The sequence below is a fragment of the Jatropha curcas genome, chromosome 9 (genome assembly GCF_041381405.1).
Source record: "Jatropha curcas cultivar XTBG-Jc1 chromosome 9, XTBG_Jcur_1.0, whole genome shotgun sequence".
NCBI classification, from domain to species: Eukaryota; Viridiplantae; Streptophyta; class Magnoliopsida; order Malpighiales; family Euphorbiaceae; genus Jatropha; species Jatropha curcas.
Window position 1 is genome coordinate 5,704,391 of NC_143159.1, and position 140,637 is coordinate 5,845,027.

The 140,637-nt window shown below is 30.9% G+C and overlaps 15 protein-coding genes and 1 long non-coding RNA gene across 30 annotated transcripts; 9 read left to right on the top strand and 7 right to left on the bottom strand.

Annotated features, from left to right (window-relative positions):
• The first annotated feature begins 283 nt into the window (after positions 1–283).
• LOC105638840 (acetyl-CoA carboxylase 1-like) lies at positions 284–14,800 on the top strand. Of its 2 annotated transcripts, NM_001308785.1 has the most exon segments (33): positions 764–1,380; positions 1,382–1,710; positions 2,315–2,521; positions 2,598–2,759; positions 2,861–2,953; positions 3,056–3,151; positions 3,327–3,500; positions 4,161–4,254; positions 4,355–4,542; positions 4,624–4,674; positions 4,776–4,815; positions 5,557–5,681; positions 5,787–5,903; positions 6,007–6,081; positions 6,171–6,227; positions 6,361–6,465; positions 6,653–6,931; positions 7,008–7,196; positions 7,379–7,489; positions 7,588–7,674; positions 7,763–7,939; positions 8,508–8,585; positions 8,697–8,819; positions 9,069–9,338; positions 9,426–9,766; positions 10,074–10,311; positions 10,425–10,777; positions 10,863–11,076; positions 11,829–12,005; positions 12,095–13,746; positions 13,749–13,757; positions 13,759–14,248; positions 14,337–14,713. In NM_001308785.1, coding segments are annotated over 33 exon segments (6,813 nt in total). In that variant the 5' UTR covers positions 764–1,325; the 3' UTR covers positions 14,394–14,713.
• A 1,221-nt stretch (positions 14,801–16,021) lies between these two features.
• LOC105638841 (tRNA modification GTPase) lies at positions 16,022–21,067 on the bottom strand. The gene is made up of 9 exons (XM_012222712.4): positions 20,487–21,067; positions 19,990–20,128; positions 19,377–19,498; positions 18,963–19,166; positions 18,458–18,517; positions 17,353–17,491; positions 16,940–17,058; positions 16,533–16,757; positions 16,022–16,340 (listed from the first exon to the last, which is right to left on the bottom strand). The coding sequence occupies exons 1-9, from the start codon at positions 20,997–20,999 to the stop codon at positions 16,146–16,148; spliced, it is 1,716 nt and encodes a 571-aa protein (XP_012078102.2). The 5' UTR covers positions 21,000–21,067; the 3' UTR covers positions 16,022–16,145.
• Positions 21,068–22,927: 1,860 nt separating this feature from the next.
• LOC149493516 (sulfate transporter 1.3-like) lies at positions 22,928–27,216 on the bottom strand. Its single transcript, XM_089725977.1, has 13 exons — positions 26,902–27,216; positions 26,742–26,790; positions 26,436–26,643; positions 26,167–26,341; positions 25,982–26,047; positions 25,787–25,900; positions 25,532–25,648; positions 25,286–25,412; positions 24,723–25,009; positions 24,439–24,629; positions 23,628–23,713; positions 23,469–23,545; positions 22,928–23,317 (listed from the first exon to the last, which is right to left on the bottom strand). Exons 1-13 carry the CDS (start codon positions 27,214–27,216, stop codon positions 23,171–23,173), a joined length of 1,959 nt encoding a protein of 652 aa, XP_089582103.1. The 3' UTR covers positions 22,928–23,170.
• On the top strand, positions 23,205–28,260 carry LOC149493517 (uncharacterized). Of its 4 annotated transcripts, XR_016322569.1 has the most exons (4): positions 23,205–23,343; positions 26,130–27,149; positions 27,240–27,338; positions 28,124–28,258. It is a non-coding gene; the product is annotated as an uncharacterized LOC149493517 (long non-coding RNA). The 4 variants fall into 4 exon arrangements; XR_016322568.1 differs by having other exon boundaries at positions 26,130–27,338; positions 28,124–28,260; XR_016322567.1 differs by lacking the exon at positions 28,124–28,258 and having other exon boundaries at positions 27,240–27,430.
• Positions 28,261–42,536: 14,276 nt separating this feature from the next.
• Positions 42,537–46,133, top strand: LOC105638844 (low affinity sulfate transporter 3). The gene is made up of 12 exons (XM_012222718.4): positions 42,537–43,011; positions 43,102–43,150; positions 43,248–43,455; positions 43,526–43,700; positions 43,792–43,857; positions 43,943–44,173; positions 44,263–44,389; positions 44,580–44,866; positions 45,185–45,378; positions 45,457–45,530; positions 45,614–45,690; positions 45,797–46,133. The coding sequence occupies exons 1-12, from the start codon at positions 42,679–42,681 to the stop codon at positions 45,938–45,940; spliced, it is 1,965 nt and encodes a 654-aa protein (XP_012078108.1). The 5' UTR covers positions 42,537–42,678; the 3' UTR covers positions 45,941–46,133.
• A 1,797-nt stretch (positions 46,134–47,930) lies between these two features.
• On the top strand, positions 47,931–50,153 carry LOC105638845 (zinc finger CCCH domain protein). Its single transcript, XM_012222719.4, has 3 exons — positions 47,931–48,145; positions 48,723–48,858; positions 49,601–50,153. The coding sequence occupies exons 1-2, from the start codon at positions 48,047–48,049 to the stop codon at positions 48,855–48,857; spliced, it is 234 nt and encodes a 77-aa protein (XP_012078109.1). The 5' UTR covers positions 47,931–48,046; the 3' UTR covers position 48,858; positions 49,601–50,153.
• Positions 50,154–51,241: 1,088 nt separating this feature from the next.
• Positions 51,242–55,517, bottom strand: LOC110010032 (hypothetical protein). The gene is made up of 11 exons (XM_020681271.3): positions 55,404–55,517; positions 55,261–55,294; positions 53,414–53,534; positions 53,127–53,344; positions 52,821–52,934; positions 52,628–52,717; positions 52,481–52,534; positions 52,033–52,132; positions 51,858–51,941; positions 51,689–51,768; positions 51,242–51,580 (listed from the first exon to the last, which is right to left on the bottom strand). The coding sequence occupies exons 3-11, from the start codon at positions 53,528–53,530 to the stop codon at positions 51,490–51,492; spliced, it is 948 nt and encodes a 315-aa protein (XP_020536930.1). The 5' UTR covers positions 53,531–53,534; positions 55,261–55,294; positions 55,404–55,517; the 3' UTR covers positions 51,242–51,489.
• Positions 55,518–56,089: 572 nt separating this feature from the next.
• On the bottom strand, positions 56,090–59,262 carry LOC105639021 (agamous-like MADS-box protein AGL104). 4 transcript variants are annotated; one of them, XM_037638338.2, is made up of 12 exons: positions 58,804–59,262; positions 58,387–58,443; positions 58,245–58,274; positions 58,124–58,142; positions 57,959–58,035; positions 57,815–57,842; positions 57,633–57,694; positions 57,401–57,500; positions 57,268–57,312; positions 57,008–57,138; positions 56,719–56,914; positions 56,090–56,417 (listed from the first exon to the last, which is right to left on the bottom strand). In XM_037638338.2, the coding sequence occupies exons 1-12, from the start codon at positions 58,986–58,988 to the stop codon at positions 56,280–56,282; spliced, it is 1,068 nt and encodes a 355-aa protein (XP_037494266.1). In that variant the 5' UTR covers positions 58,989–59,262; the 3' UTR covers positions 56,090–56,279. The 4 variants fall into 4 exon arrangements, with proteins under 4 accessions (XP_037494266.1, XP_020536926.1, XP_037494267.1 ...); XM_020681267.3 differs by having other exon boundaries at positions 58,387–58,440; positions 58,804–59,261; XM_037638339.2 differs by having other exon boundaries at positions 57,959–58,020; positions 58,804–59,261.
• Positions 59,263–62,237: 2,975 nt separating this feature from the next.
• LOC105638846 (Heavy metal transport/detoxification superfamily protein) lies at positions 62,238–63,048 on the bottom strand. The gene is made up of 2 exons (XM_012222721.4): positions 62,734–63,048; positions 62,238–62,640 (listed from the first exon to the last, which is right to left on the bottom strand). The coding sequence occupies exons 1-2, from the start codon at positions 62,888–62,890 to the stop codon at positions 62,345–62,347; spliced, it is 453 nt and encodes a 150-aa protein (XP_012078111.1). The 5' UTR covers positions 62,891–63,048; the 3' UTR covers positions 62,238–62,344.
• Positions 63,049–67,142: 4,094 nt separating this feature from the next.
• On the bottom strand, positions 67,143–71,319 carry LOC105638847 (aspartic proteinase-like protein 1). 2 transcript variants are annotated; one of them, XM_012222722.4, is made up of 10 exons: positions 70,844–71,319; positions 70,618–70,756; positions 70,142–70,386; positions 69,794–70,021; positions 69,519–69,657; positions 69,322–69,392; positions 69,137–69,236; positions 68,449–68,509; positions 68,287–68,358; positions 67,143–67,538 (listed from the first exon to the last, which is right to left on the bottom strand). In XM_012222722.4, the coding sequence occupies exons 1-10, from the start codon at positions 71,152–71,154 to the stop codon at positions 67,267–67,269; spliced, it is 1,638 nt and encodes a 545-aa protein (XP_012078112.3). In that variant the 5' UTR covers positions 71,155–71,319; the 3' UTR covers positions 67,143–67,266. The 2 variants fall into 2 exon arrangements, with proteins under 2 accessions (XP_012078112.3, XP_089582555.1); XM_089726429.1 differs by having other exon boundaries at positions 70,142–70,421; positions 70,844–70,981.
• A 9,325-nt stretch (positions 71,320–80,644) lies between these two features.
• Positions 80,645–83,148, top strand: LOC105638848 (uncharacterized). The gene is made up of 2 exons (XM_012222724.4): positions 80,645–80,781; positions 81,902–83,148. The coding sequence occupies exon 2, from the start codon at positions 82,234–82,236 to the stop codon at positions 82,993–82,995; it is 762 nt and encodes a 253-aa protein (XP_012078114.3). The 5' UTR covers positions 80,645–80,781; positions 81,902–82,233; the 3' UTR covers positions 82,996–83,148.
• Positions 83,149–94,186: 11,038 nt separating this feature from the next.
• On the top strand, positions 94,187–95,410 carry LOC149493518 (uncharacterized). The gene is made up of 2 exons (XM_089726231.1): positions 94,187–95,224; positions 95,332–95,410. The coding sequence occupies exons 1-2, from the start codon at positions 94,279–94,281 to the stop codon at positions 95,358–95,360; spliced, it is 975 nt and encodes a 324-aa protein (XP_089582357.1). The 5' UTR covers positions 94,187–94,278; the 3' UTR covers positions 95,361–95,410.
• A 5,593-nt stretch (positions 95,411–101,003) lies between these two features.
• Positions 101,004–101,949, top strand: LOC105639022 (uncharacterized). The gene has a single exon (XM_012222959.4). It carries the CDS (start codon positions 101,004–101,006, stop codon positions 101,919–101,921), a length of 918 nt encoding a protein of 305 aa, XP_012078349.1. The 3' UTR covers positions 101,922–101,949.
• Positions 101,950–103,608: 1,659 nt separating this feature from the next.
• LOC105638849 (Galactose oxidase/kelch repeat superfamily protein) lies at positions 103,609–106,464 on the top strand. The gene is made up of 2 exons (XM_012222725.3): positions 103,609–103,818; positions 104,497–106,464. The coding sequence occupies exon 2, from the start codon at positions 104,529–104,531 to the stop codon at positions 105,945–105,947; it is 1,419 nt and encodes a 472-aa protein (XP_012078115.1). The 5' UTR covers positions 103,609–103,818; positions 104,497–104,528; the 3' UTR covers positions 105,948–106,464.
• Positions 106,465–112,379: 5,915 nt separating this feature from the next.
• On the top strand, positions 112,380–115,315 carry MUB6 (membrane-anchored ubiquitin-fold protein 6 precursor). Its single transcript, XM_012222726.4, has 4 exons — positions 112,380–113,021; positions 113,836–114,006; positions 114,753–114,817; positions 114,894–115,315. The coding sequence occupies exons 1-3, from the start codon at positions 112,892–112,894 to the stop codon at positions 114,806–114,808; spliced, it is 357 nt and encodes a 118-aa protein (XP_012078116.1). The 5' UTR covers positions 112,380–112,891; the 3' UTR covers positions 114,809–114,817; positions 114,894–115,315.
• Positions 115,316–115,829: 514 nt separating this feature from the next.
• Positions 115,830–126,628, bottom strand: LOC105638851 (sporulation-specific protein). Of its 7 annotated transcripts, none has more exons than XM_037638336.2 (12): positions 126,462–126,628; positions 125,887–125,983; positions 125,344–125,446; positions 124,990–125,190; positions 124,750–124,872; positions 124,509–124,546; positions 124,310–124,433; positions 118,055–123,217; positions 117,171–117,323; positions 116,899–116,997; positions 116,679–116,821; positions 115,830–116,510 (listed from the first exon to the last, which is right to left on the bottom strand). In XM_037638336.2, the coding sequence occupies exons 3-12, from the start codon at positions 125,419–125,421 to the stop codon at positions 116,228–116,230; spliced, it is 6,405 nt and encodes a 2,134-aa protein (XP_037494264.1). In that variant the 5' UTR covers positions 125,422–125,446; positions 125,887–125,983; positions 126,462–126,628; the 3' UTR covers positions 115,830–116,227. The 7 variants fall into 7 exon arrangements, with proteins under 7 accessions (XP_037494264.1, XP_037494262.1, XP_089581788.1 ...); XM_037638334.2 differs by having other exon boundaries at positions 125,344–125,508; positions 126,462–126,627; XM_089725662.1 differs by lacking the exon at positions 126,462–126,628 and adding an exon at positions 126,260–126,334.
• Positions 126,629–140,637: the final 14,009 nt, after the last annotated feature.

A 140,637-nucleotide genomic window follows, 5' to 3' on the forward strand; every position in this document is an offset into this window, starting at 1 on the left:
TCACCTGTCGTACTAACCTGTAGAAAATTTTGCTTCTTTTACGTAGCCATGTAACCATTTTGCTATCTTGGTTAAATTTTCTTTAACTTCCTTTCTTTATAGCTCACCAGAAAAGAAAGATGGTAAAAATGAAAAATAAACATTTTTTTTATGCATTTAAAGTATTTATTTTAATTTTTTTTTAACAAATTGTTAAAAAATAAAATAAAATAATATTATATATTCAACATTTTCAAATTTGTTTGTTATGTGTTGAATTTGGACCGAGGGGGAGAGAGAGAGGGAGAGAGGGGGACTGAGAGATGGGGGTAGATGGGAACTACTACTGGTTCATTTGTAGAAAGAGGAGAAGAAGGAGGGTGCGGTGAGGCGTGGCGGGGGCAGGTACCACGTGCAGAGCCTCATTAAAAGCCGTTAAAACTTGAAGGCCCACCTCCCTAACTCAAACCTAACACTCTGCAATTCCTTAAAACTAGTTAATTCTTAAAACGGACATACACAATTGCATTTCAAGATTGTGAGTGAATGCACATGTTCAAACATAACTCTCCCACCACAGTATACAACATTCTTTTTTTCGGTTTCTGCTTGGTGCTTTATTTCTTGGACTCTTTTTCTCTAGATTTGAACTAAATGCTTTATTACCCATATACCCAATTGATTTCAATTTGATCCCAGCTGCTAATATTTCAGCTTTTCTCCAGGTTTGTTATGATTTTGGATTCTATTTTCAATTGGGTTTTCTTTAAATTTTGCTAATGCTTTTGGTGTTTGAAGTATCGGGATAGTATTGTTTTTAGCAGCATAGTGATGGGAAGTTTCTATGCTGTTCTTTTTATGGGTGGTTTTTAAATTTTTATTGATCAAATTTTAGTTATGGATTTGGGAATCTAATTGTGCTCTTTTGTGGGGGCGAATGACTATTTTATGTTATTGGGCACTTTTTCATCGTTATCATCAATATCCTAGGATTCTGCACCTGAGATACTTTGACTTTTAAACTGTGTTTGGTTTCTTATAACTTAAGTTGGAATATACTAATGAATTGGGGTTCGGTTTTAGTGATTTAACTCTGATTATCAAACAACTACACGATCAAGTCTAGAGTTTATAGTCCCAGGAAGTAAAGAAGTCTACATCAATTCCCTTATTTGCAAATAAAGTTGTTAAATTGTTCTGTCAACTTTTGCTCACGAACTATGAACAAATGATATTACTAAGGAAGGCCTACCCGAAAAGTAAAACTGTATTTAAGTATAAGAAAACGATTGACGTTGAGAATGATTTAATTTGAAGACTCAATTTTGGTAACAAAAGTCCTATCTATGCAGCATGTTGGAAGCACAAAGGAGACCACCGGAACCGGTGGGTGTTGCTCGTGGTAATGGTTACATAAATGGGGTAGTTTCAATGAGAAGTCCTGCTACAATATCTGAAGTGGATGAATTCTGCCATGCTCTTGGAGGGAATAGTCCAATTCATAGTATTTTAATAGCAAACAATGGAATGGCAGCTGTCAAGTTTATGCGTAGTATTAGAACATGGGCTTATGAAACATTTGGCAATGAGAAGGCAATCTTGTTGGTGGCCATGGCAACTCCGGAAGACATGAAAATCAATGCAGAGCATATTAGAATTGCTGATCAATTTGTAGAAGTTCCTGGTGGGACAAACAATAATAACTATGCCAATGTGCAGCTGATCTTAGAGGTTTGTACATTAAACACTAACATTTTTATGCATATCAGAATTCTTTTATTTTTTGAGTTTAAAGTATGTAAATCAAAGTATAAGTTGTCACTAAATTCTGTCAGGGACTTCTTTCAGGAAGAACTTTATTTATATTATTGGTTATCAATTGCTCTGGTTGAAATTGATGAATTCTGATGTGATTTACGTAAAAAAGGATGAAAGAAACTTGAAATTATCAATGAAATGTATGCTAGAAATTAGTTGTATGTAGGATATTCTGGAACCTTTTGTAGTCCTTTCTTCTGGTTGAAATTCATGAATCTTGTGATTGACACAAAAAAGGACGAAATGTACTTGAAATTGCCAACGAAGTGTATACTAGAACGAGCAGTGTGGAGTGCATTCTGGGACCTTTTGGAGTCCTTTCTTCTGGTATCTCAAAGTATCACGCTGATGAATTAGCAGCCATCTAGCAGTTTGCAAGATATTATTGTTACTTGTTTACTTTAGAGCATTCTACCTAATTCTGGTATGTTTGATAATATGAATCAGTTAAATGTGAAAGATGAACTCTTCTGTCCTTATTTGTTTTTAATAACTAAACTGTAATTCTGATTATCAGATGGCAGAAGGAACTCGTGTTGATGCCGTTTGGCCTGGTTGGGGCCATGCATCTGAGAACCCTGAGCTGCCAGATGCACTGAGTGCAAAAGGTATCGTATTTCTTGGGCCCCCAGCTACATCTATGGCTGCACTGGGTGATAAAATCGGCTCATCTTTGATTGCTCAAGCAGCAGATGTCCCTACTCTTCCATGGAGTGGCTCTCATGTAAGTATCTTGCTCAAAATGTGATTTAATGTTGTAGGGTCATTTCACATCTGAGGTGTTTATTTCTGTCTTCCAGGTGAAAATTCCTCCAGAAAGTTGTTTGATTGCCATCCCAGATGAGGTATACAGAGAAGCATGTGTATATACAACAGAGGAAGCGATTGCAAGTTGTCAAGTTGTTGGTTACCCTGCAATGATCAAGGCATCATGGGGTGGTGGTGGTAAAGGCATAAGAAAGGTTCAGCTTCTACGTGACAAAGTTTTGAATTTTTAACTAGGAAGGATTTAATATTGGAATATTGCAAACCAACTTTTTGTGTTTTCTTTTGGATTCTCTAGGTTCATAATGATGATGAAGTCAGGGCATTGTTCAAGCAAGTTCAAGGTGAAGTTCCAGGATCACCCATATTTATAATGAAGGTTGCTTCCCAGGTTAGATTATCTTCTGCCCGTTAATTTGAGCGGAGAGCTTTATCATTATGATTCCACTATTATAGGCTTGATTCTGACAATCCATTTGATTTTCTCATTTAGAGTCGACATTTGGAAGTCCAGTTACTCTGTGATCAGCATGGGAATGTAGCTGCTTTGCACAGCCGTGATTGCAGTGTTCAGAGGCGGCACCAAAAGGTAAGTTAGTTGCTGATAGCTAATTTTTGATTTGGTTTACAAAGTTATTAGTTTCTTATTTTATTTTCAAAATTGATTAAGTATGTCATTTCTTCCCCAAGATTAATGGTATAGTGTGTGATATCTGAGGAACATTTGCCTAACAAGACCTGACTTGCTCATACATGTTACATAGATAATTGAGGAGGGTCCAATTACTGTTGCGCCTCTGGAGACAGTCAAAAAGCTAGAACAAGCAGCTCGAAGGTTAGCGAAAAGTGTGAATTATGTTGGAGCAGCTACTGTTGAGTATTTGTACAGTATGGAAACTGGAGAATACTACTTTTTAGAACTCAATCCTCGGTTACAGGTAAGTGAAACTATTTTGAACCTTAGTTTTAGTTAATGTGCTACTTGTCAGGCTGCTATTCATGCATTCTCTCAATTTTTCTTGCATATTTAATGCTGTTGCTCTATGTTTTAATGTATAGTGGATAAATGGATATGGCAGTATGCTGTGCTCTATCTGGTAGCTAGGAGATTTTTTTATTTGATGATGACAATTACAATAATTTTTTTAAAAGTTTTTATCTATTTTGGTGATGATAAATCCATGATGATAATGAAAAATGTTAATATGATACTCCTTAGGCTGCTATTTCATGCATTCTCTCCATGACTCTTGCATATTTAATGCTGTTGCACTATGTTTTAATCTGTGGTGGACAAATGGATATGGTCGCATACTGTGCTATCTGGTAGCTAGGAAGTAAACATTTTTCTATTTGATGATGACAATTACAGTGACCTTTTTTTTTTTTTACAAAGTTCTTATCTATTTTGGTGATGATAAGTCCACGGTGATAATGAAAAATGTTGCAAGGAGGCAAATCACACAAAAGAGTGGTTTCTCACCTCATTTTCCTTAACTTCCAATTCTATCTTAGTCATTAATGAGTTGCCAATCCATTGTTTCATATTCTTTTTCTTTTTAGTATATTTTTCTAAGACTTAATTAATTTTGATGTAGGTGGAGCACCCAGTGACTGAGTGGATTGCTGAAGTAAATTTGCCAGCTGCCCAGGTAGCTGTTGGGATGGGAATTCCTCTCTGGCAAATTCCTGGTATGGCATAAAAAAGATTTTGAAATTTGAAATTAGCTGTCATTAGTCATGGGGCATATGTTTTTCTGATAATATGTGTCAATTTCCTTTGTTTAATTAGAGATAAGGCGATTTTATGGAGTGGAAAATGGTGGAGGATATGATGCTTGGAGGAAAACTTCAGTGGTTGCTACTCCTTTTGATTTTGACAAGGCTGAGTCTACTAGGCCAAAAGGCCATTGTGTGGCTGTGCGTGTGACAAGTGAGGATCCAGATGATGGTTTTAAGCCTACAAGTGGAAAAGTACAGGTACGGCTTTCAGGTCTAGAATTCTTATTTGAAAGTTTTCTTCTCCTTATAATGAATCTATATTGAAATTGCTTTGTACAGGAGCTAAGTTTTAAAAGCAAGCCAAATGTGTGGGCTTATTTCTCTGTTAAGGTGCTTTTTCTATTTTCCCTTGGTTTCTTTTCCCAAAAAATAATTTTCTGTCAGCAGAACCTTGGATTTCTAAGATTAATTGCTTAAGTTCTGGTGCACAGTCTGGTGGAGGCATTCATGAATTCTCAGATTCTCAATTTGGTAAGTCGCAGCCACCTTCTTTTTTAAATTTGTTGCACTAATTGAAATTGATACATTTAGTGCAACCTGATGAGAAGCATCCTTTTTTCCTATCTTTTGTAATTTGAGTTGTTTGATAATCACAATAGTAAATTTAAACTAACACTGTATGATTGCTTTTTTTGATTGCCAAAATGGTTTAGCTATCCGTCTTTCTGTGTGTTGAAAGTGAAGGAAAAATTATTGTTTTAATGCTATTTGTGTTTGGAAAATGTCTACCTTATCCGGGTCCATAGTTATTTGTTGAGAGCTGTGTGCTTTAACTATTAGCAGCAAGTTGATAGCATTGATGAAACCATGAGAATTTGACTCTTTCAGTTAAGTGAAAGGTTATGCTTCTGCTGACTCCAACATATGCAGTACACATCCCTTCTTGAACAGCATTTAACTCTGCATAGGACCTTATGGCAGGAGAAGATTTAAAAATTTTTTGATGCTGTATAGAATCACCCGCAGATTGATCAATATCCTCTTTAATCTATGAGTGAGCACTGTTATTGGATTAGTTTTCCAATCATTTACATATTGCTAACCTTCATATTTTCTATTTATAAATGTTTTTTCTGACAATGATTCATGTCAACATTCTTTAACCTATAACAGTGGATGTTTTCCATCAAGTTTTCTGTAGATGTATCTTTGAATGTAATTCTTTTGTTGTGATGATCTATGCTGCTCAAGTTTGTTATGATCTTTTCTTAGGACATGTTTTTGCTTTTGGGGAATCCAGAGCTTTGGCTATAGCAAATATGGTCCTTGGGCTGAAAGAAATTCAAATTCGAGGAGAAATTCGGACTAATGTTGACTACTCAATTGATCTTTTACACGTAATAATCCATTTCTGGTTACCTTCTTTTTTCACATATTAAGAGAGAAAATTAAAAAGATCCCTCGGGAACAAAAATTAACCTGAGATGAAATGTGTTATCCAGGCTTCTGACTATAGGGACAACAAAATCCACACAGGTTGGTTGGACAGTAGAATTGCAATGCGGGTTAGAGCAGAAAGGCCCCCTTGGTACCTCTCTGTTGTTGGAGGGGCTTTATACGTAAGTAGTCATGCATTGGTGAAAGAGGAATAGTTTCCTTTTATTCTGCTATATTCTATTCTACAGAATTCACCACTTATGGTTCCTGTTTTGTTTGCCTCAGAAAGCATCTGCTAGCAGTGCAGCTATGGTTTCAGATTATGTTGGTTACCTTGAAAAGGGGCAAATCCCTCCTAAGGTACTTAATGAAGAATTCATTTTTATGAAAATTTATTGTGTATTCAGATGGTTTTTAGTAACATTGATGTCAATTAATTCTGATTTCAGCACATATCACTTGTTAACTCTCAAGTTTCATTGAACATTGAAGGAAGCAAATACGTGGTATGAATACCTATCAGTATGATTATTCCCTTCTGAAATGTCAAATTTTCTGTGTATGTTTTTATAATCTAGAAGAGCTGGTTCATAGGCTTTGATAATACATGCCATTAACACTTTGAAAAATTAATCCTAGATAAACATGGTTAGAGGGGGGCCAGGAAGCTATAGATTGAGAATGAATGAATCAGAGATTGAAGCAGAGATACATACTTTACGTGATGGAGGTTTATTGATGCAGGCAAGCATTTATTTCTCCATAATACTTTTGTTATTAATTCTTCATGGATGTTCAGCACTTGTGTTATGTTGCTTTATGATTGGCATCTTTTTTTTTTTTTTTTTTTCACTATTATTCTTCTTCCTCTTCTTTCATGACCTTATTTCTGGACTTGATAATGGAATCTGTTACTTTTATTTTGTTACAGTTGGATGGAAACAGTCATGTGATATATGCAGAAGAAGAAGCAGCTGGAACTCGTCTTCTTATTGATGGAAGGACTTGCTTGCTGCAGAATGATCACGATCCTTCAAAGTTAGTGGCAGAAACGCCATGCAAGCTGCTGAGGTTTTTGGTTTTGGATGGTAGTCATATTGAAGCTGATACTCCATATGCGGAGGTTGAAGTTATGAAGATGTGCATGCCTCTCCTTTCACCTGCTTCTGGAGTTCTTCAGTTTAAAATGTCTGAAGGTCAAGCAATGCAGGTATATCAAATTTCACAGGATATATATATACTTACAGAGTTTTAGTATGAAGTTAAAGAATCTGTTTTCCTCTTAGGCTGGTGAGCTTATAGCACGGCTTGACCTTGATGATCCTTCGGCTGTACGAAAGGCTGAACTTTTTCATGGGAGCTTCCCAATACTGGGGCCACCAACTGCTATTTCTGGTAAAGTTCATCAGAGATGTGCTGCAAGTCTGAATGCAGCTTGCATGATTCTTGCTGGCTATGAACACAATATTGATGAAGTAAGTATTCTCCTGTGTCCTATGGATACTATAGAGTTTAAAATCCTTATCATGAATCAATAGTATGCTCTTACCTTTTGTTGCTGTGTGCATGGACTTTAAAGATGTTGCAAAAATTGTTTTTCTGTTATATTAACAACTATTTGTTGGAAACTAATGTTCTATCTGAACAATTTTGATAGGTAGTACAAAACTTGCTAAACTGTCTAGACAGTCCTGAACTACCTTTCCTTCAGTGGCAAGAGTGCTTGTCTGTTCTGGCAACTCGCCTTCCCAAAGATCTTAGAAATGAGGTGAATGTTTATCATGTCTTTGATCTCTTCTTTTGTGACCATAAAGTGGCTTTAGGCTTACAATATGATCTGATGTTGCCTTGGCCCAAACATTACAGTTGGAATCAAAATACAGGGGGTTTGAAGGGATTTCGAGCTCCCAGAATGTTGACTTCCCTGCCAAATTGTTAAGGGGTGTTCTTGAGGTGTGTTCCTTAATTTGAAACCCTTTTCTCACTTTTCTTGAAGTGTAAATTGTATGTAATATGCACTAGCTGTTTGCATTTTCTCCAGGCCCATCTATCCTCCTGTCCTGAAAAAGAAAAAGGTGCACAAGAAAGGCTTGTTGAACCTTTGATGAGTCTTGTAAAGTCTTATGAGGGAGGACGGGAGAGTCATGCCCGTGTCATTGTTCAGTCACTTTTTGACGAGTATTTATCTGTTGAAGAATTGTTCAGTGATAACATCCAGGTAAGCATGCATGCATCAAATATATCAATGGGTGTTGTAATGCCAGTATCTCATTATAATTATTTGGGATTGACAAACTTTTTTCTAATTTTTTGTCGATTGGAGATACCATAGTATTAAAGCATGACATTGAATGTTATTTTCTTGGCTTTTAGTGGTGGCCTTTCCTTTTATTTGCTTGTATGAACCTGTAATTCTTCTGTATTTAAATGCCTTTGTTGATGGCTTCTGTTGAATATGCTAATTAAATGGACAATAGAATATACATTTAAATAATGAAATATTCATTCTTTACTACAATTATATGATGAACATTTCTCATACTTTGTCTGTACTTTATTTTGTCTTCTTAAACTGCGGATAAGATTCGGGGCCATAAAATTTCAATTTCCTTTGATGAATGGTTGAACCAAGCTTTGTCTTGAGCCCTGTATATTTTAGTCACAGTTCGATAATTTTTTACTTTCAGGCTAAAATTAATAGGAATTTGGTGGATGACTCCACAATTTGTTACTACATTAGAGCGGCTCATCACTTTCTAATTTTATATTTTATATTTTTTATTTAGGCTGATGTGATTGAACGTCTTAGACTCCAATACAAGAAAGATCTGTTGAAGGTTGTTGACATTGTCCTTTCTCATCAGGTATCAAATTTATAATTGTGCCCTTTCTTTCTTTTTTTTTTTTTTTTTTTTTTCAAATTCGATTTTTGATGTTTACATTTATGCATTATATACTGTGTCGTTCTCTTATAGGGTGTGAGGAGTAAAAATAAGCTGATATTGCGGCTTATGGAACAATTGGTTTATCCTAACCCTGCTGCATATAGGGATAAACTGATCCGCTTCTCTCAACTTAACCATACAAGTTATTCTGAGGTTGGTTCTTACACTTGATGAAGTTGTACTTAACATGATCTATGTTTCTTTTTTGACTATCAAATCATTTTAATTTTGTACTGTTTGTTGCAGGGTTGCAACAAAAACAGTATTCTAATGTTTTCCCTTTAAGGATTATTTCTTCTGTCTCACTTTTTTTGTGGTCATTGGTTAATGCGATTTCTCAATTCAATATCATTATCAGTAAGTTTGTTTTTCAAAATCTTCATACCTGATTTGCATATGCAGTTGGCACTGAAGGCAAGTCAACTGCTAGAACAAACCAAACTAAGTGAACTTCGTTCCATCATTGCTAGAAGCCTCTCTGAATTGGAGATGTTTACTGAGGATGGTGAAAATATGGATACTCCTAAGAGGAAAAGTGCCATTAATGAACGAATGGAGGATCTAGTGAGCGCTCCTTTGGCTGTTGAGGATGCTCTTGTGGGGCTGTTTGATCACAGTGATCACACTCTTCAGAGGCGGGTGGTGGAAACCTATGTTCGAAGGCTATACCAGGTACCATATTTTGAACTCTTAAAGGTTTTCTCGATTAAAATTTTACACAATCATTTCTTTAAATTAACTGTTTGTATATGTTATCAGCCATATCTTGTAAAGGAGAGTGTCAGGATGCAGTGGCATAGATCTGGTCTGATTGCTTCATGGGAGTTCTTGGAAGAACATATTGGAAGAAAGAATGGCTATGAAGATCAAATGTCTGATGAACCAGTAATGGAGAAACACTGTGACAGGAAATGGGGAGCCATGGTTATTATCAAATCTCTACAGTTTTTACCTGCAATTATTAGTGCTGCACTAAGAGAAACGACCCACAATCTTCATGAAGCCATTCCAAATAGATCTACAGAACTAGCTAACTTTGGTAATATGATGCATATTGCTTTGGTGGGCATCAACAACCAGATGAGTCTACTTCAGGATAGGTACTTCCCTCCACTACTATGTAATAACTATTTCTATTAAACCTTGAACATATTGATTTGCACAGCCTGTTAGTAACAATATATTCAGGATCCTATGACTTACAGCTTTTTTTAATAATTTGGAAGCTGTTAAAATTCAGATGATTTGACTATATTTGTAAAAAATTAATGATAGATTTTCAAGAGAATTAAACAATTACACCTTAACACGGACACACACATACAGGAACTTTTTCCAGACCATCAAACTTCTAGTAAAACATCAATATGACCTTGTCCCTTTCTTACTCATGATGTCCTTTTGCAGTGGTGATGAGGATCAGGCTCAAGAGAGAATTAAAAAGTTAGCAAAAATTCTTAAAGAACAAGAAGTAGGCTCCAGTTTGCGCACCGCAGGTGTTGAAGTTATTAGCTGCATCATACAAAGGGATGAAGGAAGGGCCCCTATGAGACACTCCTTTCACTGGTCAGAAGAAAAGCTCTACTATGAGGAAGAACCTCTATTGCGACATCTAGAACCTCCACTGTCCATCTATCTAGAATTGGTTTGTTTCTATACATCTGTTCCCAACTATTTTGTTTTAGGGGGAAAAAAGTAAAGCAGAGAGAAACTTTACATACTTTGATTTGAAGCTTATAGCTATCTGTTTTTGTCCAGGATAAACTTAAAAGTTATGGGAACATACAGTACACTCCATCACGGGACAGACAGTGGCACTTGTACACTGTTGTAGACAAGCCAGTGTCAATCCAGAGGATGTTTCTTAGAACCCTTGTGAGGCAACCTACAACAAATGAAGTGTTCACCGCATGTCAAGGACTGGGCATGGAAGCACCTCAAGCACAATGGACTATGTCCTTTACTTCAAGAAGCATTTTGAGGTCCTTAGTGGCTGCGATGGAGGAGTTGGAACTTAATATGCATAATGCTACTGTCAAATCTGACCATGCTCATATGTATCTCTGTATTTTGCGGGAGCAACAAATAGATGATCTTGTGCCATACCCCAAGTAATTGTTTTAACTTCTGTTCTCTTTCATGTGATAAGCTGGTGAATTTCTGTTATAGGTTCTGATGCTCTATGGTTATCATCAGGAGAGTTGATATTGAGGCTGGCCAGGAAGAAGTTGCAATTGGCCGAATCTTGGAAGAACTGGCTAGGGAAATACATGCATCCGTTGGTGTGAAAATGCATAGGTTAAATGTTTGTGAATGGGAAGTGAAGCTCTGGATGACATCATGTGGACAGGCAAATGGTGCTTGGCGAGTTGTTATCACTAATGTAACTGGTCACACCTGTGCTGTACATGTAAGTATATGCCATCTCATACACGCTCAAGAAAACTTCTTTCATCCATCCATGCATTTAGATTTTGATTTTTGATGCATGAAGAGGAGGTATTTCATCCATTCATGCATTATTCTATCCAGATCTATAACTGATTTAAATAAATGGAGAATTAAAGGAAAAATAATTTTGACGTCAGTTTGAATGGTTTGGAAATTTATGCAAGTATAGCATGGAAAACTTTTCTTGCTGTTGTAAGCAAGCAATTTCATGTGTAATACAAGTGCATGTGAGATGTGAAATTACCATCTCGGAAATTTAGATGGAAAAAATATAATATATTGTTCTGGTTCCTGCACTAGTTTAAACTTTTTTATACGGAAAGGATCAGACTTAGAATTACTTGGAGGGAAGTGGTGAGGAAAATCTGCAGTTTTTGGAGATTGACAAAGATTTAGCAATGAACAGAACAGAATGGAGATAGAAAATTTATATAGCTGACCCATTCTAGGCTCGGCATGAGGCTTTTTTTTGGTACTTTTTGTCTTTTGCTTGTATATTACTTATCTTTAAAAAATCTCCCTTTTAAATTCTTTTTCTGCAAAAGTATCTCAAAATTGTTTTTCGGTTTACACTTACCATTGCTATTTATTTAGAGAGGTATTGGTAACAGAGGATTCATATAGTCAATCAACTAGTTTGGAACTAAAGCTTAGTTGTTGTTGTTGGAAAGTTCAGATCATTTTCTAATGTTCTGGTTAATATGCAATCAGACATACCGGGAACTAGAGGATGCCAGCAAACATGGAGTGGTGTACCATTCAGTCTCTGTACAGGGTCCTCTGCATGGTGTATTGGTAAATGCAGTTTATCAGTCCTTGGGAGTTCTTGATCGAAAACGTCTTTTGGCAAGGAGAAGCAACACCACATACTGCTACGATTTTCCACTGGTCAGTCTTTTGATATTTACTTATAACATAGTTCGTAAATTAATTTTTTCTTGATCCAAATTATGTTGCTGAATATGTAATACTTTCAGGCATTTGAGACAGCCTTGGAACAAATATGGGCATCCCAGTTTACTGGAACTGGAAAACTGAAGTGTAATGTTCTTGTCAAAGCCACAGAGCTTGTATTTTCTGATCAGAAAGGCAGCTGGGGTACTCCTCTTGTTCCTGTGGATCGCCCAGCTGGGCTCAATGACATTGGCATGATAGCATGGACCATGGAATTGTCTACCCCTGAGTTTCCTTCTGGAAGGACAATTTTGATAGTAGCAAATGATGTCACCTTCAAAGCTGGGTCTTTTGGCCCAAGAGAGGATGCATTCTTCTATGCTGTAACTGATCTTGCTTGCACAAAAAAGCTTCCATTAATTTATTTGGCAGCAAATTCTGGTGCCCGAATTGGGGTTGCCGAGGAAGTGAAATCCTGTTTTAAAGTTGGTTGGTCAGATGAAACATCCCCTGAGCGGGGTTTTCAATATGTATATTTGAGTCCTGAAGATTACACTCACATTGCATCATCTGTCATAGCACATGAGTTGAAGCTATCTAATGGAGAAACCAGATGGGTGATAGATGCCATTGTTGGAAAGGAGGATGGCTTGGGGGTAGAGAACTTATCTGGAAGTGGGGCCATTGCTAGTGCATATTCTAGGGCATACAAAGAAACTTTTACCTTAACATATGTCACAGGTAGAACAGTGGGAATTGGAGCTTACCTAGCTCGGCTTGGGATGCGATGCATACAAAGGGTTGATCAGCCCATTATTTTGACTGGTTTCTCTGCATTGAACAAACTTCTTGGTCGTGAGGTGTACAGCTCTCACATGCAACTTGGTGGACCCAAAGTTATGGCAACCAATGGAGTAGTTCATCTTACTGTCTCAGATGATCTAGAAGGTGTATCTGCTATCTTGAACTGGCTAAGTTGTATCCCTCCTTGTATTGGTGGCACACTTCCAATTTTAGGTCCTTCGGATCCTACTGAAAGGCCTGTGGAGTATTTCCCAGAAAACTCATGTGATCCACGTGCTGCTATTTCTGGTTCTTTGGATGGTAATGGGAAGTGGCTTGGGGGCATTTTTGACAAGAATAGTTTTGTTGAGACACTGGAAGGCTGGGCAAGGACAGTTGTGACAGGAAGGGCAAAGCTCGGAGGAATCCCTGTTGGAGTAATAGCTGTTGAAACTCAAACTGTGATGCAGGTGATTCCTGCTGACCCAGGACAGCTCGATTCTCATGAGAGGGTTGTTCCTCAGGCTGGCCAAGTATGGTTTCCAGATTCTGCAACCAAAACAGCTCAAGCTATATTGGATTTCAACAGAGAAGAACTTCCACTTTTCATTCTTGCTAATTGGAGGGGCTTTTCAGGTGGACAAAGGGATCTTTTTGAAGGTATCCTCCAGGCAGGTTCAACAATAGTTGAGAATCTTAGGACATACAACCAACCTGTTTTTGTATACATCCCCATGATGGGTGAACTTCGTGGTGGGGCATGGGTTGTGGTGGACAGTCAGATCAATTCTGACCATATAGAAATGTATGCTGATAGGACAGCCAAAGGTAATGTCCTTGAGCCAGAAGGCATAATTGAGATCAAATTTAGAACAAAAGAGCTGCTTGAGTCCATGGGTAGGCTTGATAAACAGTTGATCACATTGAAGGCAAAACTTCAAGAAGCTAGGAATACTGGAACTTATGGGATGGTTGAAGACTTACAACAGCAGATAAAATCTCGTGAAAAGCAACTTTTGCCCATATACACTCAAATAGCCACCAGATTTGCGGAGCTTCATGATTCTTCCCTAAGGATGGCTGCAAAGGGGGTGATCAGAGAAATTGTAGACTGGGATAAATCCCGTGCTTACTTCTATAAAAGGCTACGTAGGAGAATCGCTGAGGGTTCACTGATCAAGACTGTGAAAGATGCAGCTGGTGACCAGTTGTCCCATAAATCTGCAATGGACTTGATCAAAAACTGGTTTTTAGATTCTGATATTGCAAGAGGCAAAGAAGATGCTTGGGGGAATGATGAAGCTTTCTTTGCATGGAAGGATGATCAAGGGAAATATGAAGAAAAACTACAAGAGCTACGGGTTCAGAAAGTGTTGGTACAACTGACAAACATTGGTGACTCCATGTCAGATTTGAAAGCACTACCTCAAGGTCTTGCTGCTCTTCTAAGAAAGGTAAATCATTATGTAGTCATTGCTTTTCTCTCACTGCAAGCTTGTCTTCTTTCTTGGATCCAGAGATGATGCTTTATATGTGATGCAGGTGGAGCCATCGAGCCGAGGGCAAATAATTGAAGAGCTTCGAAAGGTCATCAGTTGATTTGGTATGTCCTTTACGAGCGAATATTCATGCTCATACTTAGGTAACAGATATTTTCAAGTGAGAAAAAGAAATGTATTTACAATGCTATTTGCCAACCCTATATGCAATTGTAATTTATCAGCCAAGAGGAAAACCTCACTGTAAATTGGAGAAGGTTCTCCACCGATCAGTTTTAATGCTTCAGTGTAAATTTAGCTTTAATCTTGGGATAAACTAGGAGTAGATTGATATTGTTAAGAGTGGAAACTGGCCAGCATTGGCAGCCTATGCCATCCATGGCTGTTCCTTGGCTTGTTTAGTTATTATTTTTGAAATAATCTGTGAGGTGTATTTATTATTGCTATTATTATTATTTCATATTTATATGAAAAAAGTTCGTTAGGTTCCAATCTGGAACTACGTAATTATCGAAGACTCATTTTTACTTATATGAGACTCAGTATAGTGGTTACCTGTGTATGTTTTGCACCTCATTCTATGAATTACAGAGGACTGTGAATGAAACTTTCAACAATTTTACATTCATAAAAATTATTGATGGATCAAGGAAGCTCTATTTCTATTTTAAGAGTTACTTAAGGATTGAATTTTTTTTTTTTTAAATTAAATCAATTTTCCTAATTAGAATTTATTATAAACTTATAAAGATTTTAAATTGAAAATCAAAGTTTCTTGGTTTATGAACTAAAACATATGGTTATTAGATTAGAAGTAAAGTGGATATGCCTGTCTGTAATTGTAAGATAAACGAGTCTTTTTCGCCACATTTCTCTTTTTATCATTACCAGGAGAAAAAAAAGGAAGCAAAGTGGTCTAGGATGATGAAGACTTTCGAATTGATAAATCTGCAATTATTGCTAGGATAATTACTATTTCATTCTTTTATTTTGCTAAAATTAACTAGCATTTTAAGGACTATATGTAGTGTATCTTTTAAAATAGAAGGACAAAGTAGTTCATTTAAACAAAATGTAGGGATGAAATAGTAAATCTCCCATTATTGCCTTCAAAACCAAATGCAACTCTTTGCACCACCTCCTAAATAGTTCAAAAAAAAAAAAAATGAGAGGTCAAAAATATAATGGCATGGCTTTCTTCTTTATATCTTGCTGTACTTTTCCTTCTTCTCTTTCTCCCTTCTTTTCATTTCTTCAAGTTTATGCTTCTCCTTTTTCCTCTTCATTTCTTCTTTTGCTTGCCTCTTCTTTTCCCTTTCCTTTTCTTCTACCTTTCTCTTCTTTTCTTTTTCCTCTCATTTTCTTCTTTTTCCCCTTTCTTCTTCTCCTTGTCCTTGACCTTGGCCTTCCCCTCCCCCTTTTCTTCTTTTGCTTTACTTTGTTTCTCTTTTCATTCTCCTCCAGCTCTTCCCTCCTCAATTCTCTTTTGAAAGTGAAATACATTTTGGTTACTCCTTCAGTAAGCAGCAGTCTCGTTTGTTCATTTTCTACATCATCTGTTGTCATGTTATTCATAGCCGGCCAAGGTAATAAAATCCCAAAGAACATGCGGCTACAAGCCTTCAATCCATGGCTGAACAATTGCTGCTTCCAAATCCAACCCATTTTGAACTTGTAATTACAAAACCCTAAAAAAAAAAAAAAAAAAAAAAAAAAAAAAAAAAAAAGGAGATAACACAGTTCGTGAACATTACAAGACAGTATTTTTACAAGAGCTACAGAAACATTATATGAAAGTTGCAGTAGACAATAATTGTGTTGAAAGCCTGTACAAGCAAAAATATTGTCTCATCTATTTGCCGATACAGAATTTGCCAAAAATGTTGGACAAGATTTCTTCAGAGATGTCTTCTCCACTTATCTGACCAAGTGCCAATGCAGCATCACGCAAATCAATTGTCCAAAAGTCCAGAGGCATTTCATCCTCTATCGATGATTTCAACCTTGCAAGTGCCTCCTTGGTCCGCACAAGCTGCTCGCATTGTCTCTGTATATCATATGTGGAAAGCAATTATGCACATGAAAAAAATGACTTGAAATAAACTGAGTAATATTGTCCTATGTATTACTGACTATTTGAAACAAAAGTCGTTTGACAATAACTGAAAAGGGTGATAAACCAACAGCTATAAGAACAAAAAAGGGAGAGATTTAATTCATAATGAATAAGTAGCCCAACCTGGTTCACAGTCCATTTCCGCCCCCCTGCAGGTATTCTGTTCAAACCCACAATCTCTGAAATTGCCATCTCCAAATCTTGTATTCCTTGACCAGTAACAGCACAAGTGAAGACATGCTTTGCGAAAGAATTGTTGTATCTATCAACCCATTCCATGCATAAGGATGAAGCGGTGTCTATTTTGTTAATTGCGAGGACCATTGGTGCTGGAGATCCAACTGATTTCTGTAATTCCAAAAGGAAAAAACAAAATCAAAGGAAAGAACAAAATTCTAACTCCACAACAAAGTTTAATTAATCAACTCTGCAACAGCGCACAGGTTAGTGACATGTCAAGAAATGTAAATAAGAAGGCTAAATGTGCTACATTTAAAATTGCAAGAAAGAAGGTAGGTGATTTTCAATACCTTGTTAGATTCAATCTTATTCAGAAGTTCAGTATCTTCTGAAGTCCATCCATCAAAAGCACTTACTGTCATAATAATGACATCAGCACCCATAGCAACTGCTTCAGATCTCTCTACACCTGTACAGAAATCCTTGCATTCATTGATTCATACAATCGAGGCCAAGGCCACAAGTACAACTTAGGTTCACAGTTTCAGTTTCTGAATCTTTTGCTAATTTACTGTGGTATTCCATCAAAATATCTCAAAATAAAAAAAAACAAAATAAAGGAGAGGGAAGTTTTGAAGTTTGTTTGACATTCCCACAAAACCAAATCAATTATTATTGCTTCATGAAGCATGGAAGCACATATTTAAGCAAAAGCACCTCAAGATTGCCATAACCAAGTGAGAAGTATGTTAGAATGTCTTACCAATCTTCTCAACTATGTCTTCAGTGACCCTGATACCTGCTGTATCAAGTAGGGTCACAGGGATACCGCAAACTGTAACACTAGCTTCAACAACGTCTCGGGTGGTTCCAGCAATTTCTGTAACTATTGCCCTCTCACTCTGCACGCTAAACAAAAGCATGACATTCAAACAGTGTTGATTTCAATGAAAGGACAATGACAATATCAAGTCAAACAAAAGTTTGATTTGAAATTTCAATTTCTTTCATTCAATGCATTTCTGGTTTCTACTATTAATACAAAATAGTTGTCTGCACGGGCATTCCACAGATAACACGTGCTGTATTTAATATAAATTGAAAAACAGTAAAAGTTTAATGCCCCAAGAAAAGTGCAGGTATTTGCTATCCATGTTACTTGCTATGAACAGAAAGGAGAATACAAGAGTTCATCTTGGAGACAATCTGAAATTTGGAGACATATGATGACAATATTAAAACTATCAGTTTGTTTCCTAATAGATAGTGTAAGACGAGTTAGTACATTTGTTTCCATGTCTGTATTATCTATTTTCACAAAATATTGTCTGCAAAAGGTACAACATCTAAGGTCTTCGAAATGCACATTTTTAAATTATTTGATATGATTTTTTCTTTTCTCGCATTAGTTAAATCCAATTATATAAGAAATAGAAAACAAGGGGTATTGCATGTAAATAATTTAGAAGAGAACCTTAAGATTAATCTGAAGAATCTTTTCAGAGAAAAAAAAAATATCCAAAAGAGTCTGAAGACTGAAGAGTCCAAATTGAAACACAAAGGCAAAGCAAATAACATCAATAAACACATCATCTTCAGCAAATGGATAAAATATGAAGATAATTAAAATAATAGTTCAGTCTGTGAAGTTCCATATCAATAGCAATAACACAAACCATGAAAGAAAACTAAACCCTCTCTATTTTGGGTTTCCCTTACTTTGGCCAAATATCACCTTACGAATGCTAACCAAAATCTAAGAAATTAAAAAGAGATGCAGCACGTAAGAAAGATGGAACAATCTAGGGTAAACATAATAACGATAAATCAAAATAAAATGAGGATGAAGAAAAGACGTTGCAACATACTTTGCTCCATGAATTGAGAAGGCTTGACTTCCCAACATTTGGACGGCCAACAATTGCTATCTACAGGATTTTAAAGAAGAACGTCACAAAATCAGAATCACGCAAAACATGCATAGATCTGAAAAGGAACTCATCTTCAATAAAACTAATCTGTTCTCTTTGTACAGGTACCAAATTTTAGTATAACAGAGAAAATCAACCACGATGGGAAATAAGTATGCAGCCAACATAGAATTATCTAAATTTGAAGGATAACAGATGATTTTTATGCTTCAGGAAAGCTATGAGATGAATAATCAGACCATGATTTGGAGCACGTCATGCCAGTTACATCTTCAATAACTTAAAGAAAAACCTATAAGATATATTTAAATTTTGTAAGCATCCCAGAATTAAAAACAACATTATGATTCCTTGAGCTAGACATAGATTAAGAAAACTGCCTTGCAGATTTACCACAGAAGCAATGAAAAGTTATAAAACTCCCTTGCAGATTGTATTGTACCTGTAATCCAGATTGCAGGAGCTCGTCATAATTGGCTGTCTCCAGCGCATTCTCCACATTTTGCAACATGACATGAATTCTGTCCATAATTAGGTTCAGATCCAGCGGTGGCATCTCATCATCGAAGTCTAAACGAGCTTCAATCTCTGTAAGCAACTCAATACACTGTGTTCTTAACAATTTGACCAAAGAAGCAAAGCCCCCCTGTTAAAGAACATGAGCCTTTTCAGAATTGCTATTCATTCTTTGAATAAGGCCTTATTATAACCAGACAGGAACTCTTTTAGTTGTTAGACATCCATATTTTCTTGCAGCTTAAAACTATAATTGCTCTAGAAGGGCATAAATGCACAAAAAAAAAAAAAAAAAAAAAAAAAAAAAAAAAAAAAAATTAGAGCTTGAAAGAAAACATGCCTGTAGTCCGGCTAATGCTGAATCTGCAGCTGCCACAGACTTTGCTGAAATTAATTTTCCAACATTTTCAGCTTGGGACAGGTCCAAACGTCCATTAAGAAATGCACGAAGAGTGAACTCGCCTGAAAGAAGAAGCTATGCTAATAATTCAATAGTTTATCTCATAGTGTTCACATGGACCAACTTTCCATCAAGAAAAGAGAGTAAACATGGATTTCATCTAAAGGCAGAAGGAGAGCCAGATTTCTGGTCCGGTGATAGGAGAGTGAAACATAACATAAGACTCTGGTGACTACAGACTAAGGGGCAAATATATATATATTGTCCTTATTTTTACTCCTCTTTTATTGTTTGCTTATTGTGGTGGGTTGAGCGGGTGATCATGTAATGGAATTATCATTGTACAATGTTGTTCCGGCTTGGCTAATGAACGAGAAGAGGAGGCATCTTAATATTGCATGCACATGATACATCCACGATAAAACTGGTTATTTCAAAAAAAATTTATTTCCTTTTGATAAAATTAGTTTATATATATTCGACATAGAATCCATACCATAAGCTTCTTAAAGGAACTCATACATGCAAGTACAAGCTTAAATAAGAAACCAACCTGGCTCTGCAAGCCTAGCCCCAGCTTGAAGACAAGCTCTCAGCACACGAGTAAGACATACTTCACTCCCATGACACTGAAGCTCAACCACATCTTCACAAGTGTAAGATCTTGGTGCCAACATGGGCAAAGCCAAAACCTGAGAGAACCAAAAAGGAAGTCATTTCACATTACGCCATCGTATGGTGAAAGTCAAACAAACAAAAAGGATCACAAAAGGGTCATAATCAGAATCATCCCATCTAATAAGGCCTTCAGTAAGCAAATCAGCGCACTTATACATACAGCGAAAAGACGACAATTTGATGTTCAAATCAGCAATACAGGAAACTTGCAATTTTTAAAAACTTGTTACTTCTACTGAATAAATCGAATAACGATTCACAGAAGCTGAAGCTTAACTAAGATAAGGCCAGAAAACAATAAAAGCCCCTTAACATTTTTAGTTTTTTGAGAACACTCACTTCTATATAACAAAAAAACTTAAATGATTATACCTCATCTATTACATTCCCTTCATTGTCGAGAACCACCCCATAATCCACAACATGGCTAGTAGGCTGCCATGCACACAATCCTCCACCCTTATTTTTATTTTTCTTCTTCTTTTTCCTCATTGGTTTAAACACACGGGAAGCAATATCCACCGCAGATGGACCCGACAATCGAACAATCCCAACAGCTGCAGGCGGGCCGCCTAAGGAGGTGACAATTGCAGCAATTGTGGTGCCCGAAATGTCATTCTGCAAAATACCATTTTGGCTAAGCAAGCGCTGGTCTTTATTGTTGAGAAGCAAAATGGGGTTTGAGACTGGGCTCTGATTGACAACAGCATAGGGTTTCAAAGGGGCTTGGAGTTTGTGGGTTTTGGGAGGTAAGAGAAAAGAAAGGTTTTTTCCGGTGGTGGTGGAGGTTGAGAGTTTAGATGGTAAAAGGGATGGGATGGTTTTTTGAGCGAAGAAGTGACTGATAATGGAGCGAATTGTTGGCAGAAACAGAGACCGAGCCATGACAGCTTGAAAGTATGGTTTTTTTTTTTTTTTTTTGGAAGAGAAGCTGAAGCCTTTTGGTAATGGCAGACACAACCAGATAGGGTTAAGGGCGTTGGTGGGCTTTGGGCCATGTGAGAAAGGTCGTTTCTCTGAAGTCCATTTTTAATTAGGGGTGAGCACTATTTGATTTTGACAGAAAAATCAAACCCGATTGCTTTAAATTTTTAAAAAATTCATTTCAATTTATTTTAAAATTTTGTTTTTTTATTAATTGTGAAACTTTTTGTAATTACAATTCAGTTTTAATTTTCGAAAAAATAAATTTGAAAAAATAAATCATATCAAAAAATTAAATCAAACCATATTGAAATTAAAATATCTTATTATTTTCAATGATTATTTCGGTTCAGTTATTGAAATTCTTCCAATTCAATTCAAATACAAATAATTTTGAGCTAAATCATAGGAAAAAAATAAATTAATTGAACAATGAATTAAATAATTTATTTTATTTTATATGAAAAGGGTTTGGTTATTACATTGCTCTGAAAATTAGATCAACCCAACAAACAAGGCTAATAGATTAGATGGTTTTGTTGGATTTAACAATATATTTTTTTAATTTCATATTTTTATACCATACCAATGTACTATATTTTAAAAAGAAATTAATGTAAAAGTAATTATTATCGAATTAAATTAATTGCATACATTACAAACCAAAATCACCAAGTTGTTTGCATTTTATTGTTGTGACAATTTGCTTATATGGATGATTAACAAAACTTGATATTTGGTTTATACTGTTTTTGAGAATTATACTGTAGGAAATTTCATAAGAAACTCAATCTTGGAAGAACACTTGAAGGAAAAAAAAAAAAAATCAGAAGACCAAAATTAAAGATAGATCATGTTATCCCATGTTAACTCTAGTGAAGTTTCTTAGGGAAAAAAGTTAACTCTAGTTAAGTTAAAAGGTGGGTTAATAGAGTTTCAATTTTCAAGTCTTTGCTTGGCCAATACACTCGTCTCCACTTGCTAGGACAGTGGTAAGGATCTTATCTCCATCACATGTAATAAAAAATAACAAATCTATATTGCGCACTTTGTGGTTCCTTAAAATATACTGGTTGAAAACCCGTCTTCCTGTCCTGATCTCTGAGCGAGGAATGAATGAATCTAGCTTTGTTCATGACCATGTTCAGGCCAACCTAAGGAACAAAGAAGATTGCCCCTTTGTTTCATGCTTACCTCACTCCAAAAAAGATGTCCTCTTCGACCTCTAAAAAAAAATAAGAACGCTTCCCAAGAAAATAATTAATTTTTGAAATTTTCTTTTTGTTTTCTTTTCCCTTCTTTTTTCCAAAATTAGTACTCCTTACCTTCTTTCACTTTAGTAGCAAAAGATACTTCTTTCTTTCTTAAAATATAAGTGGATTAAAATTTTTACACAAAGATTTAAAAAAGTAATTTATTCTCCTAAATTATAATAAAAACAAAAATAATTTAATTAAATTATCATTTAATTCAAAACAAATAGTTATTTGTGAAAATATATATTGCATCTAATATAAGCAAAGTTAATGTTAAAAAAATATCATTTATTATTCCTAAAACACTCAAAAGAGACTTATATTTTGAGACAAACTACTTCCTTTTTTCTATTCCGTTCCACTTTAATAGCAACAACAAACAAATAACGTTGTTCTACTTTAAATGCTACGCTCATTTAGAATTTTAAGAGTATATTAATTTTTTTTAATTTTATATTCATATTTATTAAGTGTTTTATATTAAAATTAATGGAAAATTTTAATTTTAAGAAAGACAATTTAAATATTCTATTATATATTTTTAAAAAATTAATATATTTTAATAATTTTTTTAATCCTTAAGGTTAAATATTATTATTAAATTAGAACAGAGGAAGTGTATCAAGACAAAAATAAAAGAAAAACTCAGTTCAATTATGGGCAATTCTATGTACATTTTCTTTCTTTTTTCTTGTTAGCTTTTCGCAAGCCTTATCCCTTCTTAATAAACTTTTCTGCAAAAGCAGGACGGTGATGACCACACCCCACCAAGGCATCAACAACTACTCTGCTTCTTCTATTATCAAAACATTAGCTCCTTCCTTCCTCACTATATAGTAGTAACATGTATGCCACACTACAAATACAGCAATTTTCTCACACTTGGGCTGCAGCCAACTTTGGAGAACATGATGCCACTGCATCTGCAACTGTAAGGAAGATCTTGTCTTCCCCGATAGTATTTGCGAAATCCGAAGCATGGAGCTTGCCAATCACCACTGGTCCAGGATTTGCTAGAATGAGCTGCACAACAACACAAGAAACTCCTGGTAAGACATGGCATTGAAATTTGACTAATTTCAAAGTATTTTTTTACTCTTCTCTAATCATTCATCGCTTGTTAAGTACATGATAATAGTAGCTCATAAAATTAGGTTAGGGAAAAAAGGAAAACCTGAACGCCTCTCTTCTGGAGGCTTTTGTATAGCTCTTCCAACGCATGAATGCCACTGGTGTCAATATCAGTAACGGCTGCAACGAGAGCAAAAACGTTATGAGGAAAAAAAAAACTTGGACAAGTGTGCTTGCACATGAATCATTAGTTAAAACATACGTGACATCTCTACTATCAAGAACTCAAAGTTCGATTGGTATGATTCTTTTAATTGTTCTTCTTCATCTGCTAACCATCTCAGAATCCTGCAAAAGAGTTCAATTTTAGCCTTCCCAAAATTATTGCAAATATGATAAATCCAAAAATTGTAATAATTGATCCACAGAAGCTTAAATTTGCAAAATATTATCCTTTTCTATTGGAAAGTTATATATATATATATATCCTCCCCATTAGATGGCATATGGGCTAACTTTTCTGCAAGACATCGAGTTCTGCAAATGATTGAAAATGGGAACTAATTGATTTGCAAGGAAACTAATCTCGTGAGTTTTCGGTAAGTAACGATGACCTCAATTTCTCATTCTATATTATATAGCCATATTGTCAAAATAAGTAGTTACATGCATCCAAATTATGTGAGCCTCAATTTGCAATTCCACTCTTTTAGACATTTACCACAAAACTTTTGAATGGCGTTTTTATATGAACTGTTAAAAAAGGGGATCGCTTTGAACATTCCTACGTATCCATACAGTCAATATGATTCTAAGACATAAAAGAAAAGCATGTGTATAGAAGTAATATGAGTAAACGGTTACCTATGTTTCATTCTCATATTGGTCAGGTGTGTGAAACAAGGTTATAAACTCAGTATAGGCAAGTGTTTCAAAATATTAGATTTAGGAACTAGAGTACATGATTTGGGGGATAAAGAAAAAAGGCAAAATATGCAATTTGAATCCTAGGATTGTTCAAACAATATAGAGAACACATCACTCATATGCCAAAGGTCAATAGATTTCTTTACCTCTCTTTAATGTAATTGGAGTTGGAAAAGTAGATTGCTGAATCAACTCTCACAACCAAAACACCAGGAACCTTGGTTGCTCCTGGATATTGTTGAATGTTTCTATACACAGTTGTCCCAGGTAGCTTCCCAAGGATTGCAGTCCGAGGCCGAGTAACTTGTAGGAGAATTTTGGCAAAAGATATTGAAACCTGTCATGATGCACAAAGATATTTTAACATTCCTTGCAATAACAATTGTTTGACATAATATGGAATTAAGATAGTGAACAACTTAATTCTTACCGCAATCAATAGGCCTATCTCCACAGATACAAAAACTACACCAAAGAAGGCTCCCATGCAAGCGATAAAATCAAATTTATCTATTTTCCATATCAAAATTGCTGCCTCAAAGTCAATTAGGCCAACCACAGCTGATATAATAATGGCAGCAAGAATAGCGTTTGGGGTATACTTGAAAAGAGGTGTAATAAATAGCAAGGTAAGAAACACAACAAAGGACATGATAATGTTGGAGACCGCAGTTTGGCAGCCAGCCATGTAATTTACAGCTGATCGAGAAAATGAACCTGTGAGTAACAAGCATACAAAATCAAGTCAATATTAGGTATTCCACATAGTTAACAGGTAACTCCAGAAACTAGTTAGTCATAAACGGTTTTCTATGGTTAAATTTTATGGTTTTCTATGGTTTTCTATGGTTAAAGAAACAATTGTAGGATCTAAAAGTTAAATTCTATTTGTTGAGATTTTCTAGGGTATTGATGCATTGATTTTGAGGCTGAATATGGTTTTACATAATCATGCATACACTATCATATATAAATTGATCCATGTACACCCACCTGTTGCCACATAACAAGAAGTCATTGAACCAACAATATTCATGGTTCCTAGTGCCACCATTTCTTTGTTCCCATCAATTTGATAGTCCTTCATGGAAGCAAATGTTCTTCCAATTGCTACGGCTTCCTACAAGAATATAAAGATGGAACCACAAAGGAAAAGAAAAAAATAGTTACAGAATTTGATAATCAAATTCTTTTTACAGATTTATAGAGAAAGATAAATGGATTGCAAATTTGTCTTACCGTTAATGCTATCATTCCAGCCACAACACCAATCCTAAGACCTTTTAGAAGATACTGACCACTGAAGTATATTTCTTTCACAGAGGAGGGATTTATTCCTTTCTCTATGTGTTTCACCTTCAGACATCAGAAAAACAGTTAGCACCAGTTCCAGCTCTTATTACTACTTCCAAAGTTCTATATTTAGAACTATTTCTTTACTATCGAAGTCATATTGCAAATGTAGAAAAAAAAAAAGAGACAAGAAGTGCTCACAATTTGAACCCCTTTCCTATCTGCATGGGTTATATAAACAAAAAAGGTCGACAGAATAACAGATATCAATGGTGCAATTGCTGGCACCCAAAAGAATCTCCTGTTCTTTTTTCCCTGCACCACAAACAATTTGAGAACTAAGAAATCATTTGGGAACATTTAATTTAGATGAACATGACCGAGCTTCGAACTTACGATGTACTTGGCAGATAAGAGAAATGCTAGAAAGCTCACACCAATAACTATAGTCTGCCAGTTCCACTGCAAAATATTTGTTGTATGGGATTCAGTTACTATGAATATGATTACTTATTTGAGTTGGGAATTATTAATTTTGTTGCAGGTTTGTGGCTCAAACTTTAAATGCGAAAGAAACTTACTCCATGATGGACTGAGCCAAAAACTGAGTGCATCACTGAAACTATATCAGTTTTCTTTGTAAAATTTTGTATTCCAAGAAGACCCTTGAGCTGCTGGAGTGCAATTGTGATGGCAGCTCCACCCATAAAACCAACAACAGCAGCATGTGATAAGAAGTCAATCAAGAAGCCCAACCTGATAAGATACTAAGATGTTTTACACTTTGAAGTGGAAACTAAATGCCTTGAAGCAAAGCCAGAACATGAAAATAAGAAATGAAACTAATTACCTGAAAAACCCAAGGGTTGCTTGCGTGATACCCGCAAAAAATGTAGCTGTGAATGCTAGCCTCCTGTATGCTTCTTTATCTTTTTTGGGATCAAGTTCATTTTGAAGCAGAGTCCCTAACAAGAGAGACACGACAGCTACTGGTCCTATTGCTATGTCTCTAGAACTACCCATGAAGGCATAAATCAATGGTGGAACAAAGCTGGAGTCTGAAAAACATTTCAAACAAGAACAAGCAATTGCATAAACATCAAATAGAAGAAAGGATAAGGCCATCGGAAGATGTACACTAGCAAGCAAAACTTACACAATCCATACTGGGGGTCCAAATTTGCAAGTTTTGAATACCCAATATCCTGGATTTACCAGCAAAAAAATATATCAGATATAGTTCAAAAGCAGTAAAAGGAATGATATCTTAGTTTCTTCCATTATGCATTCTTGTAAGCAGCTAAAGGCTAATATACCTGAGGAATGCAAAGACTAGCAATAGTCAGTCCAGCAATTACATCCCCTCGAAATTTACGTAAACTGTAACTTCTACCCCATTCAAGAATGGGGAAGATGGTTTGTATGCCTAGGATGAACTTTTTAGATCTCGGTTGATCCTTGAAGGGACGCAGAGGATCATCTGCAAAGAGTGTTTCTTTCACAGTGGCTTTCAATTCTTTGAAGAGGTTCTGCTTTGGAGGAACTCCAACTTTATGTGTATACTGTTCGTTTCTAACGTCCATCTCTTTTGTTTCAAGCTCCTGGTTAGTTGAATGTACTGTTGAGGACATTGACTAATGCACCTGTAATGCAGGAATATTTAAAAAGCAACAATCGGCAGGAGAAAGACAATGCTGACTCTGAGCATGCAGAAAATTTTGAAACAAAAACCGGTCTATTGCACTGAATCATGGTAAAGAACTAAAGATTGACTTTTTATTATTTTTTTTTCATTGTTCTCTTTCATATTTTGTTAACATAATACAAGAGCTAGAAATTCTAAAACTTCAGAACAGAACAACATGCAATGCAACTGAACAATATGCATCTTCATAGCTATATTCACTGTAAAGTATACTCAAAGAAAGCTCATTTATCCTCAAATTCAGAAAGAAAAAGACAGCTTAAATAAGTAAATGGAACTTTCTGAAGTAGCCATAGGTAAAGAAAATGAAGCTAACCACAACAAAAAAAGGAAGCGACTGGAAAGAGGAGGCTTAGATAAGAAGCGTAGGAAGTTAAAGCCTTATTGAATATGAAAAGGAGCATAATAAACCCTGTTTATATAAGTTTTGAAAGGATTACTGGTCAACCCTTCCTAATTAAAGGAGGGAATTATCATAACTAATGAGTTATGAATCTAGATCAGTTACATGCCATATACATTAGAGACACAAGTGGACTTAATAATTTTAAATTAAGGGAATTCTACTCTTAGATATTGATGTAAGAGGTGATCATTTCCTCCACAAGTAAAAAAAAAAAAAAACTGCATCTTCAGAAGGTATTTCAGTTGACTTGGAAGCACAGGTGGCAGCAGCTAAGAACCTGACAATATGTGTGCGTATATATATACATAAATACATATTTCTATTTAATTTCCTCTTCTTTTTTATCATATACCATCAAAAGTTTCATAGACTATACATGAACTGAAAATAGAGGTCTGAATTGATGGCTTTTTGCTTATAAATTCAGGACAAGAAAAGTCAAAAAGGCTAGAAATGAAAGCCCAGTCCATCACAACCAACCAACAAAAGAAGCATTTTCCTTTTTCTAGTTCAAACTGGTGTTTTGGGTATAACATAGTTAGGTGTAAAGTTTTAACTTTTGATTAAAGTTAAAGATCCTGTAAGGTTTTGTTAGACTGTTATTGCACTCACTAGAACTTATTTACTTTTCATCTAAGATTTCTATGAATTTATAGAGACCAAAAATGTTGAAGACAGAAAAGGAACAAAGCAAACAAGAAAAAAATTTTGTTCTGAGGGAAGAACAATATGATACTATCACATATGCAGAGCATCATTAATAATTTTTGCAGCAGTTAATTAAGCAACGAAATTTATTATTCCAGTCAAAAAGAAAATGTCATCAAAAGATAAGCAAGCAGCATCCAGATTCTTTAAAGCTACAAGCAAAGCACAAAAAATAAAAATTATGAACATAATAGAAATTAAAAATCCTTTCATTGTCTGTGATGAAGTTTGAGGATCAATTATGCCTTTATAAAGGTTTGAAAAGCCAGTTGACTAAATCAATCATAGCAGGCATGTAATAAATATTAAGTTGATTAATTAATGAGTTAAAATATAACCAACCCCAGGTAACACCCATTACCGAATTCATTCCTCTACATACTTTCAGTGCTTTCCTTCTATTTACAGGCAAGAGAACAAACATGATAACCAAAACCAAGAAATCAAATCTCACTTTTTTTTTTCCTTTTTTTAAATCTTAGCAGGTAGGTATCTTCCAAAATTTGATGTCTTTAATTAGAGAATAAAGGGTGTTTCAAAAGAAAAGTGTCTATATATATCTAGTATCTCACCTCCATGTTCATGTACTTCTCATGGAAGCCATTGGTAGTGGACAACAAATTACCAAAAAAAAATCTTCACTTGTCAAAAAAGAAAACAATAGCATTCAATCCCTGTAGACAAAGAAATTCTCAGAAAGAGAAAACGGTAAAGGAGAGCGAGGGGTTAAATAAAAAGGGCGTGAGTGAGTCGTAAACTAGAATTAAGAAAATAAAAAACAAATGGCACCTTGCACTACGTACGCCACACTTGATGGTCCTTATGCGTCCAAATACCATAATCGTCATTGATGAATATATTATATATGAATAAACAGATGTATCAATCCGAATAAGAGAAAGAAACCTTAATGCCGTCCAGGTTCAATGAATAATCATTCTGATACCTATTTTAAAGGGATTTCAGAAACGAAAGCCAAGTCTGCTTCTGTTTGGTTACCAAGAAAACATATGAGCAGAGAAACCTTTTTTATAGGAATAAAAAAAAAAATCTAAACTTTGATATTTACCGTAAAAGCAGAGATTAGAGCTGTAGCTTTGGTGTCGTATCTCATGTCATGTAAGTCAGTGTCCGGTTCCGTTTGGTTGTAGTTGTCATAGGAGTGATTAGGTAGAATTACGAAACGGCCATCGTGAAAAAACACGTAGCGGACTAAGAAAAGTCAAAGTTCATAAGTCGTGGAGTGGAAATTAGTCGAGCTAGTTATGGCCGATTCATAGACCGTTGGTTTGGTTCACGAAACTGATGGTGCAAAATTTTTAAAATATTAAATTTAAATCAGTTTTTGAACCATCGATTTCGGTTTAATTTTGATTTCAGCTGGTTTCAGTGCAATTTCGATGAACCGATAGTTTCGATCACGGTTTTCGGCGATATATATATATATTAAAAAAATAGGTTCCAAAATTACATTTTTCTTCGAAAACATTAATATAAGTTTAAAGAATATTGGTAAATTTTATTTTAAATAAATTTTAGAATACTCATACTCATATAAGAATAAAAGTAATTAATGTTACAGAATAATCAAATAAATTATCACTTTATTTTATTTAAATATTATTAATTAAATAAATTATAAGAAAATTTTAAAAAATGCTTGAAAAGAATGTAATTTTATACTTATTAAACAATTTAAAAGGGTAAAAAAAATTTAAAAATAATATAAGTTTAGACTAAATCTTTTTCTCTTTTTTTACTAGTTTATTTTTTAGATTTTTAACTTTTAAAGTAAAATGTATTTAATAAAAAAATTTTAAATAAAGTATATCATGTAGTAAAATATTATTGAGACTTTTAGAGATATATAAAATAAGCTAAGTGATTATCATTTTGAAAATAAAAATAGAAAATTTTCAATTTGAACCGGACCGAAATCACCGGTTAACTGAAGATTCATGATCGATTCAGATTCAAATTTTAATATTCACATAAACCTTAATCGGCTCTTGAATTGCTGGTTCTAATTTAAAATTTTGAAATGACAGTTTTAATTTAATTTCGATTTATCGTACAATTCGGTTCTGATTGAACCGGTGGCCATGTTTAATTTCGTGGGTGGATTTTGGTATTCCGTAGGCTGTCCTAATGTGAAAATTTTCCGCGGTTAAGTGGGACCCACGTGATTTTATTGCCTTTAACTTGAAGTTCGGCTGTCAAAATCGAATGTGGACGTTTTTGAGGGAAGGTTCTATTTATTATTTTATTCATTTTCTTTTTTAGCAGAAAAGTATTTCAATCTTCAATTTTGGATGGCTTAATAATTCCGGTCTGTTTATTTATTTATTTATTTTATGCAAAAGGTGGGTTGAATTTCAAGCCAATCATGAAATTGAGAAATAACTAATTAGTGAATAAGTTAGTTATAGTTTTTAAAAAATTATATTTTATATTTTTGAAAATTATTTGTTAAGTCTTTATTTTAATTCTCTTGTTTATCTATGTAAAATAAAATCACTGGAATATTAATTAATCTCATCTTCGTGAAAAATTTCTGCTTCTTTATATTTTCTTCTCCATTTATAGAAATGTGATATTTATTTATTCAAATCACTAGAACATTATTAATCTCATAACTATTGAAAACTTCTTCTTCATTATTTTTTTCTCTATTTATATAAATCTAATATAACATATTTATTCTAATTATTTAGATTAATTTTATGTATTAAATGGCGGATAATTAAAAAGAATAGATTTGATATATCAAATAATTGTTAAATAAGAAAAATGTGTATGTAAGCATATAAATAATAATAGATAATAAAACATGTGCATGTGCGATGATAATTAAAGGGAAACAAAAACGATTTTAGATAAAAATAAATAACTCTGAAAAACCAAATAATCAAAAACTTAAAATTTTTTTTTTAAAAAAATAAAAAAACTAAAAGCATCCAACCATAACAAACATCCCTTTAATATTTAAAATATTATAATGAAAAAAAATACGGTACGTGCTTTGTAAAATACAGCTAGTGACTAAAACATTGTTATAATTTACTTTAAGTCAGATTATAAACTCCTTTCGTTTAATTTTTATATTTTCTTTTCATTAAATACCTTATGAAATGACGAAAAAATCTCTTTTATTTTTAAAAATACAAGGAAGGATTAATTATATTTTTCAAATTATAAGAATCGTACTGTAATTTTTTTTTTTGTATAATATTTTAGCAATATCTCTATATTTCACAAACCACATATTTTTCTCTATTATAATTTAAATGTTTCAATAATTTAAAAATATACACAGGTCCATTCATTGACGGTGGAGTGCCTCTCTTTTTCTAAAATTTTCTAACCTTATCATTTCCTTGGAATCCTATTTTCCTCTCCTTCGTTTTTCAACCACTGTTATGTTGAACTTGTGATTTAAGCTTGACAATGACACAGTCTTTGAATGGCATAAGTTGGAGATTAGGGTTCACTTTTGGATGTGAAAAAGAGATTGAGAGAAGAAAATAAAGGATTTGTGCGATAAGTATTGGTGTGGTTGAGAGGAAGAGTAAGTGTGCATTGACTGTTCACCATTATTGTAAAATTATATTTTAGTCCTTATAACAAAATATCATTCAACTAAGTCCATGATCTTTATTTCTTTCCATTTTTTAACATTTACAATTTCTATACTAATATCAAAATTTTATCAACTACACTAGTTGATCGTTTAAAATCTTAGTATGTGCATTAGAATGAAACTTTTAGAAATCTTTTTATTATATATATGCATTGAAAAGTTTTACCAATTGTTTATATTTACTTCTCAAAATAAAAAGAAATTAGATCGGTTACATAAATCTCAAAAAAATATATATTTTTTCAAATGATTTTAAGAGTGAATAATGAAGAGTGTTCTTAAGTTAATTATTATTATAGTCATAAATTATCTTTAGCATTGAATTAAACTTTAATTAACTTGTTAACCGAATTAATCCCTATAATTAATATTTTATCTCTATATATGTCGTAAAAGGATAAAATTGTCAATATGCATGCTAGAAAATAAAAGAAAAATACTATATATATATTTCGATATTCAAACTTACTTAAAATATTTCTTTCACTGTCAACTTAGCAGTACTTGTTTACCATTTGAGCCACATACATTTAATATAAAAAAAACTAGCAAAAATCTTTTAAAAAATTAAATTTAATATCCACCTTAGGAATCCAATGTTTTTGCATCAATCATGGACTCTCTAATAGCCTACCTTTCAATGTTAATACTCCCTCTTCCCGTTTAGTTAAATTGAGCGTTTGTTTTAATTGCCGTTAATGGTCTTACGATCTGTTAACTGTTTATATAGTTGTTTAGAGTAAAAATATTTGGTAAAAAGTATCTGTTTAATTAGCTGTTGAATTTAAAATGATAAAAAATGACATTTAAATATGACTATAGAAGCGACCTCATTATAAATAAAAGAGATAATTCATATAATGTGTTACTATTTTTCTGTCAAAAGAATATCAATCTATAGTGTATAGTCCAATTATATAAATTGAAATCATTATCATTTTAAACAATGATACAATTTCCTCACATATTACTACATTAATTCATTATTAAATTATTTTGTTTAAATTTTTATTAAAATAATATAATTTTTAACTTAATTGCAGATTTGCATTAGCATAAAAATTTGTATTTAATTGATTTGGTTTATGGATATTGATATATTGGGAGTAAACTTTGTATTTGGATTAGACGAGAATTGACAAAATTAGAAAGAAATTAAGGAGGGACATTAAGAGAGAGAAGAAAAATTAAATGACTTCTATTTTGTTTTTATTTCTAAATAAGGGAAAATAATATTATTTAATTATTTTATTCCTTTTCATATTTAACCATTATCCAAAGGATTGCCTTAATTAAATTAATAATGCCTGGAAGATAACGTGTGTTTTTTTGTGAAAGTTGTTTTATTGCAATATAATGTAATGAATTGCACTTATCAATCTACTTATTATAAAATGTTTGTATTATTGTCTTAATAATACTATCAATCATTGTGATTAAACAAAAATAATTAAATTGTACTAAGTGTTTTGTAATTAGGAAGATGGTGACGTCATTGATTACAAAATTGAGTTGCTAAATTGTACTTCAATAATTGCAAATCAAATTAAATTGACACGTAAAATTAAATTAAATTCATCACACACCCATAAAGGAGACGTAAGCAAATCAAAAATTAATAATATTTGGAAATGTACATAGTAAAAATTTTAATAAATGACGTCATTTATTTATTTGGTAAAATGACGTTTATCTTGGTGGTGTTAAGAACTTTGCTCACCAAAAACAAGAAAATCAATTAGTGACGGATTTAGCAATGGAGGCACTTGCCCCCTAGCCCTCATGCCCCACCTCTAATTTTTTAATGCATTTAAGTATATAATATATTTAAATATTTATATTTGCTCCTATAAATTTTTCCTATTTTCTAATTTTTAGTACAAAATTAATTGGTGTACTTCCAATTAAACCAAATTTATATATTATTTTTAACCTAAAATAAGAATTTTATTATATTTATACATTGTTTTTTAATTTTTAGTTTGATTTGGTCTTATGAATATTCCAAGCTTCTTTAAATTTTTATTATATTATTATTATTAGTTTTCGTATAATTCTGCACTATAAATTTATTAAATTATTGCTTAGCTATATATCGGAAGTTGTATTTTTATATTAATGAATTTCAACCAATGGATTTAATAGTATTAAAATTGTTTCTAAATAATTGTAAAGTTGTAAAAAATAAATCTCGAATTCAAAATCAATTAATAAAATATTTAAATGTATGATTAATAAACAATTTTTGTGAAGATTAGAAAATATATATAGACTCTATATGCCTTTGATTGATTTTCTTTTTTTTCTAAATTTCAATTCTTATCTTTTTGGTTTTTAAACCAAAAATAAAAATTATATATCTAATAACACCCAACATAAAAATTACACGAATTATATAATAATTGCTCTGGGAATATTTCCTGGACTTCATGTTATAATTTGTGGGCCTGAGCCTATTAAAAAAAAAACGTGATGTTCAAAATGTAAGGTGTTTGAAGTTGGACAGAAACCAGCCCAAATAGTTGTTGGGTTTCCTTCTTCGCTCTTTTTAGCTTATTCTAACCTTATTAAAATATAAATAATATATTTTAAAAAAAAGGATATATATATAAAAAAAAAAAAATTTAAAAAGGAAACCTTTCCTGCTCAAAAGGAACAAGTTAAAAACCTATGTAGATATTTCTTTGTGTTGTGTGTGATTATAATTGAGTGGGAAGCATTGTAATAGGGTCCACAATCAACTTCAAAGTTGAAGCGTTGATATTCTGATGATTGGGAAAAGAATTTTCTCATAGGCAAAGTAGTCGTTGATCTTTGCAATAATGGAATCTTTACCTTCATGAGCTAGAAAGTAGCTAGATGTTAAAATTGACTCCCACCACAAAAACTATAATTAATACGTTGAAATTCAATGCCAAAACTTACACCTTTCTCTTAAATCCTATAGTAGAAAAGAAAATTCTAAAAGAACATGACATTTGTACATTGCATCTTAAAAACTCGTCAAAATTATAAAATTGAAGAAAAAGAAAAAAAAAAGCTTATATATAGTGTTGATGATATGAAGCATTATAATTAATACTTGATAATATTCATACCAAATTACTTTGATTCGATTTTACACAATATGATTTGATATCGGTACGAGTATTATGTAATCAATATTTGTATTTACATGTTCGTATAGTATGAGTGTTATATCCGCTATTTATGCAGTACAATATACTATTTCAAACTCTTAATAAAGAAGAGTTTTCAGCCTTTCAAATTGGATCGCGAATTGAGCAGTATAGGTATACAATTTATATAGTTGTATTTGTCTGGTTTAATTTAGTCATTTTCTTAATATTTTTTTAGTATCAATAGACGAGAAATTCAAAATTGAATCTATCGTCAGATCGTATATGCATTATATGTTGTGCCTGGATTGTTCCTTGGTGTGTGTTTCTGAATTTTAGCCCTCCTTATATAACCAAAAGAAAAAGACAATGACTAGGCATGCAAAGGAATTGTTGATAATGAAAATATATACAAGGGTCAAATAGAAATCACAAAAAAAAAAAAAAAAAAAAAAAGAATCTAAGTTAGTGGGTCGGCCTTGAAAAGTTATTCATTTGTGTATACATGGGGACAGAGAATGGTTGATGGTTGTAGTTCATGCTTTCGGTTTTTGATGGAGGTTGCAGCACTATCAAGAGCAGTAATGAGAACTCTCTTCTCTCTAGTTAATAGATAGATAGATGCGTAGAAAAGGGGACCAGAGAGGCACAAACTAGGCAATCTCCTCCATACATTTTATATTCTCTCTGGTCACTAGTGAATTCTTACTACGTGAGTGGGCTGAAGAGACTGAGACCTACTTGCATAAACCAAACACATGATAGTGCTGCTTGCTTTTCTTCCACACGTCCTTTCACTTATAGTGATTGATCTTTTTCTCTTGGATATGTCATATTTGCTATGGTAGAAGTGATTTCTTTATGTATATTGTTGGAGACACAATGCTAGAAATGTCATGTTTTTTTGCAACAGCAATTAATGGTGAGTTCGAGGGTGAAATTACAAGTAAAGTTTTTTTTTTTTTTTTACTCTAGTGATTTTATAACCAAACAAATAAAAAAAATGAATTTTTTTAGATAATATTTATTCTTTTTTTTCACAGTATATCATTAGAAATGCTTTTGTTTGAACCAAAATACTATTCTTAAGAGCATGAAGTAGAGTTTCTGTACCCTCACCACAGGTCTTACATATGGGATCAAGAAGTATATCTCTACTTATAAGAGAATCTAGTACTAACTATTGATTCCTGTATGCTCTATATAAAAAATGCTTAACTTTCTCGACACACACTGTCTGGAAATCCTGTTTCTTGCTTTTCCCAATTACTGCGGCAGCCCAAGATACTTGGATTGATCTTGAATTGCTTTAACACCCAAACTGGTTTTTGATCAATTCTCTACATACCGATGAAGTACTACGACTAAAACATATTTCTATTTCTCTAAATTTATTTTTTGTCCAGTTGCTCGCTCATAATTAGAAATTATTTTAACTACAATCTTAGCTTCCTTCACATTTGCCCTCCTAAAAATTATGCTGTCATCTGCAAAAAATAAATGTGAAACCAGTGCTGCTCTACCACAAATATGGATTCCATGGAGTGGGTGTACTCTTTCTACTTTTGAAATCAGCCCTTAGAAAACTTTTGCACAAATCACAAAAAGGTAAGGAGAAAGAGAGTCTTCTTGACAGATTCCTCCCTGGGGAAAAAAGACCTCTTTAGGTTCTACATTGATGAGTGAATAATAAGATAGAGAAGAGACACAATTCATGATAATTTCAACCCATTTTGAATTAAAACCTAAATGAGTGAAAAGATTATTTAAAAAGTGTCACTCTACTCTATCATAGGCTTTACTCATGTCCAATTTCAAAGCAAAAAGACATTTATCCTTAGTTTTGTTTTTCATACAATGAAAGGTCTCAAAAGCAATTAGGTCATTATCCGTAATAAGACAACCAAAAACAAAAGTTGATTGGATATTACTACTGATATCTGGGAGAATCAATTTAAGTCTATTAGCAAGGATTTTTTGTTACCAATTAAAAAACCACATTACAAAGACTAATAAGCCTATAATCCTTAGTCATTAAGGATTAGAGTTATATAGATATGATTTAAGGAGGCTGGAGAATCCCCATTATTAGGGTAGAAAGAATTTTATTTTCAACATGAGTACCTAAGCATGCCAAAAGGGTTGAAAAAAAAATTAAAGGAAACATACCATATATGCTTTGGAAGGATGCATTTATTTAAGTGCAAGTCTAACATCATCATGCAATAAGTGTTGAAGGAGTTATTCATTCGTCTCATTATGCAATAATCTTCTTTTCTACAGTTTCTAAAACACTATTGTAATCTGATGTACTTGCAATGAGGAAAGATTAATAAAATAGTCTCTCATAACCTGAGCGATATCATCTTCCTCTTCAAAAATCATCCCTGTATCATCCTTAATTAATTAAATTGGAGAGCATCCAAAATAATATAGATGTTTTTTTAGCATTTCAGTTAGTATTATATAATAAAAAATTTTGATATATTTGATTGAAAATTGCAATTGATATACTTTGAAAATTGCTTTCTAATTGTTTGACCCAGCACAAATATTTAATCTGGAAATATATTATTTGAAAAATCATAATATTGTTTTTAAGAGATTTAAAATTGAAACTCAATTTTATTCAATCAAGAGGTACTCGTGACTCCAATTGTCTATGTATTCTATCAATTTCTTTTAATAATCTTTCTTAATTACATAAACTCATTGATTGGGCCACTTTCAACCAATAATTCTGCTGTTTAATGAAAACAATATTTTAATTTAATATTAAAAAAATAAGATGATAAAAATAATTGTAACTCCTAGTTCGAGGAGTGACATTATACAACCGCCTTAGTCGTTTTATTTACTAATTAAAAATGTGAGTAGGCGCTGCTACACTTTTTTCATTATTTATTTTTTAAAATTTTTTTCCTTATAACAGTGACACATGAATTTTGCACGTAGTGCATAACTTCGTGGTAAACATATGGATAATTTAATAATAAATTTAGATTTAAATTTCTCCTTAATACTAAAAGTTATCTGAATATTGAATAAAATAATACACACGGATAGTGTGATTAATAATTGAAAATGCAGTAATGCATTAAATCACTGTGCAATATGGATGGTGTTGCAAAGGTCACACTATTTAAATTTTTATGTCAGTTTTGGCTCGATTATAACTTTTTGTTCGAATAGCACTCTAAAACTAATTTATATTAAAAATTTATTTTCTATAAGTCTACTCAGACTTCAGATTAACTTGATTCAAATATAAGACCACTCATATATAATAAATACCTTTTATTTTTTAAAGAGAAAAATAGAATTTATCCATTAAGTAATGTACAAGTACAAGTTGGACCCAACACTATCAACTTGCGTTATCAAGATCTATCTATACTCGTCCGTAATTGGCAGAGCTTAGCATCATAACAATTATAACTTCTTTTTTTTTTATATACAATTTGAATTTGTTCCGTGTTTAGCTGGTAAACTAATAGGTAATTTTTCATAAAATGCTAAAAAGATAAACAGTTATATAAGCTAACATATTTTATCAAATATTATCTTTAATTTCTAAAAATTAATTTAACATTATATTACTACTGGATATTATAAAAAATAATTTTTATTATTTTGACCAATGCGAAAAACTACTTAAAAAAAATATTATGGAACACCGACTTTGATTGGAAACCGTGAAAAAAGAGATGCGGAGAGAGGAGGCAGAGAAACTCTAGAAAAGAGGTCAAGATAAAAAGAAAAAAAAAAAAAAGAGGAATAAAGACAAAACGACTCAAAAGAGGTGAAGAGGCAAAAGAAGGTCAAGTTGATTGAAAAACTAGAAGGTAGTGTCTGATTTCAACATAGGATTTGGTACAAATGAATCAATTTGTGTAATTTATTTGGAATTCATTCATTTGGAATTCCAAACAGAATTCATTCCAACGAATTTCGCAACTCTAAATTATTTATAGCAAACACTACGGAAATCTTAGTCCTTTTTCTTTTGCATTTTTTTTTTAATTTTTTCCTTTTATATTTTGAATCAACTGTTGCATATTTCCTTAGATTTATATTATTGTTCCAAATCTAACTTTAAATCAATTAATATCTAATATCATATACTAAATGCATAAAATTTATTTTTGTGAGATTTTAAAGTTTTGGAGAGATTTATCATACTTTTAAAGTAAGAATAAGTAATAACCTTTTTTTTTAAATATATTTTATTAATGATAAAAATTACAAATACTCATATAGATCAGATATAGAACTTTACTATTAGTAGCTAATAGAGTTCGTTGATCTTTTAACGAAACAAAACAATTCATATTCTTTTGAGTAATAAAACTAAAATTAAAAAATATATATAATATTAGATGTTTGCACTTAGAGTTGATCTTGACAAAAAATATAATTATTTATAACAGCAATTAGTTCATTAATTGATTTAGATTATAAAATAATAACTTCTCTGGATTTCTTATATCTTACATCTTAGGTTGATGGGTGTAATCTTTTATAATAATTTTTAGAAACCCATCATATGAATTTATCAACAGATTTTTTTTCTTCCATTTGCTCAAAATTTTTATTTGTTCGAGTGTGAAAATGTATCGAGCAAATTCCTATAATTATGAAACCCATTGACTTGCCTAGATCGTGTACATGACAATCAATGGACTAATCCAATGCAAATATAAAATTTTGTTAAAATGATAATATTTCTATCCTATGGTTAGAAAAAAAAGCAAAAATTCATATTTTCATTTGTTTGGTTTATGAGCGGAACTATAGATCTGGTTTAAGCAAGTATAATCTATCCATCGTTTCTCTAAAAGAGCTTACCTATAATGAAACATACTTGTCCAAAAATTAAATTACATTTACTTGCAATGTGTAAAAATTAATGAAATATACTTTTCAAATCATCAAATACACAATCAGCTCGTAGTATACTCTTTTTTTATCTATATAATATTAAAGCATAAAATTTATTTAGATTAAAATAAATGCAAGTGGTTAATTTATATTACATTTTATTGTACAAACTACTTGCAATGTTACTTTTTATATATTTAATTTTATTTTTATATAATAAAGTGGTCTCAAATAAAGTTCAATCTAATCCCTAAACCTAATCATTTAGTCCTTAATTTATAAATGCAGATTTTTAAAATCCTAATAGGTGCCTAAAAAGAAAATCAACTCATTACCTAATCTTCAACCTCTGTCCTCAACCCTAAATCAATATCTACATATAACTATAATGAAAAATAATAATAAATAATTTTTTACTGCTAGGTAAAATAAAAGAAATGAGAGGATGGTCTGAATTGATAATGGAAATCACTTTAGCTACAATGACAGTATTACTTACCCAGTGTATTAGAAAAGGGAATATATACACACACAAAAATTCTTGAAAATCCAAAAAGTGACCCAAACAGAAATATATCGTTATTTTTCCAGTTTCCTAAACACTATTTTCTTTTAAGTCAAACAGATATAGGATCTAATAGAAAAAATATCAAGAGAATAAAAAATATTTAATCAGGCCATCTTTTTATTGCAAGGGAGATATACATCTCTTACTAAATTAAAATGATAGTAGTTACAAATTATTGAGGGAGAAAAATGAAAATAAAAAACCACTATTGAAAATATAACTCATTCAAAACCTAACAAAAACAAAGTTTCAATACATATAAATATATTAATATATTAATAAAATATTATATATCTTTTAATTAAAATTTTTAGCTGTTTACCGTTCCAGGTTTAATTATATAAATTCTATTTGAAAATTTACTTTTTAAAAAATATATCCAATCAAATTTTATAAACATGAAAAAAATTAATAAAAAATAATATACTTTTTTCTTTTTTTTATCTCTCCTAAATAAAATATCATATATATTCTATTTAAAAATTCATTTTTTAAAAAATATATCCAATCAAATCATACAAATATAAAAAAAAGAATATTAATCAAAAGAATATATTTTTCTTTCTTTATTTTTATCTATATCCTAAAGAATTAAATATTTAATAAATAAAATATAAAAAATTTTCAAATATATCATTATCATATATATTATTAAAAAATAAATTTAGTAAAGATAAAACTTAAAATTTTAAAATGCTTAATTATCTATATTATTTATTTAAAAATATTTCTTTTTTGCTTCATTATGAGGCTTCAGGCTGAAATAACACTGCAGGCTATACAACAAGAAATAACTCTCAAATCACTAAATTGGTTGATAAATTTATATCTATAAATAAATTTATATATACGTATCTCTCTCTAAATATTTATTAATTTCTTTTATCTTTTTCATCATCTCTTTACAAGTTGCATTTGCAATCTCTTTCTCTTCTATGCTTTGTATTTAATTATTATCAAATAATGTGTAAATACCCACGCGCAAAATGTAGAATTAGGACTAGTTTATATATACGATAGAAGTATAGATTGTTATTATAATTATTATTAATATTATTATTAATTTCACAGAGAGAAAAGAGTCTCATAAAAGATGCCACTCTACGAGAGGAAAGTCTTCCGTGGAGTCCTTCGAGTTGATCCCAGACAAAGTGAACCACTTCCTTGTTTACATTTAAATTTTTAAATTTAAAAAATAACTATTATATATTTGAGTAGATTACTATCATATTCATAATTTTTTAAATTTTAATTATAAAATTGGGGATAGTATGTGTATAAGTCATTGGTCGGTGACTCATTGGATGATTTTGAAATTTAAATATAAACACCACGCAGTGTAAATTAAATGGAATGAAAAAATTAAAACTAATTTCAAATAAAATTAAAATGGCAATCACTACAATAAATATTAAAATTGGTGGAAAAAATATTTAAATAATGTGGCCATAAGTTTATGGAGGTAAAAATAAATTATTCACCGTGTTACTAAAAAGTTGAAACTGTAAGTTTTTGCAACAAAATTAAGTCGTTGCCAAAAAAGGTAAAAGTTTTTGACTCCCAGCAATGCTTAAGGATTCATCTTATGTTATATTATTATTAATATTATTATTAATGAAGGTCAAAATATTATCTAATACAATATACCCTTTCTTTGTAAGAAAAGATTTATTCTTCGAACTTTCTCACTATCAATCACTTTCTTTATCCATAATCACTCATTATTACGATAATAAGTTACTAACACCATGTTTATGTAAGAAAGAAGTGAAAGTAAAGGAAAGAAAAGGAAAAGAACTTCACATGCATTTAACCAACATATTGACAAAATACATTACAATTTTCAACTCTTTTCTTTCCACTTTCCTCGCAAACAAACAAAGAACAAAGTACAAAGAACCCATCAAATAAGTTTTAAGGAACGAAGGTTTGCATTTTAATATTTCACATTTACCGTTTCTGGATAGGCAATAGTATATAATCAAATCACCATATAGCTAATAAGCTTAATAAGCTCACAGGGTACACCCAACCACTTTAAACAGGCAAAACCACTAAAAACCTCCATGGCTATGGCTTCGCAGCCAACAGAAACCTGCAACGAAGCAGAAGAGCTAAGACAACTTGATGTTGAAGACACTAATCGGCAGGAGAGAGCTAAATGGGTTCTTAATTCTCCTGATCCACCTGGCCTCTTACAAGAACTCATCGGTTCTGCAAAAGAACTTGTCTTTTCCAATGTAAAGAAAAAAATTTCAAAGCAAACTAAAACAACTGCTGCCGTTTCATTCTTTCAATCCCTCTTTCCAATTCTTAAATGGGGTAAAGATTATAAAGTCTCTCAATTTAAAAATGATCTAATGGCTGGTTTAACTCTTGCTAGCCTTAGCATTCCTCAGGTATACATATATAACTAGTGTACTTAATTAATTAGTTAAGAAAATATTATTATTATTTTTAATTTTAACTTTCTCTCATAATTTTTGCAGAGTATTGGCTATGCTACTTTAGCGAAACTTGATCCTCAATATGGCCTGTGTAAGTATGTAAATTTATTTTATATCACAAAAAATTTATGTTTTGTATTACCCATTATTAATTAATTTGTTTATTTTGAATTTCTTGGATAAATTAGACACCAGTGCAGTTCCTCCTTTGATTTATGCTCTAATGGGGAGTTCAAGAGAAATTGCCATTGGACCTGTGGCTGTAGTATCTATGCTGCTTTCTTCTACGCTTCAGAAAGTTCAAGATCCTGCAACTGACCCTGTTGCGTATAGAAAGTTGGTTTTTACTGTTACTTTCTTTGCTGGAATCTTTCAAGCTGTATTTGGGTTATTTAGGTAATGTATTGATTTTTCTTCTTAAGTTTTGTGCAAATCAATTAATAATTAACAATTAGTATCTTTTCAGGTTGGGGTTTCTTGTGGATTTTCTTTCACATGCAGCGATTGTTGGATTTATGGCTGGTGCAGCCATTGTTATTGGTCTTCAGCAACTCAAAGGTCTAATTGGGATTACTCATTTCACTAATAAAACGGATGTAGTCTCTGTATTAGGGTCTGTTTTCACTTCAATTGACCATCCAGTAAGTTTTTCTAAATTCTCCATTAAAATTATTCAAATTTGATATTTTGCCTGCCACTAATTTGACATTATTCCTCTTTCATGTATGGCAGTGGTGTCCTTTGAATTTTGTTCTTGGCTGTTCTTTCCTCATATTTCTCCTAATTGCCAGGTTTATTGTAAGTAATTTAAAATTTCCATCCCTATTTAACTATAGAAACTTTTGTTTGATTGCCATGACTGATTGTCTGTTTGCATATGCAGGGAAGGAGAAACAAGAAGCTATTCTGGTTTCCAGCTATTGCTCCTCTAATATCAGTAATATTATCTACTTTGATCGTCTTCTTGTCAAAAGCTGACAAACATGGAGTCAAGATTGTAAAACACATAAAAGGAGGATTGAATCCAAGTTCTGTTCATGATTTACAACTCAATAGTCCACATGTTGGACAAGCAGCCAAAATTGGCCTTATCTCCGCCATTGTTGCTCTAACTGTGAGTATGCAAAATATGTCTCAAGCTCTTTATTAACTTAGTGTGTCAGTGTCAGGCGATTTTTAGCATCATTTGAGCATTTGCCTCAGGAAGCCATTGCCGTTGGCCGGTCTTTCGCTTCCATAAAAGGTTATCACCTCGATGGCAACAAAGAAATGGTTTCTATGGGCTTCATGAACATTGTAGGATCTTTAACTTCTTGCTATGTGGCAACTGGTAAGCACTTTTCTTTTTCCCTTTTTTTTTCTTCATCAGAAATTCTAAAAAGAAGGAGATTATTAGAGTTTGAATGTATGATCTTTTCTAGTACAGGACAATCACTCGACTATTAGTCATTTTCACCAATTAAAATATTAACATTACCGTGTTACATTAATAAAATATTGGCTATGGTATGTTTCTGCAGGTTCGTTTTCAAGAACTGCTGTGAATTTCAGTGCAGGATGTGAAACTGTTGTGTCAAATATAGTAATGGCTATTACTGTGATCTTATCACTCGAATTGTTCACTAGGCTTCTGTACTACACTCCAATGGCCATTCTTGCTTCGATAATTCTCTCTGCTCTTCCTGGACTAATTGACATAAATGAAGCTTATCACATCTGGAAAGTTGACAAGTTAGACTTCCTTGCCTGTATTGGTGCTTTCTTTGGTGTTTTGTTTGAATCAGTGGAGATCGGTCTTCTAGTCGCGGTAAATCACACAACTGTAATTCTTCCTCACTTTTTTCCTTGGCCAAGAACCATACGATATTTTCAAGAAACCAATCAAGAACAACTTGTTACATCAATCTTTATCAAAAAAATAAAGTCTTGTGAGTGGTGGGTTCCTTTCAATTAATAATTGAACTTGAAATTCAACTATGGTAGACTCTGATCAGTAGGTACTCGCACATTTTGGACATATGTTGACTTCCAAAATAGTTAGTCAAGAATAACAGAATTAAATTTTTACTGCTAATAATTAGTTTGTATTATGTTTCTGATAATCTTGTTTGATGGATTAATGTAGGTAACCATTTCGTTTGGGAAGATATTGCTAAACTCAATTCGACCAAGCATAGAAGAACTTGGTAGAATTCCAAGAACAGATACATTTGGTGATATTAATCAATATCCCATGGCCATAAAAACTCCAGGCGTCTTAATAGTTCGAATAAACTCTTCATTACTCTGCTTTGCAAATGCTAATTTTATAAGAGAAAGGTATGCAATCTGTCACTAAAATAAACGAAAGAATTAGCTTGCTTTATATAACAGTTTATTGAATAATTTATGTTTTAGAATAATGAGGTGGGTGACAGAAGATGAAGAAAATACAAAGGAAAGAGTTCAAATAGTAATTCTTGACATGTCAAGTAAGTTTTATTACATCAAAAGAAATTGAATACCAAAACAAAACAGACACTGATGAGTGACAGATGATTTCTTGAAATTGCAGATGTAACAAATATTGACACCGCAGGACTTCTTGCACTCGAAGAGCTGCACAAGAAGTTGCTTTCATATGAAACAGAAGTAAGAAAATCACCTGCAATTCAGAATATGTAATATTTCCATTTTCCAATAATTTGATTATTTTTGTTTTTATTTTTATATATATATATATTTTTTGATGTTACAGTTAGATATAGCCAATCCAAGATGGCAAGTGATTCATAAGCTAAAAGTTGCTAAATTCCCAGATAGAATTGGAAGAGGAAGAGTTTTTCTTACCGTTAGTGAAGCTATAGATGCAGGCACTAATACCAAATTAACTTCTTGTTGATTGATTTTGGTGGTCTTATTGCATATATACCAGCTAATGAAGCTTAGCAGGCTTTGTTTCCTTCTCTCTCTTTTTTCTTTTTGTAAAATTTGGGTAAAATGTAATGAGATTTATAAGCCTAATTAATGCTCTGTTTTGTATAAATGAATTTAAAATATAAAATTTATCTGTAAATGAATTTTCATATTTGATATTCCTGGATGGAATAAATTTACAATTGAAGATTCATTTGATTTTGTTTTCTAAAATATCCTTGAAATAGTAATATCATAAAAATAAATAATAAACACTAATTATATTCATGTTATGATATATAATTTTTTATATTTTTATTAAAATAAATATATAAAATAAAAATAATATTAATAAAATTATTATATTTAATTTAGTGATAAATGAATATTTAACTTAAATTTCTTCCCACAATAATAAAAAAAATATAAAATAAAAGATGAAAAATATTAAAATAAAAAATGCAATAATAAAAAAAATATTTTTCTAAAAATAAAATTTTTAAATGGTTTTACTCAAGTTTGATAAAATATATAAGTTAAATAAGTAAAAAATTGAAATAATTGACTTTATAGGAGAAGAATGATAGTTTTTCATAAAGGTTGAATGACTTAGTTTTGTGGAATTCGTTTAAAAATTCCATCTATTTTTTAGAATTTTGATATAGTTATGTTCAATTCTATAGAATTAAATTCATAAAATTGAAATCTATATATATTTTTTTTCATTCTAAACACATAAATATGACTTTCTAAATGAATTCCTCAAAATTGTGTATAATTCATTTGTTCCAAACAAGAGAAAAGTAAAATAATTTCTTTTCTTGGTTTATTGTGTAGAGGTTGCAGTTTCTTTTTTACTTGGGCACGCTTCATGTAAGGTGTTAATTGTTACGGGGGAAAAAGAATTTGAATCGTAATATCGTAAGTGCACTTATCATTATATTATATTTTGATATTCAATATAAGGTGTTATTTGAATTTCAAAAGCTTTATTTTTGTTATTGTTATTATTATTTTATGTTTCCTTGCAATTAGAAATTTAATTTGCTTGAGCCTATTTGGAATAAATCAACTAGAAATGTAAAATTCATTATAATGAAGTCTAAATAAAAAATATTTGAATTTACATAACTTCTTAAAAATAAAATTTAGTTGATTTTTTATGTTTTTTTAAATGAACTTAAAATTGAATAGTTCCTATCTTTATTTCCTCAAATATTCTTAATGTAAAACTTGAAAGACAATAGTACAACTACAAAAAAAAAAAATCAAATGCACCCCATATTTATGATAAAATTCAATCTTTTTAAAACATAAAAAAAAAATTGGAGAGTAGAGACTGAAGATAGAAAATTAAAAAAGAAAAAATTAGAGGGGAGAACACCATAATTATTGATTTATATGGTCATTTTTGTCCATAAAATATGTTTTTTGTTATTTCTGTAAATCACTTAGAAATTTTCTCTAGTTTGATAGAATTTTTAACTCAATTATATTCTATTTCATAGAATTGAATTTATAAAATTAAAATCTTTTTTAATATTTTCAATTTGAATTCAAGATGAATTTCCCAAAATTTCGTGAAATACTTTTGTTGCAAAAGCAGTTAACCAATGAACAAAAATCACAAGGGTTGCCCTTATCTTTTCCTTTGGTTTTCCCCAACCAAACAAAGAATTGGGTTTGATTAACAATTTTTTGGGTAATTTTGTCTTATTTAGGAAAAAAGAGAATTAAAGGATGATAACATAAGCGACAGGAAAACTTGTCCTTTTCGACCGGACGACACGAAAGTGACGGAAAGATGGTACCTAAAGTTTTCTGTCGTTCAGTTACAGAAACTCTTATCGTTTTATTTCATTGGCTTACTTCTGAAAGATTCTTAACCTCTTCCATCGGGTTAAAAATCAATAAATGAATTGTACCGTCTATAGAGGCTGAACGATAAGACCCGAAAATAGCTGTCGTTTTAAGAGGATTAAACGAAGTCGTTTTTTTCTCTGTTTTACAACTTCTCCTGTGCATAAAAGGACCGCCACGGCCACGCGGCTTCGGGTCGAACGATCTTTTGGGAGAAAAGCAGAGGAAAATCATGGGTGCAGAAGAAGAGCAGCAAGGAAAGCAAGCAAACGAACAGCCAAGGGCCAATTCCATAACAGAATCACAGTTCCTAACCTGGAAACGCCGAAAGGTCTTTCATTCTTTTCACTTCTCCATCCTCTTCTTCTAGGGCTTTTGTTTCTTTTATACTCTTATATACCTGTTGTTCTTTAGTTCAACTCTAATTAGAAATTGAATTTGTTATAGTTATTATGTAATCTGAATAATCCCTTGAAGTAATTGTGTAGAATTAATCAATCGATTTTATTCCCCCAAGACCGCGATATATGCCTGAAACCTATTCGATAAAATGCTAGAGCTAGATTGGGATTATAATGAGATTATAAGAAAACAAGTGGTTTTTATGGATTCTTGTTAATCTATAATGGCGAGAATTTTGTTAGCATTAATGAATTTCTAGTGGGTTGGAAATCTTTATATTATTGATAGAGAGGATTATTAAAAGTTTAGGACATTAACGCCTTTCCTTTGTCTATGAAACAACATTAACTTTTGCATTTGTGGGATTTGACTTCAAGTGTATGAGCAGGCTAAGGCGTTGTTTTCTTTTAGTTGCATTGTATTATTCCTTTTTAATTAGTGGATGTAATTCGGGAACGCGTTCAATCTAGTCATTAACAATTTCAATGCCACAATATATTTTGCAGGAAGCAGATGTCTCAGCTAAAAAAGCTGAAGCAGCTAGGAAACGTGCAGAAGAGATAGCTGCTGGAACAGTTCAAATGAATGGCAGAGAGCTTTTCTTGCATGAGCCTTGGGTTTTTGATAACTCTCGCTATTGAGGTTAGTTGTGCTGCAATAATTTATAAGCTTATTTCTTGGACATTCTGGCGCAACCTTATTAATGCCCAAGTTAACACTTCTGTTGTATTTATATGATGAATTCTTAATCTTTGTAAATCATGTTTAAGATTTTCTTTCTTTTCTTTTCGTTGGTTCTTTGAGTACTGGGAGAATGGACTTGACTCTGAATTCTTTTTCACATGTTGAATATTTATGTAGAAGATTACTAATATAACACATTATATTGACCATTTCCTAGTTCATACATTGGAGAAACTAGTTTGATACTGAACCTGCAGAAACTCAGAATTGGTAGAAAACAGAAAATTTAACAGCGAAAAAGACAGTCAGATATTATGATTTGATAGCATTTGCCTTCTTTCCATTTCTCGTTATGCATCTTCCTTGGGCTTCAGTTTGCTTCACATGATTTTTATTTTCATAAGCAAAACACCAACTTGATTAGTAATCAGAATATATGCAATGAGTATATGAGAAAAGCTTGATTATTACCAATCAATAATCAAGCTAGTGATTTTTGTTTTTTCCTTTTTCTCTTTCATATCATATCTTTGAAAATTTTTTATGACATGTATTTCTTTGTCAATGGGTGTGGCTTATGATGAATGAAGAGGAAATGTTATGCATCCTAATTATTAGAAGGATCAACCTAAGTCATTCAATTATTTAAGCGTTACTTTACTTTCAAGAGCTAATTGATTCTCTTTGCATGTTATGGCAGGTTCAAACAAAAGCTGGCTCACCAATTCCGTTGCTAATTTCAAATCGTCCCTGCAAGTATATTCAAGAAATAAGAATATCAAAAAAAAAAAAAAAAAGGAAAGAAAGAAGAAAAATGTTTACTTCAAATACTCTTTTTTTTTTTTTTTTTTTTTTTTTTTTTTTTTTTTTTTTTTGTGAATTTGCTTTATTAGTACCTATTCCAGAGTTGGGGAGCAAGCAGATGGAGATATGAGTTGGATTGAGTTTGGTGGTTTTGTTGTTGAGCTGTGGCAGCTGCCATGCTCTTCTTCTCCACCTTAATCCTTGCCATTTCAAAGAAGGTAGTTAGAAACAAGAGACTGGTTCTTTCTGTAGTGAGTAGTGAAGCATTTTGCATTTTATACGGAGAGAAAGACTCATGTCCTTGACAGGTGTATTTGTACCGGAAATCGGAAACTTATCCATATGCAGTTACCCATTTAATACTCTGGGCAAATTCTGGAATCTGGACTTTGAAAAGCTGTGGCCATGTTTTTTATTTTGATAAAATGAATTGTTTATGTTTTTTCCTATACAGGGATGAATCTAGCATTGCAGCATTGGGGCTATTGGCTCTTTGCAAACCCATTTCATAATCATATAATTTTTTTAAAATTTAATTCTTTAAATTTGTGTTGTACCTTATTACTGTCTTGTTCTTACATAACTTTAATTTAGGTTCAATTCATTATTGTTTTGATGAGTTTCAAAATTAATTAGTGTAGTTTAAATTGAATAAAACTTATTATTTGACTTTTTAACTTAATGTAAATTTATCTATTATAAATATATTGTTAATTTAACTTAATTTGATTTTAATTTGTAAATTTAATATTTTACAAAACTAAGACTACATAATTTTAGGCATGATGACCATTTTCAAATCACCAATATTGGTTTCAAAATAGTTGGTTTCGATAACACAGTTTCGGTTTCATAGAAGGGTAAAATTGTTAAATTAAAGCCAAATTGCTCTTAGATAATTCCCAAGGTGATTTTAGAATTTCCGGTACTCGCTTGAAATCAAAACGAGGGCCGCTTGTCAATTTTTTTTTTATAAATTTTATAGCATGAAGAAATAATAAATAAATAAAAGACTCACCAAATTTATTTACAAGAACTGTACTAAAAAATAAATAAATAAATAAATGGGACTTCTTTTTCAAACCTTTTGTTTTCACATTCATGGTTTTTCGATTTTAAACTGAAATAACTGGTGTAATTTTGAAAAATTAAAAATTAAAATTGAATTGTAGGCATACCGTTTAGATTTCGGCTTAAAACTAAAAACCATTGACTACAATTTTAATTTTATTTTGGTTCCAATTTGAATTCAAATTATAATCATGCTTACATAATCGTTCAGGCATGTTTCAAGCTTAGCTTTAAAATCTTTTCAGGTATGTTTCAAGCTTAGCTTTAAAATCTTTGTAACTATAGTTTTATTCGTGATTGTAGCTATTGTTATTTTATTATTTTTTATAAACAAAATCGTAAACTGATTACTTAATGATATATGTTAGAAGTCTTAACATTTTTAAAATAAACTCTACTATTTTTTTTTTTTCTTTTTGTACACAGAAAAGAGCAAAACTCGAAGAAAAAACAGCAAAAAAAACTCTTGAATAAGAAACACCACTCATGTCATGAAATAACCATTGCCTCATTTCCGGAGGAGGGCTATCGAGAACACAGAGGCCCCAAAGGGAAAGAGTGAGCCATATCTGCAAGACGATCAGCTGAGAAGCATGATTAAGGAGCTATATAGTCTAATGGTATTAGAAATGTCTTGAAACTTATAAGATTACATATTCCAACCATGATTAATTAAAGAGCTAACTAATTAACACTAATCATAGTTTTAAATGCTCATCTCAAAGCAAGCATTCGCAGATGAGGATCAATAGGTAGACCAATCCCTTCAAACAATGGATCGTAGATGGAATTTGTGGTCATCGGCCTGCAGAAATTCATGGAAAGATATTATAAAAACTGGAAAAATAGCTTCATAATTCAAGAAAACATGGAAAAAAATAGCTTCTTAAGATATAACTGAAAAACTACAAACCCTAAACTATCTGGGATGCCTAGCTTGGCTTGGAAGTCAATGAGGTTCCAGTCCAGTTGTTCATGAGTTGCTGGTTCAACCTTACATTAACAAAAATAAAGCATTAGTTAATTAATTAATTAATTCAAAAAGATCTCTTATGTTATATTGTTGGTCCATATATATATACCCTGTAACGTTTATATTGTGATGATGATTCCCCAATTTCAAATCTTCTCTTTCCAGTACTACTTTCTAGTCCAAGAATTCCTCTCTGGGTTTCACAATTAGAAAAATAACAGTCAAGAAACGATAATAATTAATAACAACAAAATAAAATATAGTAAGCAAGATTGTATTCGTACTTGATTGGTTTCTGAATTCAAGAATGGACTTTGCTGGGAGATCACAAGCCTATTTATATCATTTTGAGTAGCCAATTCTTGAGGATGACAAGTCTCTGGCCTATACATATAAGCAACTTGTAAAATTATTGTTCTCATTTAGTGGTGAATTAGGCTCTGATTTCAGGTTCGAACTCATCAAAATTATCATTATATAAGAGATACAGAACAATATGTTTGAACTTGTAACCTCACAGTTTGAAAACGATTCCAATATTAAGAAATTATAATGCATTTATTTGTATTGAGAAGAATAATTAGTAACCCATTTGCTAATTAGGCTAAGTAATCTCTTTCTTACAATAAGATTAATTAATTCTTAAAGATAATAAGATGTTAAGTTCTGGGTTCTACTTGTAATAAATATTCAATAAGTAAAATGTATAGACTGTAATGCACAGAGAGATACCTTGAATAACTCAGTACATGAGGTGTTTGAGGAGGCTGAGGAAATTCTGGAAACCTACATTCATGAACCAAATCTCAAGTAATAATAAAATTAACCTTGTACATAATGAAGATTAGAGAATATATATATATATATATATGGACATACCTCAAAGGAAGAGAAGGCACAGGCATGGTTTCAAAACCATGTGGGGGTTCAAATACAGTATTAGCCATTTCAAATTGATTAAATTGGTACCTATAATCACAAAACCATTCATTTTTTTTTTATCAAAAATTTTGATTGCAACATTTTCCTATCACTTAATTGAATTCCTGGATTAATCAGAGTGAATTAATACCTAAGCTCCATGGATGGCACATCTGGTTGCATGTTGTAGTTATGAAATTGTGGCTCATTTGTCATTACAGGGACTTCATTATTCACTTGTTGCTGATTTGGTAACTCTTGACACCTGGATATAAGTAGGAAGAAAGAAAAATCCCGTTTCAGAAATTGAACTTTTGGTCAATATATTGGTGAAAAAATTCATGTTCAATACCTATATATATCCAATCCCCATTATATTTTATATGTCTATGTCTCTAACCTAATTGAAGTTGAAGAAAATTAAACAATTAACGATGATTATTGCTTGATTGTATACCTTAATGGAGTGATCAAAGGGACATAAGAAGGTTGGGGTTGGTTGATGAACGGTGGTGATACAATTCCCATCCTATTATTATCAATCAAGCTATCTTGTGGTGTCCTCGTGATATTATTCTCTGCTGCTCTGTCCAAAATATACTCCTGTGGGTGACTAGTAATTTCTTGATTCATTAGTGGCAGATTGCTTCCACATGATGATCCTTGCTCAACCTCCTGTTACCATTCTTAATTAAAGTTAACACACTCTAATAATTAATTTCCTAATTCATATTTGTAGCTTACATCTGAAGAATTGTCAGTTATTTCAAGTGTTGAGCCTTGACTGTCATCATCAAACAAGTCATCTAAATTAAACTCTGAAGAGCCTACTTGTTGATCAGCAGATGACTCAGCTTCCATAGTGCTGTGTATATGAACAACATTAATTAATTGATTAATTAATTAATTAATTACTATATTATTAGATGCTTGACATAAAAAAAAAAAAAAAAAAGCCTTTAACAAATAATTGAAACCAAATGTATTAATCAATTGAAAAAAAGTATGGTAAGTTCAACTTTTATTTCGATCTTTTAAAACATTTAACTTATAAAATTATATTTATTAAATGCTTTCACTTATAAAATTGAAAATTATTATAAAATTGAAAATTGTGAAAATTACTACTTGATAATTTGTATTAAAAAATATATATTACATAAGGTAAAAGAGCAAATTGTGTAAGGCGACAAATCAAGAAGAAAGTTTATTTCATAAAGAAGCGGTGCATTTAGTAGAGAGGATCTAAGTATAGGGTCAAAACGATGTGTTTTTGATTATAAACAGAGTTAGAATAAGTTAATCCAAGTTCGGAAATTGGTCCCACTATTTTATATTTTGTTACATTTATTTTTCGGAATGCAATTATTACGAAAGGTCATGCGTTAGATATCAGTGCCATGAAGACTAACAGAGTCAACTTGAAATAAAATTATAACTATTTCCAAAATTCAGGGTAAAACAGTAAGTTAAAACATTAAGTTTCATTTAATTTCTAAAATTTAAGTGGCAACTTATGTATTAATCCAAAAATTAAAATAGGAAAAGATTTATAAAAAAATATTTTAGGCATTCCTTGCACTTCTTTGAATTAATGTAGGACCCTCATACAATTGGCTATTTTGAAGAGCATCAAGAAAAGGTAATCATTTGACTTTTCTTTTCTTTTTTTTTTTTTTTCTCTCTCTCTCACTTAAAAGATAAATATCAAAAAAAAAAAAAAAAAAAAAAAGATAACTTTTAGTAACAGAAACATTTGACTTTGTGAGTTTGTTCACTGTAGGTTTGTTGGTCTGAACGCAAAGGCACACTTTCCTTGAAGACTCAAAAAAGAACCTAAAGTTAGACAAGAAAGACAAATCACACAATAATGATGCCTGATTCTATTTGACAAACTTAATTATTTTTTAATTAATTTTTTACTACTAATGTTCCTTAATTAAAAGAAAAAAAATATTAACCTTATTATATTACCAATGCATATAATACATATCACTACTTCTAATATATAGACTGTTTCATATATCAGAAAGATAATTAGTATTGTCTTTATTTATCATTATTTTATACTTTTTTCAACAAAAAGATGTCGGTGTCTTTATTTCTGCTAAATGCTTTTATTAGATTAAACCATATATCAAAATTAGACAAATATTATCCATAATTTATTGAGCTCTCTTTAACTCTGGACATAATATCATTCAGTTAAGAACAAATTAAATAGTGGTAAACCCAATTATTTCTTTGAATAGATACTTTATTAGATTTAAAATCATAATTATAAGCATAATATTTTTTTTTCTTCATTCATTTTTTTAGTGATGATAATAAGATAAATCTCTTTCTTTCTTTTTTTTTTTTTTTAAAAAAAAAAACAATTTAGCTTATATACTAATCCTTGCATAAAACACATTTAGAGCTCAAATTTGGGCAAAGATAACAAATATGAGGAAGATAAAGTAATTAAGATTGAGAGCTTGAAAACACTAAAATCACACAAATAGACTGAACAAAAACAAAAAAGAAAAGAAACAATTAAGAATGAGATTTATATAATTCATTTTAAAAGAAAAAGAAATCAGAAAACTCACTTGCAAAAGTTCTACTAAGCAAAATACCTGAGACCTGTATTTTGCATAACATCAAAAACAAACTCGGGCAGAAATTGAATAATGAAATTGGAAATCTTACAAATATATAAACTAAAATGAAATTGTGAGATTTTGATACATACTTTTGATTTCTGAACAATGTGCTAATTAAGAATCAGAGGAAATGGAGAAGATATAGATACATTGGAAGATTCTTCTATTTTCTCTCTCTCTCTCTCTCTCTTTTTATTTTTCACTCTCTTCTTTTCAGTGAGAAATGAGACTTGTAAGAGTTCTATTTATAGGCAGAAATGTAATGAAGCATATTAATTAATCTTTTAATAATTAAATTCATTAATTTGTATTATATATTTTTAATATAATTAATTGGATTTAGAAATTGAGTTTAGGCATTTTGTCCAATAGGTAAAGACCAGAACCAGAATGTGTTGTGTACATTAATTACATATATGGTAAGCAAATTAATAGATGCTTTAAATTTGTTAATTGGTCTAAGAGTTTTTCTGTGTACTTGTCCATACTCTGAAATTATTTGCCATATGTCTTCCTAAGGCTAAGGCAGTTTCTCTTTTGATTTTTTTTGCTTTTTTCCTTTTTTTTTTTTTATAAAAAAAAGTGTTGTAAAATAAAATAATGGTAATATAAGTTTAAAATTTTCATTTATTATTGAAATTAAAATTCGCTTTGTTAAACAAAAAATCAAACATATTTAAAAAAATTTATATAAATATAAATCTATCATCTAATAATAATAATAAATTGAAATTTTATTTTCAGAATACTTGAATTTAGAGATCCACAAAATATGTACAAGCTAAATTAAGCATTTACATTTTAGGATATAATAAAAAAATGAGTTAATTCATATAATACAAATACCTCAAAAAAAAAAAAAAAGAAATTTACCTATATATAAAAATAACAAGCAGCATTGAGCAATTTAATTTTGGTCGCCTTACGAAATTTTTACATGATTGAGGATTTATTAGTTTTTAATTTTATTGCCCATTAAGTTGAGGGACTTTGTTGTCATAATTTGCAGCTTCATTTTCCACCTTTGCATGTGGGCCACTCATTGCCATCTCCATCTGCTCACGTGGCATCATCTCTGGAATACTTTGGCCCACCATTCCATGCTGATTGGATTGCATGCAAAAATGTTCAATTATAAGTGATATCCAATTTTTATATTAATAACAATATGCCTAAATTATACCAATAATCATTATCCATCAAAATATATATTATTTTAACGAAAATTAGTGCAAAATATATATATTTTTTTTTATTTGATTAGACTAATATTCATAATCAAATCCTTATTATTTAACTACAATTAGATCAAAACCTTCAAAAAAACTAAAATCAGATCAAATAAGTCTCTGTTAAATTAAATAATATCTCACAATTGTTAAGAGTTAATCATATGGTAACAACCTGAACTTGATGTGAGTATAAGACTGTCGTAGGCATCGGTGCGGAATGGAGTGTCGTTGAGGCATACGACTGATGATGCCAGTTCGAAAAGTTTCCGTCGTTTGGGTTTGAGACATGACAGTCTCCCATGCTATGTGCCTCTCCATTTGAACTACTTCCTTGCAGCAATGGATCATATATTGTGGATGATAAATCTCTGTATAAATCAAAGTAAGTAATTATTTATAAATTTTATAAATTATTTTTTTATAATTATATATAATTAAAGCATAATTATGAAAAAACAAACCTAAGACTATTTAAGGAAGCAGAAGCATCGAACATTTGTTGATGATTTTGACATCTCATTTGGACATGGTTTTGACTACTCTCAGGCATCCAATTAATAACATCATTCTCGAAAGAGTTTGGCATCCCTTGCTATATATACATACAGACAATTATAATTAAATTTAAAATTTAGGAATTAAATGAATAAAAAAAAATCAGTTTATATACTTAAATTTCATATTAATTAAATCAAATATCAGCTTGTAATTAAGTTATTACTTGCATTGTAGGATCAAAACCAAGTTGGCTGCTCAATAAATATTCCTGCAACATATAAAAATAATTGAAAAGAAATTTTAAATCATAAAAAGCAATAAAGAAAAAAAAAGAGTGAAAGAGTAATTATATGAACCTTTCTCTGCATGACACTTGTCAAGGTGTCAACAAGATGTTTCTCACATGATTCAAGCTCTCCCATAGAAGTGATTTTCAGTGGGTCAGGCTCATATATCCTATGTTTAATGAAGAACAGAAAAAAAAATAATTAATTAGATTAAAGGATTTTTAAGTTAATTAATGAGTAATAAAAAAATTAATTAATTAAAGGATTTTTACTATATAGAGGTATTGTTTAATTAATTAACCTTATCTGCTCTTCTGTAATATGAAGCTGTTGCTGTAAACTAGCAACTTCATGTTGTAGTTCCTAAAATTAGAGAAAAACATTTAATAATTAATCAAACTCAAAAATTAACCATAAATAAGTAATTAATTAATTAATTAATATGATGCATAAATACTGACATCGGAATTAATTTTTTTGTACCTCAATATCGGAATTAAGAGCGGTTGGACTTTTAACGGCATCGAAAATGAATGAATTATGAGAAAGAAGATAAACAAAAATCAATAACAAAATAAATAATTAATTAATACTATAAATTATATTTATGAAGAAAAAGAGACAAACTTGACAAGTTGAAGTGCAATGTCGTTTTCACTCTTAAGTTGTTGTAAGGTTCTTAGCAAATACTGCAAAGGCAAACACTGTAATTTCATTGAGAAAATTATTCTAATATTTCATCAATTTAATAATAAATATTAAAAAAATTATTGAAGTGCTATGCTTATTGACCTCTTTGTTCTGAAAATCTCTGCAAAAAATAAATTAATAAATGGTTAAATAAGGCAACTGCAGAAAATTAATTAAACCAAAGAAACGAAAGTGCAGAAAAAAAAAAAAAGGAGTAACGTACGGATGTCTTTTATTTTCAGGGCATACAGCACTGCAAGACAAATAATATGAATTTACTGAGCTAATTAAGATTAACAAAAATAATTAAACAAACTAAAATTTGAATTTTTATAATAAATATTTTTAAAAGCATATATACTCACTGTTCTCTTTCTTGGTCTGGAAGATTAACATAACGAGCAAACACGTCCTCGATTCTGCTTTTTTTTTTTTAAAAAAAAAAAAAAAAAACATAAACAACACACATTAATTAATGTATTTTGATTTATCCTTAATTAATTATGATTATACTCAAAATTAAAACAATGAAGGAATAAATGATTAGAACAAAAACTCACAAAAGTGAAATTGGATAAAAATTAATAGAAATAATAAGATCCCAATCATTTAGCAGAACAAATTTGATTCAGCAGAGATTAATGTATTTAATAAACAAACTACGAGGAAGAAAAATAGAAAAAGAAAAGAAAGTTCACGATATTAGATCAAGATCATGCAATATTAATAATAGAAATTAAACAAAAATGAATGAAGAAAGATGGAAACATGAAAAGGAATACCTTTTTTTACCAGAGAAATGGCTAAGACGACCAGAAGGAGAGAACATAATAAGAGCAATATCAATATCACAAAGGATTGAAAGCTCATAAGCCTTTTTAATGAGACCATTTCGACGTTTGGAAAATGTAACTTGTCGATTTGTGATGTTCTCTATTCTCTTAATCTCCAGCTTAACACGACCCATGACAGTAAATCTTGATCCAATATCTATATCTTATCTCTGTCACTTTCGTCTACGTATGTAACCTAATATGCAGAAAGAAAGAAATAATAAGAGAGAGTTATAAAAGCATGAACATGGAGAATAATAACCTTAAAAGAAGGTTTGTCAGGTAAAGCTGAGAGAGAAGAGAAGAGATGGTTGGAAATGGAGGGTTCATAAAAGAAGGGGTCATAAGCTGTGAGGAGATTTAGCGGTTAAGGAGTTATTAGTTATGATCTTTTGCTCTTTGCCTCATCATTAGCTTAATCAATGTCTTGCTACACATTAATATAATATAATATACAATCATGTATATTGATTTTCTACCGGTGCATAATTTCTTTTTTAATTCTCACTATGGGATACATAAATACACGTATTATCTAATATTCTTTTCATTGACGAGATTAATTTTATTTTAGAATTTGTAACTGACCCTTTCTATAAAAATGTATTTCAGTGTCTAATTGAATAATTAAAATTTTGATTTTGACCTAGGAGGAAAATTTTTTAATTTATGATGCCAATTTGCTTCTTTTGGCATAAATTGGTCCATTTTCCCATGAAGATAACAACTAGAGCAATCTTTTGACAGCAAATATGCAACGTGATCGCCTAATAACAGCAAGCTCTCGCAGTGTACAGTTTTGTTTTGTGGCTGCAAATATGAAATATGTATATAGCTAAAAGCCACCAAATATATATTGTCAGGATAAGTAATTGCAGTTCTTGGTCTCACTATTTCAATATTTTAATCCACTTCCCAGTTCGACGTGGATCAATTCATACTCACACGATTTTGTTTTAAAATTTTAATTCTCCTTTTTAAAATAAATTAATTAATTCTGTAAAATTTTACGTTTTCTATCTTTTATTCGTTTTTCTCTCATTTCTCGACTAATATATATACACATTGGATATTGGTTGTTTGGGCTTGGAGAAACTGAAGTGACGAGTGGGCTTGAGCTTCCTAGTCACAATTATAACCCAAGATAATAAGCCCAAAAGGAACGTATCATCATAACGGTAAATAATAGCCCAAAATTATATTAAAATGTATAAGCTATTAACCTCAATTAACGCGTAGTAGAAAAGGCCTAGGAGTGGAACCGTGTTCTTTAAGTTATCTGCTAAGAGAAAGCCATGTGGTGAACTTAAAGACAAAGAAGATGGACAAACATAGTGTACTATTATGATACTTTACCATGCAAATTTAATATTAAAACGTCGGTAAAAAGCTATTCCTATAAATAAAAGATAAGACAATATTCAAAGAGGTAACTAAAATTGTCTCAAAGATTTGGACTTGCCTCATTCATAGTCAAATGGTCGGTCTATAATTTAATTTAATTTAATTATTTCTTGGAACCTTGCAAGGGGGCATGAATAACCAAATTCTAATCCCAATTATTGATGGGACTAATGTATTAATTTATTTTTTATTATCTGATTTCTTGTATTCGTATTTTACTTTTAATTTTATATATGATAGTTCAACCCTAATTTATAAATGCAATTCCAAGTGTACTCTAAAAGTTAAATTGAGAATAATAATAACGTTTTAATTTTTTTGTGTAATGTATCAGTATCCAGACCCTATTATTAGAGACCGACTAACTCAGCTTAAGGTTTAGTCATAGTTAAAGCTTTTTGCCCTTCTCTACAAGTATGTTTAGTGAGGATTGAATCTGAAAGCTCTTCCTAAATGCTCAGCATATATGTCAATGTGTTGCCAACTGAGCCACAACCTGTAGGTTTTTAGTAAAACTTTATTTAATCAAATGTTTGATTAAATTTAAGAATAATTTAACCCTGATCTGGATTTAGTCGGTCCCTAGTAATAGAATTCGGATACCGGTAGTTCAAATCAAAAAACCTTTAAGAATAATTTAATATGCATCATCTAATTTTTCTTTTTTTTTTTTCAAAAGCCATCATTTAATTTTTATGAATGTTAACACAAGGATATATTAGAAAGAAATGAAGCAAATTATATAAACTAAATTTTCTTACAAAGAAAGTATATTGCATCCACTTCAATAGTAAAAGCAATATGTGGGCCAAGGTTACTACAAACGATAATTCAAGACAATTTGGTCTATTGGTCAGTGTGTTTTTAAGATTGAGCAATGGAGTCAATACGTTAGGGAGGATCTTAACAATCATTAAAATTAATCTTTCACTCAGTTGTAAAATGAAAATGGAAGGATACCTTTAGTAACTAAAAACGAAAAAGAAAATGATATCACAGTAATTAAACATGTTTCTGTTGTAAAATATTCTGTTCTTTTATCTCTTTTTCTTTTTAGTAGAATCAAGAAATGTAATCTTTTTTCAAGCTGTAAAATGTAAAGATGTTTTGCATTCCTAATAAGTGCGATTATCATGTATCAAATTTACGTACCTTCTCATTTTTATAACTATGGAGGTCGTTTACCATCCAACTGACACATTGTTAATTTATTTTTTAAAACTCAAGATATTTCACTCTCTATTTTTTTTTTTTTTATAAAACGTGAGAAGACCAATCATATCATATCTGATTAACTGGATTGATTGATATTGATCATACATGTAGTTAATTATCCTGTGATCCATGTCCATCCTCTGGGAAACTAGCTAGTTAAGCAGCAAGCAAATCAAAAAACGTTTTCAAAAATTAAGAGTTTGAATCTTATCCGTATGTTTCATTTCATGAGTTTGAGTTATATTAATCCAAAAGGATCATCCATTGCTATCACTTGAACTTTTTAAGAAATTCAAAAAATTAATCCAAAAGTAACACATAATTAATAATTATTATTCCCAATAATATATTGTTTCAACTTATTTGATTGAATCCACCTGTAATCAAGTAAACAAAATAATATGGAAAACGTTAAAAGAAATTGGTACCGTCATATATGCATATCGATCAAAATATGAAAAGCACCATGTTAATTTTAGACAAACGTAGCTGTCGCAGAACGACCCACACCATTTCATCAACAACTATACCTACACGTCCACCACAAAAAAATTATCTTTCTGCCTCATCAACATTACCAAAGTTAAATATAATCAAATCCCATGAGCATAAACAAAACCCTTTATTATAATCAACCTTTAGTTGAATCAATAAAAATAAACCGTGTTTTCAAATAAGTTTTACTTATGTTAAGATCTAAAATCGTCGTTGTTAAGAGAATTTTATCTCGGTTCCTCTTAGCCACCAGCATAAAAACACATATATAAGGGAAAAAAAAAACCATGATTATATTAATTTCGTAACTAATTAAGTAATTACTATGTATGTACAGTAAATATTTTCATAGATATATAGCTCTTAATTAATTGTACTACATGATAGAACAAGAATTTGGATTCTCATCACTGAACATGTTGGTATATTGATCGTCGACGGTGGTCTCAGTGATGGTGGCGGTCGCCGGAACAGCTCTGACATGATTAGCAGGAGCTTTCTTGTCATAAGCTTGAGAAACATATGGATTTGCTACTAAAGTGTAAGGGACATAAGGCCAAAGCTCTACCTTCTTTTTAGTAGATTGAGCTGCCTTCAACACTTTCTTAGGTTCTACATAACCTGTCACTGTCGCCTTCTGCTGCTTCATGTCTATATCCACTGATTTAGCTCCTAATAATAATAAAAACACAGAAAATATTACTCTTAACTAAAGCCATGCAAGAAATCAATAACACAACACATGAAGAGAAAATTAATAGATACCTTTAACGCCGGAGAGGACGTTCTTGACTTTCCGTGCACAGCCGTCACAGTCCATTCTTATTTTGAGTGCAACAGTTTGCATTTGCTTCCTTTTCTTGCCCTTTTTGACACTGCTTAGCAAATCAGATAAGTACTCTAAAGTGCCTGCAACTCCCATTTCTTTCTCAGTGGCCAAATTCTTGAAAGGAGATATAAAGAGTAATTAATTGGCTATTTTGATTTCTTGCTCAAGTGTAAAGATAGTAGCAGAGAGATAGGTTTGCTTCTTGACGGGTAACAGAAGAAAGAGAGCACTTTAATGGTCTGGTCTTGACTATGGATGGATTTATATACAGTAAGAAAATAGAATTATATAAAAATAATAAATTAAATAAAATAAAGGGAAAAATCTAGGGTGAATCTATACAAAACAATTTTTATAATATAATATAAAAAAAGGAGATTCCATATCTACTAGAAACTTCCTTAATTATGGGTGCCTCGTTAACCTCTGTCTCAAGGCACAGATAATATATTAGCAAACATAAAAAGAAAAGGAAAAGCCTGTCATTTATTTTCTTGCTTTAACCCTTTTCTTTCAGTAACTCAGAATGTATATACATTGAAGTTTGTTATATGGGCATTTCATATATAAATATTGAAGACTGTCTTGTCGGGTCTTTAAAAAGAAAACTCTAAATAATTGAAAATAAAATCTTGAATTTTAATATTATTATAATTTAATTAACTATTTTATTTTATCGATCAATACCTTAAATTCAGTTTATCATTCTAATTGTCACAATTAAATTTCATCTTAAAATTAATCATCAATTTTTCTATTAACATCAAAAGTCGCATCATATTAAAACTCACATTTATTCTTTTTTTTTTTTTTAAAAAAAAACCTCACTAAATTATAAAAAATAAAGTAAAAAATATAGAGTAAAGTGTAAGTTTTTTCTTTTGAAATATTAATTTGGTACACCTAACCTCAAAAAATAGTTGTTTTATAATTTAAAATTAATCGTTTACTTGATTGATAGAATAATATAAAATTATATTTTAACTCTCGAACCACAAAATCTAAGGGGCTGTTTGATGGTTTTCTAAAATTTTTTTTTTTTTTATTAAAATAGTGTTTCTGTTCAAATCTATCAATCTTCCGTTTGGAGAACTGAAAACAGTTTTTGAATCTTTGAAATTTAACTGCGATTTGAAAAATAATTTTAAGTCTTTAAAAAATTTTAAAAATAAATATTTGTTTATTTGTGTATAATATTTTATTTAAATAAGTTGAATTAAGTTTTATATGATTAGATCAATAATAATCTTTTAAAATTTTGAAATTCAAAAAAAGTTTGTAAATTTGTTTATAATATTTTATTTCTTTTATTTATAAAAGTTATGAATAATATTTTTAAATTTTTAATTGAAATATGATTTTTTATTAGTTATAAGTGAATATTTTTCATTTTTTATTTTTTATTTTTCATTTTTCAAGGGAACTGTTTTTTTTAAAAAAAAAAAACAGAAAATAGAAACTAAGAAACTATTATCTATAAGTAAACACACTCTAATGGAACTCTCGCACTCAATAAAATAATATAATGAACCTCGAACGGATATGAATATTCATTTGACTCTGATATTATCCAAACTGTAAAATTTAAAATATAATATATTTTCAAATAACAATGTATTTTGATATTTTTAAAAATTAAAATTAAAATTTCTTTATTTTATATTTTAATTACATGTACAAAATTACTCCTTAAACCTCTCAAAGTAGAATAGAAAGGGCTTCAAGCCAGCAAGATAGTAGCCAAAATCTAAATATTTAACTCGTTTAAGAGATGCATCTTTCAAATGCTTTGGGCACACGAAATGTAAAAGTAAATAACAGGAAAGTTGGGGAAATTTATACATATATAAATAGTTATGGGATGTGGATAATACTTTTTTCCCAAAAGTTTTTAATTGAATTTTTGAAATGGAAATCAAAAAATCAATGAAATTGAAATGATGCCACGTTGTGAATTAGGCAGACACGTAGTAAGATGAGAATCAAACGGACAAACAAGGGTCCACGTGGAGACAAAAAAAATAAAAATAAATAAATAAAGTAATGGAGAGGTTGCCTATGCTTGTGGGATTGCTTAGTTGATTGGGGTAAGGTAATGTACAATTGGGCGGTGGGGCTGTAGAAAAGAAAAGAGGATATAATAAATAATAACTAATAATAATCATAATAAACACAAATTGGTTTGGCTTCTATGAAAAGTAGGATGATGAGGTGAAATTGCAAAGCCAGCAATTTTCTTCCCCCTTCATTTTCTCTACTTTCACCAACAACTAAAAGTGAGAATATTTCATTAGTTGTTCCCACCCATCACTTTCCCCCTTCCCAAACATGGTGTAAAAGCACAAGCTTTATGATTTATGTTTTTACTTTTCCCCAACTCCTTCTATGAAAATGAACTTCTCTCTTTTTTTAGCTTTATTTTCTTCTTTTTTTTTTTTTTATGTCCTTTGTGAAATTGATTGGATAAATTGGTGATTATATAGGTACTAAGTTTACAATACTGACACGGTAAAACTTGTCTACACTTAATGTACAGACTTGCTCATATATAAAAATTAATTTAAGAAGAAGTTTTTTAAAAATTATTTCTATTTTATCTTTTTTTTTTTTCTCAATCAATTGATATGATATATGGGTGCTCAATAAATTAAGGATAATTGAATTCTTCACGTAATTCATATAAGATATATAAACTTTACATCTAGTCAATAATTATCTAAATACATATGTATCTTTCCTTTTCACTGACATTAGGCTTAATCCTAATGGTCAAAAGAAATATAAAAAAAAATGTTACAGGTAAGAAGTTAATCTATTGGCAATTTGGCATGATAGTGATTAGCTAGGTAACCAGATCTTCCTCCTGAATATAGAGTTTTAATCACTGTAATAAATAATTAAAGATGAAAAAGTACACTTGTCCTGATGGAGGGTGCCTTCAACAAATTGAATTAACAGGCTAAGGATTACAATTCCAATATTTATAACTGCAAATTGAAACCTTGATTGGACTTCGTCAGGATTTTCCAAAGATAATTCCAAGCATATAACTGTATATCAACTGTCATTGCATTATTATTAATGTGTTTGAACACTTGCAATGAAAAGAGTAAGCGATGGAGGACAACATTGTAGAAGTAGCTATAATCACAGTTGACCAAAAAAAAAAAAAACAGCAGACAGCTTCCGTCTCTTTTAATGTATGTGTCGTCTCCATCCTCCAATCTACTATCGACAAATTTTAAGCTTATTCACATAATGCTTTAGACTGTCTGAATTAATTAATTATATGATGGTTTCTTAATTGTTTTCATAATAGATTAGAGAGAAATAAATTTGAGGTGTTAGATAGATGAACGTAATTAGAGAAGCATGTAAAATTATTAAACGACAAAAACTCTATTTCTAACCTGTCACCAGATACCAGGATTACTATCAGCCACCTAAAAATCATTTTTTTTTTTTTCAGAATTCCACTTCTCCTGTTCTTAAATGTCATGATCATAAATATAATTTTCTCCTATCTCTCTCTGTGTTATTTTCACTTTGAAGTTACATGCGAAGAAAGGCAGCAGTAGTTAGACGAAAGCATAGAGAACCAGAATTCTCGATTTCCAACTTTTGATTGATTAGGTAAGGATGGAAGATAAGGTAATTGATATATCAATATATCTACACTTACCCAACCCACCACCAATCATACAACTTTTAGTTAACTATTGTTATTGCTTTTTTGCTTAAAGTAGATACTGAAAAGGACGAGAATGCCATCTATCATTTTTCCTCTCTTGTACTTTCCTCCTCTCAATTCTATTTCTGTGATTTAGCTTTTCCTTTTTCCCCTTTTCTCTTTTTCAATTTAAAAAACTAGTTCTTTCAGCCTTGTTGAATAGTCTTTTGGTCGAAAAATTATTTAATATACTTGCTAGCTGCATTTAATAGTAACGTACACTTTGCATTCTCTTTGTTCTTTGTGAAATTTACTAATTAAATTCAGAAACTCAGACAAATTTTGTATAATGCCGTGGGCGTTCAACTTTATACTTGTTACAATTTGCATGGTAGAATGGTCTAATACATAAACTTAAACTTGAACTTTAGCCAATTATTCTTGTAGTTCTACAAAATTTCAGCTTTAGCCAATTATTCTTGTAGTTCTACAAAATTTCAGCTTTAATCATACGACCAACATTCTTGCGAGGTTTGCAGGATCATAATAAATCCCCACAAAATTTAAAGACAGCCAAAAATTGAGGGTCCAATTTAATCATTATGCCATTTTAGAACCCACAAAAAAAAAAAATACAATGTACACAAATTATTAAATACTCTGCAAACACCAAAGTCAAAAAACCAAATATATATATATAAGCTCTGGTGCTCTACCAACCCCAATCAATAAACCCTCGGGAAGTTGGAAGAGCATGACAATTAGGGAAAGACGGAATTTACAAGCAGAACTGCATAAGCTACATGAAAAGGTAGAACATGTTACATTCGACAGGTAAAACAACGAGACAACACATGTGCAGTAGCAATAGCAATGTACTCGCTAAATGGAGCAAAGAGGTAGTTTTGTGAGATGCTGAAGAGGGTTTAGAGGAAGTCCTTCCGGCAAGAGCAGGTGCAACTGCATTCTTGTTAGGGACGCTCTGTTGCTCATTAGTTGGCAATGGATTTGGTGATTTATCATCTGGAGGTGGTGCAACTCTCACTTCAGTGTTATCACTTATATCTTGACCTGCAGGTATGACATGAATAAAATTGATTTCAAATCTTCCCAAGACCAAGAATACTATAACGTACAAAATAAAACCTTCATCTGAATTGGAAAACTTGGTAGAGAGAACAAATTGGATCTTTTTCTTTAGCAGACTGGTCTCTGAGATGGGCCAGTTCAAAATGATTGATGTTTCCACCACTTCAAAATTAGCAGGCCAAAATTAAAGATAAACAAGGTTTCCGAATAGAAAGGTAGTTAGATTCGAGCATCAAAAGCTGATTACACATTATCCAGAGAGGCATGCTATAAAATATTAACAATCCACTATCTCCATGTCATCATTTGAACACTATATGGCTTCCTATTAAACTCTGGGGGAAACGATGGAATCAAACCAGAGCCAGAGACTGAGGATTTTCATAAATTAAAAAAAAAAAAAAATGACTGCTGCTTATTGATGAGATGGTGAGATCAGATTTCAAAATATAATATTCAATGTTTTGAATAGAATAGCAAATTGTGATCAGAGTTGAGAAAAATCATGAACCAAGAAAGAAATTCTTCTCAAGTCTATATGAGTTTTCTACAGAATCCCCATTTACATGGGAGCTTGTTCTGGTTCTAGTATTCATATGAACTTTTAACAAGCATTAACCAACTAAGAAAATTGCAAGAATCAATGATTCAATGAATCAGAAGATAGCACTTGAAATAAGCAAAATCAACTAGATTTAGGATTGAAAGAAACAAAAGAACAAGTACTTACAATTGGAACTAGACCAACCGAATTTCAAATTCTCCATGTCAAAAACAACACGATAACCAGTCAGGAAGTCGTCTGCAATTTACATGTTTATCAGCGTCATTATACAAAATATGAAGAATAATAATATGCATGTGAAGCCAAACGGCAGTAAGGATCACTCACGTCCAATAATACCATAATCCTCATCAGTTTGCTGCAGAGTTAGACAGAATATGGTGAATTCCTGCACCAGAAAGACCAGCTAATTAATATTTCTCTGAACAATGGAACATGGCAGTTTTTGCACCTACTCACCATATCAGCTGCTAAGGACTATCAAAAAGTATTTGCCGCTACAACCCTGAAGACATTATTCTGATTATGCATATAGCTCTGGGATGCAGCTAAATTTGTTCAATGTATAGTTCATACAAACAACAACGTGAGGAAAGTTTTCTCCCTCCCGACCCCCCAAGCACACACATAGTAATACTCCCATTGCCATCATTATGAAACTTGGATTTAGTCAAGACCTCCAATTTCAAATCCACAACTTAAAACACCAAAAAGAATCATTTCCCTAGAACTCCAGAAAAGAACCTATATCTAGAATCCCAAAAGATGCAGTGAGTCAGAAGATGGTTGGTCAGCAGCACAACCTTGTTGCCATCAAAAGAATCATTTAAAAGTTCCTGTGAATCACTTCTCAAATTTATTGAATCAAGTCATAAGCTCATTGATTCCAATGTGCACCAAGCATGCTTATTCTTATTCATTAAAATGGTCTTTTGCTTTTGCCTTAGCAATTATCAGGTCCCATAGCCTCACAAGTATACATTCAAATGAAAAGGCTGAAAATAGTGTTGTGCACCTGATTCTGAGGAACAGAATATGTGGGTTTATGAACTAGAAAGCTTTGATTCATCGGGAACTGAATTTGCATGGCAGGAATGTTAACAAGCTCGCGTGAACTGTTCCAGAAAAATGTAGCTGACGATCAGTCATAAATGAAATAAGCAAAAGGGTCTGCAAACCTCCTCAAGTGTACAATCCAACCTGGTGTTGTAACAATAGTCCCAAGGTCCTCCCTGGGAGCTAATTCTTTCTGCATTCACTTGTTTATCAAACTGCAATCAAGAGATAATTCTTCTTACGCCAGATAACAAGAAACACTTGTAAGAGATAATTCTTCTTAGGCCAAATAACAAGAAACACTTGTAACATATTGAAAATGGCAAAAATCAAATACGCACCTCCAACACAATCTTATTATAAACTTTTCTGGGAAGAAATGTGAAAGATGTACCGGTGTCAACCAATGCTTTGAATCCAGATTGCTTAAGGCAAGAATGCCCAACACAATATGACTCCACCTCAACAAAATAAGTAACACTGAAATAATGAACAATACAGCTACCTTATTTACAATCAAAGGAATACCAAGTACCATTAAGGTCAAAAACCAGTTAAGAAAGTGCTTTAGCAAATAAAAGCAAACAATTTTCAAAGAAGTGTACAGATGTCATACTAATTTCCTTCTATAGACAACAGTGGCGTTGATTTTTGGGAGGCGTGCACTTGGTCACCAAACAATATTCTTCCGGAATCATTCTCATTAAAACAGAGTGAGAAAGATTTCTGAATTAATCCAGCTTTAGCAAGAAAGCTTGGAACAGAAATGCTTCCAGGTCCTAGTCCCATTACCCCATCAGGAGCTGCTCCATCCAAATAACCACCACTTTGTTTCCTACCACAGCTGTAAAAAATGGACAAAAAGAAAAATCTTTGAAGCATTAGCAACAAGCTAAGCACAATACAAACCAGAGTGAGAAAAACCAGCAATAATAAATAAAAAAAACAAGTATAATATAAACACCCGATAATAACTGAAGCCTGCACCCTTCTTCTGGTTTCATTTTCGCTAACTGATGCCAAATGCAGTTTGTCTTCAATCAAATATCCAGAACTAGAAGTATTTCCAGTATCAGCATAGTTAGCAATGTAAGGGCAAGGCTCCTTGAGATTTTTGCAGTTGGAACCCAATTCACACAGCTGATGGCTGCAAGGCAGGTGCTTGCTTGTGCTAGATAAAGAGGGTCTATACTCGCTCAGGTCTCTATCCTGCATAATTAGATGCCCCAAATACAAGGGAGCACCTGCCAATCAATCATTGGAAAATTAAATACTAAACCTACTAACCAATTCTTAGTTTGAACTACTCCTCTGATCTTGTCTATTTGAATTCAAACCAAACCACCGTAGCATTTGAAATTTATTTCAATTTGCACACATGTAATGTAAACGAAAAATGTTTTTTTTTTTTTTTTCTTTTAGAAAAAAATAGTTGCATACCAAAGAACTGTAATAACTGGCAGACAAGGGAGCGCACTGTATGCATTCACAAGGGACCCATAACAGATCGCTACCGGCATCCAATGCAACAAGAAATGATACATTTGGTGTTCCGATATCAATCCATGTGTAATGTAACCTGCAAAATATATTTTTTAAAGAATAAAATTAATTTCCGTTTTCTAGTATTTTCTCCACAACCAAACAGAACAAAATCAGCACTAACCAATCAAGCTCATTCCCGAAGAAGAAAGTCTGGCTTCCGTGTTCCGGAATCAGCAACTGATTCTGCGAACCGAGTTTCATTCTCTGTCTCTTCAAGTCATTAACAAGCAACAACTGAAAATACTCGAAACTATGCTTTTTAGGCCATAAATCGCTACTCATATTACCACCATTTCTCGAAATCCAAAGCGCTTTTGCCTCATCAGAGAAACGGTGAATCAACTTCGAAGAGAATGTGAGCCCAATCGAACCTTCAAATAAAAAGCAAAAGCAAACCACCACCAGCACCAAACGATTCGCCATCTCCACCATTTCTAGAAACGCAGCAGAGAGAGAGAGCGTGTGTGTGTGAGCGCGAGCTCGATTTTTAAGTAGCAGAGCTTGAAGGGTAGTGGTGCTAAAGTGCGCTAAGGGGCGTAATACGCGGCGAGAATCCAATAATGCTTTTCGCTTAGGCGTCGAGTAGCGGAAAGTGAAAAACATAGGCTTGCTGGTATTTCAAATTTTAAAGAAAAGTCAAAGTTAAAATTGAAAAGGAGTATAATGATTAGTGGGAAGAAGGAAGTAAAGCCATAGAGCGACACGTGAAGAAAGAGGTAAATGAGGTGTCAAATGATGAGTGGATGGGGTTAGACGGCACACGTGGTATTCTTCAGTTTGGTGCCTTTTCCGCTTTTGGCATTCTTTTCAAATTATCTGACACAGACTATAATTGGCAGCCCAATTTGGTATGATTTTGCAATGCCTGTCAAATTTTGAGGTCTTTAAATTTCAATTTCAATTTTCATAACCTACTTTGAATTCTCCTATTTTGTTTTTGAGATAGATGAAATGAATGAAGCAAATTAATATTATATATTGAATATTTCTCTTAATTATTGAATTTTTCTTTGGTTGATCAAAATATTTTTAAACGGATATTGGATATTTGACTATATATTTTATGTATTACGCATTATTAAAAGATCGGTCTTTTTTTTATAGATTATATATTATTTGATCAAATTAAATTCAATCTCAAAAAATTTAATCTATACAATTTATTCTCCCAATTAATGAAGAATGAGTACAATTTTTCAAAGAAACCCACTTTTTTAAAAGAAGAAATGAAAAATATGTCCAATATCATTTAGTTGAATAGTTGTTAATTTATTTAAAGAAAAATAATTGTAAACTGAGGTTTACATTAAAAAATAAAATTACTGTGTAAGGATAACTTTTTCATGTTCATAAATTAGTACTGTACTTGCTTTCACATTGATATGTTAAAATATCTGCTAAAAATAAATTTTTATCTTTATAAACAGTTAATTAAATAAATCAAATCTCAATTTAAATATTTGATTGAATAAATTAGAGAGTATACTATTCTTTTACCAATACATTTCAAAAAAAAAAAAAAAAAAAAAAAAAAAAAAAAAAGCTTTTACCAATAGCATAGCACATGCATCAATGTAATAACAAACCTCAGCATATTCCTTAATTTTAGACACAGTCATAAGCAACAGTCAAATTCTTTGAAAATAAGAAGAGATTAATTTGATTTAACCTGCTATTATACAAACCCAGTAGTAAAAAATAAAAATTAACATCATTTTCAGCATCTTCTGTAAATAATTTTAAAATCAACTAATTAAATAAATCATTTTTAAGCATCTTTTGCTTATTATATCAATTTTTGACTTCAATTATTACCTAATTCCACCTTATTTTTTATATATATAAGGCCTCAATTATCCATTACCTCATAGGCAATCTAAAATTTTTAATTTTCCAAGTAGAGAACAAGAAAGAAATTATTTGACAATGAGCAAGAAACTCATCAGCAAAACATCATCATCAAGAATTTGCAAGAATCATCCTGAGAAGAAGAAGCAATTCAACAATATATTACAAGTGTTACGACCCAAAGTCTATATCACCGATGTCTCAAATTTTAAGAGATTAGTTCAAGAATTAACTGGTAATGGTTGCTCGAATACAACTCCGACTCCTCTTGATTCACAAGTAAACGAACAAGCATGCGTTTCAATTGTTTCAGATTTTGAAATTCGAGAAAATAGTTTGGATTTGTCGTTTGACTCATTGGATTCACATAATCAAATGGTTGTAAATAAAGAGATTAATCAATCATGGAATCAAATATACCAGGATGCTTCTACGACATTTGATAATTCATTGATTAATGAAAATGTGGAATTTTCAGAAGTTCAAGAGATGGAGTCATGGCTTTTAGATATGGAGCCATGTCGTTTTGATAATGGTTATCAATATCCACAGTTTGAGCAAGAGTTGAGTGCATATGATTACCAGTTGTTAGGTGACTTGATGTGAAAGTGATTATCATCCATTAGAGAAACATTTATAGAGCAAACACTATGAATTTATTATGATTCTTTTCCTATTATTCATTTGTAAAAATTGTACAAAATCTAAAAAAGATGATGTTACCAATTTGTTTTTGTTATAATAACAATTTATCTCTATATTTTTTATGCTTTCTGAATTTTTTTTACAATTTATTTTTATCAAGAAAACATGTTAAAGAATGGGAAATGGATATCAGAAATTATATTCTAATAAAAAATAATATAATGGATAGTTTTTCTCTTTTTCTCTCTGTTTTTTTTTTTTTTTAAGTTGTTGACCGTTGACCATGATAGCTAGGAATGAAAGCAAAATTTAAAGATTTAGTGATTCTTTATTTATTTATGTTTCTAAAAAAAGATAACTAACTGACATCATAAATTTCATACATATTATTCTCTTTGATGTTCTTAATCTGAATATAGCAAAACAAACACATAATAACAATAATTCTGTCAAATTCACATATTTTTTTGTTCTTTTATATATCATTCTATGATCAAATATCGTTTTAATGGTAATTAATTAGGATTTGACTCACATTACATTCAACTAAGTCAATTAATTAATTAAATTAATGAATCATTGTTTGTCTGTAGTCATTTCTACCATCAGCTTCATATATATATAAAAGAAAGAAAGAAAAGATTTACAATGGAGAAGAAAATATCAAAAATAACAAGAACAAACACCATTTTTAGAATCTGATAAAAATGTCAAAACCCCATTTTATATCACTGACAGCTCCACCTTCAAGACTTTGTTCTAGTAAAATCAATTGTAATGGAATTTCCACAACTTCAATTGTTCCTGTTATAAAATCGTAGAAAAATGATCGTCAAGAACAAGAACCTATCATGATAGACAGTGAAGATGAAGGAGGAGGAGAAGAAGACAGAAGCAGGAGGATTTGCTTTGCTTACAGTTCGAGAATTTGAATCATAGCTTTTAGATATTTGTTGTTTAAAAATTAAGAATAAAAATAAAAACTTTTGCAGAAGCTACTCAATATCAGAGCCTGGTTTCGATCCAGGGACCTGTGGGTTATGGGCCCACCACGCTTCCGCTGCGCCACTCTGATTTGCTGGTATTTGTCTCTAATAAATATTTTATTTTAATGTTTTTTGGAATAATATTGGGTGTTTTCTGCACAAAAAGTATTGCAAACTAACTGGTTTTTTTTTTTTTTTTTTCACTGCCTTCTATTTTTGTTGGTTAATTTGCATACCAAATCAAATTAATTTCAAGTTTCTTAATTTACCGAATATTTTATTGGAGTGTTACAAGTTGATTCAAATATATTTAAATTACTTACTTATCCTCAAACAAGAAAAAAAAATAAAGAAAATTTTTAATTTCTTGCTTGCGTTTTGCACTGAAAAACCTTTAATTTGATTGATTGGTGACCCATTGCAAGAGGAAATAGAATTGTTAAGAAGACATGAAATAGAATATTGAAGTTGTTGTTGAAGCATTGGATAAACATGAGCCTAAATTGAATGAAGCCTAGTCCATGTTAGTTGTTGTTGGACACCTAACTTGAAGTCTAGAACAAAGCAGAGATACAATACAACAAACTCATTTTGGGTTGGCCTTGGGAGTTACCTATAGAGCCAAAATGAAACATTCCTGAATCCTGAATTCTACTTTAAGAACAAAAGAAGTATAGTTGATTGTCAAAAGTAAATTTATATTGGTGCAGGTGAGTCTTCCTTTCACACACTTGTGCTTTGCTTTAAAGCAACGAAATGTTTAGAGTTATATGGATTGCCAATTCATCTGCATGGTGTGAATGATAATGTTTCTTGGTTACAAAATATAATGCAAGGTGTTGAAGAGGAAAAATTTGCAGAAATTTGTGTTCTCCTTTGGTTTTTATGGTATCAGAGGAATGAATATCTGTGAAAAGATTCAATTCTGTCACCTGATGTTATTTACTCCCAGTCCCTGGACTTTTTACAAGATTGGAGAGCAGCGGGAGCTACTGTAGAACAAGTATGTGTATTAGTTTTGGGATTGTTGTAAGGGACAGTAGAGGTCAGTTAGTGTCCGGAATCTCAAGAATCTGCAGTGGGTTTCGTTTCGCTCTCCAAGAATGGCAGAACTTATTGGTGATAGGGAGGTGCTTTCCTGACTGAAACATCAGAATTTGGGTCCAAGTATGGACGAGTTAGATGCACAGGAGATATGCAACGCTTGTTGTTGCTAATATGGTTGATTTTTCTAGTTTGTATTGTTAATTGAGGATTGTAAATCTTTGTGTAATTGTGCTACTGTAAACACTTTTTTTTGTTGCAAATTTAACATAGTCCGGTTGATTTTTATCTCAAGTTCTCACTGTTACAAAAGTTATCACCAATTATGTTATTCACGTTGTGGGTCCCTCCGATATATGGGACACACACAAGTTTGAAAAAAAAAAAAAAAGAAAAAAATAAACACGTTTTGTTTTGGCAGTCAAAGAAGGCTGCGGAAGAAAGAAAAAAAAGAAAAAGTGGACGCGTGATTATTCGATGGACGCGTTAATGACGCATCCCCTTCTCCTATAAACAGGAGAAGGTTTTTCACTAAACAAATCGTACAAAAACAAAACGAAGAAGTCTACACAGTTAAGTGTAGAGAAAATTTTAGGAATGATTATAATTTTTAGGGTGTTTTTGAGAAACACTTAGAGTACCACTATTTTTGTAATCTCTTTTGTACCTATTATTTTAGTGGAAGAATTTTTCGAAGTTTTTGTCCCGTGGACGTAGCCCATAACAGTTAAAAGGTGAATCACATAAATCTCGGTGTTCTTATTTTTTTATCTGGCATTTATGGTAATTATTTAATTTTTAATATAATTACTATTTCTGATGGATTCGATTGTCAATGCCAAATACGTAATTATTGGAGGTACATCTATAGTAATGTAAATCTTTATGGACGCTATTAACTTTTATATTCACTTCTACCACCGACATTTTTTGCGGGCCCCACTCGAATAAGTTATAATCCAACGATTTAAAGGCGATGACAGTCTCCGTTGTATGATGCACAATGTTATCCATGTATCAAAAAATCACTTTATGGTTGACTTAAAAAAAAAAAAAAAAAAAAAAAAAAAAAACACTCTTTGTTAGTTTAAAAGATAAAAGACAAACTAACAAAAGTAACGTGTAAGAAATAGTTTTATCTTCCTATATTAGATATGTAAATGTGATTGGCTATTTAAATTATTAATTATAATTATTACTATTTTTTATTAAAAACATTACTCAGCCATGTTCTGTGGCCCAATGGACAATGGGCTGGTCTACAAATTAGATGTTCTATTTATTAATTGTTTTGGATAAAAAAAGTCAAATGGACTCTGTGGCCCAATGGATAAGGTGTTGGTCTCCGGAATTAGATATTTTGGATTCGATTTTCAGCAGAGTCAATATGTTAGTTTTCAATTATTCAATATTTAACGCTTATGGTAACAGGTGTTTAATTATTTTCAACTATTCAATATTTTCAATTATTCACATTTTCTATTATTTAATAGGTATTTAATTCATCAAAATTTTATAAATCGAAATATTTTCAATAAAATGATTTTGCAAATAATAAGTGTAAATTTATAAATTTAAGTATTAGATAAATCAAAATAAAAATTAAATACGCCACAAGATTAACAAAATTTATGTCTAAAATTATGTATTATACCTTGATTGAAATATATCAAGCATGTGGAATATACGTATTTTATCAATGACCAGATGTTACTAAATAATTGTATTTTTTTTCTTGTAATATTATTCACAACATCTAATTTTACAAACTGGCTTATCAAAAAGCTCTGACCCTTAGGAGAAGAAGAAAAATATTAGAGGAAGAGAAATATTAGTGGGAAATAGCGAGGAATTGTCAACTTTTTTTTATAGTTATTTTCCATCTTTGTATTTAGATACAATGAGGTGGAAAAATAAATTTATTTTCCTAGCAAAATTTTTGAGGAAAGAAAATATTATTATTAAAAATTAACAATTATGCCCTCATTTAAATAATGAGATATTTAAGAAAGGGTCAAAGTTTATTAATTAATCTATGGTGTTTCGGTAATTTAATAAAACTGAATAAAATTCACATTTTCCTCTATTAGGCATTGGTGGAAAACAAGTGAAATATTATTTACTTCAATATTTTCTTCCACTTTTCTAAACAAGGAAAATTACATTTTCCTAAATATTATATTTTTTTTTTCATTTTTTTAAAAAATGATTAAACACGTGACCTAAGCTATATTGATCAATCCTACAAGTGACTTTTACCACTCAACTACCTCCATTTGATTTGCTAAATGATGTAAGTTATGTGTGAAACCACTGTCACTGTAATTAGTTAAAATGTCTAAAATACCTTCAATAGGTTTATGCGACGGATTGTGCACGTAATATACGCACAAAGGCATTTTGAATATTTTAATCCACCGCAATAAATATTGTGTCATGTGCAAATTGGCGCAATATATTTTTTGTGTTTTGTATACCATTAACTTTTACAAATATAGATATTCTTTACAAAATATTTGGAAATATTGCAAAATATTAATAATCAGACATATAATTTTAGAAAACACCAACTTTTATTAAAAACAACCATCTTTTACAAAATATTTACAACTGAAGCTATTCTTATATAATCCGGCTATTTTACATAAACAACTATTATTTTACAAATTATTAATTATTAAAAATATTGACAATCAAAACTATTATTTTATAATTCGGCAACTTTACAAAAATACCTATTTTTAGAATTTTGAGAAAATATAACAAAATATTGGCAATTAAGTTAGTATTTTTCAATTGAGCAACTTAAAAAAAAATAAAAAAACAACTCTTTACAAGTTATTAAAAGTATTATAAAATAAAATAATAATAACCGTAACTATTATTTTAATTACGGTCAATCTTATCGACTAAATAATATGTATAATTTTTCTAAACTATTTTTTTAAAACTATTTTTTTAAATAGGTACATATAGTTAACTAACCCTTTAAAATTGAATGAAGCAATGTTAGTTAGTTGTTGGACACTTTAAGTTAAATTCAAGAACAAAGCACAGATACAACAAACTCATATGTATAATATATATGAGTTGATTGTCAATAATAAATTTGTTTTTTTTTTTTTTAAATGGAGTTCAGAAAAAAACCAAACTAGTATATATTGTAGGGAAGAGTCCTCGTAAACTTGAGATATATAAGAGTTCATCTTCCGAATGTGATTCACTATTAAATTTTCTATCTATATAAATATATGATTTTTAAGGCTTAAATGCTTATGTGGCTATGTGTTAAAATATGAAAGTGATGACAGAGATTTTATTTTGTCATTATAATTAATATTTTTTATATTTAAATAAAAATTAAATGTTGTTTATTAAATAATGGATTTACAATTAAACTAATAAGATTTCATTATAATTAATGTATAATAAATATAAAATTTTTTATTAAATAGTTTTATTCTATAAAAAAAATTAATGAAGTTATAATAGAGTCATAGTTAATAAAAATTAATTAAATAATATATTTGATTATCTACCCTCCATTTTTTAAAATAAATTAATTTAATCAAATTAATTTATTTGATTTATAAAATAAATTAATGATCATTTCTCTTAGCTAAATCAATAATATGTTTCACACCCCTAGTTCTACCTTTTTTGGCCATGCTTTCCACACAACCTTGATGTATGTATATATATGCGCGTGTAGCATGTGCCAAATAATGTTTCCATACATATATTTGATTTAAAAATTTATCGATTATGTGAAAAGCATGTATTTTATTAATATATATTGACCAGTTGTTACCAAATAATTGTATTTTCTCATATAATATTATTCAATTTTTATAAATTGACTTTATCAAAAGCTCCAAATTTTCGGATGCTCAACAATATCTATATGGGTAGAATTTGAGGTTTCATTTTAAACACATTATTCCTAGGGATGTAAACGAGCTAAGCGAGTTCGAATTTGGCTTGAAAAAATTCGGCTCAAATAGAGTTTGAATTTGAATCTAATGATGTTCAATTTGAAAGGTCGTTGAGTGGTTTTATCGAACTTTTATATATACATATATATAATAATCATTTTAAATTTACTCGAGTCTTGAACCGAACTCGAGCTTAAAATTTTTCGAGTTAAACTTCAGTCTTAAGTCAATATTGAACCTAAAATTTTTAGGCTCATTGAATTTCAAAGAAAGTGAAATTCTACCGAGCTGAGCTTCAAGCCTGACAAATTTAAGTTTCGCTCACTTCATTTATACCCCTAATTATTCCGGTCCATATTGTTATATGTTACATGTGTACATGCCATGACTCATACATTAAGGGTGTTATGCCTAGGGGTGGCCACGGTTCCGGTTCCTCAATGGTTCCAGCCAGTTTTTTAGGCCAATTTTTGGACTGTTTCGGCCGGTTTCAGATCAAACTAGAACCGTCGATTTCGACTGAAACTGGAACCGCCGGTTCACGGTTCCAAAACTTGTAGAATCGGAATTGAACCATTTTGGATCGGTTCTGGTTTCGGTTCTCACCGGTTTGGAACCAATGGTTTTAGTTCTGAAAATCGGATTTTGGTCACCCCTAGTTATGCCAAGGATTGAGCAGAAATTGATAAAATCAGTTGAATTGATTGATTTGGTTTGATTTGCATTGTTATTTAAATATTCAAAACAAAAATTATACAGGAATTTTGCATGAGTTTCATTCATCATTCCTAATAATTCAAGTACCTAAAATTTTAATTTTAATTTCAACTTTAAATTGAAAAAAAAAAAAATGGAGGGCCGAGATTTAAGCTATTGGGTTTCGAGTAATTTCTTACCACGAGGCTAGGCTGGCAAAGGAGGCTGCACAAGCAAAAGCAATTTGTTAGGATCATAGTTGTAAATAATTCAGTTCAAATAATTCATTAAAGTATAAAATTTTTAATCTCTAATTAATCTCTCCATAATAGAAAATTAGAAATTAATAATAGTTGTAAATAATTAACTTGTACTTTATCTTTCATTTTATTTATTTATTATTGTTTTTTTAATTTTGGCAAATATCAAAATTACCTAAATAACATCCCTAAAACAGCTGGCTAATTAAGCTAAAGTGAGTAATTTACTTGGATGAGATAAGCTCTCTCAAACAATCATAATTCCTAAACCCCAATTATCCCTTAAACCCCGCCTAAACATAGGCTTATTGATAAAACCTAACAGTTAATAAATTATTTCAAAAAAAAAAAAAATACAGACAAACAAGATCGCATAAATGCAAAGAATATATATAAAATAATAATATTTAAAAAAAAAAAAATTAATTATGCAAGCCTGTCTTTGTATAAGTATATATATTGCATTTCTCCCCTATTGTTATTAGTTGTCCTTTTGATTGCTCATCTTCTTATATGCTATAGACTCCTTTACGTAAAACCACCGTGGGGAGAGGAGGCTCCCGCTCAATACCCTATCTCCTCCACCGCCTCCGCCTCCGCCTCTGCCCCCTCCTCTTCTCCCCACAGTCGTCTATTCTCTATCTGGTAAGTATCCAATCTTATCTTGTATTTTAATTAATTAATTTTTTTATATATGACATTTAATTGAAGGATGCAGCTTTTATAGAGTAAAAATCTGAGATTCAGTCTCTGAATTTAATTCATATGCTTCATCGGCATCGTAATTTATGCTTTCCATTGTACGATCTTTGTTTGCGATAATTAAGATCTTCTAATCCTATTTCTTCCTTTAATTTACTTAATTTCTGGGTTTTTTTTTTGATTTTTTTTATTTTACTATAATTACATTGCTAGTCATTTGAATTTCTGATTCTATTAACAAAACAATGATCAATACAGATTTTATTCATAGCTGGAATTTTTGCGGTTTCTTCAACAATTTATTAACAGAACATAAAAAAAAAAAAAAAAAAAAAAATTGCATCAGAGTTTTTCCATTCCTAAGTTATAACAGGCTGGTGATTACATTTTACACATGATATCACTGTATGAAACATTGAAACTCAGTAGTTTTTATAATTTAATTACTTATTTTATCCAAAATTGAGTTTTTACTTTTTTACTGATTACTATTTACCTTTTTTTTCTCTCTCTCTTTGCAATCTTAAAAATAATTAAAAATGCAATTTATATTGTTGTATAATTAATAAATTTGGTTTTGATTTCGAAATAATTCATAACATGCAAACAAATGAGTCAACCTACACAATTGTCCTTCTTGATATTAGTAATAAATATTTTTTAGACTTAATTTAAATGACTGGTTTCGCCCTTCAAAACAAGAGAATAACTTATTTTAAAAAAAAAAACAATAATAAAATAAATTACTATTTATTCCTACATACAAGTGTATAGACAAGTTTTATCCTGAAAATATAAAGCGATAAAGTTAACATTTATCTTTATACCTGGTTTTCTAAGTTGTGTTTCTAAATTATTAAACATTTAGGACCACATCTTTTTCTCAATTATAAACCAACCTTTATATGGACCTTCATGTTAATTCATTTCTCATGTTTCTTGATATGAAGATCTGAATTTAATTCCTCATCAGGGTTTCCTTATTCTATGGAAAATCTGAAATATTTATAATCAGAATATTTCATGTAATTATATATGTAAATGTTACTTAATTTTGTTACAGGTAAAATTATAATGGCAGCATATTATTGAAAATATCTCCAATCCACATGTGGAAACAAATCTTGATGTCACAGGTATTAGCTGTCTCTGCCTGCCACCCATATTTCCCTCTCTTCAATGACTGCCTGCAATTTTTGTTTCTTGATAATGTAATACTGTCTTCTCCAATTTAAACTGTTAGCATATATTTAAACAGACCACACCCACATCTATCTACCCATTGCAGACAACACTGTTTTATTCTCCTCTTCATGCACTTCCAGTTTCTAACCTAACCTAAACTACAGCCAAAACCCTCTCTCTCTTTTCTCTTCTTCTTGCTCTTAAAATAAAATGCATTCCCAAAACCCAAAAACATTTACAAAAATATTACAGAATCAGAATAACATACAACAATGTCTTATGAGCCTAACCCTTGATTCTTCACAAGATCAGAAATCTTCTGCTCTTATTGGTGACTACATTGGTGTTGAAAGCTGTCTTGATCTGGAAAAGAATGAAGATGTTTTCTCTTCATCATCAAAGAAACTAGAAACAAAGATTTTAAGGAATCAAAGGTATTGTAACATAAAGAAGAAAGAATTTCCACCTCCAATACCTTCATTAGCTCGAACAGGTAATTTGCCTTCACGAATGCCTTGGGTTTTGAGGAGATATTATACTAATGATGGAAGATTGATTCTTAAAGAAGAAAGAGTTAAGCATCATGAGTATTTTCGTGCTCATAGAAGCAATGGTAGGCTTACTTTACAACTTGTTCCTTTGGATGATGAGGTTTATCCACCTCTTGATTATTCTGATGATGAAGAAGAAGAAGAAGAAGAAGAAGAAGAAGAAGGTGATGATGATGAGAAATTTGAAGAAATCCAAGGAAATGAAAATGAGCCTCTTGAGAATTCTTGCAGTGAAGAAGAAAAAGAAGGGGAAGGAGAAGAGGATGAAAGTGATGATTGTGTTGGTTATTATAAAAGTGGGATTAGCGGAAATGTGGGTCCATTTAAGTGCTTGAATTATAATACTGTAGCAACAGGAGGATCTACTTGTAGTAGAATATTTACAGTGCCTTTACCAGCTGTGAGGCCTATTCATAGTTAGAAATGTAAAACAGAAAGAAAGAAAGAACGAAAGAAAAGAAGAACAGAGAGTGGGGTTTTGTTTGCAAGTGGAGGATAATGATCAGATGTAATTTGGTGTAGATGTTTAATTATTAGTTTTGATAGATTCAATTAAAAATTAGTTTTATATTTATATGTTTTATTATGTTCTTAATGGGAGGCTGTAGTACCAGTGTATCGGAAAGAGTAGGTTTTCATAGTCTACTGATTTTTCTTAATTATTTGAAATTAATTTAACATGAATTTTTATTTTTTTTATGTGTTAGTCATCATTTATTATTAATATATGTGTATTTTCTTAGTCATTTTAGGAAAAAAAAATATCAAGATTATATAATCTGCAAACTGTAATCTTTTGGTAAAATCATTCAGGGTTTCTCTGGGTTTAGGAAATTTTTTTCTGGTTTTTAGAAAATTATATGGTACTATTTACCTGTAATCTTTTCTCTCCCAAAAAAAATTCAGGCTTTAGGAAAAGTTAGTATATATGTAAATTATTTATAGACAGTTGGGGTCTGAATGTAATTGTATGTTTTGTTTAAATAGAATAATCTACTGAAAAAATTTATTCTCATTATAATTACTTGAATGTTATATAAAGTTGAGAGAATTCGAATAATGAGCAAGACCTAAGTAATTTTTTTTTTCTTTTTTTAAGAGAAAAATATGCATTTGACTTTTTATAAGAATTAATTAGAAAAAATAAAGATAATTGACTAAATTATCTTTTAATTAATATTCATTTAATTAACACAAATTTTAATGCAAATATCTAAACAATATTAAATTAAAATAAAATAATTAATGTTACTTCGATTTATTAAAAATTTCGTATAAATGGAATTAAAAATGTCAAATTTAATGAAATGGATTAAAATTTAATGTAAAGAAAAATCTAGGATATTTAAATTTTGAAGTCTCAATTTTTAGCCATTAATTAAAACCTTATTGGTATATAAGGGATTTGACACACAAGATCCAAGTATGCCAGAAATTCAAACATGTCAACACAAATAAAATCTGAGACCATTGAAACATTGCCATACAAAGAATTTGACATGGAAAATTTGATATATTCAAATATTAAAGGGTGATAATTTGATTTCACTTTTAGAAATCAGTCAAAATTATTTTTTTTAGGTGAAAAGCTACAAGTGGAATATTGTTTGGATTAGCTTATATATTACTTTACTTAAAATAAAATAGGTTAAAGTATCTCTTATTTGTAATTATTTATTTTAAAACTATTCTTTAACTAAATTAATATATCTTAATAATTTTTAGAAATGTCAAAATTACACTCACTTTTAATAAACCTTAATATATTTTCTTTAATAATTAGTTATTTTAAATACTTAATAACCAAAAATTTAAACTATTTTAAAATTAATTATTATGTGTTTTGTTGAATACTTAACTATTTTATTTTTGAAATGATTTATAAATTTAAAAATATATTTTAAGCCAAAAATAAAAAAGAAGCAGTCAAATTAAACCAAATAAAATTTCTGTTTGGATTGAGCACAAAAATATATAATTTTTTCCCTAGGAGATAATATGATTCATTGATATGTTATTGCACATTTAAGCAAATTATAAATGCAAGCTCATTGAGGGCAGTTCATAAAGGGTGGAATACAACTTTCTTATTAAGAAAAACATGTGAGTAGAGATGGAAGTGAGGCAGTAACTATAAGTTTTGAACTACCTGCATTTGAATATATTTAAAATTTTTATTGTCCGTATTCATTTTAAATCTGTGTAAATATTTATTTAAATACGTATATTCAAATCTATTTAAGATTTTACTAATCATATCATTTTTGAAACCTACCATTTAAAGTACCCTTTAAAATGGGTAAAATATCAATAAATTATACATTATCTAGTTAAATCCAAACTTGTTTAAGATACTTTTTACTTTTTACAGGATAGCGTATGTATCTGAAATTGAACAGTTTAATAATAACAAATACCGGATAACAAATAGCCAATATCTAGATACCTATATTCATAACATACCCGTATCGATTAAGGTAAATAATGTTGTAAAGTGGAGTATATTTCAAAAGATTTCACATCGCGAGCTTTTAAAGTAGTTTATTAATAAGTGTTTGCTATTGGGCTAGTAAAAGGTGCAGTAAGGATTGGGCCCAAAAGTCCAATCCTAGTGCTAGCCAATGGATTTGCCCCCCTTGCACGTGAATATGTTCGTAAGGCTCGATTCAAGCTGTGTTTTATTACTTGTATTTTCTAAATATTTTTGATCGGGTTACCTTTGATTTTAGCTTTTGACCAAATATTTTCCTAGTATCACATTTACTTAATTTGTGCAACACTGGCTTGACTTTCGATTTTGTTGTGAATGTTGGAGAGTAAATATTTTCCAATATTCTTTGCTGGGTATTATTATTAAAATTGCCTGTTGTTATTTACCTGATATCGATTCAGAAGAACCTGTTAAATCCTAATAAGGGTTTCGCATTGTTTTTTATCTCTTTCATCTGATTGCGAAATAATTCTTTAAGAATAGTGATCCTAGAAAAGGATTTTGCATTGTTTTTTATCTCTTTCATCTGATTCCGAAATAATCTTTTAAGGACGGTGCTCTCGCACGTCTCACATTACTATTTATTCGACAAATAATTTTATTATTCATATCCAAACTCTTGTACATTTACCTTTGAGATAAGGACATCATATACACAAATATGTTTAGAAATTAGTTGTTTTGATAATTATTTATTATTTTAGTAGTATTTAACTGTCAGCTATTTTAATAACTTTTTACAAAATATTAAAAATTAAATATTATATAAATTAAATATTATATTATCGAATACTATAAAAAATAATATCTAAAAAAAAGAATTATTTAAAAAAATGGTGCGGGATAAAACCGACGATAACATGCGGGTTCAGTGAAAAGCTTATATCTAGTAACGGAGAGAAGAATTATACAGTGACGGAGAGAAGAAGGAGAAAGAAGGAATAGTGATAGAGGATGTGGTCTGGCAATGGCAGTATCTAGTAAAGAGAACAATTTCCAAGGCAATGATTGATTTTGACGATAGTATCTAGAAGCAGTAGTAGTAGTAGTACACAGCTACTTCCCAATATCAACTAATATCTTGTCAGTGAGTGCTTATGATTGGGCTGTTGTTTTTCCCCTTTGCAGACTAATTCTTGCTCTCTCGGGTCTACCCATTTTGCTTCTTTCTGCTCCATTTTCCATGTCCATTTCTGCTCCTTTTTTGGATTCCAGCTTTTCCTCTGTTGGTCACTCTCTTTGCATGCTCTTGGAAATTAAAGTGTCCGTTACAGTAATTCGAACCAAAAGTTTTTTTTTTCAAATTTATAATTTATATATAAATAATTGAAAGGAAAGGAGATAAACTTTATTTATATATTTAATTAACTTGAACATAATAAAAATTATAATTATATGCTGCATACTATTATTTTCAATAAAAAATAATATACGAAATTTAACTAATATAATTTTAGTTTATCGCTTTTACTAATGAATTTGAGCTGGAGTATAATTGTTAAAAAAATAAAATAAAATCAAAGCAATAAATTAATTATTTAATATTAAATATGATTTTGTTCGCCTCTGAAAGTAATTTATTATTGCTAATCCAACCATCATTGATATTAATTTGGATATTATTTTTTTAACTTAAAATGTACTACTTTCAATGCTCTATACTCTATGTATAACATTGAGAAATTGAATTTAAAAATTTAAAGTGTAGTATTCTTTTTATTTGTGGCGAGTGATAGTTTTATTTTCATTTTTGGAAAAAATATATTTTTTGTAGTAAGTTATTGTTGCCTCCTATATTAAACCAATTTCATAATTTTAATTATCTTAATTTTTATATTCTTATATGGATCATTTACTATTAATATAAAGGTATATTTAGAAAAATTAAGCATAATTGGTTTAACCAAAAATGGTTTATTTTGTCCTGATCTGATCATTTTATCATTTAGAAATATCTACAAGACAATCTTTTGATTATTTTAATTAAATTGGAAGAACAAAGACGAGAATTCAATTTTATCGATAATTTAACATATAATATTTTATTTATTTATAAATTTTAATGCATAATTTATTTTATTTGATCGTTTTAGAGCATTGTAAAGGTAACGTTTGTTCAAGCGTACGGTATGGGGTAGGATAGCATATTTAATAAAAAGCTTCTTATTTTATGTTTGGCAATCATTAGGATAAGATAAGTTTTTCATGTTTTTTATTTTTTTTCTAGAATATATGAAAATCTGACTTCCTAAAAAAATTACTCAGCCCATTGCCAATTAGATATCCTGATTGGTCTCGACAATAGATATTAAATCCAACATGTCAACTCAAAAAACTGGTGAATTTATATTAAAATCAGTCAAAATTTGACTGATTTTGCTTTTTTAAATAAAAAGAGAGGATTGAATTGAACCGATTGATTTGTGGTTGAACCGATGGATTACAAATTTGATTAGCGCAGTCCATTTTTTTATATTCTAATTATATTTTATTATATTATAATTATTTTAAATTATAATTATCTAATTAATATACATTATAAATATTTTTATGAATCAACAAGATGTTGATTAAAATAGTAAGAGACTTCAATTTTTATAAAGGTGAGAATACAAATTTAATTTTTGGAAAACGCACTTTATTGGGGGAACTAAATTAAAACATTTACGCTCTACGGTTTTAATGTAGTGAATTTTGCGAAAAATATACACAAACGGTGTTTTAAACATTTAAATCGAGCTAACTATATTTCTCGTTTTACAAACATAAACTTAATTTTACTTTTATATTAATAAAAAAATTAGTTAATATAGTAGTAAATTATACGTGCATGGTCATCATCATCTTAAAAGAGCACGACATGAGATAAGCGCAAACTTTTTTCCTTTTTTTTTTTATAAAAATCACAACAATTTTCAACAAAACATGTTATATTCATATATTTGGCACACAATATCAATGGAGAATGTGGGATATTGAAGAACCAGCTCCACATATGCTAAAAATTGTTATTATTATTTGGAGAAAATTATTGTAGGATCCCTCCGACACGTGGGATCCACACACATTTGAAAAGAAAAAATATATATATAAAACACGTTTTTTGTTTTGGTGGCAGTCAAAGAGAGACTGCCGAATAAAGAAAAAAAAAAGCATGTTCATTTTGTTATTCAAAGGACGGTGCTAACGAAAGAAAGAAAAAAGGAAAAGTGGACGCGTGATTAACGCGTCCACTGCGTCCCCTTCTCCTATAAGAAGGAGAAGTTTTCCTTCATTAATGTGTACAAAAACAGAAACAAATAGAATAGGAATACACAGTTGAGTGTAGAGAATTTTAGGAAAGGGTTCCTAAAATTGGGAAAGAGAGAAAATAGTGACAAAATTATCTTTGGAGTGTTTTTGGGAAACACTTAGAGTGCCACTATTTTTGTAATCTCTTTTGTACCTACTATTTTTTAGTAGAATAATTATTCGGAGTTTTTGTCCGGTAGACGTAGCCCATAACATTTGAAGGGTGAACCGCGTAAATCTTGGTGTTCTTATTTTTCATCTGGCATTTACGGTAATTATTTAATTTTTACCGTGGTTATTATTTTTTGTGGATTTGATTGTCAATATCCAATACGAAATTATTAGAGGTATATGTGGTAATAGTAATTTTATTTTATTTTTACCACCGGTATTTTTTCCGCGGACCCCACTCGAGATCAGTTAGAAACCCAACAAAAAATTATCAATTTATTAATAGATAACATAATGTCAGCAGAATATGATATTTTCAATGTAATAAAATATAAATATAAAAAATTGAACTATTATCTCTGGATATAATCTCGGTAAAAGAGATTTTTTTTTTAATAAAAAATTGGTACATTTCACATAAGAGAATAAGATTTTGTCCTTTTGGCTACACCATGATGCTTATAAAAGAGTTCAAAGTATAAAAAATTGATAGAGGAATAGACCATGCAAACTTGATTGATAAAAGAAATTTACTTAAATTAGAAGACATCAAATCTCTAACTATAGAAAATCAAAATTAATCTTATATTTTAAAGGGTAAATGATAAAAAAAATCTGAATTATACTTATTTTTGTAAATTTAACTATATATTTTTTTTAATTTTAACCATTGTAGTAGTGAATTTATTTTTTTATTGCAATTATAGCCTTCATTATATATCTGTTAAAAATCGTTGACGTTGCAGTTAGTGGGGTCCATATTTTGACACCATCATTGCCACGTCACCATGCCATATCAACCAAAAAAGAATTAAACAATTGAAAAAGACATGAAGTTTGGTCATTTTTGTAATTATAGTCAATTCTTTTAATTTTGACAATTGATGTCATATGAATTTATTTATTTCTTTCAATTTTACCTTTTATAAAAATTATTTATTTTAATATTAACTTTTGGGTTACAATAATTTATTTTTTAATTTAAAATTTTCAAATTTAAGTTAAATAGAAAATATATAATGTATTTGTGTGTTATAATGTTATTTTAGTATTTTGAAATTAAATTCTTACTTAAATTAAATTCTTACTTTTGTATAATATATTAATTATTTTATATTATTAAACTATAATTAATTATGTGCTAAGTATGTATATAAAATACTAAGAAACAATTCATATGATATTTTCAAAATTTAAAAAAAAAAATTGGCTAAAATTATAAAAACAGACAAAGTTCATGCTGTTTTTTTTTTTTTTGGTTATTTAGATTTTTTTTTTCACCGAAATGGCACGGATGTGGTGCTGATGTGTCAAAACGTGGATCCTACTAATGGCAACATTAGCAATTTCATAACGGATATAAGGTGGATGCTATAATTATAATGAAAAAAAAAAATGAGTTCACTGCTATCATTATTAAAATTAAAAAAATTGGAAAATTTGTAAAAATGACCATAATTCAGGATTTTTTTATCATTTACCCTATTTTAAACTACAAAAAAGGGGAAATTATAAACACATAAAAAATCATCAACAATGAAAAATAACTACATGAAAGAAAAGAAAATAATCCAAAATACATAAAGCCACTAATGGATTACCAAAAACACTTAAAGATTTTTAATTATGACACAATAGTGGACCCATCCCAAATAATTAGAGGAGACAAAAAATAATTTTGCTTAATTATGGGTGATGAAATTAAAATATTTTTTTTTTTTCAAAAATTTTTTACATTAGAAATTAAATTTTTTTAATTTTGGGGGGCCACGACCCCTCGTCCCTTGTCTGTGACCGCCCCTGTTATGATATATATGAGGAACTAAATTTAAAGTTTATTCTTAATAATTATATGTATTAAAATTATTAAAAAAACTAAATAAAATTAAAACATAGTGAAAAGGAACGAAAATTTGGATCAGAAAATTTTAAATATATTATTGTTATTATTATTATTATTATCACTATTAATAAATTTAAAGAAGACATATATATATATATATATATATATATATACACACACACACACATATACATACAATAATCATGAGATATTTTAGGTCTGAATTGAAGGGGCAATTTTTGGAGAGATGGAGGGAGACAAGCTGCGGACGTTTTTGTTACAACAAGCCATTGCATTGCATTTGTGGTGATTAGTAACCCACGCGTGCGTTTAACATGTTTTCCACCTTCATTTTTAACCTTCCAACGTGCCCAATTCCTACTTTCATCCTTCAACTTTGTTATTTTTAACTTTATGATACACTTATTAAATACTTCAATTTATAAAATTATTTTATTGAAAATTTCAATTTATAAAATTAAATTAATTAAATATCTATTAAACAATTAAAAAATATGAAAATTAATATTTTTAAAGTTATGCTTAACTATACATCAAAATAATATCTTATTTACAGAAGTAAAAATCTTAAAAATTATTATTATTAGAATGAAAAAACATGCAATATTATTAAAATTTACAAGTTCAAGCATGACAAATCATTCGCAATGATTACAATGTCACAGAATTAAAGTTACAAAATTCATAAGTAAATTTATATATTTGTCTCTTTCCAACTATACATCATTTCATTTGTTGTATCATCTTGCATAAGGGATGCATAAATTCATCCCTACGCTTTATGAAAAAAATCTTATGCCACTTTCAATTTTTACTTTAACCGTTAAACACATTAACTTGTAAAATTATTATATTAAATATTTCAACTTATAAAATGAAATTTGATTAATAATTTGTTGAATAGTTGAGAAATATGAAAATTATTATTCTAAAAGTTATAGTAATCACATATCAAATTAATATTTTACACATAAAGCAAAAAATACCAAAACAAATATTATTACTAGTATGAAAAAGTGTTCAATGTTATCCAAATTAATAATTTTATGTAATTTTAGGAGCACAATAGGTCTATCGCTAAATTTGAGATGCCACAAAGTTTTTGAATAAAGTATAGATGCAAATTTATGCAATCGGTTAAGAAAATTTGTCTACTCCTGATGTATGTACTTACACAACAAATATAATTATTTGTTATTTAAAATTTATCAAATTTTATTATTGATTTATTGCTTTTTTTTCTCGAGTAAAATTCATTTCTAATTTGATAAGAGTATTAATAATTAATAGCTTATTAAAATTCAAATTCTAATTTCAAGATTTCAAAAAATTACTTTTATTTTCTTACAAGTATAATTTCTATAGCGGTGATTCTAGGTTTTGAATCTTGATTTTACAAGTAAAAATTTGCTTTAAAGTTCAGTATACACTTTAATCTAACCATATGGTTGATAATAAAAAAATTATTAGAACTTTTTTATATTACAATTTTTTTATTAATTAGTTTTGATAGTTGTTTTACAATTTTGCAAAATAATTTCAATATTGGTGTCAAAATTTAATAATACGAAATTACGAATAAACTTAACATCATTGTATTTTATTATTTTTTTTTCTAAAATGATTTATTGATAAATAATTGTACCATGCTTTAGGTATCTGGAAATGGAACTCCTATTCATGGTTGTAACAAAAATTTAAGTAGCACTTAAATTGTTGAAAGTTATAATTAAATGGATATTCAAGTGGAAAACGCACGGATTTTAAAAATTAGAATAACAAACCCAAACTTTTGATATTGATTATACTTTTCTTAATCCAATCAATTTAAAAAAGATAAAAGAAATATTTTGTCTTTTAAAAATTATCGTGTTTGATTCAATTATTTCGTATAATTCATAGCTGATTTTTAAATAATTATATTCGTAATCATCCTTTCACATCTGAATAATAACTATTATTAAAATTTTATCAAACAACCAATATTCTCGAGTTAAAAGCTATCTAGCAAGCTATCAACATTCAACACGCTCTACTAAAATCAACTATTACAAACACTTTTTTAGATAATTCAAGAGTTTGACCCTTCAAGCGACTTCTATTGTATAAACAACAGAGGTACAGTATAATACAAATCCATGAAGGTTATACGTGTCTTGAAGGGTTGTCAGGGAAATAGAAGGGAAGAGAAGACTTGGCATCAAAAATGGATGCCAGAAATACAGAACGAAACAAAATGAGTTGATGGATATATAGTTTCTCTGTAGCCGTTTAACTTCAAGTGATAATTTTTTTGGATATATTAACTTTCAAAGCTGTAATGGTAACAAATAACAGGCAGTGAAGGTTTGTGACCCTAATGTTGGATTTAATTTTCTATTGTGGGCTTAATATGTAAAATTAAATATGTACAGTAGTCCAATTGTAAAGTCAATTTTAAATGTGGTCTTGATTGTGAATAATTGACTATTGAGGTATCAACTAATTATAGATATTAAGTGTAGAGACCATTATATAATTCCTATTTCGTTAAAGGACCGAAATAGGAATTGTACTAACCCTACAGGTATATAAAGGTCGTGGTCCCCAGAGGAGTGGAATACGATTCAGTTTTACGTTCCTTTCGTATTGCTTCCGCTAAATCGATTCTTCAATTCTCTGGAAGGCTGCAAACCTAATTCTACACATCAAGATCGACAAACAACGATGTCAGGTACGCAACCTTTTTCTTATTCAATCTATTTTGTTGAATCTAGTGATTTGCACGATCTAGGTTATTGTGGAATTATTTGAGATTAATTATTAACAAGTGGTATCAGAGCCTTGTGCATAATTGCTAGATTTTAGATTGATTTTCGTATGTTTTTTATTTGTTTACCCTACTGTTTACGGATTGAGGGTTTTGTTTAATAAAAAAAAATTTTTTTTTTCTCGCTGTTCTTCGGATTCCCCAAGAACAGGTAAGAGGTTTTGAACAAACGCCATTGACGATTAATTGTTCGTTTGATATTTTATATATATATATATATATATATATATATATTTTTTTTTTTTTCTTCTGGCCGGATTTTGTTTAAAAAAAAAAAAAAAAAAATTCAGATCGTTTTTTGGTTGGCAGCGGACCTGTTATCGTTTTTGTTTTTTAGGGTTAGGGATGGCAAATTACAGTTAGGTCCCTGGAAAATTTCAGTTTAGGCCCTTAAGTTTCTGTAATTTCGGATTAGGCCCCTAAGTTTCTGTAACTTCAGATTAGGCCCCTTAATTTTCTGTAACTTCAGATTAGGCCCCTAATTTCCTGTTTTCTTTCGTCTAGACCCATGGATATATATTTAATTAAATTAGATCCCGAACTTTATTTATTCAAATTTATTTAGTCCAATTTTATAACTTAGTCTCTAATTTAGTGACTTAAAGACTAGATTATAATTTTTTTTTAGGGCTAAATAATTTTAGATTATTAAATATTTAGACAATCAATTCATTTAATTGCAATTGTTTTGTTTTAATTACAATTAAATGAATTAATTTGTCGACTTGAGATTAAATTTTGGAGTGATTAAGTCCCTATTGTGTTTGATATTTGTTAAAATAAATTGATTTGATCAATAAGTCACCAAAGTGACCTCTATTGCTTGAATTGATTTATTTTAGAATATTAGACAGGTGTATTAGAATTCGTTGCGGATAGTTAATCGGCCCAAAGGAAGGTTGCTATCTGGCTGAGTTTTGAATACATGTTGGCAATAAGTATGTGATAATTGTTTGATTATTTTCATGACAATGGTATATCGGCCCAAAGGAAGATTTATTATTTGTCAGGACTATGTTATCAATATTTGATTGCTGCGTTGAGATACTAATTACAAGTTAATGTTTTACATCCAAAGATGAGAATATTAATGTTGTGTCTGTATCTTATTTCCATTTTTTTTAATCTCTACTTATGTGAATTGTTTCATTTGTGGATTGTGAGCTTATACTTATCTATTTGTTTATTTTCTCTAATGTCAGCTAACATGTCATTTAATCCTGATTGTGTCCCTAAACTTGAGGGATCAAATTTTGAGTCTTGGAAATCAGATATTATGATCTTTCTGGGCTGTATGGATTTGGATCTTGCATTCAGGATGGACGAACCTGCTCCTCTTACTGATACGAGCAGTGATGTTCAAAGGGTTCAGTATGAGAAGTGGGAGCGTTCTAATCGCTTAGGTCTAATGATCATGCAGAAAGGAGTCCCAGAACATGTTCGAGACTCTGTCTCAGCTGAAAAGAACAATGCTCAAAACTATCTTGCCGAGCTGGAGAGGGCTTATGTCAAGAATGACAAAGCCGAAGTGGGAACACTTTTAGGAAAATTAACCTCCATGAAGTTTGCTGGCAATGGTGGTGTTCGGGAGCATATTCTTAGCATGTCTCAGATTGCAAAGAGACTGAAGGCGCTGGGTATGGCTTTACCAGATGACCTTTTAGTCCATTTGGTTATGAATTCTCTTCCTTCTCAGTATGGACAAATTAGGACTTCCTATAATTGTCAGCCGAATAAATGGACTCTTAACGAGCTCATTTCTCATTGTGTTGATGAGGAGGAAAAGATGAATTCTAACAAAAGAGAGAGTGCTCATTTTGTTTCTTCAGCTGGGAAGGGCAAGAACAAGAAAAGAAAGAGGCCTTTTGCAAAGACTGTTGAAAAGGCTATTGAGAAACCTGCTGCTGCTACTGCTGTAGATCCAGTACAAAAGAAGCCTTATGTGCCAAAATGCTTCTTTTGTGGAAAGACGGATCACTTGAGAAAGGACTGTCCTAAATTTGCTATTTGGCTTGCAAAGAGGGGTAAGTACCTTGTTTTAGTCTGTTGTGAAGTTAATTTAACTTCAGCTCCTAAAAACACTTATTGGATGGACTCTGGTGCTACCGCTCATATAAGTGTTTCATTGCAGGGCTGCCTCAACTACAGAAAGCCAACTGACGGTGAAAGATACGTCTATGTAGGAAATGGCGATCCGGTTGAAGTAGAGGAAATTGGACATTTTAGATTATGTTTAAGTACTGGTTATTTTTTGGATCTTATAGATACTTTTGTTATTCCCTCTTTTAGAAGGAATTTGATTTCTGTTTCCTTTTTGGACAAATCTGGTTTTCATTGTTCTTTTGGAGACAGTGTATTCACTTTATCTATGAATTCAAAAGTTTTGGGTATTGGTTACTTGAATGAATGTGATAATCTATATATGTTAGACGTTGATACTAGTTATCATGAATCCCTGCATGTTACTACAAGAGGTACCAAAAGAAAGTTGAATATTGATAACTCAGCTGTACTTTGGCATAGACGTTTGGGTCATGTATCCAAATCGAGAATTGAGCGTCTTGTTTCTGATGGTATCTTAGATACACTTGATTACACAGGTTTGGATTCTTGTATTGAGTGTATTAAAGGAAAACAGACTAAACAAAAGAGACTAGGTGCCATTCGGTCATCCAATGTTTTAGAACTGATTCATACAGATATTTGCGGTCCATTCCATATTGCAGCTAGAAATGGCTAAAGATATTTTATATCATTCATTGATGACTATTCTCGTTATGGTTACTTATATCTCATTCATGAAAAATCTGAGTCTTTGGACGTGTTCAAATCTTATAAAGCCGAAGTTGAAAATCAACTAGGAAAGAAGATTAAATCTGTTCGATCTGACCGTGGTGGTGAATATTATGGTAAATATGACGGTTCAGGCGAACAACGTCCAGGACCTTTTGCGCTCTTCCTACAGGAATGTGGAATTGTCCCTCAATATACAATGCCTGGTACTCCCAGCATGAATGGTGTATCTGAGAGACGTAATAGGACTCTTATGGATATGGTAAGGAGTATGATTAGTCATTCTACTTTACCAGAGTCTCTGTGGGGTGAAGCGTTAAAGACAGCAGCTTATCTTCTCAATAGGATTCCATCTAAAGCAGTTGCTAAAACACCTTATGAACTTTGGACTGGAAGTAAGCCTAGTCTAAAGCATCTTCATGTTTGGGGATGTCCAGCTGAAGCAAGGCCTTACAAGCCGAATGAAACAAAACTGGACTCCAAAACTATCAGCAGCTACTTTGTTGGATATTCTGAGCGGTCTAGGGGTTACAAGTTTTATAATCCTACTTCCAGAACTTTTTTTGAAACGAGAATTGCAACATTTTTTGAGGATGTTGATTTTGGAGGGAGAAATAAAGAAAGAAACATTGTCTTTGAAGAGGAACCAAGTAAGGATGATTCGGTTCTCATTCCTTTTGTTGTTTCTGATAGCGTACAGACTCCAGTTGCTCCTGTAGCTATTCAAGATCCAATTCAAGACAATGCTATTCTTCCTCAAGAACAAATTCAACAACCTCAAGAATTAGAGCCTGTTCAAATGCCTTTGAGGAGATCTACTAGGGAGAGAAGAAGTGCTATTCCAGATGATTATATAGTGTTTCTTCAGGAACATGAGGATACTGTAGACATGATAGATGATGATCCAGTTAGTTTCTATCATGCCATGCAGAGTTCTGACTCTCATAAGTGGATTGAGGCAATGAACGAAGAGTATAAGTCTATGCAAGACAATCCAGTTTGGGATCTTGTTCAATTACCTGAAGGAAAGAAACCCATTGGTTGCAAATGGATATTTAAAACCAAAAGGGATTCTCAAGGTAATGTGGAAAGATATAAAGCACGTCTTGTAGCAAAAGGCTTTACTCAAAAGGAAGGGATTGACTATAAAGAAACCTTCTCTCCAGTTTCTTCGAAGGATTCTTTTAGGACAATCATGGCCTTAGTTGCAAATCTTGATCTTGAGCTTCATCAAATGGATGTTAAGACTGCGTTTCTCAATGGCGACATTGATGAAACAATATATATGGTGCAACCAGAAAATTTTGTAATTGGAGATCCAAAACATCTGGTATGCAAATTAAAGAAATCCATTTATGGACTCAAGCAAGCTTCTCGTCAATGGTACTTTAAGTTCAACCAAGTAATTGTCTCGTTTGGCTTTGAGGCAAATGCTGTTGAAAATTGTGTGTACCATAAGTTCAGTGGGAGTAGGTTTATCTTTTTGGTCTTATATGTGGATGACATACTTCTTGCTACTAATTGTAAAGTCTTGCTGCATGAAACCAAAGTTTTTCTTTCAAAGCATTTTGAGATGAAAGATTTAGGTGAAGCTTCTTTTGTTTTAGGGATTCAGATACATCGAGACCGTTCTCGAGGTATTCTTGGATTATCACAAAAGAGCTATATTGATAAAGTGCTCAAGAGATTTAGTATGCAGAATTCTAGACCATTGGATACCCCTATTGCAAAAGGTGATAAATTTAGTAATCAACAATGTCCAAAGAGTGAACTTGAAATTCAGGAAATGCAAAAGGTTCCTTATGCGTCAGCTGTAGGAAGTCTTATGTATGTTCAAGTTTGTACTCGTCCAGACATTTCTTTTATAGTTGGCATGTTAGGTAGATATCTTAGCAATCCAGGAATGGATCATTGGAAAGCAGCCAAAAGAGTCATGAGATATCTTCAGAGGACTAAGGGACATATGCTCACATATAGGAGATCAGATCAGCTTGAGATCATTGGGTATACTGATTCTGATTTTGCTGGATGCCAAGACAGTAGAAAATCCACATCTGGCTACGTTTTTCTATTGGCTGGCGGTGCTATTTCTTGGAAGAGTGTGAAACAAACTCTAGTAGCAACCTCCACCATGGAAGCTGAATTTGTAGCATCTTATGAGGCATCCAATCAAGCTATTTGGCTGAGAAACCTTGTCACTGGGCTGCGTGTAGTAGGTGGAATAGAAAGACCAATGAAGTTGTATTGTGACAGCAAGTCAGCCGTTTTATTCTCCAACAACAACAGGAGCTCTTCTCGATCAAAACACATTGAGATTAAGTTCTTGGCTGTGAAGGAGAGGGTACAGAGTGGACAGATATCCTTAGAGCATATTGGAACAAACTCTATGATTGCGGATCCGCTTACAAAGGCAGTGATACCGAAAGTTTTCCATGAGCACACCGCTCATATGGGTATCTTTTTGTTTGAGACTGTCTAGTTTTAGTGGGAGTTTGCTCTTTATGTTTGCATTATGTTTTTGAATGCTCTATTTTGTTTTGGATATGTTTTATTATGAAATTTTGTTGAGTACTCATTTTGGTTGATGGTTACACTCTGTATTATTATTATTGTTTTGCTTGATCTCACTTTTGTTGGTGACCAGTTGGAAACAGACATGATGATCACATTGCATGTAGTTTTCATGCTACACTTCTATAATGAATCTATGTCATTTAGGGATATTGGTAATGTAGTTGATGATGAACTTAGTCATGAGATATATGGCGAATGTTTCTTCAGCTCTTTATCAATATAACTAATGGACGAGATTGTTTTTGGATACCTTGTATGACTGCGTTTGTTGAGCTCATTTTGGTGTATGTATTTTATTTAACATATGTTCGCCCAAGTGGGAGATTGTTGGATTTAATTTTCTATTGTGGGCTTAATATGTAAAATTAAATATGTACAGCAGTCCAATTGTAAAGTCAATTTTAAATGTGGTCTTGATTGTGAATAATTGACTATTGAGGTATCAACTAATTATAGATATTAAGTGTAGAGACCATTATATAATTCCTATTTCGTTAAAGGACCGAAATAGGAATTGTACTAACCCTACAGGTATATAAAGGTCGTGGTCCCCAGAGGAGTGGAATACGATTCAGTTTTACGTTCCTTTCGTATTGCTTCCGCTAAATCGATTCTTCAATTCTCTGGAAGGCTGCAAACCTAATTCTACACATCAAGATCGACAAACAACGATGTCAGGTACGCAACCTTTTTCTTATTCAATCTATTTTGTTGAATCTAGTGATTTGCACGATCTAGGTTATTGTGGAATTATTTGAGATTAATTATTAACACCTAAGACTTCCTCTTTCTCTATATATACATGGAACCCATGTTGGAAATAAGATAACATTATACAATGAGAGGAAGCTTTGCTTGTTTAAGTTGATATAAAAAAAGGAAGCTTTCCATTTTAGCCTCTTTTTTTCTTTCAGCTCCTGTTTCAGAAAGGAAGTTGGTATACATATTGATTTGTATACGAGGGAAGGAAGGAGAAACCCGAAAGAAAAGCTGCTGACTAGAACGCAGGAACCTTAGACGGGCCACACCTTGACGATCCCACCTCAGCAAATCGATAACCTCCGGTAAGTTTATAGTGTTCCTTTCTTGTTTTAATTTCATTTTTTTTATCACTCTCTATTTATTACACTAATGTACAATCATATGCAAAATTTAATTTTTCATGAATTAATGAGATTGCTAGACTTTTTAAAAATAAATAAACCATGACTAATTTTGGTGCATCCTCATAGTTAATATATATGAATTGTATAGGAATTTCAATTATATGTGTTATTAAATATTAACATGCCAATCTATGGGATATATCGGGTTCTTTAAGCAGGAGATTGAGTGTTTAATTCTTATGAACGAAGAAAATTTCCACTAGGATCAATTTTCTCTTATTGGATTGATGGAATGTGACCAGAATTAGACTTAATTCAATGGACTAGAAATACCCGTGGTATGAACCAAAATATTAACATATCATATAATTAAGACGTGTCTTTTTAATTTAATTAAATAATAAAAGAAAATTTATGCGGGTATATATAATTACTTTTTTATTTTAGTAAAACAAAAATTACGATTTATTTTTCTCCTGTTTAAGTTATATAAGCATATATACTAAACTCTTTTTAGCCCTTTTAATTAAACAAATAAATTTTAGCAAGTTTCTAACAGTTTCACAACATAGTATGTGTTTAGATTTTTAAGATTTTTTTTTTCTGGAAAAAAAAAAATCATGAGCACACTCGATAAAAACAATGATCATTTGATTACATAACTTTATAATGAAAATAATTTCCCTCCTTTTTTTTTTTTTTTTTTTGAAAAAATTGGAAAAGTTGCTTTTTGGTCAGATGAATAATTATTTGTAGAATACAGCTATTATTTGCCAGAGGCACAGTATATTTTTATCTGTGCCTACGTCCATTTTTATTTACTACTCTAGACTCTAGAGTACATACAGACTTTCTATCTTAGCCTTTAAATAGGTTGACACAACTAAATCATGTTATCGAGATCAACGGTCCTAGATTGCACTTCAAAAATCTACGTGTTAAAGTAGTAGCTAGTAATTGTATACATTAACAACTCTTACATGACTATAACCCCACCAGGTGTGTTCCACAAACAGACGATTATAGCTCTGTCTTCTTCGATTAAACAAATAGTATAATGAAATTAACTTTAAAAAAAAAAAAAAAAGAAAACTTAATTTCCAAAAGCTTCCCTTTTAGTGTCTAAAATGGTGGAGCAGGATTACTCAGCTTGATGGACTGGCGACACCTTGTCTACCCCCGAGAAGTTAATTTAATTCAATTGATTTATCTTTTCTTGAACATCCTTAAAACTTGTTTCTGGTTTCTTGTTTCTTGTCTTGCAGGTATATAATATTACAAGCTTCGGTAAAACTCTTTCTTCAATTACAAGTTAATTAAACCCTAATTCATGGATATTTACAAGGAAAAGGTCAGTTTATTTTACAAGGCAAAGTCCATAGCTTCATCTCTTTTTGGAATAGTATTATGGTCAGCAATCTTATCAGCTCCCAGGCAAATCTCAATATCTTCTGGTCTTAAAACCCTAGTTTACTCACAGAGAGAATCATCATCTCAGTTTATTGTCCATTCTTATACGATATCACCACCACCATCGTCATCATCACTCTCAACATCAGCATCACTGTCAATGTCTCTGTCCAGTAGTTTTTGCTCTTCTTGGTCTTCTATGTTGGACGATTTGATCGGAACAGATAGTGGAGTGCATTTAGACCCCAGTGAAGAAGAAGCAGAAATTCCAAGAATGGAGAAAATGGAGAAGTATAGTAATAAATGCCACAATCTTGGAAAGCGAAATCAAGAATTATGCGAAATGAAAAAGAAATATCCACCGCCAATTCCTTTACTAGCAAGAACGTCCAATTTGGATGGTCACATGCCTCGGATTTTAACAAGGCACTATTGTGATGGAAGATTAATCCTTAGAGAGGAGAAAGTAAAGCATCATGAATATTTTGAAGCATATAGAGAAAATGGTACTCTTATCTTGAAACTTGTACAGTTAAATGACACAGTTGAATGTTGCCATTCTTGTAATTGCGAGAAAAAAGAGGAGATAGAGATGCAAGATCTTCAACTTATGGAAGAAGACGGGAGCCAAGAAGATCAAGAAAGTAATAATCTAATGGAGACCTTTTCAGAATCTTGCTTGCCTAAGTCATATTATAATAACTTGGAGAATGGAAGTGAAATGATGATATCGGCTTCTTATTTATCATGCAATATTGCCAGTGCTCATAGAAATAATCAATCGGCTACTGCAGCTGCTAATTTGGCCTTTACTCGTCCAATGGCCGCTGTGGTTTAGCTTTTGATTACATCGGTTTATTTGATTAGTCGAGTAGAATTTAAAATTCATTTATTTATAAATCCATGTGTGTAAATGCTTGTAAATTTTAATATTTTTTAGTGCAAATGGATTTCAATACTCATTCGCAAATTGCAAAATATAGAATATGTGTTTTTTTTTTTCATATTTGATAATTGATATATAGGTCTTTTCATATTTGAACATAACATAACCAAGCTTTAATCTTAATATGCAATGTTTTTCTATCCAATTCTTTTTTTTTTTTTTTTTTTTGTTATTAAATTGAGTTTTTTTTTTTTTTTTTTTCCCCTTTGAGCACCGGAAAAGTACACAAAAAGGAACAGAAGGACTAAAGGGTTGGATGAGGTTAAAAGTTAGAGGTATAATCATATATTTGAAAAAAAATTAAGGATCAAGTAATGTATTTTACTAACATTGAGGGATGAAATAGTATTTTTTTTTCCTCCATAAAAAAATTAAATCGCGTAGCGGCGTGGAAGATGACGAAGAATGTTTATTTTTTGGTCAAAGAAATGCAAATGGGAGTTTCTGGTTCACATCAACCTGCCCTTTTAACATTCTTAGTGGTCAGAAACAATGACTTTTCATTTTTTTAGCCCCTATCCTATGAAATGTTGACCTCTCACCTACCATTTTTCATGAAATTTTACTATATTTTTAACTTTTATTTTGATTCACTGAATATTTAAATTTAATTTGACTCATTAAATATGTTAATTAGTAAAATTAGGTCAATTAAATATTTATAATGCAATAATATGAAAACTATTATTTTGGAAGTCATGTCAATTAGTTATTAAATCACTATTTTACATATCAAAATAAAAACATTAAAACTTCGTAATACTAATACAAAAAGATCTGAGATTTTTGTAAAAAATAAAATTCAAATTGCCACAAATTCGATATTAAAGTTTAAAATGTCATAAAACTTTTTTGCTGAAATCTAAGAGTTAAATTATGTGTTCAACTATGCATATATTCTGAACTAATTATAATGAAACATGAATTGACATTCATCAATACAGTTCAAAGATTAAATTTATTGATTCTTTCAAGAATGAAGCTCTGAACTAAAAATATGTATAAAAACTAACTAATTCAATTTAATTCAGTATAATTTTTCAATTTCCTTATTTGTTTTAAATTTTTAAAAATCAAATTAAATTATTTTATTTCATTTTTTTTATAAAAATTAAAAGCAAACATGATAATTAAAATCAAATTTAATTTACACATCAAGACATAGACCAATGATAAGTGCGTACACGATCTCGTAATAGATCCAGAATAATGCCAGCCTAGCTAAAACATTACGTTCTATAATGTAGTTAAAATATAAAAAAAAAATCCATGAATTTGAAAAAAATTTTTTAAATGAAATTAAGCTATTCAAATTAATAAAAAAAATGGAAATCTCTTTCCCTCGTATTTCCCTCCCCTCCTTTCCCTTTCCCACCAAACAGGTTGTTAGAGCCCAATTATCATTTAGTGGGCCGAATAAAAAGAAATCTGAGTCCACACGCAAACCCGAAAATTGATCAACGTCTCTGACCCCTTGTTGGTTACGAGTCCAAACATCATTTTCCAACTGCTTTAATTCCAATCCACGTGGCATCCCTCAACCACCTTTATAACATTAAAACCATCAGGCACCGAGAAATTAATATTATTCAAACAAATGGAAAATACCAGTAATTGTAATCAAGTCAAGCGTGAAAATTAAACTGGTATTATCCAATAAAAAACATGAAAAAAATGTTTGTAGTCAGATACACCTGCACTGTTTATATCACTGATATTTTTATAGGGAAGCTTTGATTTTTCTTTTTCCTTGATGAATTATTCTCTCTTCATTCTCAGCTTCAATCAGGTGAATAAATCTTGAACCCAATCTTTTCTTTTCTTGATTCTTTCTTTTCTGTTTAAGATCTGTTCTCCGTTAATGTAAATTCTGCTAGAGTTTCGGTTTTTCTTTGAATTGTTAGGAGAGATGGTGTTTGATGGGTAATTTGTGTTAGTGGTGTTTTTTTTTTTTTTTTTTTGGTTTATTGATTTGATGAGAATTTTATGATCAAATGGTTTTTGACTTGTTCGAGTAAAGTGACGTAAACGTTTTGTGTTGATGGGTCAATTTTTCTTTAGTTTTGGAGGATTCTGGAGATATATACTGTTAGACTATTTTACTCATTTGTGTGCTAAATTGTATTTTGGTGGGTGGTAATGTTCAGTGTCTGTTTTTCTCTAATTACGCGAGTTACTTGTATGTGGAATTGGGTTTTTAAGGAGATGTAGAGTCGGATTTTAGCATTGATTAAATGTTCTGAACCGAAATGCAGTACATGGAGTAATTGGGAAATTTTGGAAAGTGAAATATTTGGGTGAGATTGATACTCAAAACCAAGTTCCCAGAAGGAATAATTGATTTTTATTTATTTATTATCATTATTATTATTATTTTGGTGCAAGAGTTTCGAGACTCTTTCCTTCAATATGTAACTGACGCCTTTTTCTTTTTCCTTTTTTACTTTTCCTTTTTTTCTTTTTTCAGCATTCTTGAAGTTCATATTTGGAAATTTTTAAATGGGAGCTATTTTGAGTTTGGCTAGCACCAAGTATAGGACAAACCAATTTGATGAGGTCTCTTGTGATGCCAGTTGCAAGAGGCAAAAGAGATCCTTGAGCTTTTGTGAGGAGAGCCCAAGATTGATTCCAAGTCTTCCTGATGAGTTGACAATCCAGATTCTTGCTAGAATTCCCAGAATTTACTACTTAAATCTGAGGTTGGTGTCGCAGAAGTGGAATGAAACTATTATGAGTCACGAGCTGTTTAGATTGAGAAAGGAACTTGGGTTGACTGAAGAATGGCTATATGTGTTGACTAAAGTTGAAGAGGAACTTTCGTGGCATGCTTTGGATCCTTTGTCGAGAAAATGGCAGAGGTTGCCTCCCATGCCTAATGTTTATACAGAAGAATCTCGGAGCAGTTCTTCTGGGCTTTGGTTGTGGAACATGGTTGGACCACGTAATAAAATTGCTGAAATTATAAGGAGTTGGATTGGCCAAAAGCACACGTTGGATCACATGCCATTTTGTGGTTGTGCCATTGGTGCTGTTGATGGATGCCTTTATGTGCTTGGTGGACTTTTTAGAGCTTCAACAATGAGTTGTGTCTGGCGATATGATCCATTCCAAAATAGGTGGAGTGAAATGTCGCCCATGTCTACAGGGAGGGCTTATTGCAAGACTAGTATTTTGAATAACAAGCTATATGTTGTCGGAGGGGTTAGTCAGTTTCGAGGATCGCTGATTCCTCTTCAGTCTGCTGAAGTTTTTGACCCTTGCACTGATACATGGTCCGAAGTTCCAAGCATGCCATTCTCAAAATCTCAACAGTTCCCCACTGCCTTTTGGGCAGACATGCTAAAGCCTATTGCTACTGGGATGACTTCATACATGGGAAGATTATGTGTCCCTCAAAGTTTATACTCGTGGCCATTCTTTGTTGATGCTGGGGGAGAAATTTATGATCCAGAAACCAATTCATGGGCTGAAATGCCCACAGGCATGGGAGAAGGTTGGCCTGCACGTCAGGCAGGTACAAAGTTGAGTGTTGTAGTAGATGGTGAATTATATTCATTTGATCCCTCTAGTTCTCGAGATAGTGGTAAGATCAAGGTTTATGATCAAAAAGAAGATGCTTGGAAAGTCATTATAGGAAAAGTTCCTATTTATGATTCTTCAGATTCTGATACTCCGCATTTGCTTGCTGGTTTTCATGGAAAAATTCATGTCATCACAAAAGATGCCAATCATAAAATTGTAGTCATGCAGGCTGGTCTGCGTGATCATTTTGGTTCTTCAAATTCTCATTTTATTGGATCCTCGCAAGAGGAGCATTTTGCCCCGTCGACTGAATCAGAAACAGTAGTGTGGAAAGTTGTTACTAGTAGAGATGTGGGATCTGCTGAACTTATAAGCTGTCAAGTTCTTGATATTTAGCAGTATATTAACTGCTGTGCTTTAGTGTTTAGTTAAGATATTGATGTTGTATAACCTCTAGAAATGGCTGCTACTGAAAGACTTTCTGTTCTGAGAACCTAATGAGGCAGCTGTGTGGATTTGGTTAACTTAGGTACAAGATCAAGAATATCATCTGCAAGCCTGTTCGGTATCCTGTACTCTGTGTGGCCTTCGTATCATCTTTGGATGCTCTTATTTCTGACAAAAATTGTGCATGCGGGTGATATTCAAATCTGGTGAGTTGGAATGGGTGCAGTTTAGGTGTGAACGAAGTGAGCATTATATTATCCTAATTAGGACAGAGTATTATGTTGGTTCTGTAATTAGAAATTTATTTTACCATTCATGTAGTTCTATGTGAAGGTTTTCTGTATAACAAATATTTATATGATAGCTTCTATCAGTTCGAAATATTATACAAGGAAGACAATAATCTGTATCAGATTCAGAAGTCAAAATTCTCTAATTTATATATCAAATACTAGATGTTTTGTCACGTGCACTGCGAACTTGCTATTTCGACTTTACTCTTTAGCTAGCAAGTTGTATGCATACTTTGGCTAATTTTGCATGAAATGTGCTTCATAAAAGATCACATGTCTATTTTTTTTTTATTTTTGTTTGTTGCCTCTATTCTATTCATTTTATATCTCCATATTTGCACACATTTCTTGCTTTGTTCATGATAAATGACATCGAAGTTTCTTTGTGGATTTGGGACTTCTGGTGTGTGATGATGAACAAAATTAAAATTTTCAGTTGAGTTACCCCTCCGGCAAATCTTTCAAATTTTGTAGTTTCACATTCTAAGGTTGATTACTTCATGACATTGTTTGAGACATTTTACTGTGATGTATTAACTGTATTTTCAAGCAAAAATCAGCTATTGAAAGGCAACTAGAAATCCCCCAGTAATCATAGACTGTAACAGTTGTCTTGTTGAGACTGCATTTTTGAGTGTAATATCTAATATGGAGCTAATACAAGAGGTACTACTCTTATCAAATATTTATAGTTCGGATGGATTTGTAATAGTATGCATATGGATGCATATCAGTGAACAGAACTACGAAATAGTGAGAGCCTGTACAAGTTGTCTAGTGGAAACTCCATTGCGCTTCGGCTGATACTAATCTTCAATGGATTCATTTTCATGTTGAAAATAAAGAGCAGGGCACAATGTTTGAACATTTGTCTATCCACTGGCTTAAGGTTCAGCAAAAGAGGTAACTAACGATCAGGTAAGCATTTTCATTTATTTCTTTTTTTTGTTATATGCTAAATCTTTAACCTGTGATTCTGTTGGGGATTATTTTCCATAGATTTAAGACCTGAAAAATATCTTGGTCAGATGATTTCTTAGTTATGCTCTTATTAAGTAATGTTATTCTGATTCTCTTTCATTCCAGTTCTGCTTTTTCCTAATGGTGGGCTCTGTAATGGAAATAAGAACTGGAAGTCAACTAGGCATAAGTGCAGATTTGATGGTTTGCATTTATTCCCGTGTGTCCATTTCCAGTCCAGATTCCACCATTATATGAGGAGCTTAGTACTGATAGATCAAAGTAGGTTGGTTGGTAAATCGTACTGTTAGCTAAGCTGAATGATAAAATATCATATAACAATTATATTTGCTTTGCTTGATGTCGGTGAAGATTGAGCTGTGAAGAGGTAACTCGTCCATGCAATATATATATATACACACACACACACACACACACACACACACACACACACACACCAATAAGTTTTGGTTTAGTGGTACTTTGTATCTAGAGGTATGAGGTTATGAGTTCAAACCCGCATTGGAGACTAATTAACCATGTACATTAGGAAGAGATGTCACTCACAAAGGATAAGTTGAGAAAGGAAATTTGAAATGATTTTTTCATATCTGCTGTAAATAACATGTGATTCCAAAAGGCAAAAGACAAAAAAAAATCCTAAAGAGACAAAATGGATAAAAAGATTCATTCTGCTGGATTCAACTTGTTAAGCAACTAAGTTAGTTTGTTCGAGCTCAGCAGCATGTCGTTGTCAAATTGTAAATATGGTTGTCGGAATGAAGGGTTATTTTTATTTGCAATTGCATGATGAATATAGAATGTGAAGCTATAGTTCTCTGCTAGATATTTAAGATCTTTCTGATTTGCTTTTCATTTTCTATTGCATTTCAATTATTGGTGGTGAGATTCTAATCTGATGAAAAGTTAAAAAGAAGAAGAAGAAGAAGATCAAGTGGTTGTGGGATGATAGTGGACAATTGATGTTGAAAGCTGAAAGGAGACATTTTTTATTGGCAGCTTCAAGTTGATGAAACTTTTTTCAGCAAGTATAAGGATTTAACGTTTGAGCAATTTTCAAGAAGTGACATGAAGTTGACGTACAAGCAGATTAAAAAAAAAAAAAAAAAGGTGGGGTGGGGAAAAGCCGATTCAAGAAGATATGAAGTTGACGTACAACTCCCATCAGCTGCTACTTTTTCTCAATTCCAGGCAGGTAGATAAATTACTTGACTGAACTGAGATTTCTTGCTTAGTAGTGAGATAGGTTTTTAATATCTATTAGTTCATCTAATCTAATAATTAATTTTTTTAGATCATCTAGAAAATTTTTATTTCATTTATACATTTTAAAATTGCAATTTAATACTAATAGATATTTAACTGCTTAATATGTATATCTTCATTTTTTCTTTAATTTTTTGTTCTGCTATTCCTCTTTTGATTGCTTGAACATGAATGAAAAGCTAAATTATAATGCACCATTAGTCGTTTGTTTCTAATCTTTTTTAATGAAACCTTACGTGTTAATCGAAGTATAATCTTTTAATTAATACTATTTTTTTTTTCATTTTATCATCTACAATTATTTAATTAAATATAATTGACTGTTAATATGGTTCTATCACGTAAAAATTAGTATAAGAATAATATTATTCACTTATAATATGAATATTATTTTATTATGTATGGAATAAAGTTTTAGCATTATAAAAATATAAACAATATAATAGAAAAATCATAATTATATTTAATATTATTTAAGAATAAATTAATGAGTATACATAACGAGTAAATAACGAATAATAACAACATGCAATGCACTTGTTAAAAAAAATAATATATAAAAATGGTAAGGGTGGGGCAATATTAGAATTGCCAAAACGCTTCTACTAAGGATTGTCAAAAATATTATTACAGATTTTAATTTCATTGGTTGAAAATAGAGGTAATTTATTTTGATTGATCATATTAATTTTCTATTTAAATTATATTAAATAAAATCAGAAATTATATTAAATATGGTAAGAATAATAATTTTAATTTTTATTGGTTGAAAAAATAAAGGTAGTTTAATTTTGATTGGTATATTAATTTTCTATTTAAATTTAAATTCTATTAAATAAATTAAAAAATGATTATATACTAAATAAGGTATATATTAAATACAGTAAGACTGTAATATATTCAATTATTTATTATAATTATTTACTACAAGTAACTTATTTTATAAAAAATAAAGATAATTTATTATTATTTATTAAAAAATATATCATAAGATCTAAGGTTTGATACCATATATTGGAATAATTTTTTCTAAAATAAGCAACCATAAAATTAATAAAATTGATTATATGTTCATAAACTTTAACAAAAAGTAATAAAAATATCAAAATTATAAAAAATATTCTAAAATAATGATTAATATATTAATTATTATAATAGCTAATACTGGATTCTCATATTTTAGTAATATAGACAATTTATGGTATTATATTATATGCGAAAAAAATTAACTTAATTAAGTAATTAAGTTTAAATTGTTTGATGAGTGTTTTTATTTCCATAAAAATTTGGTTGTCAAATTATAATAATATTTTTTTTATTATATATATTATTTACTTAACAAGTTATCTAATTACTGAATTTTTTATCTTATTATTTCATAAAATATTTTTTTTCTATTTTGTGAATGCTCTTAGATTTTGGAAAATAAAAATTATTCATAATATTATAATTTATCAAAAAAAATAATGAAATTTATATACATAAATTAAATTATATTTACTTGTAACATATAAAAATTTATGAGTACAAACAGCATGTAATACATGTATAATCTATAATGTACATATGAGAATGAGGGAAAAACATTGAGATTACCAAAAAAAAGCTCCTATTAAATTTATGGATCAATAAAAATATTATTAATAATTTTAATTTTATTAATTGAAAAATAAAAATAATTTAATTTTGATTGGTTATATTCAAATTTCTATTTAAATCTAAATTTTATTAAATAAAATAAAAAATTATATTATATAATATATAAGTTATATATTAAATACGGTAAGAAGTATAATACCTTTAAAGAATTTAATTTTATTGGTTGAAAAATAAATATAATTTAATTTTTATTGATTATATTAATTTTTTATTCTAATTTAACTTAAGGATAAATTAAGGAGTTATATTGTATACTATATAATATATATACTAAATATAGTAAGAATTAATATATTTAGGGATTATAATTTATTTATTGAAAAAATAAAGATAATTTAATTTTGATTGTTTATATTATAATATATAAGGTACATATTAAATATAATCTGAATAGGGGTAGCTCATTAGCAAAGATCACTCGTGAGGTTAATTATCATAACTTAAATCATAGGTTTGACAATTCATTAATTTTCTAAAAAGATATAGTAGAATGTTTAAATTCCGCTTCTTAATAGTAAATATGAAAATAAATGACACTTAATAAATATGAATAAAATTGAAAAAAAAATAATTTAGTTTCAAAATTCTAAATGAGTACTTAAAGTGGAACAATGTGAAATGTCTATTTGTTGCTATTAAAGTGGATAGAAAAATACAAATTTATCTTTAAATTATAGTCAAAATTAATATATAAGGATTTCTATTTTTAAAAACTAATTATGAAGTTCTTAAATCATGATTCTATTAACATTTTAGTCCTTTCGTCCAAAATAGCATATTGTGACTATTAATTGACTAAAAAAAAAAAAAATACTAAACTGACCTTATAAAAAAAGAATTTGAAGGTGTAAAAATAAATTGATCCCTAAATTATAGTCAAATTAATTATAAAGCCTCTAATTTATAATTTTTATTTATACTTTAATCCCTTTATTTTGGATAGAAAGACTAAAATATTAACAGAATTACAATTTAGGAACATCATATTTAATTTTTGAAAATAAAAATCCTCATATGTTAATTTAATAATAATTTAAAACCAAATTATTTTTTCCCTTATCGTAATTATCAATTTTCAAAGTAGGCATTTGAAAATTTAAATCATATAAATATTTTTTAATAAGAAATTATAATAATATTTATAAATCAAGTCTATAAAAATGCACAAGCTGCAGAATATAGGAAGATGATTCCTTAAAGTTGCGTGGAATCAACTCATCCCCTTGAAACAGTCTCATCATTTATATAATGACTACATAAATTTACATTAGATAAATTACTATTTAGTTCATCTAGTTTGTTAAAATTAACTATTTTGACCCTATCTTTTATAAAAATACATTAGTACACGGTGTGGTTAGCTTTTATTGGACTAGTTAAGTCCTTTTGTTCTAAACTTGTAACTTTTTACCATTAATTGTTACACGCTCTGTCTGTTTTATTTGCTTGTTATTCATTTTTTTAAATATTTCAAAATATTTAGAGAGTTTCTAAATCTATATATTTAAATAATTATTTTTCATAATAATATTTAGAATTATTCATTAAATGAAGTACTTTTATTAATATCTTAACAATTTAAAGGTAAAAAAAATATAAAATAATTTTTATTGATTAAATTCTTAATATGCATATTTTGATAAACTATGTAAATAAAATAGGACAGAGTGAGTATTAATAAAAGGATGAAAAAAAATTTTTAAACAAAAAATTAAGACACAATAAGTGATTCAAGTGATAAAACACACTTGATTTAGCTTTATAAGACAAATTCCAAAACAAAAATATTAAGGACCAAAATGATTTTAAGCCATGAGATGTATTTTTATATTTTTAAAAGAAAAATATTAAATAATTAATTTCACTAAACTACAAAAATCAAATAGCAAATATCCAATTGCCCAAATTAATTACTTAAAAAAAAAAAAAAGCTTATAGTATCCACATTGCTTGAGAAAAAAAATATTACGTGCATTAAATTATTGAAAACAAGAAAAAGATGGGGAATTCTTAATAAAATAAAATCAAGATTAGGAATTGGGAATTTTGCCTTTGCCAATAAAAATATTCTTTTCTTTTACCCTTTCAATAATTAAGACAAAATTAATAGCCAAATAATGTTTACAGATAATCAGTTGGTGGTGGTGTCTCATATATGAAACAATGTTAAGAGAAGTGTCGTTTTCAATTATCATTGGAATTTTCTGTTAGATTCAGGTAAAACCATCACTTTGAAAATTTCTCTATTTGGTTGCTCTCTCTCTCTCTCTCTCTCTCTCTCTCTCTGTTTCTTTCTTTCTACATCAAGCAATTCAAGAACCTGTTTGTCTTCTTTCTTGGCTTGCTCTTATACATTTCTCATTAATCACTGACAAATCCTCTTGTTCTTGGTTGTGGCATCAAGAAATAGGATCTAAGGGTTCAAAAAGCTATTTTCGATCAAAATTTGTTGAAAATAGTGTCTCTTTTGTGGTTTTGTTGTAAAGAATCACTTTCTTGATCTGGGTTCTTGGTGTTCTGCACTTTGATATGGTTTTCCATTGATAGTTGCTACTTTTCAGTGTTCTTTGCTGGGAATTTTTGTTAAAGAGGCTTAAAAGAGAGGATATCTTTGATCTTTTGGAGAGGTTTTTAGCCATATCTCGACGATTAGAATGAAATTTTGAGGTGGGTTTTTGGTGAAGTGATTTATCAATGGCTGGAGAAGATCTTATTGAGCTCAAATTCAGACTTGCGGATGGTACTGATATTGGGCCAAGCAAATATAGTCCAGCAACCTCAGTGCTAACTCTGAAAGAGAAGATAATTTCCCAGTGGCCAAAAGGTTAAAAATTTTCTTCTTTTTTCTTCACTCATATTTACCGTAGTTAATTTTATGTATCTTGAATTATTATTTGTTTTGACGCTTCTGATTACTGTTTGATATCTTCAATTCTTGGTTTTTGATTCGTTGCTTCAAATTTTGGATATTTGTATATCAATGTTTATTCTATTTCTTTAATCTTTATGATTGAGTATTAGTTGGGGTATTTGGTTGGAATCTTTGATTTTGAGTTTTCTTATTCTGACTTGCAGATATTAATTATCCTTTTTTTCTTTTCAAGTCATTTCATAAGTCTGAAGGTGTTACTTGTTCTTTGTTCATATTTGACTTTTTGACCTTTAAGCATCCGTTTTTACTCAATTCTAGATACCTTTTGTGAGATGAATCCTACAAGTATATTTAGATAAATATTACATGTAAAATTTGCTGAACCTGTTTAAGCAGTAATTATTGTCTGTAAAAACTTGCTTTGGTTCTAAAACAAATATTTCTAGATAAAAGCTGTTTCTGTTTTGATCTTATAGTTTAGCTTTTCACTATTTTTAATGTATTGATGTCACTTTGTTTTATTCTGATGTGCTTGAGCTCTTATTTTCAATTTTGTGCTTGGAAGTCTGAAGCTTCTCCTGTTAGTTTGTAAAATTGACTATAGATAGCTCTACAACCTACATGACACTCTGAAAAAAGAAGAAAGAACACAATCGAAATCTGCCTTGCTTTTAAGTCTTGAAATTTTGTAGATTAGCGATTACAAAATTTTGTTGTTATCTAACTGAATTAGATTTCCTAATGGGTTACCCTTTTTATTTTTCAGATAAAGAAACTGGTCCTAAGACTGTAAATGATGTGAAACTCATAAATGCTGGAAAGATACTGGAAAACAACCGAACGCTTGCTGAGTCCAGACTTCCAGTCAGTGAACTTCCAGGAGGTGTCATAACCATGCATGTAGTTCTGCGTCATCTCATGCCTGACAAAAATAGTGGTAATCCACATAGTATTTGATATCTATTATCCTGTCCATGTTTCTAACATTTAACATGTACATGAATTGATGTATCCGTGCATATCCTGGTGGTAATAATACATTTAAGATGGGGGTTCATTTTTCTTGATTAGTATAACCATCAAATCACTGATGTTTCATGTTAATACTCACGTGTGCAAATTGTGCATTTGTTTTAATGCAAAAATTGTCAGACTGATTAATCCAGAAAAAATATGAACTCAATTTATGCTGTATCTCCATCATTAGGTTATGTTGATTGACCTTATATAAGCCAAGAAAAAAAGGTTTTCCCTCCTATTTTCCAGCTCTCACACATATTCTCAAATGTCTGGTCGCTTTTCCCCCCTAGTGATCTTATACAATTATGTTTCTGTTGATTTTCTCTTTTCTTGTTATAAGTTAGCAGATTGTGCAGCTATGAACTCTGGATTACTGAACTTTTTCAGTTCATAGTATTATCTTTTTTTTTTTCACTGTCTCCTTTTCCTTTTTGGGTGTATTCTTTAAGGGCGGGAGATGGAAAGGCAAAGATTTAAATTATATATGAAGCATGCACCTGTTCATTTAACTTTTGATCCAGTGCACGCTGTATTCACTTTCATATTTACATTTTCAACAGCAATTTATGGATATAAGTTGCTTTATATGTTGAAAATAATATGAAGCACATGAAAAGTACAGGTCACAATCCAAGGAACTAACATTTGATTTCAATTTCACAGACAAGCTGCATAAAGATCCTTCGAAGAAGACGGGGTGCTCATGTTCAATCTTGTAGTTCCAACTTGTAAGTGAATGAAATTGCTGAGGTTCTTAAGCTGATGTTGTTTCCTAGCATTCATTACATGGTTGTTGTGTTGCAGTTGAGAAACCATATATTTTTTCAGAACTCTGCATCAAGTTGTGTCGGAAAAGATTTGACTGTGTTTTAGGTTCCTTGTTTCTAGTGGTCTTGGAAACAAAAGCATGAAGGTCTGCGAGCAAAATTCACTTGGTTTTTTTCTTTGGTTTCATTCGAAAATTACTCCGTAGCTCCTCTGTTAGTTAAGTGCAAAAAGGATGATACTTGAATTGGAAAGTTCAGTTGATCAAGAAGGTTTCTTCTACCAACCAGAAAAAGAAGAAAAAAAGGAACAAAAAGGAGAAAGAGGAAAAACTAAAAGGCAGTTACAGAAAAAAAAATTATTGGTTTGTTTTGATTTTGTTGTCATTAGATTGCGTATAAAAAGATACAGAACATGACTCTCATATGACTAGTAAAGTTTGTTGGCCTTAACTTCGTCAATTTCGTTTGATTACGTTCTTGCTGCTTCTGAAATGGTACCGGTTTCTGTTTCAAATATAGTCGAGGAATGTATATTCTGTTTCATGGGAGAATTCCTGGTCAAAGAAGCATACTTCATTGCATATGCTAAAATAAACAAAATCTGTTAATAATCAAAACTCTGTTAATTGTTAACTGCAATGTCTTCCACCAGCATTTGCCTTGGCATGTCGGTGGGACCTAGAATTGAGATGTCCATTTGCGTGACTCCTGAACAACAATAATGATTGAAGCCAGTTTTGACGTAGATCAAGTTTTGATATGGATCTGCAGATAGCTAAGCATATCTGAAGTCATTTACCAACTAAATCCTGTTTAAAACAGAGCAATTCCCAGATGGCAAAAACCAACCTCAACTAGCAAATATATGCAAATGTAGCCTCAGGGGCATGTGCACATGTTCACAACTAATTACCGAAATTACAGAATGCTGCACTGTCATGACTTCAGGGAATTTGCGAGGAAAGCAAGGAAATAGGGGAACCAAATATGTTTTTCTCACTTGTTGCTGTGATTAAACAAAATTGTTTTTTGAAAAGAATATGGTTTACTATACAGTATAGTGAATTACATCGCTGAGCCCAAAAAGTCATAATGTTACTGGTATCTATACCTTATGATACTAACAACTGGGAGCAACACCCAGCAAATACAGTTTTATTTACATAAACTACAACTGTTTCTAAGTTGGTGGCATGCCTACCATGCTCTTTTATATTTGAAAATTGCACCTGTAATAACTGGTATCCTGCGAATGGCTGCCAGATACTCTACATAAATAATTTATGTGACAATCCAAGAAATGTCGACTTCTTGCTTGGTAGATGGGAGTTCTGAGACTTTGCAGACAAGAAAGTATTGAAGCTTGGCTTACTACAAGGAATGGTCTCCAAGCGAGGCTGATGAGGATCTATTTAAGTGTAGGGTCTTCTTGGATGCCCGGACATTCTTAAGAGTCATCATGAGTTTCTGTCTTTCCCCTTCAACCTCTGCAAATTGAAGGCTTAGCTGAGAGTAGCGATCGTGCATCTCTTTCAGCTCGGATTCCACAGCTGTACACCTTCCCTTCACTTCCAGCATGTCTTTAATCAACTCGTTTATATCTCTAAAACTTTTGAACACTGCTTCCTCATCATTGTGTTGTTTCAAGAAAGAACTGCAGCATAGGAGATTTTTCACATTTATGAGATGTTTTTGTTCAGTTAACAATTTAGATTAAAACAATGCCAGTAGAATTTCCAGCACACTGAATTTTCTGTCTCCTACCAATGCCAGTAGAATTCAAGTTTGACAGGGCTTTTCATAGCTATACTTGATGACATACCTCTGAAAATTGATGCTTGATCTCTTCTTTGCCTGCAGAGCTTCAGCAAGCTCAATTTCTAATGCAAGTACCCTTTCTAAAGCATTTCCACTCCCTGAAATTTCATTAAACAAGGGGAACATGCTTCCTAGTTCTTCATTGACCTGAGCAAACAAACGAAATTAAGAGTCCAGATGAAGGAACTACTGTGCGCTAGTAGTGTACAGAAGAATTTTATTACCTTTTCCAACTGCACAAGTTCTCTTTGTAGAGCAGGAAATTTTTGCTGAAAATCATGATCATCTTCCAGAAATGAATTCTCATTTTTCATCCTCTCCAACTACATGGAAAACACAAATAAAGATTAGCTTGCCACTAGACAGGATCCTTGCAAATTTTATATCTGGACCTAAAAGTAGTAATTGATATTTCCTTATGATGCCAAACCATATTGGACAGATGAGTGATCTAAATGCATCTTCTCACATCTCTTGAGAGTGTAAACATGCATACCTCATTACTTAAGTGGTCCATGCTAGATTTCAAACTTTCAGCTCTAAAATGATCATTGATAAGAGCTAAATGCTTCATGTCACTGTTCAGCAACTTCTCTTGATTTAGGAGCTTGGAATTCTGAATCCCGTTCACACCACCAGATACAAGATCCTGATAATAATTATACAAATAAATAATCAGAGACCAATCTCTTCAATGTGCTGAATATGCAAAACAGAAGTTGAGGTTTGAAAAACTTTTAGGATTCTTATCACTAATGTAGGATAAGCTTCAGCTAATCAAAAATGACTAATCAATAATGCTCGAAGTACAAACAAGCATAATAAAAGATTTTGCTGGCAGTTGCTAGAGGTAACACTTGAAAAGGCTTTTGAACAATCTGAGAAGATAAGAGTGCCAACAAAAGAGGAAATGTGGATATATCATTATGGTCATATAATTTTCCATCATTTTATTTGCTTCTACTTATTCAATTATGTTTTTCAATTTCTCATTGTGAACGTTATAAAAGATTAGATGGATGGAGTTAAGACTTCGGAATTCAGATGTTCAAAGACAGAAGTAAAGGCTTAATTTAAGATGATATGCAATATAAGGATCTTAAATGTAGAAGAAAGAGCGAAAGCAAGATCAAACATATTCTCATGTAGATATAGAACACTAATTAGCCACTGTTCAATCTAGGAAATTGGACAAGAAAAAAATTGTATAATAAATTGATAACCTTTTGATGAATGCTACGACACAAACCAAACTTTAAGATACTATAAAATAGATTCACATATGCTACAAGTAGTTTTTACCACCAAGTTGCACAAATAAAAAATAATTTGCTGGAGCAAAATCGATTTAGAATTCATAATGTGGAAAACTTTTATTACCTGCTCAACTTGCACATACATTGGTGTGGTTATTTGGTCAATTTCGTTAATGGAAGCTGGGTATGCATGTTTGGCTTCTTCAAAATTTCTTGAAGTATCTTGTTCCGAGAACTTCAGACTCGGGTCTCCAGTTGGACCATTGGTAGGAACTAAATTTAAACTTTCTCTTCCATAGCTTAAAGTATTAGCTATGGAATTTTCCATGCAGACATTTCTGGGAAGTGACTCATCAGAAGATAGGCAATACGCTTTGCAGGACTCACCATTTCCTTCCTCCTGAATATTCATGGCCAATTTGGAATTCTCTGCTAACTCTTTCATCTGTGCAAGTTCAACTGCAATTTTAGACTTTTCCTCATTGCATTCTTGCAAATAAGCTTCAAGTTTATGCTTTTCTTCTTTGCAGCACTCTAAGCTTATTAATGAACATTCCATCTCAGCCTTCATCAAGTCATAGGCAGACATTTTCTCACGCTTTTCTGAAAGTACTGCTTGTAACTCAGCCTCCAATTCCAAGATCTTCATTCCCAGTTCTTCATTTTTCTTCAGATGACAAGCTTCAGATTTCTTCCTATTCTCGATCTCATCAATGGCATCTTGCAACTTCCACAACATTTCTTCACTATGCTTTTTGGAGATAGATAGCTGCTGTTTCAGTTCTTGTAGCCTTGTCTCATATTGCTCTTTGATAAATGCAATTCTCAAGGACTCTTGCATGGCAACTGGTGGTGCTTCAAGTTCTCTTTTTTCATGAGCCTGGATATACTCCGCATCAGCTTTATCTTTAAGTTCCTTCAAATGGACAGACAAACTTCTAAATTCTTCTGTCTTCAAAATCTGTTCAGCAAGCTTCTGGTTTAGCTCATTACACTGTTTTTTCAGCATTATTAACTCATTAGAATATCCTTCCATTGCAATTATATGATCCTGTTGTTCTTCCAATTTGGCCTTGAGTACTAGAGCTTTTACTTCTAGTTCTTCCTTGGAGAAGACCAGATTATCAATCTCCTCTTCAGAACTCACTAAAGTGTGCTTCAGCTTTTCAGTCTCCGTAGAATGGTCATTTTTATCCTCAGAGTTATTAAGCCTAACATTTTGAGCTTGACACTTGTGCTCCTCAAGGTCAGCTGTTGTAACTCTGTTTGCCTCAAGAAGTAACCTATTTTCAGCCATAGATGCCTCTATCTCAGATCTTGTGGAATTAAGACTTCTCAATAACTTGGTATTCTCTTCAATGTACTGGGCTTCACTGGCAAGACAACGATTTAGGGTTGTTTCTACATCATGATGCTTCTTCTGAAGTTCAGCAAGATGCCTACCTGAGGTGCAAAGCTGCAAAACCAGCTCTTCAGCCCTGCCTTCATACTGAGTTTTTGTGAAAATCAGTCTGATATCTGCAGCTACTAAAAGTTCATGCATTTCGCATAACTCATTTTCAAGTCCAGAAATTGAAGAACACTCTTCTCGAGCACTTTTAAGACTGTCCTCATAGTGAGACAAAAGGATGCAAACTCTCGATTGCTCTGATTCTAAATCTGACATTGATTTCTCGAGATGAAGCAACTGACAATCCTTCTCATTTAATTGTGAAGTCTGTTCTGTAATTTTACTCTCTAAACTCTCTCTGAAGGTTCTCTCAGAATGCAATTGATTACTTAGAGATTGTAAACTTTCTCTGAGACTGTTCAGCTCTGAAGCAAGCTGGGCAGAGTCATCAGTTTTATCCCGTGAAGACACCATCAAAGCTTGGTTTTCATTGTGCAGAGATAGCAAACGTTCTCTCAAACTGTCTAAATCTGATTTAAGCTTGGACGATTCCTCAGATTTTTCCTGTGAGCATACCGCTAAAACTTGATTTTCGTCATGCATGGAATGCAAACTCTCTTTCAAGATTTTTATCTCTGAAGCAAGCTTGGCAGTTTCCTTAGTTTTATCCTGTGAAGAAGCCACCAAAGCTTGATTTTCATCACGTAGAGACTGCACACTTTCTTTCAAATGGTTTAGCTCCAATGCAAGATGCACACATTCCTCCATCTTTTCCTGTGAAGACGTAATCAGAGCTTTTTTCTCATCATGCAGAGACTGCAAATGTTCTTTCAAAGCGCTAAGCTCCAGTTCAAGTTCAGCAGATTCCTCGGTTTTACACTGCAAGGATGCCATCAAAACTTGGTTTTCATCATGCAAAGATTGCAAACTTTCTTTCAAAATCTTTAGCTCTGATGCAAGATTCTTGGATTCCTCCATCGACACAGTCAAAGCTTCTTTTTCATCACGCAGAGACTGCAAAGTTTCTTTCATACTATTAAGCTCCACAGCAAGTTTGGCAGATTCCTCTGTCTTATCTTCCAATGATGTCATCAAAGTTTTGTTTTCATCATGCAGAGATTGCAAACTTTCTTTCAAACTCTTCAGTTCTGATGCAAGCTTGGTGCATTCATCATTTTTATCCTGTAAAGATGCCATTAAAGTGTCATTTTCCGTAGTAAGTTCCCCAGCCATCAGAGTCTCTAAAGCCAAGATTTCACGAGCAAGGTGCCCATTCTTAGAATTAAGTTCCTGTAGCCCAACTTCTAAATGATCAAGATCAGAGAAAAGCTCATTGTGCTGCTCTGCATATTTTTCTTCAAGTTCAGAGGTAACCTTGAATCTATTGCTGAAAGCCTCAATATCTAACTGAAGCTTCTGCAACATGACATTTGACACATCTAATTTACCCATCATACTCTTTATTTCATGTTCAAACTTCTGTTTCATCAATGTTATCTCAGATTCAGCTGCAGTAAAGGACTGGAGCGCAGCATCTCTTTGTTGCATAAGACATTCCTTCTCTTCTACCAGTTGGAGAATCTTTTCACATGCATTACGCTGAACCTCTTCCAGTTGCATCAGAACATTTGTTAAGCCCTGACTGTCAGATTCATTCAAGGAAGGCATTGCACTGACATTTTTTACATATGACGCCAATAAGTTTTGCAATTTATTTTGCAGAAAGTTAACAATATTCTGCAGGTTTTCGTTCTGACAAACCTGCTCATCAAACTTAATTTTGACAGTTTTCAACTCATCCTGCAAAGAGAAGTTTTCATTTTGAAGAATCCCATTGTCTAGGGTTTTCTTTTCCAATAAGAATTCCAACTCTGCTTTCTCTGCAAAACAGGCCTCATATTTGTTCTCATAACCCTTGTACTGCATCACTTGAGATTCCCATTCACTAATCTTCTGCACAAGAAGATCATTTTCATGGATTACATCATGCAAATTAGCTTCCAATTGTTGTTTCTGTAGAGCCATATCATTGCACTTTGCAATACAGGTAGCATTGTACTCATGGAGGGATCGAACATCACCAACTGCAGTCTGCAGCTTTTGCACCAGAAACTCCTTCGACTCAGCTGAAAACTCTAGTTGCTGTGTAAGCTCATTCACTTTCCCTTTCATGAGTTGAACATCTTCGCTTGCACCAAGTAAAGTTTCCTGGAGAGCCTTTGAAAACACATCCAAGTAGATATTCACAAAATGCATTTCACTAACTTCTTCTTCAACCTTCCTATAAAGGCCTTCCTGCAAGTGGAGTGATCTTTTCAAATCATCTAAAAGAATATCTCCACCCAATTGCTGTTTCCTTATCCCAACTGATTGATTTTGAAACTGCAAGAATTTTGCTGCATGTTCCCCAGAATCAGATCCCCGAGCACTTGGTTGTGAAAAATCAACAAAGGCTTCCCTGATCAGGTTCTCGTTTGTCTCATGCATAGATAATACCTGGAAAGAAAGAAGTTCAAGGTCCTTCTGTAACTGGTCCACGGCAATAGAATAATTTAAGCGTGCCCTTTTGAGTGCAGCTTCTGCAGTTATAGCCCTTCTTTCAAGCTCTTTGTTGAGGGAATCCATATCTTGTTTGTCTTCCGCAAGTCTTAATATTTGGTCATTCAGGTCTTGACGCATGGACTCCATCTCAGCCTTAGTGGATGAGACTGTATACAAGCAAGTTGAGTGCTCATTTCTGAGATTTTGCAACTCCTGCAACATCCGACTTTGATTTTCCTCGAGTTCTTGGACAAGGGCTTCATAGTAACACTCCATCTGGTCCATTTTCTTCGCAAGTCCCTCCCGGTCTGCTTTTGACTCATCCAACTCTCTCAGAAGTTCAAAAATTTTACTTTTCATTGCATTGATAGTATCTACAGTATCAGATTCATGAGAGATCAGACCAGGTATGTTAAGAGAATGAAGCATGCGAAGCTCGGACTGATACAAGTCCACGTCAAACCCTGTTCCAGCTGCAAACTGGCCATTTTTATGTAAACTCGTTTCTCTTATCTCTTTCAGACTTGCTCCTTCAGAGGAAATCAAGTTGGGACTGGAAACTGCTAGTCCACTTGCTTGTTTAAGATTCTGCATGATGTCAAGCAATGCTTCTATGTCTGAGTGAAGGAATCTTAAGTCCCTTTCATCATAACCACCAAAGCGTGCCTTGTTTTGAATGTCTCTTATATTATCCTCCATGGCTAAAAGCTCCTTTAGCCATTTGAGCTGTAAATCTTGAATTATGTGATCCTGTTCTGCTACAATAGCTTCTCTGGTGCTAAATGGAGGGCATAATTTTGAAAGCGTTAGCTGTTCAAGATCATCTTTCAACTTTGAACACTCAGATTTCAGCGCAGATACCTCTTTTACCAGCTCTTGTCCAGAATCAATCTCAGCAGCAAGTTGCATAGCAAATTTTTGTGCTTCTTGACCTATTTCATTGGCATGACTCTGTAACGAGCTTACCTCCAATTTAAGCTCATGAATTGATGACTCAGCTACTTCCAAGCTTCCTCTAAGCCTGCTGTTCTCTTCATAAGTAGCTGCCAAGTCATTATCCACAGAATAGTCTGAACTCCAGCCATGAACCCAATCATTGGTCCCCTGCACTGAAAACTGATGATCAGAAGGATCCCCTTTCTGCAGTCCAGCTAAATCACCAGAGACAGTACTCCTAAGGCTATCAATTTCATGCGTGCTGGAGGTTTCATGCTTCTCAGCATATAAACTTTCTGAAGTATTGGAAGACCCATCAAATCCGACAGCTGAATCTGCATATTCTTCATTCGTTCGCACCTCTTCCTCAACTGAAGCAAGATCTTTGGATTTTTCTTTGAATCTGACTCTTTGATTTACCTGTAATCAGGAAAAAAGTAAGAAAAAAGAGTGAGAGAAAGCAAATATCAAGTCATCATATCACATTCATCATTTTAAGCAATTCAAACTTTCCTAAAGCACTCACACTCTTCTTTTACTCCGATAGAAATAAGTAACAATCACCCAATGATTTAGATATTGGAAAGCAAAAGAATAAGCATTTCACTACTTATTATGATGTGGGAAAATATATAGACTCTCAAAAACAAGTAAAATTGCTTTATCTTTTCATTTTCATCTATTTGTTCTTTGATAATTATATTTCACAGAGACAGATTATGATATCGTTACAAGAGAATCCTCTAATTCAACTTCACTAGAATAGTACCCGAGATCAATAAGTAGAATCTTTCTGGAGAAAGGAGCTTTTTTACCCAGCTTTTCCTTTTTCTATTTGATAAGGAACAAAACAAAGTAACAAAAGCATGTCTCTTAGCCACATTGGTCATTGACAGTCTTTTTTATATTCCTTGTTCTTCATTCCTTAATGAATTGCATTTCAACTAAGATACATAAAGAATCAAATCCAAATAGTAGATCCTCCAGTAGCAGAAGTGTTTGTTTGACAACTTTTGAAAATATCAAATTCCATAGCAGAGGTCTGACGAGATGTTGCTGCTGCAGATTGTTGAAAGAAGAAGAAATAAAAGGTCCACCTTTTTCATCCGGTAGAGCAAAGATTTTGACCATACTTCTTAAGTGAACTAATTTATGCAATGGATCAATTGTTTTTGTGATGCAGCATATGGCATCATAGAGGGCCTAATTTTTCTTTCTTCTTTCTTACATAACAAAATACATATGAAAATATTTTGCTTGTTGAAGAGTAACACTTCTACTGTATCATGCATCAGACAGATACACTCATCAAAATAGATCTTCCTAAGATCAGATAAGTGACCAAGATAAGGCAGAAAATGCCAGGGAAATTTAGACTTGTAATTTTGAAGGGAAGAAATGTACAAAGCAAGAACTTGCATGCTATAGTTCAGCAGGTGTTCAGTGCAAATTGAAAGAAATCAGTTATCATGTGTAATGAGAAGGATATCCAAACTAAACACAACATCAAACCTTAGCTATATGATCACTGACAGTCTCTTCTGATGAAGATAATTTTCGACCAGAGGATTCATCAGGAGTATTTTGGTCATTCTGCAATCCCCTTTCTCTAATTTCTCTCTGCTGCTCAAACTCTCTGAAAGTAAATATAACCACATATAAATGGGATGAAATGCATGAAAAATGAAATTCACATCATCTAAACTAATACCTGAAACCAGTTTTCGAAGTAAGCAGCTGCACAGTGACCTGTGAATTGGTGACAACCATTAGTACATCCATGGGAGTAATACATTATAAATCTAACTATAGCAAACAAGCAAGAATGCTATTGGTGACAAACATGATTATGCCCATTAGATCTTATTGGTATATGCTCCATCCAGTAGCAACAATAAATTAACTTGCTAAAGCATCATACAAAAGAAATAATAGAATTAAGAAATGCTCACATGTAATATAGTGCCAGAATCACATCCATGGAGGGGCAGAGCAATAGCAGAAGGTTTCAATGCATCAGCATAATCAGCAAGATTAATCACAGCCTCACCAAGTATATTAGACCGTGATGAACCCTGATGCATGTTAATCAGATTCAGGTCAAAGACAATTAACTTGGAGTGCATTAAGAGCAAAGGTGACAATAGACTATGGGAAAAGTCGTCCTTGGAACCAGGAAATTGAGATGTTACCATTGCGACAAGAAACTTGTAGAGCTTTTCGTCGTACTGCTTGGTTTTATTATCTTGGAGAAGTCTAGTAGTCTCATAGATGGGATCTGCCCACTTACAGGTCCCATTTCTCACATTGGCTTTGGTCGTCTTTGCTGTTGCTTTTACAGAATCACTAGGAATGAAAGATATAAAAAGTTTATCCCATCCTGATTGTGGAATCTGTATATCACAGAATGAATGTATATCCAGTCATTGTAGAGTTCAATAAGGAATCTGATGAAGCTATTTAAATAGAAGCACTAATGATTATAATTCATCAATCAAGTCTTCTCAACCATACACAGCTTACAGCACTATTGAGAGTACACTTACATGTGTAGCATGGAATTGTAGCCGGAAGACCACTTTAACTTTTGTTTTCTCAAGCTTCCATCTAGTGATCCTCGACATTACTAAAAAATCAATCTATCATCAGCTGCATAACAGTTTGGAACCGGATAAGATCCTCCAGAATCACTTTGAAAAGAAATAAGGCATCTGCTTTAATTAAACCATTAACCAATGTTATAAGCTAGTACAACAGCAAAGGAACATGCAGGAGAAAACAAAAAAATTCATATATGAAATTGCGAAACTTTGATATCCTATAAATCTCTCAACCATAATTATAACACAATTAGAAACAGCAATCCCTTACAAGATGCAAACACAAAATCCTCAAGCTAGCCACTATCACTAACATACAGTTAAACTAAAACATACTAGATAACAGAAGATCCAACAACTTATATTCAATTCCTTTGGTCCACTTTCTCCGAAACCAAAAGGAAAGTGAAAAAAAGAAAAATGCAAGTCAAAATTTCAGCTTAAAAAAAAAGAAAAAAAAGGGAAAACAAAGCTAATTGTGGCTCATACCTGCTTCAACGAAGCATATACCTTATCAAAACGCCAAAACCAGAAAAAAAAAAATATCAAAATGCACTCATCAAAGAGAACACCCCCGATCCAAACCCTACAAGAACACAGTGATTTCAAAATTTTCAGGTCCATAAAACGACAAACAAACACCAAAAGACGCACCATCTTCACAATAAAAAGGTCAAAAAAGACTGACACAAGAGTAAAGAGTAAGAGACAATCCAAAAACCAAATGTCTAGCTAAATGTAGAAAAGAATGCACCCGATAAAGTCTATCAAAAGAAAGCTCTTTAAAAAAGATCCAAGAAAAACAAATAAATTAGAGTAAAGAAAAAAGAAAACAAAAATAAACAGTATACATTCAATTTACCAGATTCTGATATTCGAACTTTGGAGCATAGAAAAACAAACAAAACAGCAAAACAAGTATAGTAATGCAGAACCCAGAAAATGTAGGGAAGTAAACTTGAGATTTAGATCATTAGAATTTAATATTTTGAAATAAAGTTTAAAACTTTATTAATTAGTATTCCTTAACTGTTTAAAACAAATAATAAAATGAGATTAGGTACCAATTGACGGATCTGCAGGTGCTTAATGTGGAAGCGAGAGCAGGGAATCTTTACAGAGAAGGTTCTTACTTTGTCCAGCTTCAGACACAGAGAAAGAGAGATTTGAGTGTGTGCTGTTTGTGTTTGTTGGGATTTTTGGGAGAGAGTGAGAGTGCGAGACAGCGATATTAATAGCGTGAACAAGCAGTAAATCAGAGCATAAAATTGTGATTAGATGAAGATTAAGTAAATAATTATGGGGTGGAAATGTAATTAGAACGCTTAATTAATAATCAATAAGGTGAGATGGAGATGGGCTTGAAGGTGAAATACTAGCTTCCTGGTTATGAAAATTTTGATTTAGAATTAACACTTAATTAAATAAATAATATTATTATGGTATTAAAAAAATAAAAGACATCGAATGGAAAATTTTTTTTTGAAGGGACATCTAATGGATAATTTTATAGCAACAATTCCTTTTTTTTTTAATTAAAAGTTTCAAATTCCGAATTTAAGCATTGAGCATGGATATTTTTAAATTTTTTAGAGGAGATTTTGTCCGTCACAATGTAAATTCAATCTAATCGATTTTGTAAAATATAGATTTCAAATTCTAGATGGTTCAGAAAAAAAAAAAAAAAAGAAAAAAAAAAAAAGAGAGAAAAGGAGACATCCCGCCAAAGAGAAGCCTGTAATTGTCACCTTGTGATTATTGATTAATTATTATTATTATTATTATGTAATTTAACTTAATTGACAATGATGGAACATGGATTTTACTTTATGGTCCATGCCTCATATCTAAATTACTAAAATGACCTCTCTTTGTTATGGTATTTGACTACAGGACCACTAGTGTTTTTATATGACAAAGGGGTCTTTAATTGACAAATCAACTGACTGGTTTCCACTTAGAAGATTGTTACAAATTTTGTGATTGGATTTTTCTGACCATTGCAGAATCCTTACCAACGATTAATGTGGATTCTTATAAAAAAAAAATTATAATAATAAAATTTTTAATTATTCAAAAATATTTTCATATCAATTTATACATTTACTAAAATTAATTTCCTTTTATTCGAAATTCAAAAAAGAAAAATATAAGCTCAGCCTATATATTCAAACTACATATATTTCATAAAATTGAAATTTTAGAGACTCTTCATTCCATGTCTAATTTGACTTTGGTATAAATTAGTAAAATATAATAAACTTGATTAAGCAATGACTTTTGTTTAATTTTCTTTTTTAATGTTATCCTTATATATTTGTTTTCTAACCTAAGAACATGGAAAATCCATAGTTTAATTAGTTTCTATTTTAATATTTGGTTAATCACAAGAATAATATATTTATTGATAAAATAGGAAAGAATAGAAAATTGTAAAAATGAATTTTTTTTTTCTAAAGAAAAATATCGGGTTATAATTCGAGACAAATTGAAAAAGAAACATGAGCATATTTATGGAAACAGAGGGAATAGAAACAAACATTTTTGAAAGATAAAATTATAAAATTTTTCTATATGAAAAAATTGTATATAATTTCTAAAAAAAAAAAACTAAATACATAAATTTGCCCCTTTACTTTTTCACAAAAAATTAATCACGCCCTCAACTTTTTATTTTAACTCATTAAATATTTTCATTTATAAAATTATATCTATTTAACACTTTAATTTTCAAAATAATTCTATTAAATGTCACGGTGTTATAAACTAAATAAACTAAACACTAGTTGAAAAATATGAAAAATATTATTTAAAACTATATTAATCACATATCATTAACATTTTTTTTTATATAAAAAGGAAAAATATTGAAACGTTGTTGTTTATGTGGATAAACATATAATTTTATCAAAATTCATAAATTTTCAGTTAAAATAAGTCCCACATGTTTGAAGTGCAACAAAAATTTTGGCTAAGAATACATTTTTAGATTTAGGTATTTAGCCATTTCTAGAACAATGTAAATGCAAGATTGAGCATTTTGTCACTTACAATTTCTAAACAACATATAGCAAGAAAATTTTAATTTAATTTATGACAATATTTATATTATATTGTGGGTGTAATATCTCAATGCAGCAAAGCGATTCTAAAAGACGAGTAAAGCAAAACTCTTAATTAGCTTCTAGAATGACAGAATAGTTAGAGTAATGGAATGCAAATGCAAGAATGAATCATATCACATATGAAAATAAGAAAACTATATCATCAAATGTGTCTTTTGGTGGAATGACTGAAAGAGTTGGAAGAACTTCATGGTTAAATGTGCTCACATCCAAGGAAGTTTTCATTCCACCTGCGAGACTAAAAACGAGCAAACAAATCTCTCTTATTTTAATTTTTTATCAAATTGGTAAAAGAATTTCAATAACACTAGCTAAATTAAATTATTTTTTGAAAATATTTTTTAAAAAATAAAATTTATTTTTCCTTGCCACAAACGAAAATCTAAATTAGGGTAGCATCTTGGGCAGAATGTACGAGACAAAAGTGATGAAACTATAGCCTTCTCCTTGTGAGATAGTGTACTATGCCTTGAAAAAAAAGAACTTGACACAAATGGTTAAAAGTTGTAGCTATAGAGCCAATTTAAAGTAGCCAAAAAAAAAGAATGAAGTGGGTATTTGAAGAAGAGTCTTATTTTTCAAGAATTGAAGGATTTGGGCATGGAAAATTTTATAAATGGGGTCTACAATTCAAAATGACCTTTATGTTGTGGACACCAAAGCACATGGGTTTGGTCTGGTTTGAGTAGGGAGAGGCATTATCTTCTATTTATCTTTCAAATCTAGTGATTCTTCTACTCATATGGGTATATCATATCTAACCCTTCGCTTTCTTTATCACGTGATAAAGTCTTTCTCGTCACGTGCACCCTTACACGTGGCAACATTTTAGGATATTCTTGAGCATTCCAATGACTTTTTTTTTTTTGTAAAAATTAATGAATGAAAGGGAAAAAATTATGCCAACAAAGGTGATTACTTATTAATGACTCGAAAGAGTTCTTGTCTTAAGAAAGATCAATTTTTTCTTTCCTTCTTTCTTTCTTCTTTTTTTTTTTTTTTTTTTATTTTTTTTTATGATTTGATATTTCATATGATGATCTTATGGGTCCTGCCCATTTGCCTAAGCAATCTTTCAATTAAGAAAGTAATTTTGACTAAAGAATAATTCAACTACTCCACTTTTAGATCCTCCAAAAACAAATTTTATTGCTCCTTAAGTGCCCTTCTTCAGCTTAGTTAATTACAATGGAGAATAAATTGTACATATAATTAAATTAAAAGTTCAACTTAATAAATCACAAAATAAACACTTAGATCTTATTACTAATTCAATAAAAAAATTAAAACTGAACATTAAAATAAAAAATTACTATTGACGCAAAAGAAAAAAATCTTGATATATCCCAATTTTAAGTTTAATATATTTTATTTACTGGAAAATCCAACAAGCTGAAAACACATTGTATATCAGATAATAGAGGTATCCCTTGATTCTTTTTATTCATCAAATTATCAAGAATTCTCGAACTTGAAATCTCTCGCTCCCCCATATATGCAGGGGAACTAATCAAACCATTCATATTTAGCTTTAAATCTAACATTTTATTCAAATATTTAACCTTTTTCTCATAAATAAATGACTTTGGCATGTGATTAGATTTATTTTAGTGTTTAAAAAAATTAAAGAAAAGAGATTATGTTAAAGATTTGTCCCCCTTTCGTCATGATCTCCGGCCCAATGGTTGATGGGCCAGTATCCTTAAAATATTTGCCTGTGCCTACATGGTACAGCCCAAACAATACTTAAAATAAGCAAAGTATAAAAAGTGCCCCAATAAATAAATAAGTAATGGGGCACTCTACTCATCTACTGGATCTATCTTGGGCTTTTGCAGTAGAATATTAATATTTAAACAAAAAAGGTTTTTCACTTTTGGATGATTTGGGCCCAAATCCTTTTGGATAGGATTACCACTTTTCAAGAAAAATTGCATATCCCTAATTTCTCAATGTTGTGAAATTATCATCTAAACCACAAAAAAAAACAAAAGGCATACTTAAACTACACATTCAATCAATATGACAAAAACATATAACAAAAAATAAGAATTAAATTTTATCGAATATTATACATAATATATATTACAAAATAAAAACAACAAAATACTGATTTCTTCCAAGATATCCATAAACCTCACTCTAAGATTCCAGGGGAAAAAGAAAAAAAAAAAAAAGAATTATGATATATATAATATAAAACATAACTCTTCTTCAACCTATGATATATACAGGCTACAAGTAAGGTTGCTTTTCTTGATGATCCAAAGATGAGATTTTGGCAGAATGGCCTTTCTTGAAAACTCCAAAAAAGCAACCAGAGCCAGTATTGCAATTAGCAGACTTGTCTTCTTCTTTCTCATTAGCTACCTTTCCTTTCTGTGCTGCTTCTAATTTCTTCATTTTTTCTTGATGAAGCTTTCTCATGGTGTAAGCTTCTGCTAAAGTAGACCCTCCAAAAGCAGCCCCTGTTGCCATATCTTCAAGAAATCAAATCAAATATATAAAAGAAACTCACTTGTCTGAAACTCAAGATAGCGTTGGTGGAAATGAAGATGATTACTTCTACAGGCTTCCTCAACTCTCTATATATAATGTGAACTTGGCCAAGATTTTAGAATTCAAAGAGCGCTGGCTCTCTTTTTGCTTAATTTCCAAGAAACTGCTTTTTATGGTGTTTATGTGCATTAATCATGCATTAAACATGAGATTAGGCGTTACGGAAAATATTATGGAATGTGCATTGCGTAAGCAAAGATGTGGCATTTTGGAGTACGGTGGATTGGATGATGGTAGCCAACTTTCTTGGACTGTCTCCTTTCTGTGGACCCTTTTTTTTCTTGATGAAAATGAAATTTTCTTGGATGTCAAGATTGACTTTCTTTGTCCTATGAAATGTACAGGGAAGCATCACTAGAAATTTAGAAGCACCTGCTTTAAATTTTCTGCAATTTCGAAGCATCTTCTTCAGATTTTCTGTTATTTAGAAAAAAAAAAATTAAAAAAAAAATTCAACTTTTAGTAATTTAACAATCCAATATTTATTTTATATTATAAGAAATAAAAGATTTATAAGAAAATGTTTCTAACTTTCTATTAGAGCGCTTCAAAATCCAAACCTAACAATCCCATTTATCCATAAGCAGCTATAATACAACGTAATTAGGAATGGTTTAATTGATTTTTTTTACAAATATATATAAACAATGAGCATGAAATTTGAATTCTCTCGAGTACAAAAGTTTTCATCAATTTTGTAAGTAAAAAAAGATGACGTATAGGGTAATCTGCCTCCCTAACAAATTTTTTTCTTTAAAAAAAAAAATTACCCATAAAATATTAAAGATTTTTTATTTTACTACTAAAATAATAAATTTTTTCAATTTCGCCCCTTAACTCTTGAAATTTTTTTAATCCCTTAACTTTAATTTATGGCTCTGCACCGAATATTATCTCGGTTTATTAAATATTTTAATAAATTTAAAAAAAAAACTATAGTAGAATTTTAAACCGGGTTAATTTTACCATGAAAATGACTATAGTAATCTCGTTAATTTATTAATTTCAGAATAATTAATTCAATATTTGAGGATTTTTAATTAATAATTGGCTAAGATCGGAATAAATGAGGGTGTGAAGTGAATACATATGATGTACGAAAAAATGTATTAAAGGCACTGAAAACATACTTTTAGACGGTACATGACGTCAGCAAATATGTGGCATTTTTCCATGCACTGGCTGTGTGTCAGCAATGACATTTATGCTTTATTTGGATGTTATAAAATATAGGTGGATGTAAAAAAAAAAAAAAAAAAAAGTGAAAATGCATTGAAAATTTTAAAATTTTTATTTGATTTAAATTGAAATGTTAAGAAGGGTGTAAAATAAATTTATTTTACATTATTTAAATTTAATTTTCACTCCATTTTGGCGGAAAGTAAAATTTTACGCTCTTATTTTACTTTCTTTTCTCTTTCTAAACACGACATTAGCTTTTCATTTGAGTGTTTGCTAATTTTTAACTATTCATATATGCATGTTTCAAAAGAAAAAAGAAAAAAAAAAAAGGTATTTGCCAATGAGCTACGGTTTAATTGGTTTCTCAATAGTGTTGGTTATAAGCTCCCGAGCTCAAATTCTCTCGGTCCACAAAATTTTTCCTAATTTGGTGAATCAAGGGGAGGATTATTTCCTATTGTTGTGTAACTTATTATATTATCTCGATCCACTGAGACTTTCAATGAATAAAAAAACAATTCATATCATATCCACATTTATTTAAAAATAGGTGAAGGCTCGGGCACTGTGCGGATTGTTTTGTTGCTATACATTAACTTTATAGTTTATAATAATTTACAATTTATTTATAATTTATAAATTATTTTTAATGATTTATATTATTTCATAATGCATTGAAAATTTTAAAATTTTTTATTTGATTTGAATTGAAATGTTAAGAAGGGTATAAAATAAATTTATTTTACATTATTTAAATTTAATTTTCACTCCATTTTGGTAGGAAGTAAGCTTTTACGCTCTTGCAGATTTAGTTGATTTATCAATAGTTTAAAAAAAGGAAGAAAGAAGTAAAAGAAAGAAGCAAGAAAGAAATAAAAGAGTACGAGCACTTGAATACAGAAAGAAGTAAGAAAGAAATAAAAGAGTACGAGCACCTGAATACAAAAAATTAAACGTACATAGTCTATAAATTTTCAATAAAATGCCACCTCTCTTATAGGAGAAATAAAAATGAAAAGGGAAATAGTTGATTGCTAATAAGGGATAAGATTAGATTTCAAAATTAAATTTAACTTAGATTTCAAAATTGAATTAACTTAGATTTTATTCACTCACTAAATATTAGATTAGATTAAATTTATAAAAGAAAAAAGAAAATATTCAAAAAGTTATTAAAAAAATCAGAAAATTTATAAAAAAAAGATAAAAAGGAAAGCTCAAAAGATAGAATACCAAGTCAGTTTTGTAAAGTTTATTTTTTTTTGCTTCAGGATTATATATACATAGATTTGAATACATTCATATTCATTATAACCACATTTAATTTTTTTTTAGAAATATTTTTATTTAAACTTATTAATAATTATACTATCTGTATATATCTTTTAGAATAACCACTAATTTTGAATTACTCGTATCTTTTGTAAAATTATTTAGAATACTCTTATTGATTAGTATTACTTATTTACTATTTGATGAAAATCCGTTTAATGTAAAATTAATGAAAGTTTTAGAAAAATTAAATATAAAATTTTGAATTCGCAAATAACAAAATTCATGGATTAAAAAAATCTAAAAAGAAAAAATAGTTTTAAAGAATCCCATGTATAAACTAAAAAAATTCATGATAATAATATTAACATGTACAATGAATCTCCAATAATGAATGTCTCTAACTAGTTTTAAGTTTATACTGTAAATTTTAATATCTGTATTCATCATAAATAAATTAATTTCATAAATAAATTAATTTCACCGAATTAGAATAGAGAACCAGTCTAAGAAGAGTTGGAACTCTAAGCTTCAGAAATAAAAAGAAAATTGCTTTACAAATTCTTTGATAATATGACCTTTTAATTTTTATTTTTTTCCGTTTAAGTTTTCGTAAAAAGTATGCATATTGATTTATAAATTTAAAGAACCTTACTATTCACAATAAAACTTTTTCTCGAGTTAAGATTAACTTTAGCTTTTAAAACTTTGAGATAGCAATCACAAACATTAAAATAAGCTGTATTTTAGAAGTATGGATGAGAATATAGGTAGCTTCAAAGAATGGTTCAAAGAGAAGACAGTGGAGTTGGCAAAAGAGCAGCTGGAGGTGATTTTCATAATGGCGTGGTCGGTCAGCTTGAAGAGCGAGGAATGTTTTTGTTTTTCAATGAAAGGGTATTGTCTGAGCTTGAAATAGTCCATCAAGCTTTATACCTTCTAAAGGATTTTCAAGTAAATAATGTTCATTCTAATAGTGAAAATCTCCGATTTTAACTTTGAAAAGGTCATGGTCCCTCCAATGGGTGGTGTAGTGATGGCATCTTGCAACTTCCACAACATTTCTTCACTATGCTTTTTGGAGATAGATAGCTGCTGTTTCAGTTCTTGTAGCCTTGTCTCATATTGCTCTTTGATAAATGCAATTCTCAAGGACTCTTGCATGGCAACTGGTGGTGCTTCAAGTTCTCTTTTTTCATGAGCCTGGATATACTCCGCATCAGCTTTATCTTTAAGTTCCTTCAAATGGACAGACAAACTTCTAAATTCTTCTGTCTTCAAAATCTGTTCAGCAAGCTTCTGGTTTAGCTCATTACACTGTTTTTTCAGCATTATTAACTCATTAGAATATCCTTCCATTGCAATTATATGATCCTGTTGTTCTTCCAATTTGGCCTTGAGTACTAGAGCTTTTACTTCTAGTTCTTCCTTGGAGAAGACCAGATTATCAATCTCCTCTTCAGAACTCACTAAAGTGTGCTTCAGCTTTTCAGTCTCCGTAGAATGGTCATTTTTATCCTCAGAATTATTAAGCCTAACATTTTGAGCTTGACACTTGTGCTCCTCAAGGTCAGCTGTTGTAACTCTGTTTGCCTCAAGAAGTAACCTATTTTCAGCCATAGATGCCTCTATCTCAGATCTTGTGGAATTAAGACTTCTCAATAACTTGGTATTCTCTTCAATGTACTGGGCTTCACTGGCAAGACAACGATTTAGGGTTGTTTCTACATCATGATGCTTCTTCTGAAGTTCAGCAAGATGCCTACCTGAGGTGCAAAGCTGCAAAACCAGTCTGATATCTGCAGCTACTAAAAGTTCATGCATTTCGCATAACTCATTTTCAAGTCCAGAAATTGAAGAGCACTCTTCTCGAGCACTTTTAAGACTGTCCTCATAGTGAGACAAATGGATGCAAACTCTCGATTGCTCTGATTCTAAATCTGACATTGATTTCTCGAGATGAAGCAACTGACAATCCTTCTCATTTAATTGTGAAGTCTGTTCTGTAATTTTACTCTCTAAACTCTCTCTGAAGGTTCTCTCAGAATGCAATTGATTACTGGATCTATCTTGGGCTTTTGCAGTAGAATATTAATATTTAAACAAAAAAGGTTTTTCACTTTTGGATGATTTGGGCCCAAATCCTTTTGGATAGGATTACCACTTTTCAAGAAAAATTGCATATCCCTAATTTCTCAATGTTGTGAAATTATCATCTTCAGCACAAAAAAAAAAAAAAAAAAAAAAAAAAAAAAAAAGACAAAGGCATACTTAAACTACACATTCAATCAATATGACAAAAACATATAACACAAAAAATAAGAATTAAATTTTATCGAATATTATACATAATATATATTACAAAATAGAAATAACAAAATACTGATTTCTTCCAAGATATCCATAAACCTCACTCTAAGATTCCAGGGGAAAAAAAAAAAAAAAGAATTATGATATATATAATATAAAACATATCTCTTCTTCAACCTATAATATATACAGGCTACATGTAAGGTTGCTTTTCTTGATGATCCAAAGATGAGATTTTGGCAGAATGGCCTTTCTTGAAAACTCCAAAAAAGCAGCCAGAGCCAGTATTGCAATTAGCAGACTTGTCTTCTTCTTTCTCATTAGCTACCATTCCTTTCTGTGCTGCTTCTAATTTCTTCATTTTTTCTTGATGAAGCTTTCTCATGGTGTAAGCTTCTGCTAAAGTAGACCCTCCAAAAGCAGCTCCTGTTGCCATATCTCCAAGAAATCAAATCAAATATATAAAAGAAACTCACTTGTCTGAAACTCAAGATAGCGTTGGTGGAAATGAAGATGATTACTTCTACAGGCTTCCTCAACTCTCTATATATAATGTGAACTTGGCCAAGATTTTAGAATTCAAAGAGAGTTGACTCTCTTTTTGCTTGATTTCCAAGAAACTGCTTTTTATGGTGTTTATGTGCATTAATCATGCATTAAACATGAGATTAGGCGTTACAGAAAAATTATGGACGGTGGATTGCGTAAGCAAAGATGTGGCATTTTGGAGTACGGTGCATTGGATGATGGTAGCCAACTTTCTTGGACTTTCTCCTTTCTGTGGACCCTTTTTTTTCTTGATGAAAATGAAATTTTCTTGGATGTCAAGAATGACTTTTTTTGTCCTATGAAATGTACAGGGAAGCATCACTAGAAATTTAGAAGCACCTGCTTTAAATTTTCTGCAATTTCGAAGCATCTTCTTCAGATTTTCTGTTATTTAGAAAAAAAAATCAAAAAATTCAACTTTTAGTAATTTAACAATCCAATATTTATTTCATGTTTTAAGAAAATAAGATTTATAAGAAAATGTTTCTAAAAATTTGAATCCTCTAATACAAGAGTTTTTATTAATTTTGTAAATAAAAAAAAGATGACGTTTAGGGTAGTCCGCCCTCCCTAACAAATTTTTTTCCTTAAAAAAAAATTACTCATAAAATATTAAAATTTTTTTATTTTACTACTAAAATAGAAAATTTTTTTAATTTCACCCTTAACTCTTGAAATTTTTTTAAACTCTTAACTTTAATTCATGGCTCTGCACTAAATATTATCTGGGTTTATTAAATATTTTAATAAATTGAAAAAAACTATAGTAGAATTTTAAACCGGGTTAATTTTACCGTGAAAATGACTATAGTAATCTCGTTAATTTATTAATTTCAGAATAATTAATTCAATATTTGAGGATTTTTAATTAATAATTGGCTAAAATGGGAATAAGTCAGGGTGTGAAGTGAATACATATGATGTACGAAAAAATGCATTAAAGGCACTGAAAACATACTTTTAGACGGTACATGACGTCAGCAAATGTGTGGCATTTTTCATGCACTGGCCAGCTTGGACATCGCGACACTTGGCTCTGTTCATGAAAATCAAGTTACTTGTGTGTCAGCAATGACATTTATGCTTTATTTGGATGTTATAAAATATGGGTGGATGTTAAATAAAAAAAAAAAAAAGTGAAAATGCATTGAAAATTTTAAAAGTTTTTATTTGATTTGAATTGAAATGTTAAGAAGGTGTAAAATAAATTTATTTTACATTATTTAAATTTAATTTTCACTCCACTTTGGTAGGAAGTAAAATTTTAGGCTCTTGCAGATTTAATTGATTTATCAATGGTTTAAAAAAAGGTAGAAAGACATAAAAGAGCACCTGAATACAGAAAGAAGCAAGAACTTGAATAAAAGAGTACGAGCACCTAAATACAAAAAATTAAATGTACATAGTCTATAAATTTTCAATAAAATGCCACCCTCTCATAAGAGAAATAAAAATAAAAAGGGAAATAGTTGATTGCTAATAAGGGAAAAGATTAGATTTCAAAATTAAATTTAACTTAGATTTCAAAATTTAGTTAACTTAGATTTTATCCACTTACTAAATATTATATTAGATTAAATTTATAAAAGAAAAAAAGAAAATATTCAAAAAGTTATTAGAAAAATCAGAAAATTTATAAAAAAACATAAAAAAGAAAGCTTAAAAGATAGAATGTCAAGTCAGTTTTGTAGAATTTATTTTTTTTACTTCAGGATTATATATACATAGATTTGAATACATTCATATTCATAATAACCACATTTAAATTTTTTTTAGAAATATTTTTATTTAAACTTATTAATAATTATACTATTTGTATATATCTTTTAGAATATCCACTAATTTTGAATTACTCATATCTTTTGTAAAATTATTTAGAATACTCTTATTGATTAGTATTACTTATTTACTATTTGATGAAAATCCGTTTAATGTAAAATTAATTAAAGTTTTAGAAAAATTAAATATAAAATTTTGAATTCGCAAATAACAAAATTCATGGATTAAAAAAATCAAAAAAGAAAAAACGGTTTTAAAAGAATCCCATGTATAAACTAAAAAAATTCATGATAATAATATTAAACGGTTTTTGTTTTTCAATGAAAGGGTATTGTCTGAGCTTGAAATAGTCCATCAAGCTTTATACCTTCTAGAGGATTTTCAAGTAAATAATGTTCATTCTAATAGTGAAAATCTCCGATTTTAACTTTGAACAGGTCATGGACCCTCCAATGGGTGGTGTAGTGAAGGCAAATTCAGAAGATGCCTTGGCCGATAACGGTGTCTGCAGGTTGGGAATGATAACTCTCGACTACAATGGACAGGTTATGGCAGCAAGTGAGCAAAAGGTATCGACAAACCTTAATCCTGAGGAGGCAGAAGCTGAGCTGCTCCTTTTGCGCTAAACAGATGTATGGAGTTGGGATTCTCTCACATTCTACTTGAGATTGCTTATCTCTGATTTAGAGGCTGCAAAGGAATGAGATGCCATCAATAGAATTGGATACAAAGTTGCTAAGAGTGAAGATGGTGGCAAGCTCTTTTTCATTTTTTCAGTTGCTCTTATGTTTATACAATAGAAAATCAAGTGGCTATGCCCTTGCAAAAAAGCTCTACTCTTAGTGCTGAAGAGCTAATTTGGATAGAGGAAGTTTCCTAATCTATTAACAATCTTAGCTAATTCTATTTCTTCGTTTTTAAAAGTATTTCATTTGATTCTTTAAAAAAAAAAAAAGTATATTTTGTAACCTTTTTTTTTAAAAGAATATTGTGTAACTTTGATATAAACATGATTACGAATTAAAATTTAATAGCTTTGACAAATCAAAGAATTAAAAAAAAAAAAAAAAAAAAAAAGTAGAAAGAACATACAAGAACCACACTAAAGTCTCTGGCAACAACACAACACCACCAACTTACATAACTTGCATTCCATAAAACGAAAACAAAAATAAAACCAAAGCTAATTACTATATAAAAGCATCTATATATATATATAAACATTTATATCAGACAAATTGATTCCATTCACCCCTTATAATCCAATCTCTCTACTTCCTTTCCAGCCTGGCCTTGGGCTGACACAGATTGAGCTGGATGTATTTTCTTTATCATTGATGAGAAACAACCTTTGGATTCTTTCACTGCAACTTCCAAACCCTCTACTTTAGCTCTTTCCTCTTCCATTCTTTTCAATTTCTCTTTATGTAATTTTTTCTGCACATATGCTTCTGCTAGACAATACCCAGGAGTTGCCATTTGTACAGATGTATATGCCCTAAAAATATGCAAGCGAACTGAAGCAGTGTGTGAGTTAGTTGTATTTGAGGGTCATGGCATCTAATTTTATAGGCATGGCCTGCCTTGGGAAACAAGGAAATTTAAGGAAAAAAAAAAAGATAATGATGATTAATTAATTAGTGGTCTAATAAGTCTCTACTTATAACATATTAGATCTTTTGAGTAATTATATATTTTTTAATATTTTCTCTCCATCAATATACGTTTTAGCATAATCTTTTTGTCCATAAATATAAATCATTTTAAAAAAAATTTATCTACGATTAATTAATAAAATTCACTTTATTTATTTTAAATATAATAACTATTTTTATTATAATTTAGAAAAATAATCAATTATTGTATTACTATTTTAAATTTGGAAAATAGAAATGGTTGGTGGCTCATCAGGCTGAGAAATGGCCAAGAAACTTAATAAAAGGGAGACGTATACGTGTAAGACAGTGAAGTGGTAGTATTGGTTAAGGGGTTAAATTATTATTGGATTGGTGTCCAAGGCACTGAGATAATTATATTTATTATTAATTGTCGATGATGGGAATTGACGTATGTGTAAAATATGGAATTTTTTTTTAATGAATTATTGATGTAAAAAGGAACAAATCTTAGCGTCGTATTATATTAATTTTGTGGTCGTATTTGGACTCCACATATTTGTTCATGGGACGATGGTGGTTTGCTTGAAATCAACATCACTTTTATAAAGTGTGGCATTCCCTTATTGAGCTAACGAGTCAACTAAGTTAAGATATCTTTACAATTTGTTTTCAAAAATAATTTTATATAGCCTGAGTATTAAAATTTTAAAGTTGTGAAACAATATTTTAAAGTTATTTTCCTCTACAGCAAAATTTTATATCTAAAAGTCAAAATTTAAAATTGTGTGTGTTCATTACGGGGGAGAGTTTACTTAAATATCACTCTGGTAAATTATCGACTTGAT

Bases quoted from the DNA above. Each gene is read 5' to 3' on its own strand.
- LOC105638840 (XM_037638332.2), top strand. From the start codon at position 1,333: ATGTTGGAAGCACAAAGGAGACCACCGGAACCGGTGGGTGTTGCTCGT. The intron at 8,820-9,068 runs GTTGGTTCTTAC...TTGCATATGCAG, and splicing joins ACCATACAAGTTATTCTGAG to TTGGCACTGAAGGCAAGTCA. The intron at 11,077-11,828 runs GTAAGTATATGC...ATATGCAATCAG, and splicing joins GTCACACCTGTGCTGTACAT to ACATACCGGGAACTAGAGGA.
- LOC105638841 (XM_012222712.4), bottom strand. From the start codon at position 20,999: ATGGCTCGGTCTCTGTTTCTGCCAACAATTCGCTCCATTATCAGTCAC. The intron at 20,129-20,486 runs GTATAATCATTT...TGGTTCTCTCAG, and splicing joins AAGGGAATGTAATAGATGAG to GTTTTGGCTTTGCCCATGTT. The intron at 17,492-18,457 runs GTATGTTGCAAC...TTTAGCGTGCAG, and splicing joins TTCTCAATTCATGGAGCAAA to AGTGAGAGGGCAATAGTTAC.
- LOC149493516 (XM_089725977.1), bottom strand. From the start codon at position 27,216: ATGTCCTCAACAGTACATTCAACTAACCAGGAGCTTGAAACAAAAGAG. The intron at 26,791-26,901 runs GTATATTAGCCT...TGGTAAATCCAG, and splicing joins CTAGTCTTTGCATTCCTCAG to GATATTGGGTATTCAAAACT. The intron at 23,318-23,468 runs GTTTTCCTTTTT...GTTGTTGTGCAG, and splicing joins TCCAGAAGAGAGGCGTTCAG to CTCATTCTAGCAAATCCTGG.
- LOC105638844 (XM_012222718.4), top strand. From the start codon at position 42,679: ATGGCTATGGCTTCGCAGCCAACAGAAACCTGCAACGAAGCAGAAGAG. The intron at 43,151-43,247 runs GTAAGTATGTAA...TGGATAAATTAG, and splicing joins TGATCCTCAATATGGCCTGT to ACACCAGTGCAGTTCCTCCT. The intron at 43,456-43,525 runs GTAATGTATTGA...GTATCTTTTCAG, and splicing joins GCTGTATTTGGGTTATTTAG to GTTGGGGTTTCTTGTGGATT.
- LOC105638845 (XM_012222719.4), top strand. From the start codon at position 48,047: ATGGGTGCAGAAGAAGAGCAGCAAGGAAAGCAAGCAAACGAACAGCCA. The intron at 48,146-48,722 runs GTCTTTCATTCT...TATATTTTGCAG, and splicing joins TAACCTGGAAACGCCGAAAG to GAAGCAGATGTCTCAGCTAA.
- LOC110010032 (XM_020681271.3), bottom strand. From the start codon at position 53,530: ATGGAAGCTGAGTCATCTGCTGATCAACAAGTAGGCTCTTCAGAGTTT. The intron at 52,133-52,480 runs GTATCTCTCTGT...TTATATGTATAG, and splicing joins CATGTACTGAGTTATTCAAG to GCCAGAGACTTGTCATCCTC. The intron at 51,942-52,032 runs GTACGAATACAA...TGTGAAACCCAG, and splicing joins TGAATTCAGAAACCAATCAA to AGAGGAATTCTTGGACTAGA.
- LOC105639021 (XM_037638338.2), bottom strand. From the start codon at position 58,988: ATGGGTCGTGTTAAGCTGGAGATTAAGAGAATAGAGAACATCACAAAT. The intron at 58,444-58,803 runs GTATTCCTTTTC...AAAAAAAAAAAG, and splicing joins CATTTCTCTGGTAAAAAAAG to CAGAATCGAGGACGTGTTTG. The intron at 56,915-57,007 runs GTTTGTTTTTTC...TGATTTATACAG, and splicing joins GCTTCCTTAAATAGTCTTAG to AGATTTATCATCCACAATAT.
- LOC105638846 (XM_012222721.4), bottom strand. From the start codon at position 62,890: ATGGGAGTTGCAGGCACTTTAGAGTACTTATCTGATTTGCTAAGCAGT. The intron at 62,641-62,733 runs GTATCTATTAAT...TATTATTATTAG, and splicing joins CGTCCTCTCCGGCGTTAAAG to GAGCTAAATCAGTGGATATA.
- LOC105638847 (XM_012222722.4), bottom strand. From the start codon at position 71,154: ATGGTGGAGATGGCGAATCGTTTGGTGCTGGTGGTGGTTTGCTTTTGC. The intron at 70,387-70,617 runs GTATGCAACTAT...CTAATTATGCAG, and splicing joins CCAGTTATTACAGTTCTTTG to GATAGAGACCTGAGCGAGTA. The intron at 67,539-68,286 runs GTAAGTACTTGT...TCATACCTGCAG, and splicing joins CGGTTGGTCTAGTTCCAATT to GTCAAGATATAAGTGATAAC.
- LOC105638848 (XM_012222724.4), top strand. From the start codon at position 82,234: ATGCATTCCCAAAACCCAAAAACATTTACAAAAATATTACAGAATCAG.
- LOC149493518 (XM_089726231.1), top strand. From the start codon at position 94,279: ATGAGAATATTAATGTTGTGTCTGTATCTTATTTCCATTTTTTTTAAT. The intron at 95,225-95,331 runs GTAAGTACCTTG...GTTTCATTGCAG, and splicing joins TATTTGGCTTGCAAAGAGGG to GGCTGCCTCAACTACAGAAA.
- LOC105639022 (XM_012222959.4), top strand. From the start codon at position 101,004: ATGGATATTTACAAGGAAAAGGTCAGTTTATTTTACAAGGCAAAGTCC.
- LOC105638849 (XM_012222725.3), top strand. From the start codon at position 104,529: ATGGGAGCTATTTTGAGTTTGGCTAGCACCAAGTATAGGACAAACCAA.
- MUB6 (XM_012222726.4), top strand. From the start codon at position 112,892: ATGGCTGGAGAAGATCTTATTGAGCTCAAATTCAGACTTGCGGATGGT. The intron at 113,022-113,835 runs GTTAAAAATTTT...TTTATTTTTCAG, and splicing joins AATTTCCCAGTGGCCAAAAG to ATAAAGAAACTGGTCCTAAG. The intron at 114,007-114,752 runs GTAATCCACATA...TCAATTTCACAG, and splicing joins CATGCCTGACAAAAATAGTG to ACAAGCTGCATAAAGATCCT.
- LOC105638851 (XM_037638335.2), bottom strand. From the start codon at position 125,421: ATGTCGAGGATCACTAGATGGAAGCTTGAGAAAACAAAAGTTAAAGTG. The intron at 125,191-125,343 runs GTAAGTGTACTC...TGTGATATACAG, and splicing joins TACAATTCCATGCTACACAT to ATTCCACAATCAGGATGGGA. The intron at 124,547-124,749 runs GTGAGCATTTCT...ACCAATTCACAG, and splicing joins ATTCTGGCACTATATTACAT to GTCACTGTGCAGCTGCTTAC.